The 144,179-nt window shown below is 36.3% G+C and overlaps 3 protein-coding genes and 1 pseudogene across 5 annotated transcripts; 2 read left to right on the forward strand and 2 right to left on the reverse strand.

Annotated features, from left to right (window-relative positions):
- Positions 1-20,829: 20,829 nt before the first annotated feature.
- LOC306874083 (uncharacterized protein) lies at positions 20,830-26,151 on the reverse strand. The gene is made up of 4 exons (XM_079423820.1): positions 25,871-26,151; positions 24,428-24,742; positions 23,160-23,294; positions 20,830-22,960 (listed from the first exon to the last, which is right to left on the reverse strand). Exons 1-4 carry the CDS (start codon positions 25,968-25,970, stop codon positions 22,926-22,928), a joined length of 585 nt encoding a protein of 194 aa, XP_079279946.1. The 5' UTR covers positions 25,971-26,151; the 3' UTR covers positions 20,830-22,925.
- Positions 26,152-27,084: 933 nt separating this feature from the next.
- On the forward strand, positions 27,085-38,719 carry LOC306874192 (uncharacterized protein). Of its 2 annotated transcripts, none has more exons than XM_079424041.1 (6): positions 27,085-27,196; positions 29,015-29,290; positions 32,027-32,293; positions 33,777-33,929; positions 35,343-37,864; positions 38,148-38,719. In XM_079424041.1, exons 2-5 carry the CDS (start codon positions 29,035-29,037, stop codon positions 35,510-35,512), a joined length of 846 nt encoding a protein of 281 aa, XP_079280167.1. In that variant the 5' UTR covers positions 27,085-27,196; positions 29,015-29,034; the 3' UTR covers positions 35,513-37,864; positions 38,148-38,719. The 2 variants fall into 2 exon arrangements, with proteins under 2 accessions (XP_079280167.1, XP_079280168.1); XM_079424042.1 differs by having other exon boundaries at positions 27,094-27,196; positions 29,015-29,061.
- Positions 38,720-40,496: 1,777 nt separating this feature from the next.
- Positions 40,497-67,791, forward strand: LOC306874055 (trifunctional purine biosynthetic protein adenosine-3-like). Its single transcript, XM_079423777.1, has 22 exons — positions 40,497-40,829; positions 44,635-44,784; positions 44,907-45,002; positions 45,561-45,735; positions 47,118-47,229; positions 47,950-48,012; positions 48,083-48,208; positions 49,301-49,388; positions 50,687-50,772; positions 53,489-53,657; positions 54,321-54,555; positions 56,282-56,376; positions 58,608-58,717; positions 58,797-58,995; positions 60,765-61,016; positions 62,726-62,878; positions 64,043-64,246; positions 64,829-64,981; positions 65,051-65,181; positions 65,532-65,673; positions 66,373-66,488; positions 67,365-67,791. The coding sequence occupies exons 2-22, from the start codon at positions 44,640-44,642 to the stop codon at positions 67,560-67,562; spliced, it is 3,048 nt and encodes a 1,015-aa protein (XP_079279903.1). The 5' UTR covers positions 40,497-40,829; positions 44,635-44,639; the 3' UTR covers positions 67,563-67,791.
- A 312-nt stretch (positions 67,792-68,103) lies between these two features.
- Positions 68,104-78,175, reverse strand: LOC306874056 (methyltransferase N6AMT1-like; annotated as a pseudogene). The gene is made up of 7 exons (XR_013785842.1): positions 78,117-78,175; positions 75,345-75,486; positions 74,197-74,283; positions 74,032-74,122; positions 70,449-70,532; positions 69,232-69,373; positions 68,104-68,453 (listed from the first exon to the last, which is right to left on the reverse strand). The product of XR_013785842.1 is annotated as a methyltransferase N6AMT1-like (transcript).
- Between the last annotated feature and the right edge of the window lie 66,004 nt (positions 78,176-144,179).

A 144,179-nucleotide genomic window follows, 5' to 3' on the forward strand; every position in this document is an offset into this window, starting at 1 on the left:
AGGAACTGCATTTTGACCTTATTCATTTCACAGATGCCTTATATCGCTGTTGAGAGCCTGATTGGATTTTCCATCACCTGTGGAGCTTTGCATGACTGACGGTGATGATGACTATATGTCTGCTGGTTTGTAATATCCCAGATGCCCCATTAGCCCAGAATCCTGAAAGATTTGTGTTGCAATCCGGCAGTCTAATGTGTGCGGTGACGTGAAGTGAACCGTTCCTGAGATAACAGCAGCTCTGTGAAGATTATACTCACTGATCATTAGATATCTATCACGGAGCTTGACACGGATAATCACAGACGCCGAGGCAATAATATTTGGGTGCTTTCATTAAAAGAGAATAGATGGAAGTCTGGTAAGCAGGAATAAGTCAAGCAAAATTACTCGACAGGTTCCTGACTCTCTGTGAAGGGCCACAGGTGCCGTCAGTGTCTGAGAGGAGCTTCTGTTTTAATGAATACTGATGCAGACTTCAAGTGAAGTCCAACATATCATATTTATGAGGTCTGACCACATGAATGACCAAGCAAAGTTGTGTTTACAGTGCACACTGATCTCAGGAGTTGCTGAGATCAGTGTGAGTCAATATGAAACGTGCCAATCACAACACAGTTTCCTGTCACCATCATTTGATTGACTCATTTAATTTCATTTCAATGTATTTTTCTGTTTCTACATTTTTTCTTTACATTATACTTAAAGGGGTAGTTCATCCAAAAATGAAAACTCTGAAAGCTTCTGAAAAAATGAACTGAATGAAAACATTAATAGAATATTTTTAGAACATCATATTTTTGTTAGCTGGGATATTTTTGTCATATTAAGGCTCTATAGACAACAAAAATTTAAGTGACTGCAGGCTGCTTTATACAAAATAAATAAATGGAATGAAATGAAATATATAAAAAAGCAATAGAAATGGGTTTCTTGTCGTGATTTAAATGTTATTAACAGTTTATAAAAACTTTTCTTACAGTGTTCTACTAACTTTATTTTCACCCAAAATATAACATTATTTGAATGTTTATTTTTAATAAGAATGTCCTTTATTTTTGGGTATATTTAAAGGTTCCTAAAATGTTTCTTACAACGTTCTACTAATTTTTCCAGCCAAAACATAACCTTATTGACTGTTTATTTTTAACATTCTAAGAACGTTAAAATGTCCAATTCTTGTCGTGATTAGAGCGTGATTTAAAGGTTACAAAAAAGCTCTTGGAACCTTCATCAAGTGCAAATAACATCAAAAGGACATTTTGCATGGAAATGCGTAGGCTACCAATAGCATGATTTTTTGTATGTTACGTGCTATTTATATGCAGAAACTGACTTTGGCGTGCATATAATAGGCCTATGCATTTTGGCTTACATATAATACGCACCTACCCCACACCCCTAAACCTACCAATTGCGTATCATATGCACAACAAAGTCCATTTTTGCGTATAAATAGTATGCCAAATAGAAATAATGCCATTGAAACACACATTCATGAAATCGGGTTATTTTGTCCTATGATTTATGTAACTTTAAAAAAAAAACCTTAGTGAAAGTTGTGGTAACGTTCCCTGTTAGCTGGGACTTGAACGCAGTCAGAAATACCGGTAACAATCCGTCCGTTAACGTTCCCGTTCATCTCAGTGGCAGTTCGGTATTATTACATAATCAGCAGCAAACGGAGAGCGGGATGGCTGCAGTATTAGTATCTGGTTCTGATCAAAGTTGCACATCAAAGGGAATTTATGCAGGATGTTGGGTCGGTTTCTGCCGCAGGCTCCCGGTACTTCTCCCCTTTACCTTTTTGAAGTTCTGCACAGAAGTGCTTGTTGAATGAGGACCATGAAGACGACCGCACACCAACCAAACTGTGGAGGATTCAAGTGTGTGTGTGTGTGTGTTCTGCTGATTTTTTTAAAACTAAACTTCTCATCAGTTTCGCATCAAGCTGCTCGCGGTGTAGCTTCCCATAAAAGTGAATAAGCCGTGAATCATCTTTAACGTGGAAGAGTTTCATCATTTGTTCATGCACATCATGCTTCCAGCGCTCTAAACGCCACAGTTTGAACCTCATGAATCAGTCACGAGCTGTTCGTGTGGATCATCTTTAACACGTGAATGAATCGTCCCGGATCCGTTGATGTGGATCGTTAGGTTGAGCCGAGGAGTCATTATTTGTTTCCTCAAGGAGCCCGAAGCGAGGCGACAAAAGGTCTGTTAAAAATGAGACTGTGGCTTTCTGGCCCATTATCCTGAGGGAGAAGCTCTGACCACGGTCTTCCATTACTCTGGCATCTCTATCCCCTCCAGAGGAAGCGCTCCGGCCTCACAGCCCTTCATCATCTCGATACATGTAAGGAATGTCTTCCTCCAGGCCAGGGTCAGTGTGTTTTGTTGGACGCTGTTATGTGTGAGATTCTGGAGCTTCGAAAAACCAAAGATTTTAGATTATATGTTTTTTTCTTAATGTAGGCCTATACCAGATAAAGTAAAAAATGCTAAACACTTTCAAAAAAAAATAAATAACTAGCCTAAATAATCCTCACTGGTAAAACATGGTCTAAGTTCTAGTAAAATGTTTGTGTTTTATGTTATATGCTTGCAAATGTTTATTTTGTCAGAATGCACACTGTCTGTATGCTAACAAAATGTTCTGAGAATGTTTTCTAACGTTACATTTAGGTTATGAAAACATTATGTTCTCGAATAATCCAAATTAAAAATATTTTTCTTGCTTATACCAGTGTTAAGTAAACCAGTCATATGTGTATTTTTTTTAAAAATTTCATCTGAAAGCTGAATAAATAATATTTCCATTGATGTATAGTTTGTTAGGATAGGATAATATTTGTCTGAGATACAACTATTTGAAAATCTGGAATCTGAGGGAGCAAAAAAATCGAAATATTGAGAAAATCACCTTTAAAGTTGTTCAAATGAAGTTCTTAGCAATGCATATTACTAATCAAACATTAATTTGTGATATATTTACGGTAGGAAATGATTTTTGGCATTAAAAGAAAAATGTATAATTTTGACCCATGCAATATGTCAGATTTTGGCTATTGCTACAAATACACCTGCTACTTAAGACTGCTTTTGTGGTCCAGGGTCACATTTATGTATATTAGCATTCAAAGCATCAAGGTTTTTAAATGCTTAAAATCATTGTTCTTGGTTCTCGGGACGTTATAGAAATCATTTAGGACGTTCTCTGTTCGCTGGGTGTAATTATGATATCTACCACCAGGAACTACCTCACAGATGAATATTTTATTCTCAGATGTTGCTCAATCATAGTTCAGAGGAATTCAGTAAGTCTTGGGTGTGTTTCAGTCAACAAGTTTCTCCTGAAATTCTTCAGCAGGAACGAAAACAAGACCTAAAATGGAGATCTCTGAAAGTCAGAAGTAGACATCCCAGCAAACAGGGAAGTTAACATTACGTTAACATTATTAGAATGTCCATTGAAAGTTATCTGGTCTTTAATAATGTTCTCAAAACATTAGTACAAACTTTTTTTATTTGTAAGTTCATCTAACTTTTTAAATGTTGCTACTTTTTTTGGAACATTCAGAGAACATTCAAAAGTAACATTCTCATAATGTTTGCAAAATGATACACAATGGAATGTTACCTTAATGTTCACAAAACCAACAAAACATTTAAGAGAACATTCAGAAGTAACATTTTCATAACTTAACGGGAATGTTAGCAAACATGCTTAAACCATTAATTAAAGATCTCAAGAGAAACATCAGAGGACTCCGGTAAAGGCTTAGTTTGCTCTCCATTTAATCTCAATAAGGTTTATGAGAATCAATCAAGAGGGCTGTGATTTCTCGTCTGCATGCATTTGTGATTTGAATAGTTTGCATTGATAAAACGAAAATTTGTTCCATACGGTCTCTATCACTACATCAGCTAAAGTACAGTAGAGTATGTGATAGTCGAGCGATTGAAACCATCTCAACACCCACAAACTAACCAGCTTCTCCACTTCTAAGATCACTCTGACCTCGATCCTGCAGGACGTGCTTGTTCTCCTCATAAACAGCAGAGGTAGGATGCGTGTCATCAACCTGCTGCGAGAGAAACTAATCTAACGTCAACATCAAACACTTGTATTTTTGCCCACCTCTGTGTTCCAGTGTAATTGTGGTCCGTCGCACAGTTTGGAAGCTTGTGGAGATGATTTGCATGGAAATGAGCTGTAGATCTGGAGATAAGCACTACATCCGTGAGAATCTGCTGCCAGTCGGCTTGAACATGAGCGTCTCTCTGAGGTCCAAACGCTCCGACATAATAAACACTTGAGCGTAAGATGCTCTGGAGGGTGTTTGTGGAGGAAAACGGTTCTCAAATGCTGGTGTTTGGCTAGTCTTGAGGAATAGTGGGCTGTTGTATTGTGAAGAACGCTTTGATAAAGCTGACTTGACAGAAAAATTCCTTAGAATTTAATTCAATGTGTCAAAAAAATCATACAATCATTGACCGAAACACTAAATAAAGTTTATTTAGTGCTACTCCGATGGCGTGTTTGGATTGCGGCAGCATGTTATAATATTATTCTATATTATATTTATATTTTATTTTAATGTACTTTTAAATATTATTTGTATTGAATTATTATTATTATTTTACTTAATATTTTAGTCATGTCTTATTTAATAGGTGTAAATAAATCTGCTTGTTTTGTTTTTTTTTACTGCAACCATTTAAATGTTATTTTCAACACAAATTTGGAGTAGAAACATATTTTTAAAACTGTGCAATTTATATACAACTTTTTAATTAAGTGTTGTCTATTGGATTATTAAACTTTTTACATTTAAAATGTTCTGCTAAATTAAAACTTTAATTTCAGTTTCAGTGTTATAGTAAGCAAATCATTTTAGTGCATCACTAATATATATATATATATATATATATATGATTACAGACGTTTTTTTTTTATCCAGGTCATGGGTTAGTTAGTTGGTTTGACGGTCATAATTGCACCATTATGCTTTTAAAGAGCATCTTTCTCCATTGACGGGGGTTATTCAAAATGGATAGAATAATAATAAATGTTTCATTATACTACAGTGACTGTTTTTCTTTTGCAGCCTCTTAGAAGCATGAAAACAGTTTTCTCTCTTCTCATCTGCAGTCCTTGTCGTCAGATCTTAGGACCCAGAGTCGACACAACCATTTATATTCTTCATGTCATGGTGAGAATTTCAAGCATTTGATGCATTAAGAACATCACGTTGGGGAATAATGAATGTTATGAATATGAAATGAACACTCTCCTCCTGTTTTTGCGCAGTAGCAGGTTATTTTGTTATTCTGCCAGCATCTGAGTGACCTGTGAGACGTCTCGGATTGACATTTGACAGAAAATTGTATTTCTTAGAAGTGCACTTCAGCTCAACTCATATGATTATATTTTGAAGAACAGAACAGAGAAAAGTGGTCAGTGTGTGTCTTATTCACTGTTTGTTCACAGTATGGACACTTTTCAGTGAACACACAAACACGCAAGTATTTTCAATGATTTTGATGGTGTGTAATTCCACTCTCGTGGCTGTATACGTAACCGTTATAGTGATCATTATTACTCCCCTCAGAGCCTTGCTGAATAAAACAGTTTAAACCAGTGTAAAGTTGTTAGCTGGGCTCCCAAGCAAGTGTGGTTTGACGGTTTTAGAGGGTTTTGTGTCCTCTGATCAGGCTCAGATACGGCTAAACCAGCTGAGACCAGCAGATCTGTTTCATAAGCTGTTTTATTCTGCATGCATTTCATTCTTTTTAGTATTTTCAAAGACGAATTTGCAAGATATAAAGTCAGAATTGTAAGCTGTAAACTTGCATTTGTAAAAATATAAATGCAGAAATGGGCTTCCATGTGTGACTGATCACTAGAACAAACAGACGCATTATTCAACTACCATTAAGCTGTGATTTGGGTTGTTAGTTTGAGTTAAAGAGGACGTTCATAGGTAAATTTGGGGTTGATGTTTGTCTGAAGAGTCTATTTACAGTCTCATGATCCCGTCTCGCTGCAGGCAGGCAGACAGGTGGCCATTAGCTCATGATGGAGCCGATGAAGGCTGTCTGCACAGATGACTGCCTCCTAGTTTGGGCTTCAAATGTCATTTTCTACGCTACATTTATCAGCCCCCGCAGACCTGGGCCTCTGCATCAATTTAGATGTCAACCCTTGACATTTCGCAGATTTTCCTCAACCCTGAGTCACCCGCGGATCTCCAGTTGGGAAGGTGCAGGGGTTTCTGGCCGTAGGAAGACGGGTTGATCTGCATCAGTTGCGGAGGGTGAAGGTCACGCACCTGTCATCTGTGCCTGATTATCTGAGTAACTGCAGTCATCCAGACTCAATGCATCAGTAATGGATCGAACCTCCCATTTAATGACGGAGTGTTTCAAATACAAGTGTTTTTACTGTTCAACCTCTCATGCTCTGTGAACATTATCATACGCCACAGGAGAAATCTGTCTTTTTTTCCTGAAAGTAATGAAATTCCAACCAGTGTCAATTTACACCATCTCACATGATTATTATTGCATGAATAGTATTATGTGAAGGAAATGATAATGGTGGAAACGACATAGAAATGTTGCTTATATATCTTGGAAATGTGTCTGTATCTTGATTTATATCTTGTTTTATTTATTTATTTTTGCTTATTTATACACACACAAAGTTTTGCTATTGTGTGTGTATAATTTTCAAAAATATCTGGCAGAAGAATTAAAATCTCCTGGAGGACATACAAACAAACATACATTCAATCTCCTCCAGAAGATTTTAATTCTTCTGCCAGGTTGTTGTTGAAAATTAGAACATGTTCTTAAGTGACTTGCCTGGTTAAATAAAGATTAATAATCATAATTTCACAATTCTGACTTTATATCTCACAATACTGATTTTACATCTCACAATTCTTGTATACAATTCTTCTATATCTTGTAATTCCGAGTTTAAATTTCACAATTCCAATTTTATATCTCACAATTTGGACTTTACATCTCGCAGTTCCGACTTTATATCTTGCAGTTCTGACTTTTCACAATTCTGACTTTATATCTCACAATTCCGAGTTTAAAATTTCACAATTCCAACTTTGTCTTACAATTCCGACATACCTTGTATTTCCAACATTACAGCTCACAATTGCGACTTCATACCTTGCATTTCCGACTTTACATCTTACAATTTTGACTTTACATCTCACAATTCCGACTTTACATCTGACAATTCCAACTTTACATCTCACAATTCCAACTTTACATCTCACAATTTTGACTTTACATCTCACAATTCCGACTTTACATCTGACAATTCCAACTTTACATCTCACAATTTTGACTTTACATCTCACAATTCCGACTTTACATCTCACAATTCCAACTTTACATCTCACAATTTTGACTTTACATCTCACAATTCCGACTTTACATCTGACAATTCCAACTTTACATCTCACAATTCTGACATTACATCTCACAATTCTGACATTACATCTTAGAATTTTGACTTTATATCTCACAATTTCCGACTTTATATCTCACAATTCCAACTTTATATCTCACAATTTCCGACTTTGTATCTCACAATTCCGAGTTTAAAATGTCAACTTTATATCTTACAATTTGAACTTTACATCTCACAATTCTGACTTTATATCTCACAATTTGGATTTTACATCTCTCAATTTCAACTTTCCATCTCACAATTCTGACTTTATACCTTGCAATTCCGACTTCATATCTGTCACAGTCTTCAGCTAGTGTGCCCTAGATAGCCACCAGAGACACTGTCTTTTGTGTGAGCACATGGCTTGTTGTGTGTTTGTTGGTGCCATGTGCATTGTCTATTGTCTGACCCCGCCCATCTTGTTACCTCATTATTGTTTCAGTGATTCCACCTGTGTCTCCCTCATTACCTGCCGTACTTAGTCTCCCTGTGTTTGCAGTCCTGTGCTGGTTCGTTATTCGTGTGTTGTTGTACCTGTGTTGCTCTCAGTTGTGCCCTCCCCTCAATTACAACTTTAACAATTTCAACAATTCCGACTTTATAGTATTTTATATCTCTCAATTCTGAAAAAGTGCCAAATCATGAGATTAAGAGTAATTACCATTTTTAGTTGTTATCCCATTTATAAAGCAAGCTGCCGTAGTCTCATGACATTTACAGCTGGAAAACGAGCCGGCAGCAGAACTGAGCACGCATGAGTATAGATGGCAGACTTTGTCATGTTCTTCAGCAGGTGCTATTGTGATGAATGTGAATACTGGCGGTCAGATCTCTATAGGTGTTACACAACTCCTTGACTGAGAGTCTAATTCAAGAATAAATTAGTAATACAGATAAAAGTAGCTTTAGTTCGCACATACATTAATCATGCAGCTGCATTAATGAGTATCTTACAGGCTCTTTTATACCCAAGGGTTGATTTTTATTAAAAGTATACAAAAATTGTGAAAATAGTATTTAAGTGGTGTTTTTAAGATATAGGATATTTTAAGATAGAAAATGCCAGCTGTGAAATTATTCTATTAATTTTTTTAATCCAAAAATGTGTTGTTTGCACCATGCAGCGTTATCAAACAAAAAGCATAATTGGAGATTCGGTGGAAATTACATTCCAGCAGAAAAATGAATTCTCGAGTGGTATCAGTGCATCTTATTGGTCATCTGCTGCTTTCTGAGGTTTATTTCTCTTTTTAAATTCACAGAATATTATGCTGTTGTACGTTTTACACAGATGGAGCAACACTGACACCCAGCAGTCAATGGATGTATTTCACACACACACATCATCCCTGTTATCCACATTTTCATCATCTCATCAGGTATTTCTTAATATACTGGATGAAATATTAAATCCATTTTTTATTAGTCAATAATATTAGTATTAATATAATTTCATATAAATGTTTTTTTTAATAAACTTCAAAATTTCATGCATATTGGTCAAACAGGTCAGATTTCTGCATTTAAAAATAACAGTTTAGTTTATTATTAACGTTTTGCATTTATTTGATTTTATTTAATAAGCATATTTTCAAAATGTATTTATTCAGATGGCTCAGAATCAGCATAAATCTATTCATTGTGAAAACAATTACATTTATGATTCAAATATACCTAGCTGTGGAACAAGCAATGCTCATTTAGTTCAAATCTATTTATTGATTATAAATATGTAAAGATGGTTATTATTATTTGAAAATTTATTTAAAGTTTATTATAGCATGACCTGTTTCATTTATGTATGAATGACAGATATGAATCACATTTGCAAATATTCATATTTGGTAACACTAATTAATGCATTAACTATCAAACATTAAGTTAAGGCTGCCGTTATTCATGCATGAATGCGTATGACTCCAGTCGTAGTTAAGGATAGCTCTTCGTTAGTTCATAATTAGTTAACTCCTTTAATAATCATTAGTATGTGATGAACTAAGTATTAATTTAGGCATTATATATGATTATTCATGTGCCCATATTGTAAAGTGTTACCGAATATTTTTTTGTAATTTATTTATTTATTTATTTATTTATTTTTGTTTGTTTGTTTAAATGGACAAAAATGTTATATGCAGTTCTTTAAAATCTTAATTTTTTATTTTTATTTATTTTTATTGATTGATTGAGTGCATTAACAATATACCATAAAATCAATAAAGTCAGTAATGAATTAATCTTTACCACTTTTTGTGCTAATGTTTTGAGAACATTATTTTCTTTGTTTTCTATCATTACTTTTAATGCATTCATTAATTTATAATTATTTTATTAATATTTTTATTGTATTTTGTGTAATCATATAATAATTTATTTTTATTTCATTCAATACAAAATACAAATTACTGACAATGTTGTGGAAAGAAAAAAGAACAATTGAAAGGCAGTTATATTGTCATTTACATACTAATTTAATTTATTCATTCATTGATTAGTCATTTATTTAGTATTATATGATTTAGTATTATTTTTCCAGTGTTGTGTAGTCTTATGTTTGTGTGGTTTCATATTTGCCTTCACCAGTAAGAGATAAGAAAATGTGAAGCAGTAAATTTCCATCACTATAGCTTACAGTATACAGTATCTCTTTTTTATCTCATGGATATGTCTTCTGTACACCGCACCTGTGGCCAGTGTTAGAACTAACTGTTTGTGTTCACAATAGTTTCCCCTCTCTAGAGGCACCCGTCAAGGATGTCCTCTTTCTCCTTTATTGTTTGCCTTAGCAATAGAACCTCTTTCTATAGCTTTGAAAAATTCCTTGCTCTTTTCAGGGATCACTAGGGGAGGAATAGAACATCGTGTCTCACTCTATGCTGATGACCTTTTGCTTTCTATTTCAAACCCGGTCAGCTCGGTCTCTGATTTGTTGCATATTTTTAACCCTTTTGGATCCTTTTCTGGATATAAGCTTAACATAAATAAAAGTGAATGTTTCCCAGTTAATGATTTGGCTAAACACATTCCAGCTGGGGCGTTGCCATTTCAGTTATCCTCTACAAAGTTTCATCATCTGGGAGTAAATATTTCACATTCCTTTGATCTATTATATCAATAACATTTTTCAAAATTGCTCACACAAGTTAAATTAGCGTTGCAACTTTGGGATAAACTGCCTCTCACTTTATTTTGTAGAATTCAATCAATTAAAATGAATATTTTACCTGGGTTTTTGTTCCTTTTTTCAGACCCTCCCAGTTTTTTTACCCAAGTCCTTCTTTAAACAGCTAGATGGGGCAATTTCTTCTTATATATGGCAGGGCAGATCTCCTAGGCTAAGTAAGACTTATCTTCAGAGACATAAAAAAGGTCTAGCACTGCCTAATTTTATTTATTTATTACTGGGCAACAAATATTAGCAAAATTCATAGCTGGTACAACTCTCCCCATTTAGATTGGTGTAAGTTAGAAGCACAGTCTTGTTCTTCATCTTCGCTCCCTGTCTTGGTGTTTGCTCCTTTATCCAGTTGCCCCTCAAAGAGTACCAAAAATCCAGTAGTATGCACTTCTCTTAGGATCTGGAGGCAATTCAGACAACATTTTAAACTCGCTGCTCCTTCTCTTTATGGCCATATTTACAAGAATCATTTATTCCTTCAACTCTAGGATCTGCTTATGCTTCATGGGAAAACAAAGGCCTTGTATATTTCTCTGATTTATTTATTGATGGAGTTTTTGCAACTTTTTCTGATCTTTCAATTAAATTCAGCATACCACATTCTAACTTGTTTCATTTCTTTCAAGTACGCAACTTTGTTCATTCTCACTGTCCTTCTTTTCCACTCTTGCCTGAACCCTCCTTATATGAGAAGTCCCTAACACAGAAACTTGTTATTTCCTTTTTATATAATTTAATTCTCCCTTATATTTTGCCTTCAACCTCTCAGTTTAAACATCAATGGGAAGAAGAACTCTGATTTAGTTTGGATTTGGATTGGTGGGAATTAGCTACTGGTAGAGTTAACTCTTCTTCATCCTGTGCCAGACTGAGTCTGATCCAATTCAAGGTTTTTCATAGAATTCATTTTTCAAACGTCAAATTAAGTAAGCTATTTTCGGGTGTGGATGCCACTTACAATAGGTGTTCTTTGGCTCCTGCTGATCATACCCATATGTTTTTTTCTTGTTCAAAGCTGGAAGATTTTTGGATTAAGTTTTTAATATTTCCCTTGAACCATGCCCCCTAATTGCTATTTTTGGTCTCCCATCGGATTTGAATAAATACACAAAGCACACTGTAAAAAATGACTGTGATTTTTAACGCTAAAAAAACGGTGAAAATGCTACAGTAAAAACCTGTTAAATGGTTAACGGTAAATTCCTGTAAAATGTACAGGGAAAAACTGTAAACTGACATTCCCAGAATTCCCTGGGTTGCATTTCAAATTTTGTTTGAATTTGATATTTTTTCTTTGAAAAAACTGTTTCTTCTTATCAGTTATGTTTATTAGGGTTGTATGTTACATCTAATGTTGTTAAATTAATGTTTATTGCATATTTCAGTTTAATGAATCTCACCATGATGGTGTTTAGTGCTTGTGTGAATGACACTGTTGTTACGTGTATGGAAGGAGCGCACGACGAGGAGTAGGAGAAATGGAGATATTTAATAAGAAACAACATACCAACTTAACATTAATCCAAGACAAAGACTGAGGGAGAACTGAGGACTTATGTAGGGACCAACCAAACAAGGAAACAAGATAATTAATTACACGCAGGTGATGAGAATTAACGATGATTAACTAATGACAGGAAACTAGAACAGGAAAAACCAAATAAGGGCAAATGGGAAACTAAACAGAAACCAAACCGTGACAGATATAGCCCCCCCTACCGGAAGCTGCGTCCTGCACCGTAACAGTCACATCGGTGAGGGGGGGCGGGCGCCCTGGAGGCTGGAGTAAGGCCAGGACAGGGAAGAGACAAGCGAAGCCTCCAGGGCGGATCAGGAGACTCGGGAGGCCATGGTGGATCAGGGAGCTTGGACGGCCATGGCGGATCAGGGAGTTCCGTGGCCTTGGCCCTTGGCCTGGCCGCACAGGCCGTGACTATATGGCCCCCCAAAAAAAATTCTTGGGGAAGTTCCCCTCTGGGAGCCATTGAGGAGGAGCGGGCACTTGAGGGCGCTCTGGAGGAGCGGGCACTTGGGGGCGCTCTGGAGGAGCGGACTCTTGGGGGCGCTCAGACAGCGCGGACTCTTGGGGGCGCTCTTGAAGCGCGGATACTTGGGGGCACTCTTGAAGCGTGGACACTTGGGGGCGCTCTTGAAGCGCGGAGCTGGACGGAACCAGCGGAGACATAGGAGAGCTGGACGGAACCAGCGGAGACGCAGGAGAGCTGGACGGCACCAGCGGAGATGCAGGAGAGCTGGACGGAACCAGCGGAGACATAGGAGAGCTGGACGGCACCAGCGGAGACGCAGGAGAGCTGGACGGCACCAGCGGAGACGCAGGAGGGCACTTGCGAGGAGCAGGCACTGGAGGGCGCTCAGGCAGCACTAATTCCTAGGCACGCTCTGGAAGCACTATTTCCTGGGGGCGCTCTGTCAGCATAGGGACTGGCCCTGGAGAATCGGGCACTGGAGGGACTGGCTCTGGAGAGGCGAGCACTGGGGATTGCTGTGGCAGAGCGAGTACAGGGAAGCGCTGGCATGGAACAGGCACAGGAGGGTGCTGTAGCAGAGCGGACTCTGGGGAGAGGACAGGAGCCGAGAACTCCGGGGGTATTGCCTGCCATACTCTTTGCCGATGGGCTTGTGATACCCTCTGCCGGCGAGCTTGTGTTGGCCGCGAACGGTGGCAGGCTGGATTTACCCGCGAACGGCAGGAGCACAATCATCGCCGTGGGCGGCATCATCATCGCCGTGGGCGGAGGAAGCAGGCTTAAGATCCCCAAATTTTCCTTGCGGGGAACCAACATCAGATGCCTCCTCATCTTTGGTTTCGGTCTTGGATTCTGTTACGTGTATGGAATGAGCGCACGACGAGGAGTAGGAGAAATGGCAATATTTAATAAGAAACAACATGCAATATACCAACAATAATCCAAGACAAAGACTGAGGGAGAACTGAGGACTTATAAAGGGACCAACCAAACAAGGAAACAAGATAATTAATTACACACAATTTGTATTGTTAAAAGCGCTATACAAATAATATTGACTTGACTTGACTGTGGCCTCAGTCCCCTCGGCCCGGCCACTACAGCCAGAACCGTACAACCCCCCTACAAATTCCATGGGGCAGCTACGGGGTATCAGGAGCCCTCCAGGGCATGACGAGGAGTCAGGGGCCCTCACAGGGTCCCTCAGTAACCGCTTCCACTTCCGTGACAGGAGAGGCAGGCGGCTGGGAATGTCCCCCGACGAGTCTCCATGGACAGACAAGACAAGACGAGATGGATTAAAACTGTTCCTGTGGGCACAACAAGACTTAAAATCCATGACTCTGGGGACATGGCACGGCAGTCCTGGCCGCGATGTGTGGACTATATCCACGGGAACTTGCTCTGGGCTGGAGTCAGCGGTGGGCCGGCGGGCTAGAATCAGGATTCGTGACATCATTACACACGACATTATCCATTAATTTTACTTACATTTCTGTTAACTCTAAAACACAATGCAGTGAAGTGTAAAATTCAAAATACTGGTAAAACACCAGTAAAAAAATAAATGCGGAAAAAATCCTTCAGATTATACAGTATATTGTATACCCTATTTTTACATATTTCTTTAGAGTTTAATAACACCTGTTGATGAAGTCTGAGCACTGAAACATGCAGCTAAGATTATTCAATAACTCTGCTCCTTTTTACATAATTACTTCATCTGCTCATATCTGACTTTCTCACTCAGCTTCTTGGATCTCTGTCAGCTGGGACGCTTTCTAACCACAATATTATTATAAACTGTGAATTTTGTCTCTTTAGAAAGACTGAAAGCAGTCAGGGCATTATAAATCCAGTTAGTTTTGGTTGTGTACTCTCTCTCTCTCTCTATATATATATATATAATGAGAGTGTTGTGTAAGTGCATATACGAGTTTGTTTTACAGCCTGTTTGTCAAAAGTGTGTTTGTCAGAAAATAAGGAGGTGAAATCTGATGCGGGAGATGATGACATGCACTGGATTGCACAACACTTCCGAATATGTGGAAATGTCTAGTTTGGCAGAATTTCATTCGGTTTGATCCAAAAGCCAAATTCTGATCCTTGTGGATGTGGTTTTCCCTGGTTAAGCATATTGATCAAGCTGGCTAGAGTTAATCTGAATTAACCACGCTACTATGTTCCAAAAATCAGTTCCACAGCCTTTTGAATTTTTTGGAGACCTTGTTGGTCAAGATAAACCGCTTTTTCTGTGTTTAGTCTTAGCAGAGCTATTTGTCAATCGAACAAACAAATGCTCTTAAACTGAGAAACCACGTCTGTTAATGACTAATAAAATGGCAGTTTGGGGAGAGCAAATGTATTTTGCTCAGTTTCACTTCTGTGTATCTTCCAAATATTGCTGTGCTGTTTATGAGGAACAGACATATCAAATATGAACCATAATGAGTCATTTAGCTCTCCATGTAAGGGAATGACTTGATACACAAACACCTTGTAGAAAGTCACTTATTAACTTTAATTCAATTACTTCTTACTTCATCTATTGTTGTTCGTGTTTTTTTGTTGTTGTTTTTTTTACAGATTATGTGTATTTTAACGGAAAGCATTAAAGTTTTAAACATCAAAATTTGTTTGGTTGATGACATGTTTGGTTGGTGCAGATAACTACTATTATAAATATTATCTAACATTATTTATTCTTAGTTTTCAGAGAGTCACCACAGTCACCACCAACAACACTCACCAATCCCCTGATTTCTGATCACCGCCACCTGTCAGCACTCATCAACAGCACTATATCCCAGCACTTCTCCCGTTCACTCACTGTCTGGTCTCAAATATTCTATGTTGACTAACCTGACCCACTTACCTTTTGTCTACTTACCAGTTGCTCCTGTGTTCCTATCCCCGTTCTCCTTCGCTCGTGTGCTCCACCGTCTCCACGCTCCACTGTTGCCTCTGGATCCCCTGGATTAAGAAACAAGGACATTAACACTCAGATAAGCCCCAAGAGACCTTCCCATTCCCCGCCTGCTTACCCGGACTTACTGCTCATCTCATTCCCCTCTGCTGCTTTTCAATAAACCTGTTGTTTGTATTGCACTTACCTCTGTGTCCCATCTGATCTGGATACAGTCTGGATCTGGGTGGCTACGGTGACCTCAGAATAAGAAAGAAACAGACTAATATTAGCGTAGATGCCATTCTTCTAACAATGTAACAAGTACATCAGGAGTTTTTGGAAGTGTTCCCGGTTCCAGTTGACCTAATTAAAGCAGCCTAACAATCCTTTAACGGATTTGAATTATAGAAATGTGATAGTGTATTATGTGTAAGCCAGATTAAAGAGATGGGTCTTTAATCTAGATTTAAACTGACAGTGTGTCTGCTTCCTGAACAGTGTTAGGTAGATTGTTCCAGAGATTGGGAGCTAAATAGGAAAACGATCTCCCGCCCGCAGTTGATTTTGATATTCTAGGTATTATCAAATGGCCAGAGTTTTGAGATCGCAGGACTATAATGTGATAAGAGCTCACTCAAATACTGAGGTGACAAACCATTCAGGGCTTTATAGGTAATTAGCAAGAGCTTAAAATGTATACGATGTCTAATAGGGAGCCAGTGCGGTGTTGACAGAACCGGGCTAATGTGGTCATACTTCCTGGTTCTAGTAAGAACTCTAGCTGCTGCATTTTGAACCAGCTGGAGTTTGTTTATTAAACGTGCAGAACAACCACCAATAAAGCATTACAATAATCTAGCCTCGAGGTCATGAATGCATGAATTAATATTTCTGCATTTGACATTGAGAGCATAGGTCGTAATTTAGATATATTTTTAAGATGGAAAAATGCAGTTTTACAAATGCTAGAAACGTTTTTCGAAGGAAAGATTGCTATCAAAAAGGTTCCTAACTGATGATGAATAATTTACAGAGCAGCCATCAAGTATTAGACAGTGATCTAGGTTATTACATGCTAAAGTGTTTGGTCCAAAAATTCGTTTTTTTCAGAATTTAGCAGTAAGAAATTGCTAGTCATCCCGTTTTTGATATTGTAGCATTTTTCCAACCAGACACACAATTTTGCATTTGATTTAACAAATCAGTTAGTTATTAGATTAACAAATGGTCACAGACCCCCCCCCCCCCACCCCCCCCACCCAGTACACATACTGGTGCTGGTGTGTCTGTCAGTGACTCCAGGTCTCTGGTTTCATGGCAACCCATCTGATAACACTTGTTTTATTGCTCAATGGAATGCAGGTAGAGCAACACTTCCTCTTAGGAAAGACACATTACGTCGTAGAATTGAATCTTCTCTAATTAATTCATAGAAAAACCTTTCTTTGAATGAGCACACATATCTTCAGGTCATTGTGTATATTATTACTGTTCTTGTATATGTTTTTGTGTATTGTACACCATTTTATGCATGCTTATGATAGATCACTAGTTAATATCACTCTAGCTGTTAGGGGTGTAAGAAAATATCGATACACGATGAGTATCGCGATATTTTGTTTGGAGATACTATATCGATTCTCCAAAACAGAATATCAATATTTAAAAAATAAAATAAAATCATACAAGATTCATTGCAGTTGTTTCATTTTGAGTTCATATCCCGACCGCTAGTCTTCATCTCTGAACTTAAACAGTGACATGAAACACTAGCATCAGGGCACTCCACTAATGTTAGCATTAATACAGTTAATGGAGGATGAAAGAATTGTTCCAGCTCTCGTTTCGATGTACAAAGCTGAAGTGTGGCGTCATTTGGGCTTTTGTGGTAAAAAAAAGTTCTGAGAATGTTTAACATCTGTATTTATTTCATTGTTTTACAATTGTTTTGTTTTCTTTAGGAATCCTGCAAGCACTTTATTTTTCATTGATATTAAGCAGATGTCATTTTTTGTTCAGATCAAATGTTATGACATTGTATGTCACAATTGTAAACTTAAACTGTGAAACTTTAAAGTACAGTCTATAAATATATATTTTTGTCTTTTTATAAAATACATTTTATACATACATTTAACTAAAGAATCATGCAAGCACTTGAATATTAGGTATAATAATATAATGGTTTCAAGGTTTTGGACTCCCGATCACGTTCTTTCGGGTTGAAGAGCGATGAATTCCAAAGATGTTCTGAGGTAGAAATGTTCTTTCCAGGTAGAAAGTGGAAAAGAGCTAAGAAAGAGATCTGCTGAGGTCCGAGGGTCCTTTGTTGAATGGAAAGTCAAGGCCGCAAGGCTTGATGATGACAATAAAACAAGTGTTATCAGATGGGTTGCCATGGAACCAGAGGCCTGTTCTGCCTTCTTAGGACCCAAGAAGTCGTCCACAGACCCTCATAGTTGGCCTTTTGGTTAGGTGAGGGGGCATAAGAGATTATTTGTTAAATATAACAAATAGTTGTGTGTCTGATTGGTCCAAATGTTACACAGATCTAGCAGTTTTTAAAGCTTTTCTGTAGGATAGGGTACTTTCCCTCCAAGCAATACGAAATACCTCTAATTTAGTTTTTCTCCAGCTGCGCTCCATTTTCCGGGCTGCTCTCTTTAGGGCCCGAGTGTGCTCATTATACCACGGTGTTGGACTCTTTTCCTTAATCTTCCTTAAGCGTAGAGGAGCAACCGTATCTAAAGTGCTAGAAAAGTGAGAGTCAATAGTTTCTGTAACATCATCAAGTTGTTCTGAGCTATTGGATATGCTGAGGAATTTAGATAAGTCAGGAAGATTATTTATAAAGTAGTCTTTTGTGGTAGAAGTTATGGTTCTAACATATTTGTAACAAGGAGTTGACTTTACAGCTTTAGCTATATGGAATATACACAAAACTAGAAAATGATCTGAGATATCATCGCTCTGCTGCAATATTTCAACGCCACTGATATCAATTCCATATGACAGTATTAATTCTAGAGTATGATTTCGACAATGAGTAGGTCCTGAAACATGTTGTTTAACACCAATGGAGTTTAGAATGTCTATAAATAGAAAATCAGCAAATTCTTTAATAAAGTCTGTATGGTGCCCTGGTGGCCTGTATACAGTAGCCAGTACAAACATCACAGGGGATTTATCACTAACACTTGTTTCTTTGGATAACGTTATATGAAGCACCATTACTTCAAACGAATTACAGTATACTTGAAACCCGACCCTCTGAGAAATACTGAAATATTGCTATAAATTGTGGCAACACCTCCCCCTTTACCTTTTGGATGCGGTTCATGTTTGTAACTGTAATCTTGGGAGGATACAGTTTAAAGTAATGTAGTCATCTGGTTTTAGCCAGGTTTCTGTCAAACAGAGCACATCTAGTTTAGGGTCAGTGATCATTTGTTTATCTGTATTATATCTGTTTTTTATTTGTTGAACATAAATTAAATTGTTACTCTTACTTTGGTTTGGATGTTTTCTGTATTTTCTAGTTCGGGGAACAGACACAGTCTCTATAATGTGATATCTAGGTGAAAGAGTATCTATGTGCTGAGAATTAACTGACTTCTGTGACGTGAGGCGTCTAGCAGACTGTTGGTTTAGCCAGTCTGTCTGCTTTAGTCGAGTACAAACTCTAAGGCTATGTGCCAAATTGTCAGTGACTGACAATTTTGAGTAATTTTTTAAGTCTTAAATATTATATGTTCTCATGTACACACACACATATACAGTGTATATATATATATATATATATATATATATATATATATATATATATATTAATCTTTAGTGTTTTTCAAAATGTTGATTTTTGGTAAATTGCATGGAAAGCACTGAGGGTCAGTGGGGTTTGTACAGTCTTTCCAAAACACATCTATGTGTCAAAATTTCGCATGCATATTCATGACCCTAAATTTAAAAAACATTCATAAAATTTCAACCAGTATTTTGAGCAGTTTGAAAACTAAGTTTGTGTCAAATCGACGTGCAACAAGTTAAACTTTATGTCCATCAACTTGATTTACTCATATCAAGTTACACTTTCAACCTGAATAAAACCAGTTGGTTTAGATGTTACCACATCAAACACTTTTTTCCGGTCGCCTGTCAGAACATTTGTGTGTTAGTATTTTGCCACTCGATCTCATGCACGAGTGCCTCAGCGTTCACTAACCACTAAAACTTCAGGTGTCAAGCAGAAATGTGACATGTTATCATATGCTCTTCACTCAGCACTAGTGATGTTATCAAACTGCTAAGAACAAGTGTTAAAGGATTAGTTCACTTCCAGAATAAAAACGTCCTGATAATTTACTCACCCCCATGTCATGTTCTTTATTTCTTCAGTCGAAAATAAATGAAGGCTTTTGAGGAAAGCATTCCAGGATATTACTCCATATAGTGGACTTAAAAACTACACTGTAAAAAAATAATAATAATTTGAGAGAACTTAAAAGTTTAAGGCAACCAGCTTCAGCAGGTTTTTGAGTTTTCTCAACTTATCTTTGTAGGACATTTTTTAGTTTTCTCAACTTTTTGTTGTATAAACTTAAAACAACAAGTTGAGAAAACTCAAAAATCTGCTGAAGCTGGTTGCCTTAAACGTTTAAGTTCTCTCAACCTTTGTTGTTTTAGCACTGTAATAAAATAAATACATTTTAAAAAGTAAGTTTAATCATACAGCTAACAGCAATACATCAATCGAACCTGTAAAGGGTCTACTTTTATTTGAATACACGCATAATAACAACAAAACTTTGTGCTTTTATAAAATAAAGAAAACAAAAAAGCTGAGAAAACTTAAAAAGTTTAAGGCAACCAGCTTCAGCAGATTTTTGAGTTTTCTCAACTTGTTTTATTTATTATGCTTGGCTATTGCTACAGATATACCTGTGCTACTTATGACTGGTCTTGTGCTCCACGGTCACAAATTTGTATTCGTTCAGAAAATGACTGATCGTTTTGCTAGATAAGTCCCTTATTTCTCGGCTGAGATTGTGTAGAGCCCCTTGAAGCTGCAATGTGGACCGTCAACCCATTGAAGTCATGGGAAAAAAAATGGAAAAACAAAATCCTGGAATATTTTCCTTAAACACCTTTTCTTGACTGAAGGAACAAAAACATGAACATGACATGGGCGTGAGAAAATTATCAGGACATTTTTATTCTAGAAGTGAACTTATCCTTTAAAGTTCAGTGACCATTCATAAACACACAAACTTTTCAGTTTGATATAAAGTTTTTATTTTCATGTTTCAGAGTCATTTCTCAGTATTATGTTTGGAAGAGTTTCAGACATTTTATTGGTAATGTCCCAGCTAACAAACATATGTTTTGAGAACGTTTTGCTAAAATTCCTGACATGTTATGAAAACATTATTTGCTTCAAGAGAGCAACCATCAATTTATGTTGTGTTTTACTTTCTTTCATTTATAATCATTTAATTGTTTTTATTTTTACATTTAATCATATAATCATTTTAGCATATACTAATTTCATTGAATCATTAATTGATTAGTCATTAATATTACATTATATTGTTTTTTATGTTATTTTTTCCATCGTTGTTTAGTCTTGTGACTGTGGTTTTAAGAGCTGTTTGTCTTCATGAATACGAGATACGAGGGAATGTTTATGGAAACTCAAGGTTTATGGGATGTTGTTGTGATTCAGTTTGGTATAACAGTACTTGTTGAATTTGCCATGTTTAAACAAAGTCTGAGCATTGAAACATATCCAACTAAGATTATTCAATAAACTCTCCTTTTTATCATCATCACTTTGTCTCCTGTTAATACAGGTTTGGGTATTTTGGATACCAGACAAGACTTGCTTTTTTTCTTGGTTATGCAAACATTATGGGAATGTTACTTTTGAATGTTCTCTGCATGTTCTGAAACAAGTAACATTTAGAAAAATATTGGATGAACGTCCAACTAAAATGTTTAAGAAAAAAAAAGCATTGAATGAATAATGTATGAGTGATGTTTTTGTGCTAACATTTAGAAAACATTAACTTTGAATGAACTTTATATTAACCTTTCTGGAAGAATGTTAAGCAAAGTTCTGGGAATGTTCCTTGTTAGCTGGGATACTTTATGCATGGCAAAAAAAGGGAACTGCAATGATCTCAAGCATACATCTGTAAAGCATGGTGGAGGTGGTGTCATGGTATGGGCATGCATGACTGTCTCTGGAACAGGCCCATGTTCTTATGAATATACAGTGCCCTCCATAAGTATTGGACCAGTAAAGACAAAATTGGTCTGTTGGCTGTGGAGTCAAGACATTTGCAAATATGAATAAAAGATGAATATGAGACAAAACTACAGAATGTCACATTTTATTATTAGCCGTTTCAACACATACATGTTTTACCAAATAAAAGCACAGCACTTTTAGAGTTCATCCCACTCATTGATGAGAGCATAAGTATTGGAGCAGTTGAACATAAGGCAGATATAAAAGATTAAAAGCTATTATTTAGTTGCAGATCCCTTGAACACAATCACAGCAGTGAGTCTGTGACCCATAGACATCACCAGACTCTTGGTCTCATCGAGCATAAGGATGTAAAGTGTAAAGTATTTGGACAGAAAGCATATGTTAAAGGAAGCATATACATTATTCTTTGTATTTAATCTTTTCTCTGAGGTTCACTCATGTTTATTTAATGTTATAATATTTTGGACAAATTCTATGTTTTAATAGATCACCAGACTCTTTACTTCAAAAACCACTTGATTGGTCTTGATATTATGCCTCCAAACAGCAAAAAGCAATTATAACCATGTTAAAGCATAAGTGAAATTATTAGCCAGTCATTGGCATTCACAGTTGCATTATTGTTATTGTTGTAAGTTTGCAACCAACGTGTTTTACAAAGTTTTCAACCAACTTTGTTCCAATATCAGTAGTATAAGTAAATGCACAGTGTGTATTCTTTATAAGTGTGACCTATACAAGAAATCCCCATTTATTTGTCAACAAAATTCTGAAAACTACAGACTTGCCCATTTTTGTATTCTCTAGTCATGCAGCACAACTTTTCTTTTTTTTTTAAGCGTTTTTTTTCTTGCATAGACAGCCAGCAATTATCAAAAGCTCATTTTGTCAGCGGTAATTTACTCCTTTAATAGATGGAGAAGTGTCAGAAATGATGGTTTTGGGTAAGCAAGTGAAATGGTTCACCTGCATAAGAACTGCACGACGTGTGTGAGCTTGTGCATTTTGTTGTTTTGTTTGTTGCATTTGCTACATCTGTGAAAAGCCACTCAAATGTAGCTATAGATCTAGATCTTGCTCTGAATTGACAGCTGTTAAATGCTCCCCCTTGATGTTGCAATGAATGTTCCTGCAAAGAAAGAAAAACACCATAAATGACATGCACAATGTTGATTATCGGCTCAGGTTTCATCTTAATGTGACTGTCGCAGAGCTTTTAAACCAAAATCAAGGTGCAAGAAGAGTTCACATACTACGCCTATAAGAGCTTCTTATTGTACGCTGCCATTTACTTTAATTGTAATGAACACAGAAAAAAATGGACTTACTTCTTATTTGAAGTCTATTCCTGCAAGTAATTCCCACGTATACTGCAGCAATTGCAACAATGATGAGAAACACACAAACTGAAGACGCCACAATGGTGCTCTGTACGTTCTGACCGGGTATTTGGTGTTGTTTTTCTACAGAAACAACAGAGGTTCATTGTATATTTGTGCTAGAGTAGTGTAATGGTGATTCGTATAGTCTTAAATCTTCACAAAATGCTTTCTTTTGGATGCAAACCCTGTAATCTGATATACTCAGCATTGTAGCGATTAGATCAACTATGAGTCAAAAGGTCTGCAGCAAAACCATTGCTCCAATTCCCAAGGAACAGACAGATAAACATAGATAAAATGAATAACTTGAAGTCAAGCATGATAGTAAAAGAGAAACATTTCCTTATTTCTCACACGAGAGGTTGGAGAGCTCACATCTAGTTATAAAAGCTGAATGAGTTTACTGTATAATCTTCATGCAAAAGACTATGAGCTATAGAATATTGATTTCTGCCATGGAATTCAGAAAAAGTGAGTCTATATCTCACAATTCTGACCATTCAGAATTGAGCGAGATATTGAGAGAATTGAGAGATACAAAGTCAGAACTGAGATATAAAGTCAGAATTGAGACAAAGTCAGAATTGAGATATAAAGTCAGAATTGCAAGACATAAAGTCAGAATTATGAGATAATATAAAGTTAGAATTATGAGATATTATAAAATCAGAATTGTGATATACTGTATAAAGTCAGAACTGAGATATAAAGTCAGAACTGAGATATAAAGTCAGAATTGAGACAAAGTCAGAATTGCAAGACATAAAGTCAGAATTATGAGATATTATAAATCAGAATTGTGATATACTGTATAAAGTCAGAACTGAGATATAAAGTAAGAATTATGAAATATTATAAAGTCAGAATTGTGAGATATAAACTTGCAATTGTGAGGAGTGACAACACATTTACTGATTTATAAGAATTAAGACCTACAAACACTCGGTTTGGCTTTTCATTTTGGAGTTAATTTAATTAATGTTTTTAATGAGTAGATAACACAAAATTTATTGCTAAGTTGATTTGCTCAGCAGCATGAAGTTATGCTTTATTTTATCTTTAACAATATAATGAATGCGACTTAATTTTATAGAGAACGTATTTTAATTTTAAACCGCAGTACCATTAAAATGAACAAAGCGAACACAAAAAAATGCCATATAAAGCATATCAAATTCACATTTTTAGTGCGAAATAAATGCACACTTACTGACCTGTGACGAGCAGATGGATTCTTTCACATCTTAACGGTGATGTCTTATAGTAACACTCGTACAGTCCCTGGTCTGACGGAGTCACTCTGTGAAACACTAGAGAACAGTTTCCACTCAGCTTCAGCTCCGTTCTGTTCCTGTACTCGAGTGCCGTGATGTTGTCTTCTTGGTTGTCATTTTTGTGGTAATTAACCACGAGCGGCTGTTCACCGGCGATCTTCTGCCAGACCAGATACGGAGGCAAATCCGGAGGACACTTGCAGGGAAGAGATACTGCTTCTCCATCTGTGCCCGTAACAGTAATATCAGCGAGGTCTGTGGAGGAAATATGGAGATAAACATCTCACACTCAGTCAACAAACAACCTGATCTGAATGAACACGTTTCAAAATACTATGCTAATGATATCAGGTGCTTTGGGATTTATAGCATGAATGATTCATCAGATAATAACATATTACTGTGGTGCATGTTCAAACAGCAGTACTTTTGGGTACTTTTTTGTTAGTGTGTTGTGTGTGTGTGGGTGTGTGTGTGTTTGTGTGTGGGTGTGTACCAAGCAGACACATAATTGTACCTATACAGTATAATGTACAAAGATTTTTTTTTTTTTTTATAGTAAAAATTCAGGTGAACAAATTTATGGACACATCTATCTATCTATCAAACTATCTATACATTTGATTTTGTGTTGATTATGAAATTTAGGAATAAATTTTTATCATTAATTAACAAATATATAATAAAATAATTCAATAATTATAATAAATTGTTATATTTTATTATTGCATTGCACACACACATACACTGAAAAAAATATTCATTGAATTTACTAAATTTACTAAAAGGTAAGTGGTTGCAAACAATTTATTTTAGCTACATTTAAATAAAAAAATGTCGAAAGTTAGTCAAGTAAATTTGTTTATTTAAATATAGCTAAAACAAATTGATTGCAAATTTTTTTGTAAATTTAATGACTCATTTCTTTTCAGTGCACACACACACACACACACATTTGTGGTTTAGGGGTCTCCCCGTAGGCATAATGGTTTGTCTACTGTACAAACTGTATTTTCTATCAGCCTACACCAACCCTAAATCTACCCCTTGCAGAAAACTACTGGCATTTTTATTTTATTTTATAAAACATAAACCATTTAGTATGTTTTTTTTTTTAACCCTTTTGGTTTAAGGGGAAAGAGTAAGTGTTATAAATTGTTAAAAAAAATTAAATGCAGAAATATGTCTATCAAACTATGTACATTCGATTTAGTTGATTATTAAATATTCAACAAATAATATATATATATATAGAGAGAGAGAGAGAGAGAGAGAGAGAGAGAGAGTTGTATATAGATCTAAAGGATATTTTATAGTGACATTTTACGTAACAATATGGATAATAGTGTCCTTCTGAAACGTTGATTATGTAAGGATACTCACCGCTGCAGGCGCATGTGGATAAGAGCAGGAACGCGAGAGAGAATCCTCTGAAGCAAACAGAGCGAACTCCAGGAGCAGAAGTCATCCCGACGCTTTTCATTCAGTCCGCTCGCATTTCAACAGCTCCATGTGTTCCTAACAAACCTCGATCTACAGCTTGAGCTGAAGTCTACATGACTCCTGTCACTTTCACTGACTGACCCACACACACTTTCCCTCGCACACAAAACGCGCTCGAAAGAGAAAGTATGTGCACTTTCATTACTCCACATCCGCCCAGTGGACGCGCACAGATATTAACCACATCTGGAATTTTTTTTTTTTTTTGTCTTATAGTGTAATGAAATGTTACATGCAATAACATAAATTTCCCAGCTAAGAAAAAAAACCAACAAAAAAAAAACATTTTGCTAAGGTTCCCATTAAGTATTATAATTTCTCAATGTTCTCTGAACGTTTAAAAACGTTTGCTCTGGGTAATGCGAATATAATATTTATATTGATAATATATTTTGAATGTTCTCTGAACCATCTGAAACAGTAAGTAGGCTAACATGCAACTACAATGTTCCAAAAACGTCCCATGAATGTTGTATTAATAATGTTTATGTGCTATAAAAGACCCATAGCTTAGAACCTACGCTCCTTCATCTGAGTTTTTAAGACAACGCCTATAAACTTTTTGGAATAATAAGAGAACTTGATTTGTTTGAAGAGAAATTAAAAGACTTATAGGCGTACTTAAACTTTTTTTTCCAGAATGTCATCTTTTTTCTTCCAGAATATATACATTTTTTTTCTTCCAGAATATCTGTCATCTTTTTTCTTCCAGAATATCTGTCACCTTTTTTCTTCCAGAATATATATAATCTTTTTTTTTCTTCCAGAATATCTGTCATGTTTTTTCTTCCAGAATATCTGTCATCTTTTTTCTTCCAGAATACATGTAATATATATATATTTTTTCATGTATTATTGCCATTGTAAATTTATTTTGTTCAATATGTTCACTTAAAAAAAATTAATAAATAACATTTGTTCATATCCGAGAATATTCTGAGAACGTTCTTTGTCAGCTGGATTGAACGTAAAATTAATGAAATTATATTGAAATTAATTTAAATGTTTGTATGTACAATAATGAGAGTATAATGCAGCTGAGTTCAAGCAGCCAATCAGAACACAGCAGCAGAGTTGAAGCAGCCAATCAGAACACAGCAGCGGAGTGACGAGACCTAAACGAGGAATGTAAACAAAGCTGTCAAGAGGCGAATGGAAGATGTGTGAAGGATTGTGTTCCTCTGTCGAGTTTCTCTCGGTGAAGTGGTTTGTATCGAACCAGATGCTTCATTTTGACCTTTTGTCCTTGTTGTGTTGGCAAAGCTAACTCGGTAACTTATATCTTATAAGCTGCGATCTGCGCCATAACAGCCCGTCGATACTGAGCTCGCGTCGCGATGAATGTAAACTGAAATGCTCTCGTTGTAATGAATGGAGTAACGGGACCAGCAGCCTAGACATGGTTTATATTCAGCAGAACACGCGACAAATATCGCTCTCAGGGATTTTACCATGGTGAAATAATACAAGAACCCTTGTTTACCATGTGCTACCTCAGTATTGTTTACCATGTGTTTGCCTCAGTATTTCACGAACAGCAACAGCGCTACGATAAAAGATACACAACTCATTTGTTTATGATAATAATGATCAGTAATAATTAAAAATGCCAAATATATGTTATAGTTTAATAATCAGAAACGATTAATATAACCTAATGCTTTAGCCTAAGCACAACCTCATCACACTGCAAGTTTAGTTAGAGGTTAAATACTGATATTTTGTGTTTAAGACACATAATATATATATATATATATATATATATATATATATATATATATATATATATATATATATATATATCGATTATAAAAATAATATTGTTATAATTATAAAACTATAACACACATTTACTTTATTATTTCACATTTCTACAACAACTAGATTAAAAATGCAAATAGCTTTGTTAATGTGTAAGATTACTGGGTGCTGAATAATTAATTAAACATGAAATATGTTGTGTTCCCGACAGTCATGTTGCTTGGCAAACTTATATAAAATTAGAATCAAAATTTCAATGTGATATATAATTTAGTAAATTTACTTAATTAAGCAGTGCTGAAATATCATCTCAAATATAAACAGTTATTTTATATTTTTAATACAATTTTATACTAAAATGTGGAATAAGATATATTTAATTATTAGAATTTGTTTATAATTATGACATTCTAATATAAATGTACAATTATTTTGATCATTATTATGTCAATTTCTTATTTGATATTTAACATAAATTTGCAAAAGAGCTGCGTTTAAGAATAACTGTATGCTGCTCAAGTACTTAATTAGTTAATCATGCAAGTGATGACAATCATGTTGCTTGGAAACCTTAAGATAATGTCAGAATTTCTTCTGACCAATACTGTCAATAAATTATGAATTTGTGTCTTATTTGACATGTTTACGTAAACACATTGCACATCTCATTGCATATTTATTAATTTAGTAGTGCTGAGTTATCTTACACTGCCTTCAATATACTGTATGTGACCATGGACCACAAAACCAGTCATAAGGGTCCATTTTTTTAAATTGAGATTTATACATAAATATAAATAATCTTTCCATTGATGTATGGTTTGTTATGATAGGATAATATTTGTCTGAGATACAACTATTTGAAAATCTGGAATCTGAGGGTGAAAAAAAATCTAAATATTGAGAAAATCTCCTTTAAAGTTGTTCAAATGAAGTTCTTAGCAATGCATATTACTAATCAAAAATGAAGTTTTGATATATTTACAGTAGGAAATTTACCAAATATCTTCATGGAACATGATCTTAATATCCTAATGATTTTTGTCATAAAAGAGAAATGTATAATTTTGACCCATACAATGTATTGTTGGCTATTGCTACAAATATACCTGTGTTACTGATGACTGCTTTTGTGCTCCAGGGACACATATATGATTTTTCTTGTATTGGTATGTTTGCATGTGTTTGTGGGTGGAGCTTTGGAAAGAGGGGGCGTGGCTAATCACAGCACTATAAATGCAGCTCTTTTACATGTGTTTCCAGCACGTCAGCATCGAGAAGAGATGGAGGCGATGGGATCCAGAGCCGAAGCTGATGAGGCCCAGAAACACACGGCCATGCTGTGGAGCATCCAGGAGGCCGTTCAGAGGCAGACGCTGCAGATCGGGGCCTCGGCGTGCGGAGCCACAGCGGTGGTGGACGTCTTGCAGGCGCTGGGCATCACGGTGACTCCAGAGACGGTCGATCACTGCGTCAGCACGAGTCTGAGGAGGAACGAGGCGCCGCTGCCCGATTACCTGCACTCCCGCAGCGAGGCCGGTACTGTCTGTGTCTGATGCTCTAAACCAGTCAGCCCAACTGCTTAGACGTAAAATATTTACTTAAAGCTGCAGTCCCTAAGTTTTGCCTCTTTGTCACCATCTCTGTTTGAAAACCTGCAATAGCAGTTATTTGCGCTATCATCTTTATTACATTTACATTTAGTCATTTAGCAGATGCTTTTATCGAAAGCAACTCACAATAGAAGCAATCAAAATCAACAAAAGAGCAATGATATGCAAGTCTCAGCTAGCTTAACACAGTACACTAGCAAGGTTTTTAAAAAAAACAGAATTAGAATAGAGAAGCTAGAGTTAGAGGGTCAAATAAAGATGTAAGAGATGTGTTTTTAGCCGATTCTTGAAGTCAGATAATGCTCGTGTGTGCAAATGGTTAATATAAGATATTATAATATCTTATATTATAATTTTTATTATAATACTGATTTTTGACTTTCATGAGCTGTAAGCTCTAATCATCAAAATTAAAACAAAAAAACTTTTGAAGTGTTTTACTTTACATGCAATGAATCTAAAATATATGAAAGTTTCACTTTTTGAAATAACAAGAAAAAAATGATCTTTTTCACCATATTCAAATTTTCTGAGATGCACCTGTATAGTGTGTATTAGCGAGTAGATTTCAGTTTCTCTACAGTCTAATCTCTCTCTAATTGTCATACCATTCAAATTTCATAATAAGTAATTCTTTTAACCCAAAAAGCTAATTATTCTTCCTTTGAACTGGTTCTCTTTAAAATACAAATCTTGTGTTAATCCCAGGCTATCTGTAATCAGATGCACATTTAAAACTGGAATATAATTTAATTTCAGTCACGTGTTTCATAAACTCATAATCCTTTCTGTATTACAATAAGTTGAATTATTCCATCTGTTGTCAGAAAAGAATACGATCTGCCACCTGCAGCATCATCACATGCGATATAGTCTACTAGCTGGGAAAACGTCTTTATGTTTACAGACGTGACGTAATGACGCAGTGCAATGCTCAAATGTCCTGTGAATTCCTACCCGTGCCACTCAAATTACAACAAAAATATTATAAGCTAACCGTTTTGAACACTGGCTGGTTATGTACTTCTTCAAATATTGATTTAGGATCATTTTTAACCCAAAACAAGTTACGACTGCAGCTTTAATGCTTATGTTGTTAAGATTAACAGCACATTCGTGGCAGACACTGTACTTAACTTAAACTAAAATCATAAAAGCATTTACTTAGAATAAACGCTAACTGAAGTCAAATAAAATAACAATTTTATATTTCAGCTAGTTGCCAAAGATACATATTTAGTTTAACCTGATGTACTAAAATAACTCAAACTTAAAGTAAAATAAAACATAATATAAAAAAATGACAAAAACGCAACAAAATTGCAAAAAATTTAGCTGTAATTAAAAAGAAAACAGAAAATATGTTGTTCAAAATTGCAAAAACAAAACTATAATAGTATCTCAGTGATACAGAAATAACATGATTCCCTGATGTTGGTAAATGGTCATGTGACATGCAAGTAAACAGATACAATATTTAATCAGTTATTTTGATTGTTTTTATTTTATTACTATTCATATGGAGATAATAATTAATATTTATTTCTTTATACACTGCAAGTTATAATACTATTATTCACATCTAAAATTCTTCACTTTCAAACTTTAAAATCCTTTTGGTGGAATACTGGTGAAATGCTATCATAGACGAGATAAATGTTGAGTAAATAAAGTGAACCACTAAACACTAAATTCATACAAAGATTGAGTTCGTGAGGAACACCATTTACTGTGAACCGAAATGCTGAAAACACTGAATTATAATCTGCATGCATGTAACAGTGCTGTGCTTTGCTGTGAAACACACAGTGCAACTGACTATAAACTCATTTAATGCCATTTCTGTTTTATTTCAAATAATTGTGCAGACTTTTTTATTTATTTAAATTGTATTAATTTATTATTTTAGTAACATTTTAATTTGATAAATTTACCATATATATATATATATATATATATATATATAATTATTATTATAAAATAAATATATATGTAATATATATATAATATTATTTTTATTTATTATTACATTATATATAAAATAATTTAAAGAATGTTACTTGAAATCAAGCTGAAACAAAATAAATATTACATGGAAAACTTGAACCGAACACAAAATAAGAAATGTTTCCGTGGAAGTTGAAGATTTTTCACTAATTTTACCAACTGAAAAAAAAAAAAAAATACGAACAAAAAAAAAGTATTTCAAGTAATATTTAAAAAGAAATATGAAACCTAAGTAATATTTAAAAACACCAAAAAAATTAAAGTTGTTAAAAATCTAACTAAAATTGAAAGAAAATTTAAAATATACAAATAAAAGCTACTTAGCTTCTGATATAATAATACATATAATGCATATATAGTACATATAATAGTACTTAATGCCATTTCTGTTTTATTTCAATTAATTGTGCAGACTTGTTTATTAAAATTTTATCAATGTATTATTTTAATAACATTTTAATTTTCTTATATTTAATATTTATTAATATTATATTTTATAAACATTTAAATTATTTTAATTTATTGATAAACAAATAATACAATTTTAAAATGTCATATAATTTATTTATTGATTATTTAAAATTGTTTAATTGTGAGCTTTTCCTCCCCCGTTTGGCAGCCGCTGCTCTAAACCAGCGCTCTTGTGCTCCTCCAGGGGCCACACACCTGCAGCTGGTCTCCGGGGCCCAGCAGGCCAGCGGGGGCCGTGTCGTGGGCCGGTTCTTCGGCCTGTATCCGCGGCGGAGGGTGAAGCTGGTGCCATGGTTGGCGCGCTGGATTCGGCGCGGAGCCGTTCCCGTCGCCACTATGAACATGCAGCGGGCCGTTCCTGAAGGACAAGAGATTCCCGACGCCTGGCATCACCAGCTCATCTTCGGAGTCGCACCCGGGTCTGTGTTCATGACCAACCCGCTGGACGTGGGTGCGTCCCAAATCACACATCACCAGGCTTATTATAATGAGAACCAAATCTAAAACCATTTTTATATATCATTTTATATCAACTAGTTGATTTATTTCAACATTTCTCATTTTCATTTAGTTTAACTTGATGTTCTAAAATAACTAAAACTGAAATACTAATAAAAGTTCATTCCATCTTTATTTGACCCTCTAACTTTATTCTATTCTTAAAGACTTTTAGACTTGCACTCTATTAATTTACAAACTGCTTGTTTTCTTTAAATAACAAAAACCTAACACTAGCTTTTCTAATTTTTTGTATTCTTTTTTTTTTATTTTTTATTTATTATACAATTAACAAAAGCAAGCAACAGGCCTCTAACACTAGCTTGCTCTATTCTTTTTCTATTCTATCTGCTTTCATTTGATTTATTATATAATTAAAAAAGAAAAACCCTTGCTATGTGTCCTGCGTTAAGCTAACTGAGACCTGCACTTGTGTATCTTTGCTCTTTTGTTGATTTTGATTGCTTCTATTCTCCTCATTTTAAGTCACTTTGGATAAAACCGTCTGCTAAATGACTAAATGTAAAAGCCATGTAGACATTTAAAAACAAACAAAACAAAAACGAATAAAATGACCCCCCAAAAAATCTAAAACTGTAAAATATAAAATATAAAAATAAAAATTAATGCAAAATATTAATAAATACATCACCTTGATTTGATAACACCAAAATCTTATGTTATTCAGAAAGCTTTCTGAAGGAAGTGTTTATTAAAGTGTCAACAGGAAAATTTATTTTTTGTATTTATTTTTTTTAATCTTAAATACATCTAAAGATCTTATACATATTATCTTTTAAATTGTCTGATTTGTCACATTTTAAACAAATGTATTAATTAGCTTAAATAACTTAAAAAAATATGATTTAACTTTTAAAACTTATTTTTTTAAATAACGAGTGATTATATATCATGGCAGTTCTATATATTGTTAATAGTCATTTTTATATATATATATATATATATATTAGTTATTTTTAATTTGTTATATATGTATGTAGTGTGTATATTTATATATTATATATTGTATTATGCTATATTATAAAATAATAAAAATGTTACTTGAAATTAGGCTTAAATAAAATATAAATATTACATGAAAAACGTAAACTTAACATAAAATTAGAAATGTTGCCGTTACCAACTGAGAATAAAAAAATAAATTAATAAAAACAATATTTAAAGTAATATTTAAAAACACCAAAAAGTAAAATGAAAAAGCACATATTAAAATGACTAAAGATTAAACTAAAATGAGAAGAAAACTGAAAATACACAAATAAAAGCTACTTATATAATCATCATTTAAAAAACTATAATAGTATACACTGGACTATTATAGCACCACTGATAGTGCACTATTAAGATCTAGACGCACACAAAAGTGAATGGATTTTGTTGTTTCTTCTTGGATGCTAAGCTTATTTTCTCCTCAGTGAGTGAAGAGGAGGTTCATAAGCGTCTGTGCAGCGAGTCTGTGCTGCTCGTTCGCCGGGAAGACGTTCTGAAGAGACTGACGCCGGACGCTCATCTATCACAGATCTCACATCAGCATCCCGACCTGCGCTGGAAAACGTTAAATGTGGAGGGTGAGACAGTCTTTCAAGGGATAGTTCACCCAAAAATGAACATTCTGTCATTAATTACTCTCATGTCGTTACAAACCCGTACACTGCAAAAAATGCTTTCTTAAGAAAATTATTGTCTTGTTTTCAGAAAACAAACATGTCAAAATTAATTTTGACAATTTTTACTTGTCTAGAAAATCCTTCTTGATTGAATTTTTTTTAGATATTTATAAGTAAGAAAAGCATTTTTTGCAGTGTAAGGCCTACGTTCATCTTCAGAACACAAATTAGGCCGCGTGTCCACCAAAGCATTTTTTCCCGAGGCTGGCGTATTTTTTCAATTGTTCTAAATGGGAGTGCTGCGTTTTTTAAAACGTCAGGAGCGTGCCGAGGGTTGAAGAATGTTCAACTTTGGATAAAACACTGCCCTCATCACTGTCACTCTCTAGTCAGCCAACCAATCAGAGTGGAGGAGGGGCGGGACTACCGACTATACTATGGCTGAACAACAATGGAGAAGTTAATATTTCTTGTCTCCGAGTATTATTTTCTTTACTAGATCGAATTGCCGGACTTTCATAATATGGCTATGAAATATAATGTTTGGAGAAACATTTAATTCGCGATCCGTCTGCCATTACTTCAGCGGATATTCCATATCATAGCAACCGCAGCGTCTAAACGGAAAAAAATGTTGCGCTCACAGCCTAGCGTTTTCAGCTGCCAAAAAAAAAAACGCTTTGGTGGACACTCGGTCTTAATATAATTTTTCTGAAATCCGAGAGCTCTCTGTCCCTCCCATAGACAGCAAGTATCCTTACGGTCCGTTCACACCAAGGGCGATAACTATAAAGATAACGATATTAGCGTCCACACCAGCGAACGATATCGTCTGTTTATTTTAAGCGCACGTGCGTCTGCCGCTTTAAATTCTTGAGTTTCTTATAGCAGGATGGATTCTGATTGGATGTCAGTGTTTGTATCGTTCATCAGCTGCAGAAAATCGTTCTGAAAGTGATTCCAATGATATCGTATCTCAGTGCCTTTATCGTTATAGTTGTGGTGTGGACTGTGGTATTATTTAATATTGAGAACGATTTTTAGAACGATATCTTTATCTTTATCTTTATAGTCATCGTCCTTGGTGTGAACGGGCCTTTACATGATCATGATTTGCTACGTTTCTGAGCCTTGATCGTGTTAGGATCCTTGCTGTCTGTGAAGGGTCAGAGAGCTCTTGGATTTCATCAAAAATATCTTAATTTGTGTTCTGAAGATGAACGAAGGTCTTGCGGGTTTTGAACGACATGAGGGCGAGAGAATTTTCATTTTTGGGTGAACTATCCCTTTAAGATACCCTCTGTTAATTTAATGACTTTATATAATGCTTCATCTTAACACTGAGCTGATGGTGAGTTTTTCTTTCATTTATAGATCAGGTCAGGCAGATGATCAGCGAGGAAGAGCAGAAAGATGAAGAGCATCCTAAGACGATGCATCTCGTGATTCCCGCGGCGTACAGCTCTGGAGTCACTTTCTTCGCTCTTAGAGACTCGGATGTTGCTCAGGAGCTTCTCAGCAGCTCAGATCTGCCTCTGCTGTGATTTTATATCATCAAATCAGCGCTTAAGTTATTCTTGACATCGGATCAATATTTATGTCTGTTTTTATTCTTGGGATTTTAAGTTTGAGTTCAAGTTTATTTGTATAGCGTTTTTTATGATACAAATCGTTGCAAAGCAGCTCTACAGGAAATTAAGTTTCCACAATATATTTATATATTGCAGAACCTTAATATATTTAACTTGTGGCAAAATTTGGTAATTCTGTATGTTGTCTGAGCGTTGGCATCCTCTGAGGTCCTCTGAGGGGTTGGCATCATCTTTTCTCAGGTGTTCGGTCATCTCAGATCATTTAAGGGTTGGATCCAGATTGAAGCTTCTGTAATTCCTAGTTACCACGGGATGTTTGGGAGCCAAATGTGAAAAAGCTCTACCTCCTTTAGTGGACTTTGCTATCCTAGGTACTACCAAAAGTCCAGAGTTTTGCGACCTTAGAGAGCGGGTTGGATTGTAGCGTGATAGAAGACGAGTTAGGTATGCAGGAGCTAAACCATTTAGGGCATTGTAGGCAAGTAATAATATTTTGTAAATGATACGGAATTTAATAGGTAGCCAGTGCAGAGACTGTAAAATTGGGGTAATATGATCATATTTTCTTGACCTGGTAAGAACTCTAGCCGCTGCATTTTGGACTATCTGTAGCTTGTTTATTGAAGATGCAGGACAAGCAGCTAGCAGTGCATTACAATAGTCCAGTCTAGAGGTCATGAATGCATGAACTAGCTTTTCTGCATCAGAAACAGGTAGCATGTTTCGAAGCTTGGAAGATGGAAGAATGCTGTTTTTGTAACATGGGAAATATGATTTTCAAAGGACAAGTTTCTGTCTAATATAACACCCAGATTTTTGACTTTAGAGGACGTAACAGTGCATCCGTCTAGTTGTAAATTGTAATCCAACAGATTCTGTACAGTTTTTTGGTCCAATAAGTAATATCTCTGTCTTATCTGAATTTAATAGGAGGAAATTATTGGTCATCCAATCTTTTAAATTTTTTACACAATCTATTAGCTTAGATAGTTTCGAAGTTTCATCTGGTCTTGTTGAGATATATAGTTGAGTATCATCATTGAGTATCATCAACTAATCATCATTAGTTTTCATAACAATGAAAACTAATCCCGTATTTTCTAATAATATTACCAAGGGGCAACATGTATATTGAAAATAGCAGAGGACCTAGGACAGATCCTTGTGGTACTCCATACTTTACTGGTGATAATTGAGATGACTCCCCATTTAAATGAACAAAGTGGTAGCGATCGGACAGGTAGGATCTAAACCATCTTAAAGCCTGCGCTTGAATACCAATATAGTTTTGTATTCGATCCATGAGTGTGTCATGGTCTATAGTGTCGAACGCAGCACTAAGATCAAGTAATACTAGCAATTGCAAGTGCAGTTTCTGTATTATGGTGAGGCCTGAAACCTGACTGAAATTCTTCATAGAGGTCATTTTTTTGCAAGAAGGAGCACAATTGAGCAGACACAACTTTTTCTAAAATTTTTGACATAAACGGAAGATTTGAAATGGGTCTGTAATTTGCCAGTTCATTAGAATCTAGTTGTGGTTTCTTAATATGAGGCTTAATAACCGCCAGCCTGAATGGTTTTGGGACGTGACCTAAAGATAACGGTGAGTTAATAATATTCAGGTTCTTCTGCTACAGGTAACAACTCTTTCAGTAGTTTAGTGGGTACAGGATCTAATAAACAGGTTGTTGGTTTAGATGCACTGATAAGTTTATTTAGCTCTTCCTGTCCTATAGTTGTAAAGCACTGCAGTTTTTCTTTGGGTGCGATGAATGAAGCTGAAATACTAGACGCAGTAGAATCTACATTTGATGTATTTCTGTTGTTATCTATTTTATCAGTAAAGAAATTCATAAAATCATTGCTATTAAACTGTGAGGGAATATTTAGATCGGGTGGCGTCTGTTTATTTGTTAATCTAGCCACTGTGCTAAATAAGAACCTTGGATTGTTTTGGTTATTATCTATGAGTTTGCGGATATGCTCTGCCCTGGCAGCTTTTAGAGACCGTCTATAGCTGGACATACTGTTTTTCCACGCAATTCTAAAAACTTCCAAGTTAGTTTTTCTCCATTTGCGCTCAAGATTACGAGTTTCTTTCTTGAGAGAATGGGTATAACTTCAGATCTTGAAAACACAGGTCGTCCCCCGGGGCCTGGCTCGCGTCTTCCGCTGCTGGTGCACCCAGGGTCCGTGGTGTCCCGGCGCCGGAGTGAAGGACATCTGGGAAGATCGCGTCCTGGGTGCACAGGGTCTGTGCAGAGAAACACACGGAGTAGAGGTGGTGGCAGTGTTAGCAGCGTGCTGTATACTTACCCCGGACTTGTGAGCGTCAGCCCGGGATGTTTGCAGCGCGGCTCTCCGCTCTCTCAGCTGGGCCTGCTTCTCCACCAGGTCATGGATATGCTTCTCCACGGCTTCCAGCTCCAGCTGCACCGAATGCAGCTCGAATGTGTCCTCACCTGCACTCAAAGGGAGACACAAATCCGCCATTTAAGCAAGTAACAGTGAAACAATGGTAATGTGTGTGAATAGAGTATTAGCAATCGAAGCGAGATTAGCGCCACGCTGCCGATGCTAACAGGCTATAAGCTAATAGCAGACTCGAGAAATCAAAATAAAACTAGTGATAACAAGGCGCTCTGATTGGTTTTGTTTTAGAATGCTATAGGGGATATATTCACACGTTGTAGAATCGAAAATTATAGTGTATAAAATTGTTTTTAAGATAGAATAGACGATAAAGAATCAACTTTAAATAGATGTTGTCATCCTGTTGTGTTTTGTGTTGACAGTGCTGATTCACTGATTTTTGTGTCCTTTGAGAGTTTAACCATTGACAGCATCGTGTTTATCAAATAAAAAAACAGAAATGTAAAGTTTGGATAATGTGATACCTGAATTGTAAGCAAAGCAATACAATTGCAAACAATTTTTACTGTTTGTGAAATGTGTTTGTGAAGCATAGTGTCAATAATTCTGATTCATTTCGAGCGAATCGACATGTTTGGACGGTTCGCTTCTGTTAATCATCTGAAATGAAATATTTGTCAAATACTACCGTTCATCACTATGTTTTTGATTAAAGTACACATACAGGATGAACTATTACATTATTATAACTAATTTAAAATAATAAGGAATACCATAGAAGTATAGTAAAGTCTTCATCTTTTTTTTACCTTATACTTTAGCATTTATGTATTTATTTACAATTTAAGTAAATACAGGATTCGTAAATTTGAAGTCAAAATTGCTAATGGAATCAAATACGAATCTTCTTTGAATCAAATTAAATCCTAGAGGAAATTTATTCTTATGGTCCAATCCTATTAGATATTGGATTATCTTTAACACAAATTGCTAATCAGCCAATCACATGGCAGCAACTCAATGCATTCAGGCATCTAGATGTGGTGAAGACGACTTGCTGAAGTTCAAACCAAGCATCAGAATGGGGAAGAAAGGGGATTTAAGTGACTTTGAACGTGGAATGGTTGTTGATGCCAGACGGGCTGGTCTGAGTATTTCAAAAACTGCTGATCTACTGGGATTTTCACGCACAACCATCTCTAGGGTTTACAGAGAATGGTCTGAAAAAGAGAAAATGTCCAGTGAGCGGCAGTTGTGTGGACGAAAACACCTTGTTGAGGTCAGAGGAGAATGGTTAAAGATGATAGAAAGGCAACAGTAACTCAAATAACCACTCGTTACAACCAAGGTATGCAGAATACCATCTCTGAACACACAACACGTCAAACCCTGAAGCAGATGGGCTACAGCAGCAGAAGACCACACCGGGTGCTGCTCCTGTCAGCTAAGAACAGGAAACAGAGGATACAATTCACACAGGCTCACCAAAATTGGACAATAGAAGATTAGAAAAACATTGCCTGGTCTGAGTCTCGATTTCTGCTGCGATATTCAGATGGTAGGGTCAGAATTTGGCGTAAAGAACATGAAAGCATGGATCCATTCTGCCTTGTCTCAACGGTTCAGGCTGGTGGTGGTGGTGTAATGGTGCGGGGGATATCTTCTTGGCACACTTTGGGCCCCTTAGTACCAACTGAGCATCGTTTAAACGCCACAGCCTACCTGAGTATTGTTGCTGACCATGTCCATCCCTTTATGACTACAGTGTACCCATCTTCTGATAGCTACTTCCAGCAGGATAATGCACCATGTCACAAAGCTCAAATCATCTCAGACTGGTTTCTTGAACATGACAATGAGTTCACTTTACTCAAATGGCCTCCACAGTCACCAGATCTCAATCCAATAGAGCACCTTTGGGATGTGGTGGAACGAGAGATTCACATCATGGATGTGCAGCCGACAAATCTGCAGCAACTGCGTGATGCTATCATGTCAATATGGACCAAAATCTCTGAGGAATGTGTCCAACACCTTGTTGAATCTACGCCACAAAGAATTAAGGCAGATCTGAAGGGTCCAACCCATTACCAGCAAGGTGTACCTAATAAAGTGGCCAGTGAGTGTATATATTGGATGTATTGGATGTACATATAATGTCTTACTATTGGACACAAATGCAAATTCTTGGAAAATGTATTGGACATTTTAAAATGCTGAAAAAATCATAGTCATATTGGGAACTATGCTTTGAAAAGATCCAGTTTTCTGTATTGTCTTGTTCCCATTAATCTTTATGGATTTATTATGATTAAAAATTTCAGTAGGGAATTCCTTAAGGATTCTGGGACTATAAGAAACTACATTTCCCATAATTCTCCACGACCTCCGACAGGAAGTTGATAAAAGTGAAATGTCAATCTTCAAACAGCAACTTGAAGAGTATATAAAAAAGCTTAAACTCCCAACCTCTATATTATATATTTACTTAACAATTCTCTCACTGAATTCCCTCTTTGTGTAACGTGTTTGTGAAGTATATGATCAAGAAGTTCGAATCACTTGAGGGAATCGATTCATTTAAACTGTTCAGTTCAGATGAAGTATTTATTAATTACTGCTGTTTATCACTATGTTTTTGTTTAAAGTACACATATTGTATGAAATAATGCTGGTTTTATGATCCCACCTAATTTTTAGATTTAACCAAAACATAAAAAAGATCTGATTCAAAAGAATGAATCATTTTGTGAATCCAACATGTAGCATGTGAATGATCAGGCAGTGCACGTGGTTTGTGGTGGGAAACACAGGCTGGTCTTCTGTCCATCATTCATTCACGACCAGAACACCACTGGACCCTGACTGTAGCCCGCTGTTCATCAGAAATCACGTAAGAAAGCAATTACACCTATAGAAACAACGAATGCATGCTCAAACAAACTTAACTAGCTGCATGAAAGACTTGAAGGATAATTCCCATAAAGTTTATCAAACTTACTCATTGTTTTTGCTAACTTACCTGTTGCATCTTTACTTCTGCTCAGAATGTTTGCATGATGCATTGTGCAGTTATGAATGTTTTACACTCTTTACCACGGTTGTTCACAGGTTTTTGTACAAGTGGTATTATTTTGTTTGTATGGTTAATACTATTGAAGTAGTAGTTTTGGACTTGTTTATAATATTATGGCACATGCACTTTGATAATACCTTCCAGTAGTATGTAAATCTGAATCTTACAACCATATCAAATTACCATAGTACAACCACATTATTTCTTTTATAAAGGTTTTGCCTGAAAATCTTAGAACAGTAAAACATGTTCATGCATGTTAAATGCTCACACTCAGGCATTTCAGCACGTGAATCTAGAGATCTAATGCATTATTATGCATGCATATATGTTGCAGTTGCTGTTCAGATGATGCACTTAAATACTTTCATAGAAGTAAATGAGCAGCAAACCCTGAATCTTGTGATGTGGGTCACGCATGTGCTGCTAGTTAACATTCTGACTGATTGTGTGTTTGCTCAGTGTGTTGGATTGATTTGATCATCAGTTATGTGACTCAGCCTGAGGAATCCTGTCAGTGGGTTTTGAAGGCAAAGTTCAATTTAACCAATCTCAGTTGATCATCAGGCTTGTTTAACTGATGGTATTTCCCATGCAAATGAAATGCAATGGTTTGTGCACATGCACCATGTTTTTTTTGCACTTCATGTGCATGGTGTTTCTGTATGTTTTTCCAAAGTCAATTAATGGCATTTTTCATGCAAATGTAAAGCATTGAGCACATGCACCAGGATTTCAGTGTTGCAGTGCTTCTGTCGTTGTTTATGGATGTGCTGCTTGATGCTTCTGGACGTTTATGTGTTTTGGGATTTAAGGTCTTACAGTAGCACTGAAAGGTCAGCGGTAATAGATGAGATCAAACTTGCATCGCTGCATCCTATAGGTCAAACACTTCATGCAATTAAAGCGCCTCTTTAGAAGAAATAAAAACAATTTAGATGCAGATAGTGACATTTTATGGGATAGAGGCTAATAAATCAGAGATTATTGTTATTGGCCAATAAACACATCTGCTTGGACAGTTAACGGATGTGTATTTTTTTTATTAAAATTATTTGGTAACACTTTAAAGTAAGGTTCTGTTTAGCCTATTTACATTAGATAACTCCATTAGTTAACATGGACTAACAATTAAAAATATTTCTGAAGCATTTATTTATCTTCTTTTTGATTTCTACATGATTAGATAAAATCTGTATCTAATATTATGTTATGGCTAAAAATGAACAGTTTTATTTTTATTAACTAACCTAGCAACCACCAGAACACCATAGAAACTGCCTAGCAATGTCCTAGCATCCTGTCAAAATATCCTAACAACTGCTTAGCAACCAGATAACAATGCCCTAGCAACTGCCTAGCAACCACACAGACCACCATAGAAACTGCCTGGCAACCATAAAGCAATGCTGTAGCAGCTGCCTAGGAACACCCTAGCAACTACCCCAAACTGCCTAGCAACCGCATACAGTAGCAATGCTCTAGCAACCACCCAGAATACTCTAGCAACTGCCTAGCAACACACTTGCAACTGCCTGTGAACCCCCTAGCAACAAAATACAATGCCCTAGTAACCACCCAGAATTCTCTAGCAACTGCCTAGCAACCTCATAGCTAGGGTTGGGTATTGAGAACCGGTTCCAAATTTCCAAGAACCGGGTATTCGATAAGACACGTGCATTTAGATTCCGCTTAACAATTCCTGCGTTTTAACGATTTTTAGCGATTTACACGCAGGAAGGGAAAGAACTTGAGCACTGTTTGATTGCAGCGCACACATCTGGAGCGCGAGCGCAGAGAAAAGCGGTCCCGGTGTGGGTTCCCGACCTGAGTCCGTTCTCGAACCGTTCTGTGCATTTCCACTGAAGAAGATTTCTTCTGAACCTAAACGTGCTTCTCTTTCACATTTACCATCTAATATGCACAAAAATACATCAGTATATCATCATAAAGGTCTAGATTAAAACTTAGGGGTGATCGGGCCTTTTCGGTAATTGCACCTAGACTGGAATTCTTTACCCTTGTATGTTAAAGCAGCGCCAACTATATTTGCATTTAAAACTCGGTTAAAAATTAATTTATTATCTCAGGCTTTTAATTCTGCTGGGTATTGAGGGGTGTCATTGAATTTTTAGTATTTACTATGAATTGATCTTTGGATGTTCTTGGTCTTTATTTGTTTTACTTTGTTTGTACAGCACCTTGGGCAACAATAGTTGTATTAATGTGTGCTTTAAAAGTAAAATAAACAGAAACAGAGATGAACACAGCCATTTTTGTCTTAAGTGAACATGGATAAATGGAAGAAAATGCATGTGTAAACTTTATTTTTATCTCCGCCCACGTGCGTTTGGTCTTAAAGAGACAGCAGCCCAATAAACGTGCTGTTTGTCATTGTTAATCAAAGAATAAAAGAAAATCATTCACTGATCTTGACTGAATATCATTCGTAACTTTAATGACAATTAATGTATAATGTTTATGAAATTCTTAGTGTTTTTAAACTTTTGATTTCAATTTCTGTACCTGAAATTTGTTTAGTTGTATTTATTTATGCTTTTGCTTGATTTGTTTGTTCTTATCTTATTACTGACTTTTACTTGTCTTTAACAATTTAATGTTTAAAATGTATTAGTCTAGTCTTTTTTGCGGTGGTATTTTTTGTTAAAACCATAGACAGATGTTCCTAAGTGTAAAAGGCCTAAGGTCTTGCTTGCTCATGTTATTCAGCTGCAATGGAACACTTTGCAAAAGACAGAATAAGTATGTTTGACAGCTAAATGTTTCACTTAAAAAAAAATCCGATTTTTCTTATTGGAATCAAACTAGGAATCGATAAGAATCGAAATCGATAAGCGGAATCGGATGGCCAACCCTACTCATAGCAATGCCCTAGCAAAACACTAGCAACTGCCTGCCAGCACCCTAGTAACCAAATACAATGCCCTAGTAATCATCCAGAACAACCTAGCAACTACCCAAAAAACTGCCTAGATCACTGACAAGCTCCGTAATATCGCATTCATAATCAAAGGCAATTCATCTGCGATTATGAACGTGATATTGCGTAGCTTGTCAGTGATCAACGGCACTGTGTATTAAATCCCGCATCATCTGAAAGCACATGATGGAGATTTACTACTAATCACAGAACCGGCTTTACTGACGAGATGCGCATGATAATCGTATGCGATTTACCGTGCAGCCCTACTGCCTGGCAACCACATAGCAATGCCCTAGCAACACTCTTGCAACTGCATAGCAACACCCTAGCAACTGTTGTCAATACCCTAGCAACCAAATACAATGCACTATTAACCACCCAGAACACCCTACCAACTCCCACTCCCATTTTCTTTAGAAAATGTGCATATTATCTTGTTTAAAATTATATATTTTTTATTTATTTGTTTGTTTAAAAAACAAAAATGTAAAATTATTTACTTTATAGTTTTAGTTTATTTATTGTGATGGATAAATGAATTTTTCCGACACTATAACTATATCGCTAGGTTAAATTGTGGCATTTATTTGATGTTTATGTCAGTAGTCGTGCATGAGATGTTAAGCATGGTGTGTTTATCGTGAAGTCTCAGTTTTGACGCCAGTGTTTGTCCAGCAGACGTGATGGCGGAGCGCGTGCTGGTCATCGGCGGCGGCGGACGGGAACATGCGCTAGCGTGGAAGTTAGCGCAGTCGCCGCATGTTCAGCAGGTGCTCGTGGCTCCCGGTAACGCAGGAACCGCCAACAACGGGAAGATCTCCAACTCCGGTCAGAGCGCTAGTCACACTTTTCTTACGAACAAAAATAAGGGAACAGTATGCATTTAAAAATACACTTAATGCATGTTCAGACTTTGTGTGTGCATGAAGGTGTTATAATATTTTTTCCAGAGGTGTCTGTGAACAATCATACGCTTTTAGCCCAGTATTGTAAGGATCATAACGTGGGGCTCGTGGTTGTTGGTCCAGAAGTTCCTCTGGCTGCTGGTAAGAGACCCTACATCTGTTCATTATTATCCCACTGATAGATGAAGAACAGGGAAAAGTGGCTTAACCATCATAAATAGATGATGAAAGACTGCCTTTTTGACACCTTTCATATTATCAGAGATAAACTGATCATATTTGTGTGCAACTGTCTGATAAACACCTGAAAAAGAGCAAGTTCACACGCAGTCTAAAGCTGCATGTTCTTTAGTAAAACTTATTTTTCCTGTTATTTCAGTTTACATCGATTTTACGAGTAGAGTTTGATTATTTTAATATATTAATACTAATTTATTAATTTAAATACATTAAATTAAAATTGTTAAATGTTGGTTTAGTTAGTTATAATTTCTATAGTACCTATAACTGAATGTAGTAACCATAACTATCTAGTGAATGCATCTTCTAAATGTTGATTTAGATAATGTTTGCTAATAGATGATGTCTATTTAATATATGTACAGTATGTGTACTTTCGTGCAGATGTTTGAGCACACATGTGAGCTTTAAGCAGGGGATTGTCCTGCTGACTGAGTCTGTGTGCTGACCGTCTCTCAGGTGTAGTGGATGACCTGATGGCCGCTGGACTGTTGTGTTTTGGTCCGTCGGCGAAGGCGGCGCAGCTGGAGGCCAGCAAGAGTTTCTCCAAATCCTTCATGGACCGTCACAACATTCCCACGGCGCGCTGGAGCTCCTTCACCGACCCGCAGGACGCCTGCAGATACATCCGAGGGTAAACCCCTGCAACATGCAGCAAACGAATGCAACTAGGGATGCATCGATTCGATTTTCTCACTATTTTTTTTTTTTTTTACAAAATGAGATTGAAGACATTATACAGTAAATGAGAAGGTGTCCTTTTATTAGGCTATTGCTCCACGTTTCTTTGTGATATTGAAATATAACAAAACTAAATTGAAATTTTAAAACAAACCCCAAATCAAATAAACAAGTTACAGAAATAAAAGAAATCTCTTCATATAAACAAACTAAGGCTTGTCTGTGCTGTTTCCTCTTAAAATGAGAGGCAACCACTGCATTTTAATCAAAGATGCTGCATACATGCAGCACGAGCAGTTTTTAGTCTAAATTAGCGACTGTATAATTTCAAAGTTTGAAGCAAAAACAGAATGGTCTGACTTTAGTTTGTGAAACTATACACCATAAAACACATCTGAACAAAAACAGCAGACGAGCTGAATGAGACGCAGATTCGCTCTCTGCCAGCAGGTGGTGCTTATCATAGGTATATTTACGTAGATGCCTCATTAGCGAATTTTGCAAATATGAATAAAAGATGAATACGAGACAAAACTACAGAATGTCACATTTTATTATTAGCCGTTTCAACACATACATGTTTTAGTCTGTGTCCGTTCTCGAACCGTACCGTGCGTTTCCACTGCAGAAAAGGGCCGGAAATGACTTCTTTCGTATTTATTGACCAGTATGCAGAAAACTGCGTAATTATATCATCATAAACACAGACGTTTTTTTGTCTTAAGTGAACGTAAACAGATGAGAAAGAAACACACGTGTGTAGTATGAGTTTGGTAATAAACACGCTGCCTGTCATTAATGTTAATCAAAGAACAAAAGAAACATGATATCTTTAACTTTAATTAATAATCTATATTTTATTTATGATGCAGTGTTTTTAAACGTTTAATGGCCGTTTCTGTACCAAAAATTTGGTTCAGTTGTATTTATTTATGCTATTATTAATTGATTTGTTTGTTTCTATTTTATTACTGACTGTTTACTTGTCTTAACACTTTAATATTTCAAATTTATATTAGTCTAGTTGTTTTAGCTGCGATATTTTTGTTAAAAGCATAGGCAAAAGCTCTGTAGGCTGCTGATTTCTGCTCATGTTATGCAACAGAATGCTTTGGAAAAAGACACAGAATAATAATAATAATAAATTAATTGGAGTCGAAACTAGGAATTGCTAAGTCGATAAAATTCAAACGGTACCCAACCCTATATATATATATATATATATATGAGGCATATATGGTATTTCTCTGTGGCAGCAAACGAATGCAGCTCGTAATAAATGCACATTTTAAGATGCATGTAAAATCTCATGCTGACATGTTTGTGTTCGTTCAGCGCCGAGTTTCCCGCTCTGGTGGTGAAGGCCAGCGGTCTGGCGGCTGGGAAGGGCGTTGTAGTCGCTCGGGATAAAGACGAGGCCTGTCAGGCGGTTCTGGACATCATGAAGGTCAGTCAGCGTCTCTCTGATGCTTATATCTTCACTGCGGTTCTGTTTGTGTCTCTTTGAAAGAATGAAATGTGTCCTTCAATGTTTCACGGTTCACAAAATAATTAACTGATTCGAAGCGCAGAGACGCGGCTCGCTGAGGACAAAAAATAGTGTAAAGATATCAGGCGAGTCAAAGTCCATGCATTAGAGAGTACTGCTCTGTAAAGCCTTAACAAACCCTACTGAATATGTAGCAATTTGTGTGTAATAAGTGACACTTTTGATTATTTAATCATTCCTAACTTTTTGGAATAATTCTGATTTTATGTTTTTGAAAGAATCTTCTGCTCAAAAGAGCTGCATTTATTTGATCAATTACAGGAAAAATTATGAAATATTATTTCAATGTAAAACTCCTGTGATCTGCAGCTGTATCTTCAGCATCATTACTCCAGTCTTCAGTGTCACATGATCTTCAGAAATCATAATAATATACTGATTTACTGCTCAACAAACATTTATGATTATCAATGTTGTGCTGCACAATATTTTTGTGGAAACTGGGATACATTTAATTTTTCATGATTCACAGATGAATAGAGAGTTCAAGAGAACAGCATTTGTTTGAAATAGAAATCTTTTATATCTTTACAAATGTGTTTACTGTCCCTTTTGATCCGTTTAATGCATCCTTGATGAATGAAAGCATTAAACTCGTAGTTTTCCTGATGTTTCAAGGCGTTTGGTTCTGCGGGTGAGACTGTGGTGGTTGAGGAGCTGCTGGAAGGAGAGGAAGTCTCTGTAAGTATTTCCTGATGTTAACGAGCGTCTCCGGTGATCAGAAGGCACTGAGCGTCTCGTCTGTTCTCAGTGTTTGTGTTTCAGTGACGGCGTCACAGTGTCACCGATGCCACCGGCGCAAGATCACAAGCGTCTGCTGGACGGAGACCAGGGTCCGAACACGGGCGGGATGGGCGCCTACTGTCCCACACCACAGGTCAACACGCCCCATACATCTCACGGGTCAATTATCACTTGTGGCATTTTTATACTCGCTTCATGAGCATTTTACTGTTTAATCAAGAAAAACTATAATCGGACTCGCACACAAACTCAAAGATCTTCATGACAGCCTGTCAAAATAAAAGTTTGGTTTAACTTGAAGAAATTGTGACAGAAGATATATTACATTTTATAAATAAATTATTATAAAGATATGCTTCTCAAGTTATAATAATTATTACATTTTGTTTAATGAACTTTAAAAACATTTGAAATTTTAATAAATAATGGTTACAATTATTAATTATTATTATAAATATATTATATTAAATTTATAAAATTTTATTTATAAATATATTAATTTATAAATTAAATAATTAAAAAATTAATGGATAGATGAATAAATTATATTACAAATACACTATATGCTTCTCAGTAGTAGTAGTAATAATAATAATACAACTTTATTTAATCTTTAACTAATCATTTTAACTTTTAATAATTATAATTCATATTTTAAATATATTATAAAAATTTAATTAAATTTATATATAAATCAATATATACATTTATTAATTAAATTAATAAGAATTTTTAAATTTAAGATTTAACTTAATTACTAAAGTTATTTTTTAAGGAGTATCACTTCTTTTATTTTAAAAGGTAACCCCTGTTGTGCAGCACTTTATTTACCAAAAAATCAAAGGAATTGTTAAATCTTTATTTGATTAAAATTTGAATGTTTAATGTTTGATTACCACAATTTTGTATTAAATCATAAATGCATTATTTAAATTGAAGTAACCCATTATAAATGGTATCAAGAAATATTAAAATGAAAAAAAAAATGGAATTAGGAAAAAAAGGGCTTTATAGGGCCATAAAATGTCATTTGTTAAAATTTTAATAGATTGTTGTTAAATTGTATGATTTTCATAATTTAAATTAATTTGACATGCTTTTTGTTTTAATTTAACCATTAAAACAGAATCCAAATAAAGGGAAAAAGTGTTATTAAATTAATGTGTGTGTGTGTGTGTGTGTGCGCGTGTGTGCGTGTGTGTGTGTGTGTGTGTGTGTGTTTCAGGTTTCAGAGGAAGTTCTGCAGGAGATCAAGAGATCGGTTCTTCAGAAGACGGTGGACGGCATGAGAGAGGAGGGAACGCCGTATGTGGGTGAGGCTGACACAAACACACACTAACTAGTGCACTTAACCTCGGATTAACCCTATAAACCTGCTGAAGCATATCTGAATGATCATCATGATCAAACACACAATCGACCACATGCCTTCTGTCTCTGATTGATAGAGTTTATCCAGTAAAATCTCTTTGTGTTATTTGCTGTTGTAAAGATCTCATTGATTTACATTACAAACAGAATTTCAGCATACAATTATTACGATCTGCACCAAATTGCATATTTTTGCTCAGTTTTAGTCTCTGAATAGAATTGAGCTGTTTTTCCTCCATTTCCTCACTATATCAGACAATATGAGCCTGAAACAGATTTAGTCTCTGTTCGATAAATCGTTCCATTTCAAAAAGATTTTCCTGGTTATAATTTCATAAATCAGGCTTTACATGGTTAATAACATGGATTGGACAAACACAGCATGTTTAACATTTTTAAAGTAACAGTTCACTGAAAACTGATTATTGTCATCATTTCATCACCTTCATGTTGTTATAAACCTGTATGACGGACTTCTGTGGAACATAAACGAAGATAATTTAAAGAATTTCCATGTAAAAGTAATTATAATTATTATAAATTAAAGCGCAGGCACACACACAAAAATAAATAAATATATATGTGTGTGTATGTTTTGTTTTAATTTATTTATATAATAATAATAATAGTTATTATTATTATACATCCATTAATTTTTTGTAATGTTTTTTTATTTTGGATAATTTAAATAATTACTTTAAAGTAATGTCCTCTAACAAATATATTTTCCTGCTTGGGGTTACAATATTTATAATTGGTATAATATATTATTAAATCATATTTTTTTTATATTTTAACATGTATATTTTTTGCATGACGTTTTAACATTTTATATATATATAAGATTACTATTAGACATGTATTAAAAACCATTAAAAATGATCATTGTCATAATTTTATCACCTTTGTTGTTATACTGGTGGACGAGGAGACACCACCCCTCACAATGTAGAGCGCTTTGAGTGCTTAGAAAAGCAGAAAAGCGCTATATAAATGTAATGAATTATTATTATTATTATTATACACCTGTATGACTGACTGACTGGCAAATTTTAATGTCTTCAGAAGTCATTGTGTTAGAAGCATGCATCAGTTCCTGTGATTGCATAGAAAGAGCGATTGATGTTTGAGTTTGATCGTCACATATTTATTGAGAAGAACATGAGAACTCAGAGAAATGAACATGGTGTTCTTGTTATTATCATCAGTCAGTCATTGCTGGTCTTGGATGTCGTTGCAGGTGTTTTATACGCCGGGCTGATGTTGACTACAGAGGGACCGAAGGTCCTGGAGTTTAACTGCCGCTTCGGTGACCCCGAGTGTCAGGTGAGATCAGTTCTGTGGAAACCATCCGTTTGATCTGATAATGCCTGATTTTGACATGTTGATCCTTGAGGCAAAGTCACAGAAATAATAACACAGCTACTGATTTAACTTTGATGCTGTACAAGAAAACAACTCGATTTAAAGACATTCAGACTCTCTCATGCTCCGTGTGACACAATTATTTTTATAATGACGTTTTCAAATTATTGGTTATTTACATTTATTCATTTAGCAGACACTTTTATCCAAAACGACTTATAATTATTTTTTATAAGTAAAAAAAAACAAATATATATATATATATATATATTATAATTAATAAAATAATTATGTACCGTAAATTTATGTATATACACTGCTGTTCAAAATTTGGGATCAGTAAGATTTTTAATGTTTGTAAAGAAGTCTCTTCTGCTCAGCAAGGCTGCATTTATTTAATTGAAAATACAGGAAAAAATATGAAATATTATTAGGACGTAAAATAAGTGTTTTCTATGTGAATATCTGTTAAAATGTAATTTATTTCTGTGATCAAATCTGAATTTTCAGCATCATTCATCTTCAGTGTCACATGATCCTTCAGAAATCATTCTAATATACTGATTTATTATCAATGTTGGAAACAGTTGTGCTGCCTATTATTATTATTATTATTATTATTATTTTTATTATTATTATTTTTTGGAACTGTGGTGATAATAAAAGGAAAAATAAAGTTTACAAGAGCAGCATTAATTCAAAATAGAAATACTGACAATAGAAGTCTTTTCTATCACTTGTTTATCAATTTATCACATCTTTGCTGAATAAAAGTGTTCTATCAAAAACATAAAATAAATTACCCCAAGCTTCTGAACGGTAGTGTATATTGTTACAACATATTTGTATATAATCTAAATATATTCTAGAAATTACTATATTATTCCTTTTTTTGTTAAATTTGTTTAAAATCATAAATATTAAAGGTTTAATAATAATTGTTATAATTATAAATTTTGTGTGTTAAAAATAATAAATATTGATTATTTACCATTTTACAAAAAGTATTAATTCTCTTTAAAAAAAAAAAATATATATATATATATATATATACCAGTTCTTGTGAGGAACAGACTGTAAATCCTAAGACACTAAATCACATCAGATGGAGTGACCCGATTAGAATGAACTGATTCAGAAGCAGGATTGATTCACTGATTCAGAAGCAGGATTGATTCACTGATTCAGAAGCAGGATTGATTCACTAGGTGCGTTCGACTTCATGCAGCACTTAGCAGACCGATCGGCGGCTGACTTGAAGCAGTGCATGCCGGTTAGAAATTTAGTCCGACTTGAACCGGCGCCGACCACACGTCACTGTCACGTGTGGCATCAAAGTACCGCGATAGCGTTTCGAGAGCAGCCGGTTGACTCAGCCAGCGCAATTTCTCCAGAGCGACTGCAGGAGCGCTGATGACGACACAGCTGTTTCACGATTGGCCAAATTCACCACATGACAACAACGACGTGTATTTCGGGTTTATTCTGACAACTTCAGTCCCACTAATGCTCATATACGGACTTAATTAAATTAACTTTTCATGTCATCTTCATCTCGTAAGTCATGTTTATTAAAAGATTACAATTGTTTTTACTGCAATCACTTTTTTGTTAATTCGTATAGCATAGGTTTATTTTGGACCTTTTTCATACAGACCCTTTACAGTATTAAGCTGCATAACCTATTTAGATAATAATTTTGTTATGGAATAAATCAAGTGTCAATCTTACAGACTTTTAATATAATGTGGTCATCATGGATTCTGATTGATACTAATTGTCTAGTTGCTGGGTTCATCCATCTTCACTTGCATGCGATTACTGCCAACAACTCTGGCTGGATGTCAACTTAATACAACATTCAGATCACTTTCATAAGCTGGTATAAATCATAATAGAAAGGCAAATAAATTGGGCTTATCCGTAGGCCTGTTCATGGTGTTCACGTATGAATGTCTTACTAAAATGTGCTTACCTAACTGGAGAAATAGTAAAATAAGTAAACAAATATGTAACATCCTAATTCTTTTATCTGTAATGAAAACCACATTTAGTACATACAATTATTATCTTCATAGATTGTTTTTATTAAGTTGCAGTAGCAAAAACACATAATGAATCATACTGCACAAGTCAAATTTTCAATATGTTCTGTTTATTTACTTAAAACTTGTTTCTGTCGTGATGACACCCTTTCAAAATATTACATACATCTTAAAGGTTTATTAAAACAATATTTATTACATTGAACCTTTACTCACTTTCGTTGCTCATTGTGCTCAAGTTCATACAACAATAACGGCATTTCTATAGCTTCCAGTTCGTCTGCAATAAAGCAAGCAAACGCCACGTGATCTGCCATGACTGAGGTAGATCTACGAGATCAAACTACGAGAGCCCCGAAGTGTCTGACTTGACGACTCCGTTTTCAACTCCGCCCCTGACTGCAAGCGGCTACTCTCGTTGACCACCGTCTGTAGCCGTGCTTCAAGTCGAACGCACCTACTGATTCAGAAGCAGGATTGATTCACTGATTCAGAAGCAGGATTGATTCACTGATTCAGAAGCAGGATTGATTCACTGATTCAGTTCTGGATGTGACTCAGTGATCCGGATCAGTTCTCAGGTCGTCAGCAGCTGTAATGTGGCTGTTGTTGTGATTGTGCGTGTGTCTCAGGTGCTAATGCCGCTGCTGGAGTCTGATTTGTACGAGGTGTTGATGAAGACGCTGCAGACGGAGCTGAACTTGAGTCCGGTTCAGTGGCTGCAGGACAGCGCGGCCGTCACGGTGGTCATGGCCAGCGGAGGATATCCCACCTCATACAAGAAGGGTCTGGAGATCACCGGTGCGTTTACAAGGAATATATATCTGTATCAGCATCCCCACAGGTCCTTAAAGAATCATAAATTCATAAAAAGTTATAAAAAGTCTTGACTATATTAAGCAAAGTCTTAATTATCATTTCTTTGTATGAGCAGCTCGAAATAAAGCATGAGTCCAGCATAATATAATATCAAGTTATATAGCTTTCATTTTTATTAATTATTATTAATTATACATTAATCAATAAATTTTTAAAATAAATTAATTTATTTTTTTCCCCTGATAAATGAATTACTACATCATTTTATTAAATATGTGTTCTCTAACAAATATATTTTCCTTGTTTGGGGTTAGAATAATTATTATTAAATAATATTTTTAAAATATTTTTAAATATATATTTTTTGCTTGGAGTTTTAACTTATTATTGTTATGATTATTAATTATTGATTAATCAAATTCTTTTGTTTTTAAATAAATATATTTTTAATAATTATAATAATTACAATAAAACCTAACATTTAAAAAACCAAATATAAATATTTTTTCGTGCTTGGGGTTTTAACATTCTGAACAAAATTGTCAAATGGTCTGATATTTTTTTAATGTGATAATCAGGAGACCCGCAGTCATGAGGGTCACAAGGGATTTTAACTGTGCTTGTGAATAATCGTGGTTTCCTCAGGTGTGTCTCAGGTGTCAGAGATGGGCATTCAGGTGTTTCACGCTGGCACTGCGCTGAAGGAAGGGGGCGGGGTTATGACGAGTGGTGGGCGTGTCCTGACGGTGACTGCGGTCCGGCCCACCCTCGAGAGCGCCTTACGCAGCGCTAACGAAGGAGTGGCTTTGATTAGCTTTCCTGATGCAGTTTACCGCCGAGACATCGGCCACCGCGCCATCGCTTACCTCAGCCGCAGCAGGTGTGTGAGCGCTAACTAAACCTAACCAGTTAACACTGCAGAACACTAACTAATTATGTGTTGGCATGCTGACGTGTACTAAACAATTCACCTTTGATATGAGTGTCATGTCTGATTTATTTACATATTTCTAACAAACTAAGTCATAAATGCAGACAATGCTACAAAATATAGACAGAATATTGTAAGTAGAGCATCTAGTACTACTGCTCTGGTTTAGAGTTAGGAGTTTGTTTAGATCACTTTTGTCACAATCACCCAGAACACCCTACCCTAGCAACTACATGGAACACTCTACCATAGCAACCGCCCAGAACATCCTACCCTAGCAACCACCCCAAACACCCTACCCTAGCAACTACCTAGAATACCCTACCCTAGCAACCATCCCAAACACCCTACCTTAGCAAATACATAGAACACCCTACCCTAGCAACCGCCCAGAACACCCTACCCTAGCAACCACCCCAAACACCCTACCCTAGCAACTACCCCAAACACCCTACCTTAGGAAATACATAGAACACCCTACCGTAGCAACCACCCAGAACACCCTTCCCTAGCAACTACATAAAACACTCTACCCTGGCAACTACATGGAACACCCTACCCTTGCAACCACCCCGAACACCCTACCCTTGCAACCACCCCGATCACCCTACCCTAGCAACCACCCCGAACACCCTACCCTAGCAACTACATAGAACTCCCTACCCTACCAACCACCCCAAACACCCTACCCTACCAACTGCATGGAACACCCTACCCTAGCAACTGCATAGAACACCCTACGCTTGCAACCACCCCGAACACCCTACCTTAGCAACTGCATAGAACACCCTACCCTGGTAACTACATGGAACACCCTACCCTAGCAACCACCCCGAACACCCTTCCCTAGCAACTACATAAAACACTCTACCCTGGCAACTACATGGAACACCCTGCCCTTGCAACCACCCCGAACACCCTACCCTTGCAACCACCCCGATCACCCTACCCTAGCAACCACCCCGAACACCCTACCCTTGCAACTACATAGAACTCCCTACCCTACCAACCACCCCAAACACCCTACCCTACCAACTGCATGGAACACCCTACCCTAGCAACTGCATAGAACACCCTACGCTTGCAACCACCCCGAACACCCTACCTTAGCAACTGCATAGAACACCCTACCCTGGTAACTACATGGAACACCCTACCCTAGCAACCACCCCGAACACCCTACCTTAGAAACTGCATAGAACACCTTACCCGTATGCATTTTTTTTATTGTAATTACTAATATTTTTATTTAATACTTTAATTTTTATATGCAATTTTTTTTTTTTTTTTTTTATTACTGATAATTTTATGTAGTACTTATTAAAAGGTTATACTTTTATTTTAATATGCTATTTTTTATTTTAAGTACTAATACTCTTATTTAATACTTTAAACATATAGGATAAGCATTAATACTATTTTTATATGCTAATTTTTCATTAATTGTAGTTTGTCATTTTGAAATTTTGATCGTTTTTATTTATTTTTAATATTTCTATTTAGCGTTCATTTTTATTTGAGTTTTAGTAAATTTAGTTATTCAACTTTCCAATGCAATATTTATCATTTCTAAAATTATGAAAGTATAATTGTATGTATTTATATAATTGCCTTATATATAATTGATCAGTGCTAGTTTTATTAGTGAATGGCATGTGTTGTGTGTGTCTGTCAGAGGACTGACGTATAAGGACAGCGGTGTGGACATCACAGCGGGGAACAGACTGGTGGATCTGATCAAACCTCTGGCCAAAGCTACTTCTCGTCCAGGTCTGTCCTCTGATGAGGCTGAAATAACACTTTCCTTTCATTTGGTTTTATAACCGCTGCTCTTTTCTCATGAACTGATGATTGATGGCTGATTAATCTCCCTGTTTACTTCTAGAAACCTGTGAACTTTGCGCAGTTCTTTGAGGCTGATTTTTCTCACAGGTTTCTCGTTTTACAGCATCAATCATCATGCTGTCGATTATCTTGCCACCTAAACTCCAGACAGCACTTTCACACCTGTTTATGGCACGAGAGGAGAGTTTAGTGGGTCAAACAACTCTTCTGTCATCTCACTCATTTCACGTGTCAGTTCACATTTATCATGTCTCTGATTTGAGTGACAAATATTAATATTGTTTTTTTGCTAAACACGAGTCCTGAAAATGAGAATTATTTAATTTATTTTTATAGTGATTTCTAAAAGTAGAATTCACCATGAGACAGACAAAGAAACAGCATAATCAAATAAAAACATTAGATTTATGCAAAAAAAATGTTTGGCTTCATTTTGTGATTAAAGAGATGTGAGAAAATAGAAATACGATGCGTGTCAGATCCGCGTCACATTCATCAGTGGCGGCTCTTAAACCTAATAACCCAGCTGATGTGATGTCTGTTCATCAAAGAAAAAAAAAAGAGGAAATCAATAACTTTTGTAGCTTTAAGGATTCATCTACTTTAGCCTATATTTAATTTTAAATTGTGTTTGGTAACTCTTGATAACTCTCAATTATACTGTAATGTTGAATGGCTAGTCAGTGGGCAAACATTAGGGGAAAAAACTATTTCATGGAGACATCAGTAGTATTGATATCAGTGATACTGTCCTTCAAAAAATATTCCATTATGCAAATATAAAAAATATGCTGTCTTTGTTGTTTCTACATTAATTTAAAGATTGAATATGAAATTTTATGTTAGGTGGAATGAATCTATATATATATATATATATATATACATGCATGCATGCATGCATACATATACACACATTAGTGGTGTAACTGGGTTCACGGGGCAAATCAGTGTTGGGGGTAACACATTACAAGTAATGCGAGTTACGTAATAATATTACTTTTTTCAGGTAACTACTAGTAAAGTAACGCATTACTTTTTAATTTACAAGAAAATATCTGAGTTACTTTTTCCCCATGTATTGACTGACAGTGCTCTGTGTGAGCATGCTGTTACTATAGATCTAGACTAAATGTGAACGTGCATGAGTTCATCCCACTCGCAAAAATTTTGGTATTCATCAAAATGAATGAAAACAGTGAAATGCAAACTCAGAATATGACGCAAACCTGTAATAATTAAATATGTTAAACACAAATGTATCTAATCCCATTTTATTAACCAATGTCTCTTCTGACCTTTGATGATCCAGTTCAGTCATACTAATAAGCAAAAATGACTTTAGATAAACTAACAATTGTGCTTCATTGTATTTGTATTGCTGAAGAGTGTTGAACCTTCTCCTGCGTTCTACTGTACAGACGTGAATTTACTCTTCCTTCAGCCTGAGGTTTATTCATTACACTTTTTGGTGTGAAAGGGCTTTTATATTTGCTATAATTAGAACTTATTGTATTAAAAAACAATCAAGCCCTGCTCATATTTAAAAAGTAACGCAACGCATTACTTTCCATAAAAAGTAGCTAAGTAGCATAATTAGTTACTTTTTTAGAGAGTAACGCAATATTGTAATGCATTACTTTTAAAAGTAACTTTCCCCAACACTGTTACTGATCATCCCTATCCCCTCGGAGTGGGGACTTTGGAGGGAGCAGGGTACGTGCGTGCCATTAAGTAGTTGTTTGGAATGCACTTGTTTACACCCCTAATATGCAGACGCACACACACAGACACAGACACACACACGCACAGACACACACTCGCGCGCACACAAACACACGCACACACAGACACAGACACACAGACAGACACTCACACTCAAGTGCAAACATAGACCCATACGCACGCCCGCACACACAGACACACTTCAGATAGTTTTCATATTTAGTTTTGGTGATTTTCGTAATTCAACTTATTAATTGGAAATAATATATGTATATTAACATTGTTTTGTATGCATTTATTTAGAAGATAAAACTGCTTAAGTAATGTATGCAGTTCATGCTTTACCAAATTAAAATGCGCTTTCAAACCTGCTGGATCGGATCGTGTGTGTGTGTGTGTGTGTGTGGTTTTGACTGTGTTTCTCTGCGTTTGAGGCTGTAACGTGGAGCTCGGCGGCTTTGCTGGTCTCTTCGATCTGAAAGCCGCAGGATTCACGGATCCTATCCTGGTGTCCGGGACAGACGGAGTGGGAACCAAACTGAAGGTATGACGAGCGCTTGGTTTCACTTTGGTTCAGTGCTGCTGGAACATCACGGTGAAGCGGTGCTGCTTTCGTCTGACAGGTGGCTCAGGCGAGCGGCATCCACGGCTCTCTGGGTCAGGATCTGGTGGCCATGTGTGTGAACGACGTCCTTGCTCAGGGAGCCGAACCGCTCTTCTTCCTCGACTACTTCTCCTGCGGTCGTCTGGACGTCCGAGTTGCGTCGTCTGTGATATCCGGCATTGCAGATGCCTGTCAGACGGCCGGATGTGCGCTGCTAGGTCAGTTACACACAACAGATCCATGCTGGAAATCAAAACATGACAGCAGTTCTTTACAGCTGTTCTTTTTAAAAAGAAAATTAATCGTATAATAAAATGCAAACGGAAATCACAGCAGGCAAAATTGCTTTTACTTACCTGAAGTAAACTAAAATGAAATAAATAAACTCCAATGTACTCTAGTCAAAAATAAACACTGGCTTGTCCACTCTAAGAAACATCTGGATGTTCAATTAAGTTTTAAGCTCTTTTTCAAAAACACCATCATGCAGCTCATTCTGACTGAAAAGCGGTCGCCGCAGGATGTCTATTCACGTCTTTGCATTGACTTAACATGTAAATCACTCGCGCATAACGCTTCATTCGCGTCTGGTGTGAACGCACCATGAGATGCGTTTCCTGTCGTATAAGGGGCCGTTCACATATCGCGCCTAAAAACGCTTGGAAAACGCAAGGCGTGCCGCTTTCTCCTTTTTTCCAAAGTGCTCGGGCGGTTGCGCTCCGGAGGCATCTGTCGTTGCTAAGCAACCATCAGCTGCGCTCTCCGTTACAACAAGGAAATTTCAGCAATGGATTTCCACCACCGAAAAACCCTTGCTGTAACTGTTACAAGGTTTATTTACTAAGAAAAGTAAAAAATGCCGCAGTTTTTGGGTGCACCCCATACTTCAAAAAAGCTGCTGAGGTTTCAAAGTAACGGAAAAGGTGAGGAAGCTGATTGGTTGGTTCTTGTCACATGACCTGCGGTGCGCTTGCGGCATTCTGAAAAGTTGAGATGGTTTTTTTTTGTGTCCGGGGGATCTGCAATTTCAGTGCTATGTGAAGCAGCCTCCTGCAGACACTAGCAACCGAGTGTGACGCTCTCCCAAGTCACGGGAAATGACATGCACTTGGAAAACAGTAACTTTAGAATAGAATATTTAGAACAAAATTTAAAAAGCTCTTATTAGTCGTTACTAATACAATTTAATCAAATGTAAGCAAAGAAAAATCTGTTTAAATTAATAGTTAGAGATAAGTGCCATTAACCTCAACAATGGGCAGCAGGGGGCGTGAGAGTACCGCGGTTCGTATCGTGGGCGGTGTATCGCGATCTTTCGGTTCGGTTTGTGATATCGTTACACCCCTAATATACATGCATATATACATATTATACATATTAGTGCTGTCAAACGATTAATCATGATTAATCGCATTCAAAATAAAAGTTTTTGTTTACATAATATATTTGTGTATACGGTGTATATTTATGTATATATAAATACAAACACATGCATGTATATATTTAAGAAAAATGTTGTTTATATATGAAATATTTATATATAATATCAAATATAAGACTATAAATATATAAATGTATACATGTAAACATATTTAAAATATATACTGTATGTATCTGTAATATATATATATATATATATATATATATATGTATACATACATACACACATACACACACACACACACACATACACACATACATACACACACACACACACACAATATATATACACAGTACACGTACATATTATGTAAACAACTTTTATTTTGGATACGATTATTCGTGATTAATCGTTTGACAGCCCTAATATATATATATATGCTCTACAATGACAAAAAATATAAATATAAAAAAAGATTTAATATAAAGACATAAAAATGTATATATTTGTTACTATATTGATATATATAGTAACAAATACTATAATAGTATCTCGGTGACATTATAATAACTGTGTGTGTGTGTGTGTGTGTGTGTGTGTGTGTAGGCGGTGAGACGGCGGAGATGCCGGGTGTTTACGGCCCCGGTGAGTATGATCTGGCTGGTTTCTGCGTGGGGGCCGTGGAGCGAGGAGCTGTTCTGCCCAGACTCAAGGACATCGCTGAGGGTGATCTGCTGATCGGTGTCGCCTCGTCCGGTCTTCACAGCAACGGCTTCAGTCTGGTGCGTCAGATCCTGCAGCGCAGCGGCCTGCGGCTCGACTCGCCCGCACCGTTCGGACGCCCCGGACAGACCATCGGTACGTCTGTCTGAGTGTTGGGGAAAAGCTAGTAAAGTAATGCATTACAATATTGCGTTACTCCCTAAAAAAGTAACTGATTACTTTTTATGGAAAGTAATGCGTTATGGTACTTTTGAGTTACTTTTAAAATCTGGGCAGGGGTTGCTTGTTTGTTTTTAATATAAAAAAGTTATTTTACAAATGCAACCCTTTACATTGCGAGTAAATCACTTGCATATGCGGCTAAATCTTCACTCTGGGCGACTAAATGATGTCTAATGTTAATGATAAATTCTCAGTCTCCAGCTCACACACTGGTTGAGTAAAATCTAAGTATATAAGTTTAGCACGGATGTGTTTTCACTCGCTGAACACGCGCTTCAGAGTTTCTCTATCCGTCAAGTTTTCTTCAGTTCATCTGAATGAATGCGCAGTGCACCTGTGTTTGACGTACTGTAAACTGTGTGAAGAAAGAGCGAGAGAGTCTTACATAACATGCAGAACTGACGCACTACATGTAAACGATATTCTTTGTTGTATTTTCCTGTCAAAAATAACAGCGTTCCTTTTGGAATTCTTCAGCTTTTAAAAACTGACATTTTCTCCGGTAGTAGGCGGGACTAATGCGCAAACGACGTAATCCCTAATATAATCTCACTGGCTGGCGTTTTTCATATTATAATATAATGCTTGACTGACTGATGTTAAGGCTCTGTATATACACACACACATACACACACACACACACACACACAATCATACATATATAGTATATCAGTCTGGCGAGTAAAAATGTGCTAGCCAATGGTGATTCAATTGCCAAGGTGTCCGTAGAGGGTTGAAATGTATAATCCCTTTCACACCAAAGATGAAGTGAACACACCTCAGGCTGAAGGAAATGCAGATTCAGGTCTGACCAGTACAGGCGCCGCTCAAACTAATCACATGAAGAATATGACGCAGGCGAAGAAAGTTCAGCAATAACACAAATCAAACACAAAGGTGGCATTTTTGCTTATAAATATGGTTGAATTGGATCATAGAAGGTCAGTAAGAATGATATTGGTTAATAAAATGGGACTAAATACATAAATAATATTTGTGTTATTTAACGTATTTATGTATTGCGGGTTTGTATAATATTCTGACTTTGCATTTGACAGTTTTTGTATTGATTTTGAGGAACACTGAATGTGTTTTAGTGCAGGTGAGATGAGTAAATACCTGTTCATATTTAGACTACAGTAAGATCATGTTCACACACAACGCTCTGCACTTACTCCTGATTTATTTATGAAATTGTATCATGTTTATCAAAATAAAGTGGAAAAATATAGAGCCCATTTTATTTATATTTAAATAGTACAAGCTTATGTTGAATATTATTCTTGTACATACAGACACTGTATTAAGCAGTACATAAATTATTGAAAAAAGTCTTTGTTACCACATGCAAACATCTCAAACTTATTTGACAAATATATCGAACAGCAATAAAGACAGCAAACACTAGATGCCAGATGCCTGCCTTGAATGAGGACGAGAGTAGAAAGCTGAAGTCATCCGTTAATCGTATTTGTGGCAGATGTATAAGTGTCTGGTTGAACTCCATGCTGGTAGTGATAGCTCTTTACTATGCTGGCGGAAGGAAGAATACCCTGCTTCGACTCAAAACAGAAGTTGCGTGACGTCATGTGAAAAGGGTCTATTGTTTGGTTCTCACGCAGGTGAAGCTCTGCTGACTCCCACCAAGATCTACAGCCGCCTGCTCCAGCCGATCCTGCGCAGCGGAGCCGTGAAGGCCTACGCTCACATCACCGGAGGAGGACTCCTGGAGAACATCCCTCGCGTTCTGCCGCCAGAGCTGGCCGCGGAGCTGGGTGAGCAACATCCACAGATGAACTCTGATCATTCAGGGAGGAAGAGCTTAGAAACACAGCACTGGATCAAAATCCCCTGCTGATATACTCTGCCTTTCACAGCTTGCAGTTAAAATGAAAATAAATATGCTTAATAAATTAATTGTAATTGAATGTGCATAATAAAACAAGTTTATAATTAAACCTGAAATAAAAAGATAAAATAAAAAATACGTTTTACAATTGAATATGCAAATAGTTTATTCTGAACTCATATAATAACATAATATTCTTGCTCTCAGTGACGGATATTTGCAATTTAAGTCACAGTTTGTAAAAAAAAAAAATTATAATAAAAATGAAATATATTTTTACAATTAAAATAAAAATAAGAAATAACTGATCACTGGATGATGTCAAATAATTATAATTCTATTCTTGCTTTTCAGGGATTGTTATAGGCTGTTTAAGTCACAGTTTTTAATTAAAATTGAAGTAAAATCATAAAGTAATAATACAATTGTTATTTTAATTACAGTTTGTAATTAAAAATATAATGAAAATAATGGAAAAAAAATATTTTTCACATTTGAGTATGTAATATAAAAAAGCATTGATCACTGAATTTATTCTGATGTCATATAATTATAAATCTGTTCTTGCGTTCAGGGATTTATATATATATATATATATATATATATATATATATATATATATATATATATATATATATATTAGTTTAAGTCACAGTTGTTAATTAAAATTGAAATAAAATAATACAATTATTATTTAACTACAGTTTTGTAATTAAAAATAAAATTATTAAAAATATTTTTTCACTATTGAATATGTAATGTAAAAAAGCATTGATCAATGAATGTATTCTGTTCTCATATAATTAATATAATAAAAATCTTGCTTTCACTCATAAATGCAGTTTAAGTCCCGCTGTGTCAAATCAAGATTTTTTTTTTTAACAATAGAATAAATTAAAATAATCAAAATAGCTCTGATCTTATAAAAATTAGTTCTAATTTGGGACATTTATTTTTATTATATATTTATTGTTATTTAATAACATTTCTAATTGTACTTTATTTGTAATCACTTTTATATATATATATATATTTTTTTTAAAGGTTGAACAGTGCCTGAAATGCATGTTAATATTGAGATATGTTTCAGACGCGTGCCGCTGGAGGATCCCGGCTGTGTTCTGGTGGCTGCAGCAGCAGGGCGGTCTGTCGCTGGACGAGATGAGCCGCACGTTTAACTGCGGTCTGGGCGCTGTGCTGGTGGTCAGCAAACCGGACGCACAGCGGGTGCTGCGGCTGCTGCAGGCCCAGGAGGAGGCCTGGATCGTGGGTTCACTCGCCCACAGACCCCCCGGTGAGACACGCAGACGCCCGCATTCACTGCAGCATAAACATGCAGACTGCATACAGACAATCAAAGCCAATTAAGCCCAAAAAATATTTGTAGAATTTTTAATTTTTTTGCTTTTCAATTTTACACTGTGTGCATAATTATTAGGCTCGATGATATTCTGGTCATTTTTATTTTTTTCCCCAAGCACATTTTACCAGTTAAAGAAAAACATTTTACCAGCAAAAATAAAACAATTATAATAAACAAATGTTTATAGAGAGAGAGAAATTGTATTCTTTTTGTATTTAAATTTGAAAATAATTATTTAAAATGTTTAAAACAATATTATAATGAATGCAAATAAATCTTAATCTTCTTTTAAGCTAAATAAAATTGTATTTATTTCTGCTTTATTGTGGTGTGAAATTCTAACCTGGTCTTTTCATCGTCAGACTCAAACTGGACCTCAGCATAGATTTGTTATTTGCATGATATGTATGCATGTATTCATGTTCACTGCACTGCATGCGCCTTTAGTCTTAATGCATTTGCAGTGTTAATGAACCAACATTAGACTAATATTGTGTGTTTGTGTGTGTCCAGGAGCCGCGGCGGTGCTGATCAGGAACCTGGAGCAGAGTCTAAAGGACAGTCCGAGTCACTCGCCGGACACCAGCGCTCTGCAGAAAGAAGCAGATCACGGAGAACAGGCCTCGCGCCGCAGGACCAGAGTCGCCGTCCTGATCTCAGGAACCGGTGCGTATCGGCTGTCAATCACACACACATGAGTACAGACGTGATCTCTGATGCTCTGCTGTCTGACAGGAACAAACCTGCAAGCGCTGATGGAGCAGGCGAAGAAACCCTCCAGTTCGGCCGAGATCGTGCTGGTCATCTCCAACAGACCGGCCGTCGCTGGACTGAAGAGAGCCGCTCTGGCCGGCATTCAGACGCGGGTCTGTCTCAAATACACTCGAACCCTAATTCAAGTATTCACTGAGACAGAAAACTAAAATTAAGAATTAAACCAAATCATTCTTAAATAATAAAAAATGATCAATTAAATTAGTCCATTTATGTATTAATTTATATTTAAACAGTAAAAATGTGAACTTGAAAAATACATAATATAAAATGGAGTTTCAATTGCACTAAGGCAGGTTTTTTTGTGATATATATATATATATATATATATATATATATATATATATATATATATATATATATATATATGTGTGTATATATATATGTGTGTGTGTGTGTGTGTGTGTGTGTATGTATGTGTTGTTGTTGTTTTGTGGGTCAGGTCGTGGATCATAAGCAGTATGGCAGCAGAGCAGAGTTCGACGGCACCATCGATAAAGTCCTGGAGGAGTTCGCTGTGGAGCTGGTTTGTCTGGCCGGCTTCATGCGGATCCTGACGGGAAACTTCGTCAAGAAGTGGAGCGGTGAGCGTTAGAAAACATGACAACTTGAGCTTCATTCTCTGCGGTTTATTTCATTTGATTGGATTTCGATGAACACAAACCAACCATCAGATCCACTGAGGATACCTATTGATTTCCCTCCAAAATTATGTCACTTCCTGCAGAATGATGTCATTAAAGAACTGACAGGATGCCAAGTGATATTGAGGACCAGGGTTACTATAGTAATGATGATGATCATATTTAGTAATTAAATTTTTTTTTTTTTTTATATATAAAATAAATATTATTTAGTACTTATTATATTTATGTATTGTTTATACTTATTAAATATATTTATCCAATACTTTGGATGAAGCATCTGCTAAATAGCTAAAATATTAACGAATAAAATAGAACATAGTCAGCTAGTTGTCAAGGCTACATTTCCTATTTTAAAATAACTCAAGTAATGAAGGAAAAAAAAAACATCAAAATGACTAAAATGTACCAAAATTATAATGAATTACGAAGACTCCATTAAAAATATTAATACAACTATAATGCCTTAATGATATTAAAAAAACACTGTTGAGGAAAGGAAAAAAATCTATTAAAAATATTCTTTACCTTTTCTATTTTAGAATATTGAACTTCTATTTTTATTTCTTTCAGAAAAAATGAAGAAATGATTTCTATCTTGAGTTGTATATTAAAGCATGATGTGTTGTGTTTGATCAGGGAAGATGCTGAACATCCACCCGTCGCTGCTGCCGTCCTTCAGAGGCGTGAACGCTCAGAAACAGGCTCTTCAGGCCGGAGTCAGGGTCACCGGATGCACCGTGCACTTCGTGGCGGTCCGTCTCACTTCATCACTCACACAGTCACAAATGTTTCTTAGTGTTTTACATTTGCATTTATTTTAGTCTAATATTTTTTTCACTTTAATTTCAGTGGAAGTTTTAGTAATTTTGTTGGGCATTTTTGTCATTTTTATTTTAGATTTAGTTTTTCATTTTAGTACTTCAGGTTAAAAAAAAATATGAATGTTGCTTTGGCAACTAGCTGAAATGTTTAACCTTTTATTATATTTTATAAGTAATGTTTTTCATTTCAAGTAACTTTTTCTTCTTTTTTTAAATGGTCAGTCTCATTTCACCATCAGACACTGTTTTGCTAGTTTTAAATTTGAATTTTAGTAAAATGTTAGTTTTCGCTTTAATTTCAGTGGAAGTTTTAGTAATTTTGTCTTTTTTTAAAACCTAAATTAAATTTTTCGTTTTAGTTATTTTAGTATTTCAAGTTAAACTACTTATAAAAAAGATTTCAGCTAGTTGCCAAAGCAACATTTCTCTTTTTTTATTATTATTATTATTTTTTTTATAGTTAGTTTTTAATTTCAAGTAACAATTATTTTATTTATATATTTTTTAAATGGTTTTAATTAACTATAATAACCCTGGTGGCATTTTTTAATGAATGTTGTCTCGTGATAAATCCACCGTTTATGTTTTACATGATATTTTTCATGGATCAATCTGAAATCAGTGATGCCACAATAATAGAGCAGTATGCAACACAATAAATGTAGCATTAAATACTATGCCCGTAGTTCTTATTTTTAATTTTATGCATTTTATTTTTAGTGGTTTTAGTACTTCAAGTTAAACTAAACAAAAAAGAGAAATGAAGACGTGAGTGAACTATGATGGTGAATTTGACTGGTTTGGCAGGAGGAAGTGGATGCAGGAGCTATCGTGGTCCAGGAGGCGGTTCCCATCCTGGTGACTGACACCGAGGACAGCCTATCAGAGCGCATCCGGGAGGCGGAGCATCACGCTTTCCCAGCAGCCCTAGAGCTGGTGTCCAGCGGCGCGGTGAAGCTGCGAGACGACGGGAGGATCGTGTGGAGCCAGAGCGCTCAGGGATAAACACACACATATATATAACGTTATTATAACACTAGTGTACTCCAGATCCAGTCATTCCAGAAATGCATTCCTTATAATGTTCCTGAGGCGTATTAATCAGATTCTCTGTTGAGGAATATTTGCTTCTGCCTGAGAGTTATTGGAGATGATGAGCTTCGTTCTCTGCATGTAAAAGAACTAGATCAGTATTTGCTCTTTGCATTAAACTTGCACTGCTCTGACAAACCTGATCGTTTGTATTATTACATTGTGCTCGTTTATGAACAGATTTTTTGAGGTTTTCAAGCACATCGGATGACATGATACCATGTTTAATGTAGTACACAAACCTCTGAGATCACACCAAAAAAAACAAAAAAACATTTAACTTCATTTTTGGAAGAAAAAAAAAGTTATTTCCATCTTTATATCCAGTCATAATTTATTTTAGTTTATATTGACTCTTCTCTGAGTTTGTGTAAAATGGACCTTTTATGAATAAAACGAACAAAAACAACCAAGACTAAAAAACAAATAATGTTTAATACAGACAGTGGCATTCTGGATCTCAGTGCGGGTCAGTAAGAGCGTTTAACCCTCGATAGAAGAGTGATGGATGGAATGAAACACAAGCAGCAGGAATCTAACACACAGCTCCATAACCGGCTCGGCTGATGTCCATCAAACACTCGAGGATCCCTGAGGAATCACTAACTAGCTTCTTGTGACCCAGTTGTTGAGCTCCAGCAGACTTTATGGAAACAAACGTGACGAAGCTCAGGACATCAGCTGGGTTTATATCATCAGTCAGGACTTACTGAAGCGCAGTATAGAGTCTCTCTCGTCCAGCCTGACGGGTCAAACACACCTCTCCACTCAGTCCTGACTTACCCAACACATCCACGATCTCTTCTAGAGAACACAAACACGAGTCCAGATCAAAGCTGTGCAGATACTGATGCATAACATATCAAAGAGCAAGAATGTTATTATAGGAGTTCAGAATAAACTCAGTGTTATTCATTTTATCTTTTAATTTCAAGTTTAAGTACAAACTTATTTTGCACATTCAACTACAATTTATTTAGCTTTTTTTTTTTCTTTTCAATTTTAACTGCAAACTGTGATGGCAAACCACAAATGTGACCCTGGAGCACAAAACCAGTCATAAGGGTCATCACTATTTTGAAATAGAGATTTATACATCTGTATAAATCATCTTTCCATTGATGTATGGTTTGTTATGATAGGACAATATTTAGCTGAGATACAACTATTTGAAAATCTGGAATCTGAGGGTGCAAAAAAATCTAAATATTGAGAAAATCACCTTTAAAGTTGTTCAAACATGATCTTTACTTAATATCCTAATGATTTTGGGCATAAAAGAGAAATGTATAATTTTGATCCATACAATGTATTGTTGGCTATTGCTACAAATATACCTGTGTTACTCATGACTGCTTTTGTGCTCCAGGGTCACATATGTAAAAAAATTTAACTTATTTCAGCTAGTTGCCAAAGCAACATTTCTCTCTCTTAAAAAAAAAAAGTTTAACATGAAGTACTAAAATAACTCAAATGAAAAACTAAATCTAATAAAAAAAAAAAAAAAAAAAAAGTAAACAAAAATGACCAAAACACCCAACAAAATGACTAGAGCTTTAACTGAAATGAAAGTGAAACACACCTGGGTCGTTCTCCGACACGGTCACCAGATAAAACAGGGCGTGATCTGACAGCAGCTGTGGAATCATGGGAAAGACTCGATCCATCACCTCTCGACCGCGGATCCCGCCGGCCCATGATGCCTCGATCCCGCGGCTGCCCACCTGAGCACCAAACACACTCGACACATGATCACAGCATCACATGCACCGCTTACATGATCATCGAGCAGCTCTTACATGCAGTTTCAGAAGAATCTCACCTAAAGTAAAGGGCTTTTTAACACAAATGACCAGTGTTAATGAAAACTAAAACTATTAAAACTTGTTTTTGTTCATTGAAATAAAGCTGTAATCGAATAAAACATACATATTAGACAAAAAAAAAAAAAAAAATCAACTATTAAAACTGAAATAAAGAAATAAAAATTATAATACATATATTTATATATATAAATTGTATTGAAAACAGATCTTTTAAATTGTAATGTTTCACAATATTTCTGTTTTTACTTGTATATATTAGAAAATGTCTCTCTCTCATATATATATATATATATATATATATATATATAAAACATTTAAATAAATATACATAAAATAAATTAATAAAAATAAACATTTAAAATCAAATAAATTAATACAAATATATTAAAGCTAATTAGAAATATAAAGAAACTAATAAAAATGACAAAAGCACATCAAAGTTACTAAAACTTGCATTACTAAAACAAACTGAAAATATAGAAGTACAAGCAAATTCAAATATTAGTAAATACTATAATCGTAGTATATAAATAATAAAATAACACTGCAATGAGTTTCCTATAAAATCTAATAAAAAAATAAAAACATCAATAAAATGAATGAGTGGTCCTGATGTTAGCTTCAGATTAGATGTTAGATTTATTAATATTTTGAATTAGTTTTTATTTCTTTTTTTTTAATATGTCAATTACAAAGGATAATTGATTAAAACATTTTATTTAAGCTTTAATTTTATTTATGAAAAGGAAAGTGAGAACTGTAGCTGAAATAATTTTTATTTATTTTTTTAAATCTCATTTATTGTTTATTTTAAGTAACTTTTTTGGTTTGTTTTTTCTGTTATGGCTTTAGTTTTCATTATGAAAACCCCGGTTTGACTATACAGCATTGCTATGTCATGACAGACTGATATTTGGGTTCTGCATGGTTTCTGGAGCTGTTGGCAATGTTTTCTTCACGTTCACTCGTGTACCTCCTCTGATGGAGTGACGACGTACGGCGGATTGAAAACAAGCACGTCCACTTTTCCATCCAACCTCGGCAGAAGACACTGAACCTGTGAGACGACAGAGAGCCTGAAACAAACACCGGAGCTGAAGACAGAAACAGTGCTGTTACTGTTAACCAGTCTTAATTAAGTGGCACTGATATACTATTTTCGTTTGTGTTAATATTTTATATTTAATATTAAAATAAGTATTGAACACGTCACTATTTGTCCAAGTAAATATATTTCTAAAGGTGCTGTTGACATGACATTTTCACCAGATGATGGTAACAACCCAAGCAACCCATACATACAAAGAAAACAAAAATAAGTTCACAAATGAAGCTTCTGTGGGTCTCTTCTATGAACTCTGACCTTTATTTCTTATTTTCTATTGGATTCAAGTCCGGTGATTGGCAGGCCGTTCTAGCAGCTTTATTCTCTTTCTCTGAAACCAGTCGAGAGTTTGATTGGCTGTGTTTGGGATCATTGTCACCCTTGTTTCATCTTCTTCATCCTGGTACTGTAGGTGTTGGGACAGAAGCAGCTAATATTAATTTCCACTGACGAGGGCCAGGATTGCTTTCTAATTACTGATAGATTTCAGCTGGATTCTTGGCTTTCTGCACCTCCCTTTCTTCATGTGTTCAATACTTTTTCTATTTTATTACACATAACTTCATTTGTGAACGTATTTGTTTTGTTTTCTTTGTATGTATGGGTTGCTTGGGTTGTTACTGACATCTGGTGAAAATTTCATGTCAACAGCACCTTTAGAAATATATTTACTGAGAAAAATGGTGACGTGTTCAATACTTATTTTACCTGCTGTGTATATGTATGTATATGTATGTATGTATGTGTATATATATATATATATATATATATATATATATATATATACATAAAATGTCTCGTTTATAAGTTGTTGCTTTTTTAGTACATCCAAGTTAAAGCAAAAATGAGAAATGTTGCCTTGGAAACTAGCTCAAACTTTTTAAGTCTTTTAATATGTTATTTTATTTCAGTTAATGTTCATTATAATGTTTTCAAGTAATGAAAATGTGTTTTGTTTTAGTAAACAATAACAACCCTGTTATTAACAAAAAATAAATAAATAAAATTAAAACTCATTTTCGGTAACTGACATAAAGGTGTATGACCCTGCAGCACACAAGCAGTCATCAGTAACACAGGTATATTTATAGCAATAGACAACAATACATTGTATGGATCAAAATTATACATTTCTCTTTTATGGCAAAAATCATTAGGATATTAAGATCATGTTCCATGAAGATATTTTGTTAATTTCCTACCGTAAATATATCAAAACTTAATTTTTGATTATTAATATGCATTGCTAAGAACTTCATTTGAACAACTTTAAAGGAGATTTTCTCAATATTTAGATTTTTTTGCTCCCTCAGATTCCAGATTTTCAAATAGTTGTATCTCAGACAAATATTGTCCTATAATAACAAACCATACATCAATGGAAAGATTATTTATTCAGCTGTCAGATGATGTATAAATGTCAATTTTGAAAAATTGACACTTATGACTGGTTTTGTGGTCCATATACAGTGCCCTCCAAAAGTACTGGAACAGTAAAGTTAAAATTGCTCTGTTGGCTGTGGAGTCAAGACATTTACAAATATGATTAAAAGATGAATATGAAACAAAACTACAGAATGTCACATTTTATTATTAGCCGTTTCAACACACAGATGTTTTACCAGCTAAGTTCAGCACTTTTATAGTTTCATCCCTCTATCTGATGTGATCACAAGTATTGGAGCAGTTGCCTCACAGGTCTTTCTAAGTGATCAGCTGTGTCCTGTTGCATTAATTCTTCAGATATTAAAAGCAGGGAATGTGTCGTATCAGTTATATCCATTACTTCTGTATTCTGAATCTTGCATTCGATGATGACACACACAAACCAGGATGAAGACGAGAGAGCTGACTTAGAGAGAAAAGCAAGCAATTTCGATGCTAAAAGAAAAGAGGAAGTCAGTTAGAGCGCTAGCAAAAACAAAGGGCATGGAGAAATCAAGAGTTTGGAAACCACCAGCAACCAACAACGACCTGATCGGCTGAGAAAACAACAGTAGATGATGACAGACAAATCATAAAAGCTGTGAAAATTAATCCTAAACGACGTGTCTGTAAAATCAGCAACAACTTCCAGAAAGCTGGGGTGATGCTCTGACAATCTACTGTCCTCAGGAGACTTTGACACAGAATTACAGATGCTACACAGCAAGATGCAAACCTCTGACCAGCACCAAACATAGAAAGGCAAGATTAGAGTTTGCAAAAAAGCACCAAGGTGAGCCAGAAGAGTTTTGGAACTGTGTTTATGGACCGATGAGACAAAGATGAACCTTTATCTAAGTGATGGGAAAGCACAAATGAGGAGAAAAAAAGGGAACTGCAATGATCCCAAGCATACAGCCTCATCTGTAAAGCATGGTGGAGGTGGTGTCATGGCATGGGCATGCATGGCTGTCTCTGGAACAGGCCCTCTCAACTTTACTGATGACTTAATGTATGATGACAGCAGCAGAATTAATTTGGAAGGGTACAAAACCATCTTGGCTACCAATATTCAAGAAAATGCCACCAGATTCATTGGGAAGTGCTTCATATTGCATCAGGACAATGACCCAAAACACCCTGCCAGTTCAGTCAAGGAATTTATAAAGCCAAAGAAAAGTGTTAGATTGCCCAAGTCAATCTCCAGATTTAAATCTGATTGAACATGAATTTCAGCAGCTGAAGAGGAGAGTAAAGGCAGAAACTCCCCAAAACAAGCAACAATTGGGATTGACTGCATTAAAGGCTGGGAAAAGTATTTCAAAGGATGAGAGCAAGAGTCTGGTGATGTCTATGGGTCACAGACTCACTGCTGTGATTGTGTGCAAGGGATCTGCAACTAAATAATAGCGTTTAATCTTTTATATCTGCCTTATGTTCAACTGTCCCAATACTTATGCTCACATCAATGAGTGGGATGAACTCTGAAAGTGCTGTTCTTTTTATTTGGTAAAACATGCATGTGTTGAAACGGCTAATAATAAAATGTGACATTCTGTAGTTTTGTTTCATATTCATCTTTTAATCATATTTGCAAATGTCTTGACTCCACAGCCAACAGAGCAATTTTGTATTTACTGTTCCAATACTTATGTATGTGTGTGTATATACAGTGCCCTACATATATACATATATATATATATACAAAAAAAAAAAAAATTTTTGGTAATCGAAATAAAGCAGAACTAAAGTAAAATGTAAATGAAAAAGCACTAAAATGGCTAAAATGGAAAAACTAAAACTGGATAAAAATAAAAATAATGTTCTTAAAATACTTAAAAAAAAAAAAAAAAATGACAAAAGCACATAATACAACTCCTAAAATGAAAATGAAAACTAAAATATAAAAATAAAAAGCTAATTTAAAGTATAAAGACACTATAATAAAATAAAAAATAAAATGTTATATAAAAAATAAAAAGTCAAATTTATAGTATATAGATAACAGAAAGTGGCTGTGTCTCACCAGGTCGGTGATGACTGGCTGCAGCTGCAGGTGATTGCTCTGAGCCGTCTGCAGTGTGCACTGCGCAGCCGCCGGATTCACATCAGTGCAGCTGCAGAACAAACACAACCAGTGACTTTCATTAGTGCAAACAGAGAAGAGCCGACGTGATCCATCTATACTCACAGATACAGCGCTTCAGGCCCGACCACAGACGCGAGGAAAGCCGAGACCACTCCAGACCCGCTGCCCACCTCCAGACACACAGACGGCCTGATCAGAGACACACAGTGGGCCTCGCTTATAAAAGGTTGCTTATCCACCTTATTCTTCCTGTAGAAATGGGCACGACCTTTTGTCAATTCTATGGGTCTTGCTTCCGGTCTAATTTGCTTCCAGCTATTTATAGCTGTACAAAACCGCTCGCTTGATATTGCAAATCAGTGTCTCTTACCATATTGTCCATATAATGTATTATCTTAAATGTGAACACTGGTTTGTAATGCAAACACTTTTACTGTTTACTGCATGTTGCATCTCTTCTCGTTATTTTCCTATAGCGGCTAATGAACCGTAAGTCTCGCCCATCGGCTTACTTCCATGCTGAAGAATAAGGTGGATAAACCGTCCTAAATTTGTTCTAAGATCATTTCTCAAAAGTGCGATTCAGAGAAAATGAACATGTGCACAAAAACACTGTATGCCTCTCTTCCACATGTGACATTTATAAATCACAAATGATCTTGAAATTATGCGCTGCTGACTGGTGCCATATCTCCAGCTTGTAAACACCCCTTAATTAATATCATTAGCATATGTGACCCTGCAGCACTAAAGCAGTCATGAGTAACACAGGTATATCTGTAGCAATAGCCAACAATACACTGTATGGCTCAAAATTATCAATTTTTCTTTTATGACAAAAATCATTAGGATATTAAGATCATGTTCCATGAAGATATTCTGTAAATTTCTTACCGTAAATATATCAAAATGTAATTTTTGATTAGTAATATGCATTGCTAAGAACTTCTTTTGAACAACTTTAAAGGAGATTTTCTCAATATTTAGATTTTTTTGCACCTTCAGATTCCAGATTTTCAAATAGTTGTATCTCAGACAAATATTGTCCTATCATAACAAACCATATTTGCTTTCAGATGATGTATACATCTCAGTTTCAAAAAATTGACCCTTATGACTGGTTTTGTGCTCCAGGGTCACAAATATGAACGTTCCCGTGGCTTTAAGTGTACGCACACTCTGAGATCAAATTTGTTCGTACGCACGCTTTATAAATGAGGCCCAACGAGTCGAGAGTCCAGCAGCTTCACCTGCTTCCCTTCAGCCGCTCGGCGTCTTTCTCCAGAGCGTCCATCAGCAGGAACGAGTCTTCGGCCGGTTCATACACGTCTGTGAAAGCATCGCGGCCGGCCGGAGCGTACAGGGGTGTCGGGTACATGACAGCAGCAAGGCCTGATGGGAAAAATAGGGATGTATCAGATTTAGCAATATCATGATATATAGCGATAAAGGGCTGCACGATTAATTAGGGATGTAACGATGAACAGCGAGCCGGTTGAAAATCGATTAAAATGTGTGACTATTTAAATCGGTTGAGATGCCAAACAAATCGCGATACAATTGGAGTTTATATGAATGCGCTATATTGCCTGTCCATAAGTGCCACCTGCTGGCAGAGAGTGAATTTGCGTCTCATTCAGCTCGTCTGTGAAATTATACAGTCTCTAATTTAGATTAAAAACTGCTCGTGTTGCATGCATGCATCATCTTTGTTTGGATAATGATTAAAATACAGTGGTTGCCTCTCATTTTAAATGGAAAGAGCACAGACAAAGCCGTAGTTTGTTTATAAGAAGAGATTTATTTTATTTGCATTACTTCTTTGATTTGGAGTTTGTTTTACATTTACAATTTAGTTTTGTTATATTTCAATTTCACACAGATATGTGCAGCAATTTGTCCAAGCAATAATAAAAGGACACATTTTCATCTACTGTATAATGTGTCTTAAATCTCATTTTAGAAAAAATGAGCATGCAACATATTTCATAGTATTTTTAGCAGTGATAAAGGCTATGTTGATTAGCATTGCATTATGTGAGATCATGTATACTTTTAATATCAGTCTTTATTCTTCTCATACTGTGTAACATTTAATCATAGTTTTATATGTAAGGCTGAACTACCTCCTGTGTTTCAAGTACATGGTGCGCATGTGGGAACTGGAGCCGTGTGAAGCATGTTTTATTATGGATAGATGCTCTTTATTTGACTTCATTTGGACTGTTGAAAAAAAAAAACACCCAACTACTCCCATTATAAAGCTTGGAAGAGCATGCATGATTAGTAATATAACACCGATTGGATTCGTCTGAAAGAAGAAAGTCATATACATCTAGGATGCCTTGAGGGTGAGTAAATCATGGGCTAATTTTCATTTTTGGGTGAACTAACCCTTTAAGAAAATAGGAAGCTCTTAATTTTGAACTCTCAAAGTGCATTTGATAGAATAATTTAACTTTAAAATGTATAAAATTGTAAATTTTTTTCAAACTCTTCATTTGACTTTCTTTTTATTTTTTATATCACAATGAATATTGTACCGTGGACGTCATATCGAGATTTTATCGTACCATGAGATGTTGTTATTGTTACATCCCTAGGAAGAAAAACAATGCAAGTTATTGATGGGGTTCACAAACAAGGTCCAGTTCTGCTGGTTGGGTGGTCAGACGATTTTGAGCTGATTTTATGTCCCTCACGCGCTGATGAACCCGTCGCAATCTGGTTTAAGTGTCGTTTCACACGCAAACGGCTTGATTGGGGCTTTTATGGATTTATTTTCTGAGCTCTGGCACGCCGGAGCGCTCGATGGTGTGAATGTTCAAAGCCCCAAGCGTGTAAAATCTGCTCTGAAAACAAGCGGATTAAGAGAGGAGAAGTTTACAATGTCTTAATGAAGTCTATAAATGCAGCAGCATCCGTCTGAACATGCATCGCTCCGTCACATAAACCTGCTTCCAAACATCTGGAATAATTTCTGTCCTTTCATACAGTCAGCATAGAACATACTGTGCTGATACCATGGTACAGTGATGGCAGAACTATGGTACTTTGGTACATGTATATATTAGAAATATATGTGAAACGATTAATCGCATTCAAAATAAAAGTTTTTGTTTTTGTCATATATATGTGTGTTCTGTGTATATTTATCATGTACATATATACATACAAAATATTTATATGTATTTACATGCATATATTTATATTCATATATGTTTAAATAATAAATATATTTATAACATGTTTCTTAAATATATACATGCATATGTGTGCATTTATATATACATAATAAATAAACAGTACATGTGATTAATTGTTTGACAGCATATATATATATTTTTTTTTCAAACAATATTTATATTGTTTGAATATATATATTCATTGATACTGATTTTTTTTTTTTCCACTGAATGATCACCATTTATTTACTATGGTATTTTCATTTTTTTTTAAATAGGGAAAGGAGAGAGTTATAAAAATTCCTGACTTAGTATGTCATAAAGTATCATGTTTCTCATGTTTTTTCTGAACTCTATCTATCTATCAGTATTTCAACTTTGTCATTATTTAGACTTTTTGTCATAATTATGTTTAATATTATTATTTATTTATTTTCTTTGGTACAAACTATGGCACTTTAGCATAGCATGGTACTTTAATAGGGAAGCATTAAAAATTCAGCTGTTTTAAAATCCCCTTCTACTTTACCATAGCAGTGCCATCTCATTGTTATAATATCACAGTACATAGAGGTTATTTAAATAACATAATTATTATAATAATGTAACGTGATATTTACATGACACAGAAAAACAGCACCAGGGTAATTTCATGGACTCATTAAAGAGCATGGGTTGTGAATCCTGTAAGCTATGTGTCGAAATACTATGGTATTACCACATTTTTTGTAACTGACTGACGCGCACTCGTAATCGCTATTTATAATATTTTACACTTTTGATACAGTCATGTATTCTAAACTTTATATTATATATGATAATGAAGCTGTTTCTTACCCTGTCTGCTCCAAGAGCATGATTTTCAAACACAACAGCGCGTGGCCTCGGTATAAAGCACTTCCGGTTACTGTCACAAGTGCATTATGGGAGTCGTAGTTTTTCAACATGGATTCGTGTTCCATGACCCCGCGTCGATCATAACGGAAATATTATAAAAACAACTTAAGATCGATCATTTACTCTTTATGGTAACGTGAAGACAGAGTGTATATTATTTTTAATGTTTATAAATCCCCAATCAATGACACTGAAAACCTGTTTATGGATTTTCCTCAATCCACAGTTCTTGTATGTGCAATTTTATACATGTATTGTCATATACATACATCCCATACATATTAGAAATAAGTACATTTATTTTGTCAGTGCACACGTGAGCTGCTCCAGATGGCCCTAGTTAGAGCGTCCAGGTGCTGTTTTACCTTTTAACAGCCCTGCAAACTCTTAATTAGATACAAGAGGGACTCATAAAAGACAAGCAATAAAACATGTCATTTTTGCATGCAGCGAGTGATAAGGCAAATTACTCGCTTTAATTGAGGTATTCCTGGCTCTGCAGAAAGGCCAGAGCTTTACAGGGGCCACAGGGGCCCGAGGGGGCGGAGCCTGGAACTGTCACTCTTTAGAAGTCGACCAATGGGGTGGAAGTGAGTGACCAGTACTTTGACCCCTGAATTGATATATATATTATTTATATTACATATCCAGATAAGAACACATAATATGTCTAAATACATAACGAGGAGAAATGTCTTAAACTCTCAATAGAGGGCAGCATTGGTCTATGTGTGCTTTTCTTTCAGGCTCTTGATTTTTTCCTCCAAGTTGAAACTTTCAAAGCACCATTTGGCAAGATTCTCACCAGTATCAGTCGATATCACTTTAATCTTCATTCTGGATCATACTTAATAAATACATCATCTGACCTGACTCGTAGCAGGACTGGTCAGTCTCCGGAGGACAACCACATCCAGGTGCTGCTGCATGTAAATCCAGCCATAAATACAAAACACCTTCAGATGGCTCTTATTTCATTCACGCCTTCAGCTCCAGGTGTTAAACAAATACAGATCGAGAATTAATACTGACTCTAAACTCAGCAGAGACGCCGGGGAAGGAAACACTGCAGAAGCTGACACAGGCCACTGGAAATCTGCTTTAAAGCAGGTGGATCACGACCCAAAAACTGCTCACGGGTCACAGACAGCAGGGGAATAATGTCCAGATACAGATAATGTAATATAAATATCCATATAATTGTGTATAGACTAGACAAGGTTATGAACAAACATTCTTCCATTAATATAACGTTCATTCAGACTTATCTGGTCTTTAGTAATGTTCTCAAAATATTAGCGCAAAACATTATTTATACATCATTTACATATTTATTTATTAAATGTTTTAGTTGGATGTTCATGTAACATTTTTAATTGTTTCAGAGAACATTCGAAAGTAACATTCCATAATGTTTGCAAAATGATACAATGGGACGTTCCTTTAATGTTCACATAACCAAAAAAAAAGTTTTTAAACATAAATTTCCCATATTTTTTGTTGATGATGTCACAGGCTGTGCATCCAATCAAATGCTCAACAAAGATAAAAGACAATATCACCAACACTACATCAGCTGCACTGTTCAATAACCTGTCTGGACTCTTCACTCACAATGTTCTTATTATTCCCTCTGATATTTTGCACATTTCTCTGATATTTTGCACATTTCTACCTCCGGATGCCGTTGAGGTCATTGGCCATATATAAACATATGCTACTTACATACCTCACTTTAAAATTCACCTTCTGTTTATACTTCCTTGCAACCTTAGTTGTATGTCCAGTCATTTGCACTGAGCTAGTCTCTCGCCCTCCACCTCATAACTTGCACTATATGTCATAGAACTTAATGGATATACACATATTTTTTATATGTATTTATATACTTTGTTATTTGCACTTCTGGTTAGATGCTAACTGCATTTCATCGGCTCTGTACTTGTACTCTGCACAGTGATAATAAAGTGGAATCTAATCTAATCTAAAATCAACAGGAAGGAAGATTTAACACTTCCCATCCTCCCTTCCCCTAGAAGACCTCTCAAAGACGTGTCTGAACAGAAAGCTCCTGCTTTTTCACTTTATATTCTGCGAATTGCTAGGTTTTTTATTTTTGATTTTTTGCAAAGATTGCAAGAATTGTCCACGCAAAAGAATAGAAGCCCGTTTCTGCCACTGAATAAAAAATTTAAAAAGTTTATTGCGACTTTTTATCTCACAATTCTGACCTTTTTTCAAAATTTTGAGATATAAACACAATTGCGAGTTATGAAGTCAAAATTACAATTATTCGCAATTTTTTCTCAGAATTGTGAGATATAAACTTGCATTTGCGAGTTAAAGTCCAGTTTTTGGGGGAGACTGATATGTTCTCAGAATTGCGAGTTTATATCTCAGAATTATGACTTTTTAACTCGCAATTCCGAGTTTATATCACACAATTCTGAGAAAAAAAAGTCAGAGTTGCGAGAAAAAAGTCAGAATTGCGAGTTTTTATCTTGCAATTGTGACTTTATGAATAGTAATTCTGACTTTATAACTCGCAATTGGGAGTTTATATCTCGAAATTTTGAAAAAAGGACAGAATTTCGAGATAAAAAGTCGCAATTACCTTTTTGATTTTTTTATGCAGTGGCGGAAACAGACTTCCATACTAAAGAGGTAGTTCACTTAAAATAAAAAAATTCAGTTGTTTCAGACCTGAATGATTTCAACTTTGTAGTTGCACGAGTTGCATTGAATACTTTTAGGCCTACATGTTCCCAGCTAATAAAATATGATTAAGAATGCTTTGCTAGTGTTCCCATTAAGTTATGAACACATTCTCTGAATATTCAAACATCCATTTTTTAAATGGTTTAAAAATATATATATTTTTTTGCTATTCGAATATTATCGGAAACATTTCAATATTCAAAAGTAACATTCCCATAATGTTTGCAAAATGATAAAATGAAATGTTCCCTTTTACGTTCGCTTAACCAAAAAAATTATACATTGGATTTTCTTTCCTTTTTTTTTTTTTTTATTATTTATTTTTTTCTTAGAGCATATATAGAACATCTGGGAAGTAATAATGTAAAACGAACATCCAATTAAAACTTTTCAGAAAAACATTACCATTTTACAAATGTTATTAAAGACAACTTTGAACAAACGTTCTATTAATGAAGCATGTTTGTTCATAACTTTGAGAGGACATTGCCAGAAAGAGAAAGCTTGTTGTGTGTTTTCGTTTCCTGCTGTAGTAAAGTGCAGTGTGATACAGGTTCAGAACGACATGAGCACAACATAACAGAATATTAATTTCTCAGTGAACTTTAAAGATTCAGCATCGTTGCACTGGCATACGACCTTAGAGGTTCACAAGAAGATCTTAAACTGTAAGGAAGTGTCAAATGTGTGCAGTTCTCCTCTGGGCCAAACGTTCAGTTCCTAGATCCGTCTCTGTGGTCGCAGCAATGCTTTTATGAGGCTGGACTTATAACTGGGATTAAACGAATGAAGTGTCTGACTCTCTGCATCAGAAAGCTGCGCGCGCTCATTGAAGCCAGCTGCGTGTGTTATTCAGGGCGCTTTGTTCAGGATGTTCTGCTCTTCTCTGGAGACGCTGAGCTGTGTGGAGAGCTTTATGAGAGATCGGCTGGCACTGAGACATCAGCAGAACTCGTTCAGAAGCTCATAAACATGCGCTTCAAAGCACTTCAACAGCACAGACACTTCTTTAGAGGATTTGTACTTGTGAAGCATAAATTGATATAATAGAATATAATATAATACAGTCACATTTCAAGCAGCTTCATAAATAAGAGTGTAAGTGCAGTAAAATATATATAGTCAAAATAATGCTGATTTATATCATGTAAAATAATAAAACTGATATATAATATGAAATTGATCCAACAAGATTTTTCAAAAACTTATTGAAATCATTTTGACACTAAAGAGATCTGTGGATGAATATTTAATATAAAAGCATTTTGCAGCCAACCTCACTATTTTAAAAGCTGTGTTTCTGACAACAAATAAATTAACTAAATTAATAAAAAATAAAGATCTGAATTTCTGTCAAGATATTGTAAGCGGGTTTATAATATAATACACTGTTAACTGTAAAATATTGTAAACTGTTAATAGGTTAACAGCAAGTTCCCGTACTATATACAGGGAAAAACTGTAAAAGATCTAACCAGACATTTCATTTACTTTTGCATGAAATGCTGTTAATTGTACAGAAAGGGATTTACTTTAGAAGTAAAAACAGAACAAATAAAGATATAATTTACGGTCAAAACCTGTTCACTGCTATTCCCAGAATTCCCTGCAAACCAAACCAAAATTTCTTGTTTGTCAATTACAATTTTATACAGTAAAATTTACAGTTCATTTTTTAAATGTGTTTACAGTTTTTCTGTTTTTTTAAAGGAAAAAAAGCTGGCAAAAATCGTAAAAACTACATTTGTGTTATATTACAGTGTATAATATAATATAATATATTCTCATCATGTCAATTATCATCAGTGCAGTCAAATATATAATAGTCAAAATAATACTGATTTATAATATATGATATATAACTGATACAACAGGACTTTTCCTTTTAATTCATTGTAATTCAGCATATTTAATTCTATATTTTATTTAATTCAATCCGATACTACAAAGAGATCTGTTGATGAATAATTAGCATTTTTAAAAAATGTTTACAAAAATTTTTTAATTTTGCAACCGATCTCGTAATTTTAAAAGCTGTGACTGACAACAAAGTAAAATAAATCACCTGTCTTAATGTAAATAATAATAAATAAATAAATGTATTAATTAATTGTGTCTGGTGTGCAGGAATGACCAGAGTTACTGTCATCATAAAACTCGTATAAAGTCAATTCCCAACAACCTCCTTTATGGCAGTTCGTAAATGTCAGTACTGTTGAAATATGAGTAACGAGTAAAAGTATTCCAGCAAAATTACAAGAATGTTACACATACTGTCACGAGGATTCCAAAGAATGCAGTTAATGCCATTTTTGAAGCATCAGCGCACAGATTATTGGACGCCCGCTGAGGAATATGACTGAAAGAAACCGGTCTAGTCACTTATTAAATTATAATGGGGTCCGTGAGGGAAACCATTAGATAGATAAACGGGGTGCGGCTGGAATTTGTAGTAAGTTTCACAGGTGATGTCTGTGGTTGCAGGGATTGGGTGTTTGTGTATAAACGATAGCTCGATGGGGCTGATGGAGCCAGATTTACAGCGGCGTGGAGCACATGCTGCACTCAGGAGTAACCTATACTGTGAATTTATCACAGCGAGGCTCTGCGAGCCACTGGATTTATTGCACCCTGCTGTCCATCATCTTCAGCAGAGATGGAGAAAGAGAAGGAAAAACAAGCAAAGCTTGCATGAAGGCATTTTTAGTCTGAGTGTTGCTCAAAAAGATCTTTGACGCTTGAAGAAAGCGAACCGTTAGTGTTCCCATTCGTCTCTATTGTTGCTCAGGTAATGCAGGACTCAGCAGAAACAGGCCTGTGTGACAGAAAATGTGTTTTACCTGTATTTTGAATTAGGCATTGCACTGTGTTGGGTTGAAGGAAATTTCTGTAAACTTAACGGATAATGTCCAGGCAGAACATTATCAGTAGCTTTTCTATGGAATATTTTTCTATAGAATTGTTTCTCACAGTGCACTATAATATATATATTTTTATCAGTTTAATAGGGGTGAGGTGTCCAAGTCGCAACAGCTACTGGGGTGCCTCAGGGCTCAGTTCTTGGACCACTTCTCTTTTCTGTCTACATGGCATCACTAGGTTCTGTCATTCAGAAACATGGCTTTTCATATCACTGCTATGCTGATGACACTCAATTCTACCTCTCATTCCATCCTGATGATCCGATAGCTGCTCGCATCTCAGCTTGTCTAACAGACATTTCTTGCTGGATGAAGGAACATCACTGAACCAAGGACCAAGGACTGAACTGCTTGTAGTTTCAACAAACCCATCACTCGATTCAAGATTCAAGATTTTTATTTGTCACATACACAATTATACAGAGTATAACCATCAGTGAAATGTAAGTCAGGTCCGCTCCAAGGACAGTGCAATTATATAGAATACAAAACACTGCACATAAATATTAAGAAAAAGAAAAGTAGAAAAAAATAAAATAATATAATAAAATAAAAGATATGGTCAGTAAGCAGGTCAGTATGTTGTTGACTTAAATAATAGTATAAGAGTATAACTCCATCACAATTTTACCATCCAGTTAGGCACATCAACCATAACTCCTTCAAAAACAACCAGAAATCTTGGAGTTGTGATTGATGATCAGCTGACTTTCTCAGACCACACTGCTAAAACTGCCCGGTCCTGCAGATTTGCTTTATTCAACATCAAGAAGATCAGGCTCTTTCTTTTGGAACATGCTTGACAACTCCTTGTTCAAGTTCTTGTTCTGTCCAGACTGGACTATTGCAATGCTCTCTTTGCAGGTCTTCCAGCAAGTTCTATCAAACCTCTACAATTAATCCAGAATGTGGCTGCACGTTTAATCAAAAAGAATGCACGTAACACCTCTGTTCATCAATTTGCACTGGCTACTAATAGCTGCTCGTATGAAAGGCATTGATGTTTGCCTACAAAACCACCACTGGCTCTGCACCCCTTCACCTAAATTCATTACTTCAGACGTATGTACCTCTAGAAGCTTGCGTTCTGCAAGTGTAAGTCGCTTTATTGTTCATTCCAAAGAGGCACAAAATCCCTTTCACAGACTTTTACATTAACTGTTCCCTCCTGGTGGAATGACTTGCCCAACTCAATCTGAGCAGCTTCATCCTTACCCATCTCTTCCATCTTTATTTGACCCTCTAACTCTAGCAATCTCTATTCTAATTATATTTTGTTGACTTGACCCTTGCACACTCCATTCATTTTCTAACTGCTTGTTTTCTTTAAAAAACCCTCTAACACTAGCTTTCTCTATTCCTTTTCTATTCTATCTACTTCTTTTGTTTTTGTTATATATATATATATATATATATATGTATAAAACACTGCTACGTGTACTGCATTAGACTAACCGAGACTTGTCATAGCACTTGCATATTATTGCTCTTTTGTTGGTTTTGAGACACTAAATTCAAAAGAACTGTGGCAACATCTCCAAGATGCTTCAGGAAAGCTAACTCTGCTCAAGTGCACCGAGGGCAAAAGCTGCTTTAAACACAAAGGATGCTCACATCAAATGTTGATTTAATTTAGTTAATAGAAGTTAATTGATAAATAAAATAAATTTATGACAAGTGTCTAACGCTTTTAACAGTTCTGTAGCTTTGCAGGAGGTTTCTTGAAGCAGAGACACAGTTCTTCTGGATTTAGTCTCAGTTTGTTCTGTTTCTTCATGTTGTTCCAGACAGACTGATGATGATCAGATCAGATCTCTGTGTGGAGCACAAAAATCTCACTGGATTATTACAATTAATGGCAAAATTAATCTTTGGAAATATAAACTGATATTTCCTACTGACACACTACAGCAAAAGATAGAAATAAATGACTTAAAAACCAATAGCTGCTGAAAATACTAGTGTTCTAATAATTGTGACCATCACTATGAGTATAAGAGAATATCTTTTTAGAAAATATTAAAATGCTTTTTCAAAATATATAAAAATAATTAATTAAATTAATAAATAATATTGGTTATCATGATGCGGGCTTTATAGCTAAAATACACTCTCATAAATGTAGAAATGACCCTGAAAATCCCCTTAATAAAAATCTTACTACTCAGAACAAGGATTTTTCAGCATATTTGAATCATCCTCAGTGCAGGAAGTTTAATACTCAGGTCAGGGGTTTGTTTAAATCTCTGCCCCTAGCATGAGCATCAGCGATGGCTGGCTACTAATTAAGAGTTATTAAAGGAAGGAGGTCAGATGAGAGGTGAGTGGATTTATCCGTCTGTAGGGAGTTTGAGCGTTCCTTCTTCAGCTGCTGCGTGTTAAAGTCAAGCCAGCGTTATACTAGCACTGAGAGAAGATACGCCGAGCGCTGAGAAACGGCTCAAACGCTGACTTTACTGCCTCTATAAACAGCAGATTGGCCTACTTCCACCACAGGACTAATAAATGGCAGAACGGCTTGTTTTGCTGGTTAATGATGGCGTGTGAGGGCACAGGGTTACAGCACTGTCCTGGGGCGGCAGGAACCACAGACTTGTTTATGACGATTAATGATTCATGTGTGTATATCAATATCACAGGGCTTGTAGTGCCACTACGTCTGATTATTAAGAGTAACAGCAAGATGTTTCCAACCATCACTGGTCAGAAAGTACCATGGTATTACCATCAATTCATTTAGAGTTCACATTTGTAGAAAACAAAATAATGCTTGGTTTAGGGGTTTTAGCACGCAGCACTAAAATATATAATTGAAAAACTAAGCTTATACTATGTTTTCTGGGACACTATCATGACAGTACAACCATGGTATTCTTTGAAATATACAAGTATGATAATCCAACCTTGATTTCACCATCTAATACCATTCTAGCTAACAGGGAATGTTCTTACAACGTTTTTTAAACGTTACATAAATGTTAGGAGAAAACGTTCTTAAAGAAATGTTTATGGATTGTTCTTATAACTTTATTAATGCTTGATATACGTTCTCATAATGTTGAGAAAATGTTCTAAGATCAACATTCTCTGAACATCCACATCATGTTATTTGTACTTCAGTGTTCTAAGAAACATTTTTTTTTGTAACCTTTAAATAATGTTCTAATCACAACAAGAAAACTGGACACTTCAGCATTTTAGAAACATTTCAAAACAATCTTCCCACAAGATTTTTATAACCTAAATTTCATACTAAATTTTTGCTAACGTTCCCATTAATTTATGAAAATATTGTTTCTGAACATCGAGTTTCAAGAACGTTTTTTTCTTGGTTATGCAAACATTCCATTGTATAATTTCACAAACATTATATGGAAGCATTACTTTTGAATGTTCTCTGAATGTTCTGAAACGTTGATAAACGTTGATAAACAACTAAAATGTTTCAGAAAAAAGTTCCATGAGCGATGTATAAATAAGTTTTGTGTTGACATTTTCATTTTTTAATAAATGTTTTAAATACGTTTTTTATTGGTTATGCAAATGTTAAGGAAACATTCCATTTGATAATTTTGCAAACATTATGGGAATGTTACTTTTGAATGTTCTGAAACAAGTAGATACATTTTAAAAAATGTTAGATATACATCCAACTAAAACTTTCAGAAATAAATGTATAAAAGTTAAGTGATGGATAAATGTTTTTGTGCTAATGTTTTGAGAACATTATTACAGACCAGATGACTTTGAACAAACGTTCTAAAAACATTTTACTGGAAGAACATTAGTTCATAACTTTGAGAGAACCTTGACAGAATTCCCTGTTAGCTGGATTTAATAAAGCATCAGACAGGCAGCGCCGGAGGTCTGGAAGAGTTTAGCTGATGTGTAGAGGTCAGGATCACACAGGTCAGGTGGAGGATCTCTGACATCGGTGATGTCAGGCAATGGAAACGAGAGGAAATCTAGCGGGATTGAGAAAATCTCAGCCTGCGGTGCTCAAACTTTACAGCTACAGCTGCTGAGCTTCACACAAGCCAGACTAAAGTGCGCTTTACGGCACATCAGGAGCAGCCAATGGGCTCGTATGAGAGCGGGACATCAGATCGGCGCGTGGGAACCGACCATACATGGTACTCAACGCCTTCCCAAGAGTGCATTTCTGTTTAGATGCATGAAACTGACTATGTTTGGATGGTGAATAGTGTCCATATACAGTATGCGAGTCAAAGCAAGCTTTCATGCACAAAGGTAATTCTAAGTGCTTTACATAAAACAAACAAACAAACAAATAAATAAAGAAATCAAAGTAATGGCAAGAAAAATATTTAAAAAATTTAATTTATTTTAAATAAAAATATATAAATAATAAATGTGTATATATATATATATATATATATATATATATATACACACTCACTGGCCACTTTATTAGGTACACCTTGCTAGTACTGGGATGGACCCCCTTTTGCCTTCAGAACTGCCTTAATTCTTCGTGGCATAGATTCAACAAGGTGTTGGAAACATTCCTCAGAGATTTTGGTCCATATTGACATGATAGCATCACGCAGTTGCTGCAGATTTGTCGGCTGCACATCCATGATGCGAATCTCCCATTCCACCCCATCCCAAAGGTGCTCTATTGGATTGAGATCTGGTGACTGTGGAGGCCATTTGAGTAGTGAACTCATTGTCATGTTCAAGAAACAAGTCTGGTGTAAACAAGAAACTATCCTGCTGGAAGTAGCCATCAAAAGATGGGTACAGTGTAGTCATAAAGGGATGGACATGGTCAGCAACAATACTCAGGTAGACTGTGGCGTTTAAACGATGCTCAGTTGGTACTAAGGGGCCCAAAGAGTGCCAAGAAAATATCCCCCACACCATTACACCACCACCACCAGCCTGAACCATTGAGACAAGGCAGGATGGATGGACTTTAAAATGTTCATTTCTGAAAATATGGTCTGTTTTGCTAATGTTTTAAGAAAATGTTATTTCTAAATGTCCTTGTCCCAATAAATGTAAATGTTTTAAACCTTTTTTCTTGTTTATATGAACAATAAGGAAAATCCCATTGTATCATTTTGCAAACTTTATGAGAATGTTCGAACAGAGCCGATCCTCCGATATGCAGAATATGCAAGCTGCATAGGGCCCCCGAAACACCAGGGGGGTCCCTTGCTCTCAAAGAAGATTTCATTTTAGTTTCGTTTTTGAATTTGGCCAGCGGTTATGAAAACATGAATGATCATTTTAATGCAGTGCGCTGTCGCCATTTCTACGTAAAAATCTGTCAAATCATGTAACATGAATGTCGTAAAGTCTCTTGCTCGAGACAAAAAAAACGAGTTGAAAGTATAGCGAGCCGTGGAAGAGTGTTTCTCTAGCGCTTTTCACGAGCGCGTTTCGAGACAGTGAACATGGACAAATGCATTAATTCGTTCATATGGCCCCCAGAAGTTTAGAATCGGCTCTGTGTTGGAATGTTACTTGAACATTCTAAAATCTAGTAGATACATTTTTTTTTTTAAAGTTACAAATGTATGGAAGCATATGCGTAGCAAAATTCAAAAACGGAATGTATTTTCAAATCCACAATGACTTATATATTCATCGCGGGATATTTAATGAAAATGCAAGTGAAACGTCATATATGTAAGTGTCGATGCATTTAAGAAAAATAAAAGACATTTACATCAACATTTTGCTACCCTTTTGATGCACCTTTGGCTCAGAATGCATTTTGATACTTGCATTGTATTTTGCTACAATGATCACGTGGTATCACAATGAAAATGCAATCCCAAGTGTCCTACACCTAAGTCTAAATGCATTTAGGAAAAACAGCATTTAAATGATCATTTTGCTACAGTTTTTGCTTGGACATGTTAAACATATCTAATCAATTGTAATAGATTTTCATTTTAATTTCGCAACTTATAAAGCTTTAAAATATGATTTTAATTTGCATATTAAATCAAGTGTAGAAAATGGCAAATTTAAATTATAATTGAGTTTTCATTTTCATTTTGCACTAAATGTTGCGCATATGTATAGGAAAATGTAAATTTAAATAAATATATTTTGCATTGCCCTTTTGCATTTTACATTACAATTGAATTTTGCTGCACGTATGCTTCCATAGAAATGTTTCAAAGAATTGTTACAGAAAAAGTTCCATGAATGATGCATAAATATCATTTTTGTACTGGATAACTTTGAATTAACATTCTATTAATGTTACTGGAAGAACATTTACTCTGAATATTTTAACATCAGAAAAGAGCACAGGAAGGTATTTGTAAAAACAGCAGACGTTTTAATCATCCGTAATATTCAGGGGATCTTGGTGGAAATTCTTCATGGATATAGCACATGTAGCTGCGCTCCAACACTCACACACAAATGCATATGACTCCAGTAACATTATGAAACCCTGATTTATCCTCCAAAAGAGAGAATATGCACCTATAAAGCCTCTCAGTAATGAACTCCACATTACAGATCTAATGGCAGACTTCAGACGGATGGCTTTCCGCCTCCACTGATGAGAAGGTCACGTTTCTAATTCATATCAACAAGCCTGTGTTTACCAAGGAAGTCTGTGGGAATCGCTCTGTGATTAGCGGCAAGCAGCTCGCTTAACTTATGGCCAGATAAAGGTTTAAGTAAACTTTTAAAAGTTTGGTCTTCCGTGGTGCTCGCCGCAGCGTGCACATTTAATTTACACTGCAAATAAGAAACAAAACCATACATTCAGTGAGGTTTATGTTTAAAACTATCTCTGAAAATGAGTTGTGATTTCTACTGGTTTTTGGATAAATTAAAATAAGTACATAAATTAAATAAAAAATGTCTTGATATCTTCTGAAATTCAGCTAGGTAGGTAGGTAAGTAAGTAAGCATATAAATAAATAAATAAATTCTTGAAAATAAGTCTTGATATCTTCTGCCATTTGACTAAATGTTAAATAAATAAATAAATAAATGTTAATTTGCATTTGATTATATGACAATGTAATGTTGTCAATATTATTTGGATATTAATGAACTGTAAACAGGCAAACAAAAATACAAACAAACAAATAAAAATGTCGCGAAAATTAGTCTTGATATCCTTGGCTTTTTGTTCGATAAATAAATAAATAAATAAATAAATAATTTAAATGAAGTCTTGAAATCTTCTGCTATTTGGCTTAATGTAAAATAAATAAATAAACAAATAGCATTCTTGAAAATAAGTCTTGACATCTGCTGCTTTCAGAGAGACTTCTTGACATTTGCAGCTTTCACGGTCCAATTCTCAGTGGGGATGGGATCCAGATGGACCAAGGGAAGGTCCAAGCCATCCGGAACTGGCCCCAGCCTCAGTCAGTAAAGGAACTGCAACGATTCCTCAGCTTCGCAAATTTCTACCGGAGGTTCATTCTGAACTTCAATCTCCTCTCAGCTCCCCTCACTTCCATGCTCCGTCAGAAACCCAAGTCTCTGTCCTGGAACTCCGAAGCTCGAGCCGCCTACAAGAAGCTACAGGAGGCCTTCTGCACTGCTCCCATCCTCTCCCATCCTGAACCCCAACTCCCATTCATAGTGGAAGTGGATGCCTCCACCACCGGCGTGGGAGCAGTGCTGTCTCAATACCACGGAGAGCCTCGCCGACACCACCCTTGCGCTTACTTCTCCAGGAAGCTTTCCCCAGCGGACCGGAACTACGATATTGGAAATCGGGAGCTCCTCGCCATTAAACTGGCACTGGAGGAATGGAGACACTGGCTGGAGGGAGCTCAACACCCCTTTATTGTCATCACTGACCACAAAAACCTGGAATATCTCCAAAGTGCTAAGAGGTTAAACCCCCGGCAGGCTCGCTGGGCCCTCTTCTTCACCCGGTTACAGTTTTCCATCACGTATCGACCCGGAGATAAGAATGTCAAGGCAGATTCCCTCTCACGTATCCATGCCCCCGATGACCCTCCACACCTGAACCCATACTCCCTCCAGCCGTCCTTGTGATCGCCATCCGGTGGGCCCTGGATGAATAGATCCGCATCGCCTCCATCACCGAACCCGCTCCGCTAGGAGGCCCAGAGGGCAAAACCTACGTGCCCACCTCCTTGAGGACTTCCCTTCTGGGCTTCCTGCATGCTTCCACGGGCTCTGGACACCCAGGCAGCCAGCGTACTCTCTCGCTCCTCCAAGCTCGGTACTGGTGGCCCAGTATGGCCCGGGATGTCTCCCAGTACGTTCGTGTATGCTCAGTCTGCGCCATCTCCAAGACTCCACATCACTTACCCGCTGGAAAATTCCCATTACCCATTCCACGTCGCCCCCGGTCCCACGTCAGAGTCGACTTCGTCACAGATCTCCCCAAGTCAGAAGGTTATACCTGCATACTCGTTGCAGTTGACAGATTCTCCAAAGCCTGCAAGCTAATTGCCCTCCGGGGTTTACCCACAGCCCTCGAAACAGCAGAGGCCCTCTTTCATAATCTCCTAACCCTATCCCGGAAGATGTCGTCTCTGACCGTGGGCCACAGTTTGTCTCCCGTGTCTGGAAGGCATTCTTCAAACACCTCGATGTCACCGTCAGTCTCTCCTCAGGGTATCACCCCCAGACTAACGGCCAGACTGAGTGGAAGATTCCAGAGATTGGGAGATATCTACAGGCCTACTGTCATGACAACCAGCACAGCTGGAACCGCTTCCTCCCATGGGCCGAGTATACACAAAATTCCCTCAAGCAAACCACCACTGGCCTCACCCTTTCCAGTGCATACTTGGCTACCAACCCCCTCTGTTTCCCTGGACAGAAGAGTCCTCCGACGTTCCAGCTGTTGACCACTGGTTCCGAGAGCGCGAGAGAGTTTGGGTCTCAGCTCATGTCCAACTCCAGCAGGCAGTGCAGAGACACAAGGCCTATGCAGATGCCCGTCAGTCTGCCACCCCCGTTTATCGTCCTGGAGATAAGGTCTGGCTCTCCACCCGGGATCCGCGTCTCCGCCTGCCCTGCCAGAAGCTGATTCCCCGCTATATCGCTCCCTTTACCATCGAGAGGCAGATAAATGAGGTCACCTTCTGTCTCCAACTCTCTGCACGGTATCGTATTGATCCAGCATTCCATGTCTCACTCCTCAAGCCGGTCTCTCCCTCTGTCACAGAACCCGACGAACCTGCAGTACCTCCTGCTCCGGAGATCATCGAGGAGCCTCTAGTCTACAGGGTGCAGGACATCTTGGACTCTCGGTGATGGGGTGGTTGCCTGGAATATCTTATTGACTGGGAGGGATACGGGCTGGGGGAAAGATCCTGGGTGGCCTGGGACGATGTGCTGGATCCCTCTCTCCTGGCCGAGTTTCACCAGAAACACCCTGACCGTCCCACACCCAGAGGCCGTGGCCGAACCCGTCGCCGTAATAGGTCATCATTAGCCGTCCCTGGAGGAGGGGCTACTGTCAGAGAGTCACCTCAGTCACTGCAGTCTCCACCAACGACACTCACCAGATCCCAGTCCCCTGATTTCTGATCACCGCCACCTGTCAGTACTAATCAGCAGCCCTATATCCCTGCACTTCTCCCGTTCACTCACTGTCTGGTCTCAAACTTTCCATGTTGACTAACCTGACCCACTTACCTTTTGTCTACCTACCAATTGCTCCTGTGTTCCTATCCCCATTCTCCATCTCTCCTGTGCTCCACCGTCTCCACGCTCCGCTGTTTCCTCTGGATCCCCTGGATCAGGATACAAGATAAGCCCCAAGAGACTTTCCCATTCCCCGCCTGCTTACTTGGACTTACTGCTCATCTCATTCCCCTCTGCTGCTTTTCAATAAACCTATTGTTTGTATTGTACTTACCTCTGTGTGCCATGTCTATCAGCTGACATCTGCTATTTGACTAAATGTAAAATAATAACTAAATAAATAAAAAGCCTCTATATCTTCTGTCATTTGGCTAAAAGTAATAGAGAAACAGACAAACAAACATGCAAGCAAACAAATACATAAAAATAAGTCTTAAAAATTTGTCTTGATATCCTCTGCCTTTTGGCTGAAGTGAGTAAATAAGTTAAATAAATAAATAAATAAATAAAATTAGAATTTGATTATATGACAATAATGTCGCCAGTATTATTACAATATTAATTAACTGTAGGTAGTCCACTAGCATATAGATGAACTCAAAGCTCCACATGTAAACCAGAGGCCTGATTTCTGCTTTGTTTTTATATTCAATATTTTTACTGGATGACACTAGCAAGAAAATAATGTTTTGTGTCTGTCTCTATCAGACGAGCTCTAGTAGGGCTCCAGTTTGCAGAAGAAGGCCATTCCTCGGCGCTCAGTGTTGTTGTGGTTTGTGGTCCTGTTCTCACCCGGGTCCAGTAGAGCCCTGAGGGAGAACATGTGTGAGCCAAATGTGACGATAAAGCACCGCGTCTCACAGACGTCTCGTAAAAGAGACCCGAGGAGATGAAACCGAGCTGCATTATTCCTTCAGTCTCACATGTGTCTTTTCTAGAGTTTCACATCTCATCAGTGTGCTCAGATTCATAATCAAGAGTCAGATATCTCGATATGAGCTCCAGCATTCCTCTCAAATGATCTGAGCTGCTCCACATTGATTTTACAGCTCCAGACTCTTATTGACGACTGGTGAACAAACATGGCAAAGGTTCATACATCAGGGTTTTAAAAGAACTTTATATGGTTCAAAAAATACTAATAATTCAGGGTCAATTACATATTTTTGGAGTATTAGATTGCATGATATCTATCTATCTATCTATCTATCTATCTATCTATCTATCTATCTATCTATCTATCTATCTATCTATCTATCTATCTATCTATCTATCTATCTATCTATCTATCTATCTATCTATCTTTCTTTCTTTCTTTCTTTCTTTCTTTCTATCCATCTACATGGCATCAATACCTATTTTCAGAGATTGTTTGAGTTGTTTCATTTAAGTATAATTTTGTTAACTTTAGAAACATTTAAAAAAAACATTGTAAAGTATTTTAGTCGTTTTTTTTCTTAGTTTTTTGTCATTTTAATTTTTTTTTTGCATAAAACTTATATTTTGAATAGTTTTTCATTTACTTATTTATTTTTTAAAATAAATAAAAAAGCATTTTTTTTTTTTTTTTTTTAGAAACTTTGTAAAGTCTTTTAGTAATTATAGTTTTTTTATTGTTGTAATTTTTGTTATTGCACTGGCAAGAAAGTAGCCTATGCATATTTATATATTTATTTGTTTGTTTAAATTTAGCCAAATGGCAGAAGATATCAATTCTTATTTTCAAGACTGTTTTCTATTATATTCAAGACTATGTATCAGCATGGCCAAAGATATCAATACCTATTATTAATTAATTATTATAGATTTTTGATAAATATTTTTAATTAATACAATTTTAAAATTTTCTGTTTTCATTTTAATTTAGTTACATTTTTAGTGAAGCCTTTTAGTTAAACTTTGTAAAGTCTTTTAGTAATTTTGTTTGGCATTAATTTATTTTTTTCAATAAATATGTTTTCATCATCTCCCTATCACGATTACACAAAAAGTGTTGTGTGATTTTCTAAACTGTGTTTGATTTTCTAAATGTCATGAAGTCCGAACGGCACAGAATAACAGCAATAACCTTTATGTAACTCGATTAGGTCTCCTGAGATCTGAAAGAGCAACATCTGAACAACAACATCATCATCATCAGGGTAATTCTGAATCAGAACTGAAATTCAACACAGAATCGTATACAAAAAAGACGTCACATTCAAGGTGACTCACATTTAAACTTTCCAAATGCAGCACAAACAACAACACTGAACGTCCTGCACCTTCACTCTTCTGTTCTGATGGAGGGATTGAATTTAAGGTCTACGCAAGTGCAAGCATGAGCTCATGATCAATGAGACTTTCCAAAATAAGACCCTTGACGGTCATTCCTCCTCTGGTTTGACTGGAAAGAGCTTCAAAGATTGCCGAGCCGTGAAATAATTACTCACTAAAAACGAATATATCCCGCTCATCTATTAATGGTGTGCCGGTGGGAGATCGGCTGCGGCTGGACATTTGATATATAAACCTCATCACTTCATTTATCTTGTTGTTTTCTCTGTTCCGGTCAATCACACTTGCTGACAGACTTCAGTTACCAGCAGAAAACTTTATCTGAGAGAGTGGAGAGAAAATAAACGTGTTACGCTGCCTTCCGTGAATCATTTATTGTGTTTTTAATTGTCTGGTGACTGTACGGTGTGTCAGAAAGAGCTGTTTACTATAGATAACTAAAACTAAAATTAAAAACATACAAAAATAGTTACTTGAAAGAAAATAAAAATTGACTGAAATAAAATTAAATATATATATAAAAACTCACATTTCAGCTACTTGCCAAAACAACATTTTCCATTTTAATGTAGTTTGAATTGATGTACTAAAATAGGTAAATTGAAATATAAATGAATAAAAACTATATATACATAAAAAAATACTACTAATAATATAAAAACACACACACACACACACACACAACAAAAATATATTAGATTTGTATCTGAAAACAAAAACTAACAAAAATGGTAAAAGTTTTTCAAACAATAAATAAATATATAATTACATTTATTTTTTTTATTTTTTCAAAATCTAAAATAATAAAAAATATTTAATCAAAAATTTTAATGAAAATGGAAAATACAAAAATATAAATGATACTTAACACTGGTTTGGAAATTAAAAGATGCTCAGAAAATCAATTCATGTGAATCTGTTCATGCTTTTTCACTGCAAAAAAAAAATTACAATTGTTCCAAAAAGTTGTTTCAACTTAAAATAATGTGTTACCCCCGCTGACTTAAAAAAAATTTGTTTAGTCAACTTGAAATTTTAAGTTTCTCAATGTTAATTTAAGGGACAACTGGAATATTTTAGTTGACCAAACTAAAAATTTTAAGTCAGCATTTTTTTTTTACAGTGTTGTTAGATTACTCTCAAGAATCAAATGTCTGTATGTTTTTAGAGTCTAAAAATGTTGTGATTGTTCAATTATAGGCCTACAGAAACTATTTCTGATCAAATTTATAGATGAAATCCAAACAAAGGACACATTCAGGTTCATCTTACACTTCAGAAAAGGGCTAACATTTTTTTATTAAAATGACCAAAAAGTGCTACATATTGACCAAAAGATTGCTAAACTTCTGTAGACTTCCAAAAGGATCAACATATCAGGATAAACTCCACAAATTGACCAATTTGTGAGAGTCGACAGGTCACAGTCAAATACCTGACCAACCCAGTTTGAATGTAGTGAATGTATCTGATCATTTTCAAACATTATTACTTTCTGTATGCTCTGTACTCGGGTAAATGACCTACTTCCATAACAGATTAGTGAGATCCATTCGCTGCAGGTACATAATCAACTTCTAAACGAGCAGCTGAGGAGAAGGCTGTACAGAGAAATAATGAGGAGGTTCAGGGCAGGAGAGCAAAGGTTTGACATTCTGTTTTCCTGTTCAAACCGCTGCTGGGTCAGAGCCAACTGGGTCAGGTCTGTCAGATCTACTGTACAACACCATGTGTTTGTGTTTAGAAATGTGTGTGTGTGTGTGTGTTCAGGTTGGAGAGTTCAACAGCCGGCTTCAGGAAATATAAATCCCATTCATGTTCTTAAAAACGTCTATGATTGAACAGCCATGAGAAGTTGCACAGTTATCATATTCAACAAAAATGTGTTATAAGAACATTGTGCCAACATTCACATTAAGTTATGAAAACATTCTTTCTGAATGGTTATGCCATTTTTGGTTATGTGAGCACTGAGGGAACATTGTATCATTTTGCAAACATTATGGGAACGATACTTTAGAATGTTTTCTGAACGTTCTGAAACAAGTAACATTTTAAAAACGTTAGATGCACAGGAACTAAAAGGTTTCAGAAAAAAAAAGAGATGTTCCATGAATAAACAATGTTTTTGTGCTAACGTTTTGAGAAAAATATTAAAGATGATGTTGAATGAACGTTTCATTAACATAACATTTCAAAACAGCTGTTTTAAATTGTAAAAATATTTCACAATTTGACTGTATTTTTGATCAAATAAATGCAGCCTTGGTGAGCAGAAGGATAGTCTTTAAAAATACATGCACGCACACACATGCATGCAATCATTTGGCACTAATATATCCATGAAACATTATTTTTGTAATGCGTGCATGCATGTGTGTGCGTTAAAGACTGTGTGACATTTCTCACTTTATATACAGTGTCTCTGCGCGCTAACGGCCGCTATCCACGTTCCAGATGTTCCTGGATGCCGCGTGAAGCCAAATCAGGTAAACAAAGAAACCTCAGATCCCACGCTGAGCTTCTGTTTTCACTCGATTCACAAACGTCTGCCTCCAGCCCTGCCGGGACATGCACTTATTATGCTATCCGTGTTTTGGTTTGGTTTTAAGACTTTTGGCCTCTCCAGATCCTCCACAGTAAGAACCAAAAAGCCGCGGATGACATTTTTGATGTTATATATAAAAGTTTATACACAAATCAACTTTTACTAGCTATACTGTGGAATATTTAACAGCGAGCGCGAGGCTATGAAAAACCATCATGTGATTTAAGAAAGTGTTGCTTTGAGTGTTTTTCATTCATTTCTTCTCGTGGTGTTTAATGGGTCAGCTATCAAGACTGTGCTGTAGCTGCATAAACAGTGGAATATTTTCCCTTCAAATTAAATGAACGCTGGCACACTCGGGTTTTCAAGTTTATCATCTCCTGAGGAATATTTCATAAGCACGTCTGTGGGGTCAAATATTTTCCCAGTGCAATGTTTGTGCCAAGATACCCGCTGGAAAATAAGCTGGTATACAGACTGGCAAACTGAGAGTATCATAATAAAGCAATAAAACTGCGAGTGCTTTAATAAACACGTGTTGAGGGTGCTGATGTTTTTCACTTAAAAAATGAGTAGTGCTTGTCAAATTTGTTTAAAGTCATATGCTGTCTACTCACACGAAAACAGTGTTGTACAAGAAGCTGTTGCTGGAAATCACATGATTTAAAACATAAACACAAACTGTAAACACAAAATTCAGACTATTTTCCAGAGATCATCAAGTTATGTTGTGCATCAGTTAACCTGTGAGCATTATACGGGCTTCAGAGCAGGTTAATACTTTAAGTTCTGAACTGAAAAAAAAAATGTAGAGTAGAATTAAATTAAAGGAATAGATGATTACAAATTAAAATTTCAAGACATCTGAGATTAGGAAGAGTGTGTTTCTTCATCAGATTTGGAGAAATGTAACATTGCATCAGTGTCTCAGCAATGGATGCTCTGCAGTGAATGGGTGCCGTCAGAATGAGAGTCCAAACAGCTGATAAAAACATCACAATAATCCACACCACTCCAGTCCATCAGTTAACATCTGGAGAAGACAAAAGACCATAGTCCATGAGTCCATAATCCATAACATTTCCTCCAGTGGAAAAGTGCATCTTCTGTTGTCTCTCACATCAAAATCCAGCCACATATTAGTTTAGAGCTGTTTTGGACTGTTTTGGCATCTGTGCAGATTTCTCTCCTGATTCAGACCAGAACACACTTTTTTTCCCCCTGGAGGAAGCATTATTATGGATTATGGACTCATATTTAGTTTAAAACATCTTAATGATGGATTTGTTTCATCTTTTGTCTTCTCAAGATGTTAACTGATGGACCGGAGTGGTGTGGATTACTTGTGGATTATTGTGATGTGAACAAACTCATCTACATCACTGATCATTTTTGGTTGAATTTAGGCAAGATTAAATAAAAAAATATGTATTTATTAAAAATTTATGCTCATAAACTAAATAATGTGAAGACTTTGATAATCCAGGATAAAACAGGAATATAGGGCAATGATAATTACTTCCCACTAGGCTTACTAAATATATGGGATTTTACATTGATTAAACTCCGTCCCATAAGATATGAAACGTCCAGCATCTTAAACACAAGAAGGAGCTCTCGGGAGCATTATGAAACACATGTTGTTTTGAAACACAACGCTTCATTCGACTCATTCGGTTACTGGCAGCGTGAGCGTTTGGGGGAGAGCTAATCCTGACATTGGGCTCAAATGTGTTTTTTTCCATAAATTCATTTTTCAGGAGCATCTGAGATTTACTTTAGCGCTCGGATTGACTGATTTCGAGGAATTGGCTCCATCAGGCCGTGGCTGTGGCCTGCGGTGATGCAATGTTAAGACTGACCATAAACACATCGCTGAAGTCCACCGTCACGCCGCTGGAAACCACAGCGCTCTGTCACACGTGCGATTTCAGTCCAGTAGTTTGGGAATCAAAAACCGGCTCTTCTTAAAAAGGGATTAACAAAATACTGTCCCTGAATTCATGACAACCACTTAGGGAACACCTGCATCCTATAAACCAATGCAGATGCCGATCAGAGTCTGATGATGAGAAATAAATACTAGAGAAATAAAAATACTTCTGCTTCTTGAAAATACTAAATTAATCAGAATGAGAACCATTATTCCTTAAGATTTCTTAACTCTCTGGTTTCTTTGAAATGTTCCTGTTTTCTGTATTTTTAAAAGGAATAATAATATTAATAATAAGTAAATGTAAATGAGAAAAAAAAGAGAAGCTAAAATAAAGTATGAGTTTTATAATTGAGATAATTGAAATAAGAGTAGTGCAATTACTAAAACTAAAAATGAAATAAAATAAATTAAAGCTATGAAATGACAATATCACATACAATTACTTAAAGTTTAAATTAAAATGAAACATTAAGATATAAAACAAAAACTAATTCAATATATTGATAAACACTATAATAGCATAAATAAAACAAAAAAACACCAACAGAGGTGTATATAATTTGTGCACTATATTGCAAGTTTTTATTCATATCATGAGTCAGTTTTAATTTTCACATTTTCCATTTTTTATTTTAGTTAAGCTTTTCAGTAATTGTGATGTTTATAGTGTTTTTTTTCAGTTTTAGTTATTTTTGTACACAAGTTAAACTCAATTAAAATGAGAAATGTTGCCTTGGCAAACAGCTCAAATTAAAAGTTTATTTTATTTTCAGTAATCTTATTATATTTCAGGCAACTTTTTTTTTAATTTATGGTTTTAGGTTTTGGTTTATAATAACTCTGGCAGTCATTTGATAGATTTGTGAGGAACAGTTAATGTTCACTAACTGAGAGCACTGTGAAGACTCTACAGTAATTGATCATATGGGCTTGGAATGACAGGAGGTGAGTAAATGATGACAAAATATTAATTTGATATGATCTCTGGATGACCATGTTTATCTGGTCTTTTTTCCATCTAATCTTTTTGACACTCTCGTTGGCCATTCATCTTTCAGCTCGTCTTATCCCATCCTCAAGCGTCTGTTATTACAATACGCATTCTTGCACCGCCATGGTCTCGCTCCAAATTAAGAGGTCTCCAGGCCCAATCGAGAGCAGCTGAGAGAGATTTGTGGTTACATGCGAGACGAGCCATAAACTGGGTTTCTTGATGTCCCTGCTTCTCAGATGAGATTTACTGTGTTCAAACTCAATCACGGGCCGCCAGCACAACACCGTGTTTCTGAAACCCGACTCGGTACATCTCGTCTGCGTGACATCAGGAAATACGATGTGTCGGTATCTTAACGGGAAACCAAACCATAACAAGCGAATTGCAGTCTTGGCAAAGCCGTGCCGCTACGTCTGAAATAAACAGGAAAGCCTGGGATCAAAAATCTATACTTGTGGACACACTGATTCCAAAAGGGCTATGTTTAGTTAGAAAGGAGCCTGAAAGTAAACAGAAGAGCACGCTGAAGAAATAATTTGTGCAAAAGTCATCATTTACTCATCCTCAGGTCATTCCAAAGCTGTATGATATATTTCTTCTGTAAGACACAAATGGAGATGTTCAATAGAATGTGAGCACCAGAGCACCAGAAAAGCACCTCAACAGCTGGTAATTTAAGTTGTGTGCTATATGCCTATAACCCTAATTTAACTCTTTAAAGTTTATTGAAATAGAATTTATAAATAAATCAACCAGTAAACAAATATATATTACTAGTAGAGACGTATTGTCTATGATAATATTGTTGTTTTAACAATATACTATTTGACATCATCAAGTATATCACAAAAACCAAACAAAAACACACCCAGAGAATGCACACATGATTCAGTTTATTGAAATACATTTACAATTCACCCAAAATGCAAGATATGGGACAACAATGCCCCCATATGACCGTTTGATTTAGTTAATTAATATTTCCTCCAAATATCAGCACAGTTTTATACAACAGTTCAATAAACAAGAAGTTCATATTGAGTACCATGGTTAGACACAACAGTTCCGGTTTTTACTCTTTTTCATCAAAATAGTTCCAAACAAGCCACAGCAGAACTGTTTTGCATTTCTGACCAACACATGATGTTTCTTCACTGAATGAATCATGCTCATGCAGGGATTTGCCGTCACCTACTGGCAATGTTGATTTTATATTTAAAGTATACCCCCCCCTGAGTAGCTATTGGTAGCCAGTGCAAACTGATCAAGAGATGTGGGACACACTGGCTGCTGCATTCTGGATCAGTTGTAGAGACTTGATAGTACATGCTGGAAGGCCCGCCAAGAGAGCATTACAGTAGTCCAGTCTGGAGAGAACAAAAGCATGTACAAGGAGTTGTGTAGCCTGCTCTGATAGGAAGGGTGTAATCTTCCTAATGTTGTATAAGGCAGATCTGCAGGACTGGGCCATAGAAGCAATATGGTCGGTAAAGCTTCACTGATCTTCAATCACAACTCCAAGGTTTCTGGTTGTCCTGGAAGGAGTTATGGTTGAAGAACCTAGCTGTATAGAGAAATTTTGACCATGAGCAGTTCTGGCTTAGTAAGGTTGAATTAAAGGTGATGGTCCTTCATCCAAACAGAAATGTCTGTCAGACAGGCTGCAATGTGAACAGGTACCGTCTGATCATCTGGATGAAATGAGAGGTAAAGTTGAGTGCCATCAGCATAGCAGTGATAGGAAAAGCCATGTTTGTAAATGACAAATCCTAATGATGACATGCAGATGGAGAAGAGAAGTGGTCCAAGCACTGAGCCCTGAGGAACCCCAGAAGAAAGTAGATGCAACTTAGAAACCTCACACCTGGAAGACACCCTGAAGGACCTACCTGAGAGGTAAAACTTGAACCACTGGAGTGTGGCTCCTAATATGACCATCTTCATGATGGTTGGCAGGAGGATCTGGTGGTTAACCGTATCAAAAGCAGCAGACAGATCCAGCCAGATGAGACTGAGGAAGCTGCTCTTGCCAGTCTCAGGGCTTCAGTAACCAAGAGAAGGGCATTCTCAGTTGAGTGGCCACTTTTGAAGCCAGATTGTTGAGCAGAAGGTTGTACTGTGTGAGAAACATAGAGAGTTGGTTGAATACATTGCTCAAGTGTCTTTGCAATTAATGGAAGAATGGATACCAGTCTGTAGCTTTATAAAAGAGGGTTCTTAAGCAGTGGGGTTACCCGAACCTGCTTAAATTCTGTGGGAAATGTACCAGTATGAAGAGAGGTGTTGATAATGTGAGTGAGCACAAGTATAACTGAAGGAGTAATGGCCTGAAGGAGATGAATGGGGATAGGATGAAGCGGACAAGTAGTAGGATGACTGAAAAAGATACATTTGGAAATGTCTGCCTCCGAGAGTGGAGAGAAGGAAGAGAGAGGGTGTATTTGTTGTTATGATGTGTTTGTCAGTTTATGGTGTGGAGAACTGACCACTGATGGTGTTTGTTATTTATCAAGTGGTTAGTGGTACCAAGTTGGTAGCGATTTAAAAGCACATAGTGAGTACAATTAACTGAAATAAGTAGATGAGAACAAATTGTGAAATAAATAAAGAAAAGGGGGGAAAGCAATAATCAAGTGCCTTGTCTGTGTTCTTGCTTGGTGGAGCGGTGCAGGTAGAGTCTCTGGTTTTTACTCTCATCGGTCTTCACACAAGGGCTGCCGCGGTGTACTTACCAATTATATACTCGCCAGATACCTCTTTGTTGAATTCAGCAGGCCACGCCTTACTACTTACTGAAAAGCCATGCGATACACACAAGAACAAGAGCGACTTCAGCATGGGTTTACTCTAGTAAACACAGTAAGCAAAACAAATATATCTGTCTAATAATAATAGTAACACTAATTCTTCTTCTACTTTTTGTTTTATATAAAAAAATCAATAAAATATAATTTTAAATATTATTTTATATAAAAAAAAAAAACTGGCAATGGAATACACAAAAGTTGCTTGGTAAGGAATGTAGGAAATAATCTAGTCACTAAAACATTAAGATGGACAAAATGCTCAAGGCTATATAATAATATATTTAATTACTATTTAATATAATCATATATCATCCCAGAAAACAGTAAAATTACAATGCTAATATTCTTGACTGTCTGTATTGCTTTCAAACTTTAAACCAGAGCTTTTATTTTGGCTGAAAAACCATAGGGAGCCCTTAAAGCTTCAGATTTATAAACAATTCTTGTTACAATGGATGGTTGGCACATGTTGAATTTTTAAATGCACATTATAAGCTTTAAACAGATCTTTTTTTTCTTCTTTTTTTATCAGACTTGCACTTTAAATCGAGTCTTGACAGTGCAGCACTGTATACAGAGCTAATGGCTTCTTGCTCCGGTTGTTTGTATACATTCTGATGTGATAGAAATAGATCCGTTCACGTCGACTGCACCGAGACTTTGCAGTAATTCAGAGCACATGGATGCTGAAATCCAACTCCTTTCACATTTACAAAACATAATTAAACACAATAAAACTCTGACCTAGTTTTGGGAGCACATGGGCATCTGGAGGAGGCTTTTTCTGGATGAGGATGAAACTGAGCCAGACTGAGACTCGAACCCATCACATCGAGCCTGGGATCGCAGCTTATCTGCAGTTCCTTCGCACTCCAGCCCTAAAACGGTGGAAATCCCCTTTGGCAAATGCAGGTAACTGTGAATAATTGCAGAGAAAGTAGACGCCTGAAGAGAGTCGTGTCTTGCACTTTGTTTTTCCACTCCATCAAATAACGGGGCCAGGGCAGTTGGACGCGGGACGGTGCTGAAAGTCTCACTTCCAAGAAGCGCTGGGCTGCGGTTTGGATGCGTTTGGCTCCTATGCCGTCCACAGACTGGCGTCCTGCTTCGTACCTGTGGGATATGGGACAGAGCAGCACACACTGCCATTAAAACACTATTGAAGACCTTTGATAAATTACTGACCAACATGTTTACTAATGTGATCGTAATGATGCTGCCTGAAAAGTCTGTTACCGATTGTGGTATTTAAAAAAAAAAAGTGGCTTCAAAATTGCAAAACAAACAAAATGAAATGTATACAAAAAAAAGACCAATGGTGCACACAAAAATTACATATATGCACTAAAATATTACGAGGACTTAAAAATAGCGAGAAATTCTGTAAGGTTAAGCTAATTTATGTGTTTTGGTTCTTCAGCAACATTAAAAACAGCAATATTAAACCATTTTAGTGCAGCTGTAGAAAACTGCACTGAAAAATGTTAAAACATGATTAAATATAAGTATATTATTAATATTATCATAAATCAATAAGTATTTTTTTTTAATCAGACAATGGGGTACATACTGTAAAAATTTACTAAAATATTATTTTAAGCCATTTTAGTCCTGCTTTAAGAAAAAAAAATATTTCAGAAAATCTAAATTAATAAATAAATAATGGGGTGCTCAAAAAACTTGGTAAGAAAAGTAAGCATATTTCTCAGCTTTAATGTGGCTTTAAGAAAATGTTGAAACAATTAAATGATTAAATTGAAAAAATGTATCAATTAAATACAACAAGTAAGTAAATTAATTAATAAATATTATAAAACATGAGCCAATGAGGTATGAAAAATTACATTTTTATAGATTTTAAATCTTGATAAAATTTTGTTTAAAAACGTCAAAAAAAAAACTCATTTATATACTGTACATCCTCTGTGAATATATTATATTGAATATACTTCAATGTAACTCCTGCCAGTGATAGTCATGGGATTCGTCAGACAGCAGGTCAGTCCTGTAGAACTAATGATGTTACACACAACACAGCCGGGGACCTTAATGTCTTCTGACAGCATCAGACGTACTGTGAGATGCTGTTGGCCAAACAGACTCTGACCTCTCGCAGCTGTAATATGTCTGATATTTGACACATGGCTTCAGCTGAACATTCCATGCAATGTTTAGTGTCAGAATTTATATAATTGCTCCACATCTTTATTTTGTTATATGAAATGAATGTTCTGACCTGCAGCTTAAACACTGTCCTTTTAACCCCTCACATGAAATATTAAAGGTCACGTGTGCTGTTTTTTAGACATGAAAATATTTTCTAAGGTCAATATGCAGTCAGCTATAAGTAAAGCATTTGTAGGCTGATTGCACTGAAACGTTTTCAAAACATTGGTGTTTTCTTGAGAATCCGGACCAGCGATAAGTGATTTGACCAATGGCATGAGTTTGGGGCGGAACTATCAGTTTTTTTCTGACCAAATGGAAGATGGGAGGAATGTCATTATATATGCAGATCCATTTGGTCACCTCATAATATGCATAATACTTATAATACAATATTAGACTATTAATATATTTTTCTTATTTTTTTAAGTATATATATATATACACATATATATGTATATATATTTATATATATATATATTTTTTTTTTGTGTGTGTTTTCTTGTGCAAATTCTTTTCTTTTGTTTATTTTCATGGTGATAAATAAACAAAGACACAAACAGTAGACATGGTGTTTAATAGTGAGGAATTTTACTAAGCAATTATGAAGTGTTGTAGCATAACTAATAAAACTCAGAATGTCTTGTAAATATGACCACAAGAATCTGCTGCGCTTTATAAAAACGGCTATAAAACTAACGTTAGAGTTGCTTTGACAGGTGACGTATTTGTTAGTGGTTTGTTGAAATCTCAGTGTTTGAGCAATAGTAATAGTGATGTTGAAGTGCAGTTTTTCACCTTAAATGGCTCAGGTCTTCACTGTCACCCTTGACTAAACTCATTCAGTCTCTTTGAAAGCGGCCGGTCGTCCTTTAAACTGCTCTGCTACATGTCATCTGGCATTTAAACACTGTAACAAAAGCCGTCCTGCAGCGGGTCAATGCCTCGAGCTGGTTAGAGATGTCAGGTGACATTTTCTTGGTAAAGCAGATCAAGGGAAATTTCCCCTTAGTGGTTTACAAAAACTAGTGATTATAAGGTGCTGAAAAAAAAAAAAAAAAAGTAATTTTTCATACCCCATTGGCTCATGTTTTACAATATTTATTTATATATCAGTAATATTAAGCAATTTTAGTGTGGCTTTAAGAAAAGTTTGAAATGTTAAAGCAAACATCAATAAATAAACAAATAAACAAACAAACAAGCAAATAAATAAATACATATACATTAATTCTAATAATTCAAAGAAAAAATGATCTAGTCACTAAAAATATTAAAAGATCTTAAAAACAGACAGAAATGCTTAAAAGTTAGGCATTTTTTTTTATTTATATTAAGCCATTTTATTGTAGCTTTCTTAAAATGTTTTACATTTAACATGTATTAAAAAAGAAAAACGTTTTGTACTCACAAAAAATATAAGGCCAAGCTTTTCAGCCAGATCACATTTTCTTGGCAAAGCAGGTCAAGGGAAATTTCCCCTCAATGGTTTTCAAAAGCCAGTTATTATAAGGTGCTGAAAAAGTAAAAAACAATGGTACAAATAAATCACAGATAATCAGGATAGACAGAAACATTACTATCTGTGCTTTTTATGAGGCATACATTTAATAAACATGAAGCTTATTAACAGATGCCTGGTGGTGTTTGATACTGCTTTTGTCAAACGTAACAGGAACAGATGAATGAAGATCTTAAAGTACAAACAATTGTACAAAACAATCACCAATTTATTTACAACTAATTATATAAAAGCACTGTAAAAAAATATTTATTTCAAGGAAATACACTGTAAAAACTAATAAGTTGAGCAAACTTAAAAATTTAAAGCAACCAGCTTCAGCAGATTTTTTAGTTCTCTCAACTAATTTTTTTTAAGGAGATTTTTTGAGTTTTCTCAACTTTTTATTGTATAAACTTAAAAAAAGAAGTTGAGAAAACTAAAAAAAAAAATCTAAAGCTGGTTGCCTTAAACGTTTAAGTTCTCTCAATTTTTGATTTTTTTTTTTTACACCATTTTAAAATAAAAAATATAAAAAGTTGAGCAAACTTAAAAAGTTTAAGGAAACCAGATTTTCAACAGATTTTCGAGTTTTCTCAATTTGTTGTTTTAAGTTTATACAACAAAAAGTTGAGAGAACCCAAAAATCTCCTAAAAAATTATTTGAGAGAACTCAAAAATCTGCTGAAGCTGGTTGCCTTAAAGTTTTGTGTTTTACATTTTTAAGTTTTAAGTTTTAAATTTTTCTTTTTTTTTACAGCGTAGTAGGCTATTTCAGTTTTACTACAAAATTTCACATTTAATTCAGTGTTACTTGTCATTTTTGAAAGTAAATCCAACACCATTTTTCAGTGTAATTAACCTTTCTGAAGCTCTCATCGGTTGCTAGGGTGCTGCGAGGTAGTTGCCATGCTGTTTTCCACCCTCAGGAGTCAAGACGCATGACGAGGAATCATCTGTAGCACAAAACAACAGCAACATTGTAGTATATTTGTCATGTTTCTTGTTGCATCACTGATGCGCCAGCAGCTGTCGTCTTGATAAATAATCCTCATTTACTGCCTGATTTGCACTGTCAAAACGACACAAAGAGACTGTATTTGATTAATTCCTCAAATAAAACAAGAAAGAGTTTATATAAGCGTTTTGACTGGTTTCCAAAAGGGCCGCGACCGTCTGTTCTGCTTTTTCCTCTTTATGCGAAACAGTCGTGCAGTTCGCCATCTTTCATCCATTAGCATTTAATCTGTTTAAAGCATCTTTATTTCCATCTTGGGGTTTCTTATACACACTGATCGCTCTAATGAGAAACCGAGATCTCGGTCGTAAACAAGCTCGTTCTCCCAGGTGAAAACTCTGTTGTCTTCGTATTAAACTCTGTTGTTCTTCACCATCCAATACCAACCTCAAAGAGAGAGCTATTTCTGTCTGGCATCATCATCAATCGGGCCCTTTTGTTTCATATTAAAGCAGTTTTCCAGCATCGCAGGCCTCATGTTGCAGTATCTGCACCAGCACGTGGCAAAACCTCTTTGTTTTGATGGTCCTTCAGGAAATCAAAAGCAGATGATGTGATTTAACCCACACCGTTATAACACAGTAGCCGTATCGTTCAATCTGGACGTCTATCAATACTCAGCTTCTGTGTGATCTTTTTGCAGGTTTTGAAGGCAAAGACCCTTGAACTGTATCAGAACGTGCCGCTTTTCACATCAGATGCTTTATATCTTTCCTTGAGCAGTTAGAGCTCTGCAGATACTATCATGCATCACATATCTATGCTCTGATGCTTAAAGGGACAGTTTAATTTACCCACTCTCATGCTTTACAAATCTGTATGGATGTCTTTCAGGTGTTTAGCACAAAAGAAGATGTTCTAAAGAATGATGGCAACCAAACAGTTGACGGTAGCCACTAATTTACAGAGTATGGAATAAAAAATAAAAATACTATGGAAGTCAATGACTACCGTCAGCTGTTTGGTTATCAACATTCTTCAGAATGTCTTCTTTTGTTTTCAACATAAGAGAGAAACGCATGTAGGTTAGGAACAGCTTGGAATGTATCATTATGCATTTGAATTGGCAGATAAATTCAATTAAAAATGTTATTTTACAACAATAATTATAAACTTTTTTTTGTGTGTGTGTGGTTCATGTCTTTGTGAAAGCATTATGAGGGTTAAAGAAAAAAAACATTGTCATTTACTATTTTTTTTATCATATTTTTACGAATTAGGACATCCTCAATAGGATGTTTTGTCAAGTTCAGTTCACCTCTAAGTACAAATTTTTCCCCAAAATATAGCCAAGTAAGTGCACAAACACACACACACACACACACAGAGCGATGAAACACAGTGTATCCTGCCATCCGGCCTGATTTCCCTGGACTTCCCCGAGGCTTGTGCAACATCTCAGGCGGATCCGTGAGAGATATTCACCCACGTAGATGAAAGCCAGCCACCAGTCAGTGGGCCATTAAACCACAGGAAGGAAAAGCCCCGGGCTCCAACTCCAGAATAACTCTGCTTCCCATCCCTGTTCCTCACCTCCCTGTCCTCTGACCAATGAGCGGAAGACGGCAGGTGGGCATGACACGGGAAACCGTCCAGTCAGAATGTATCCGATTCAAAAAGCAGGATATAGTAAAGTGAAATGAGTGAACGCGATCCCATGAGATTCCCAGGTGTCCTGTAATAAAGCCATCATGTGTATTAGAAGGAAAGGGACACATTTTAACCTTATAAAGCCTGATGTATCATATCTGATTGATCAATTTTGCCACTGTCAAGCTTTTTTATCCAGTAAAAGCTCTTTTAGTGGAACTGTAGAAATGTCCAGCTTCAGCTGCTGCTTCAGAGTCAAATCTTGACTGATTTTGATCAAGTAAAGGTCAGAATAACTGCAGTCATATTTCCAGATGAACTCTTACTGGACTGAAGCAGCTCAGCTTTACTTGATTCTCCATCAATCATTTTTTTGGAAAAATCAGTGCGTCTCAAATCTGATCATCAGGATCTTTTGAGGAGCGTTTGTTTCCAGAAGCTTTACTTTCACCTCCAAAACATCTCACATCTTCTGAGGAGCGTTTATTTCTTCATCTCTCAATCAGCACTGCATTGCATTATATGTTTGGATCATTTCAATCTCATATTAATAAGACATATTATTGGAGATCTAGAGTGATATTTAGATCATTTTATGTCAGTATCTGCTGTACTGTTATAAAGATCTCATTTATTTATGTTACAAGCATCAGAATTGTATCATAGAAATACCAAATTGCACCAAATTGAACGTTTTTGCTCAGTTTGAGTCTGAATAAAACTGAGCTGTTTTTTCTTTGTATCCCATTATATCAGACTATATGAGCCATAAAATCCTGATGGATCAAATATGATACTCAACAAAAAACACATATGCAAACTTAAAAAAAAAAAAGGTTCAATAAACAGTTCCATTTCCAAAAATGATATTTGTATGGCTAATGTTGTATGGCTAATGTCAGGCTTTACAGGGTTAAGAGAGACTTTTCGAGCCAGTGAGGAGGCCGGTCACACAGCTGCTCCCCTCATCGAAACCCAACCGTAGGAGGAAGCGAACGCTCATCTGTCCACCTTAAACATCATTCACTTGGGAAAGGAGGAAACACGCTCGGTGAATCTGATCCAAATAGCAGTGAGATTTTTTTGTCAGCCATCACAGAGGTTGTTCAGCATAAAGCTCCTGCTTTTTCTGTCCTACACCTCCTTTTGGCCAAACTCTGCATTTGCAAGTCACTTTGGATAAAAGTGTCTGCTAAATGAATAAATATTAAATATGACAAATGTAATGAATTTATCCCTTAAAGTAAGCAGTGTCGTTATTGTTAACCAAAACAAACCCTAAAATGATTACAAAATTATTTTATTAATTGAAATTTTACATTTTTATTAGTTTTTTCAAATATCTATGTAGTTTTTACTTATTTTTATTAAATTTACTTGTAGTTATTGAAGTACAACAAGATAAACTAAATGAAAATAAGAAATGTTGCCTCAGAAATAGCTTGAAATAATAATAATTATTTTTTTAAGATGTTTTATTTCAGTTTACATTTAACATTTTATGGAAAACTTCAAAATGAAAATTAAAATATAAAAATAAAAGCTAAAATGTTATATTTAATACTATAATAGTATATAAGTAAGTAAGTATAAGTAACTAGGATAACACTGTAATACGCATGTATTTTAAAACAAAAATGCATAAAATACATTTAAGAGTGTGGACAAAGTGAGAAAACGTTTTAAAAATTCAGTTAATACTGAAAAATTGTTTGTTCGTTGCCATAAACGGAGTGTCTATTTACACTAAGTGCAAAAAGCATGCCTTGTTGGCAGAGGCTATTTACACTAACTCCGCCCACCAACGTGTCATTGGGGTAGTCAACACTAAAATAAAGACACTTGGTACACATCAGTTTCAGTTGCGTTGATGGTAAGGCGCGTGATCGACCTGAGTTTGAATCCGCATTTTGCCAAACCTTTTTCTTTTTTTTCCCCTTTTCAAATCTCATATCACATCAGAAAGGCATTTATTTTCAATAAAAATTAAGGAAATAATCAAAAAGTTGAAAATAATGTATCGGGTAGGGTTAGGGTAGGTGTAGGGAGGGCTTTATTGTCCCAAAAAGGTGGCATCCATTTAATAATTTCAATTAAAATTATAATTTACACTTTTATTTTATAATTTACACGTTTTTATTGTTTTATAATGTACTACAATACTGAGGTGCAGATAATTGCCCCTACTTTTCCCAACACTTTTAGCTAATTAATCATTAACCAAGGAGACAAACTAAGAGTGGAAAACAAAAAACAAAACAAGAACAAAGAAAGCCTGTACAAAACCACAAAACAGAAGATAAGAAATTCTTAAGAATTTATTATGAATGCTTTCATAGTGCTGCAAAGAGCAGCATCAACATGTTGCACAAAAGTCAGTCATAGGACTTTAAAATAATATGAGAGTTAGTAAATGATGACAGAATATTGTACTATTTCTTTAAGAAGAAGTTTATCCAGGTTGACTGCTGGTTTTCCACACACTGTCAGGCCTGGGAACATCAGCACATGCCTGCTGGTGTGATTCGATAGTTTTGAATTACTTTTCCCATCAGGATGCTGCTCGCTCTGAGCGCTGTGTCCGAGTCCAGCACGGTGGTGTATGGTTGAAGCAGTGATATTCAATCCAACAGACACATCGTGTAGGTGGACCAATTTTTTTTTAAGTTACCACCATATTCCTTTTCAACATTCATACGATAGAAAGCTTTCATTTATTGCAGATGTTCGCCCAGGGAGCAAGAAGCAAATCTGAAACGGAGACTCCAGAGAAGTGCTGAGGCAGCAGAACGCTGTATTTGATCTGTGATTCATGACATTTTGGGATGCACTGATTACTGGAGGACAGTCAGAGCTCAGTGCTTTAGCCAATGCTAATGCTAGCTGTCAGGGTATCGAGGCGTGGTCATCAAACAGACATCATCATATTCCTTCAGAAGAGTGATATCTTCTGAAGACCCTTGGTAGCCTAAATAAAATCAATGCATAGCCTGTATGTGTTAGTGTTATCAAAGTTGCAGTTTAGCTTTCTGTTTGAGTTTACAACAAGATTAATGATTACAATAGACTTAAAATACCTGCATTCCTCAAGCAAGGCCACATAAAAAAATCTAATCTAACCTAATTATGAGATAAAAAGTTGAAATGATAAGATACTTAGTTGTAATTGTGAGATAAAAAGTCTAAATTATGAATATGAGATAGTATGAGATACTACACCAAAATTATATAATTATGAGATAAAATACCATTGTGACATTGTAACATTGTTAAAAAGCTAAAGTTGAGATAAAATGTCAAAATGACACGAGTTGAAATTATGAGCTAAAAATCCTAAATTATGAGAGAAACATAAACTAAGATGGCGCCGCTGTGTTCGGACGCCGTGCGGGTCGCTCCACTGAGACTTTGCTTAAACTTACTTTTTTCCCTACTTTTACTTTCTCTTTTTACACATTTCACGTCGGCACTGATCACCTACAACATAGAAACACTTTTGGACATTGGAAACCGCTACACCAACCTGCTTCAGGACACTTTATCCACGAATCCTGCGTGGCCTCTGGAGATTCTTCGGAACACGGAGACGAACAATAACCCCCCGAGGCGACGGACCAAGAAACACCGCGGGAAGCGCGCTGGAATTCGAGTCAGACTCAGGAAAAGGGCTCACAGTCCTCCTCTTCCAAGCATTCTCCTTGCTAATGTCCAATCCTTGGAGAATAAGATGGACGATCTTAGAGCCAGGATTAGTTTCCCACGGGACATAAGGGACTGCAACATCCTTTGTTTGTCAGAAACGTGGCTTTCGTCCTCGGTCCCGGACACTGCTGCAATGCCGAGTGATAACTTCTCTGTCTTTCGGACGGACAGAACAGCAGAGGCCGGTAAATCCAGGGGTGGAGGAGTATGTTTCATGATCAACAAGAAATGGTGTGATCCCAGGAATATCTCCATTCAGTCGCGTTCCTGCTCGCCTCATCTGGAACATCTTTCCATTATTTGCCGCCCATTTTATCTGCCCCGGGAGATTTCATCGATCATTGTTACTGCTGTGTACATTCCACCACAGGCGGACCCCGGCTTGGCTTTGTCTAAGCTTCACGATGTGCTCAGCGGCTACATCAACAAACATCCTGATGCTGCCTTTATCATCGCGGGGGACTTTAACAAAGCCAACCTCAAGCAGGTCATGCCGAACTTTTATCAACATGTATCCTGTCCAACTAGAGGACCAAACACACTGGATCATTGCTACACTCAGTTCAAGGATGCCTACAAAGCCCGCTCACTACCGGCTTTTGGCAAATCGGACCATGCCACAATTTTTCTAACACCGGGATACAAACAAAGGCTCGTTCAGGAACCTCCGGTGCAGAGAGTAGTGACGCGCTGGTTCTCCCACTCAGAGACTATGCTGCAGGCGGCGCTTGATGACGTCGACTGGGACATGTTCCGGGCGAGTTCTTCTGATGTCAGCGAGTTCACGGATGTAGCATTAAGCTTCGTAAACACGCTAACCGAGCAAGCTACAGAAACAATAACGATAAGGACATTCTCCAATCAGAAACCGTGGGTGGACAGAACAATCCGTGCCGCGGTTAACACACGCACTGCCGCTTACAATGAGGCTCTTCTGTCTGGGAATACGAGCGAGTACAAAGCATCGTGCTATGCTCTCCGACTCGCAGTAAGAGCCGCTAAACACAGATACAGAGAGAGAATTGAGTCTCATTTCCAGCTCAACGACTCTCGACGGATGTGGCAGGGATTGAGGACCATCTGTGACTTCGGAAACAAATCCTCCGCGGAGGTGAGAGCAGATCCGTTGCTGGCCGACGAGTTAAACATCTTCTACAGCCGCTTCGATGGCAACGGCGGCGGCGCGTCAGGAAGCAGCAGGCAGAGCAGCGATGATCCTGTAATCACCGTGTCGGAGGATGAGGTTCGGAGGGCGTTAAAGAGAGTGAACGTCAGGAAAGCAGCCGGTCCTGATGGGATAACCGGCCGTGTTCTGAGGTCCTGCGCCGATTAGCTCGCTGGTTTGTTCACTTCCAGTTTGTTCACAGTCCCTTGCTACCTCCGTGGTTCCCACTCCATTAAAAAAAATCCATTATTATCCCTGTGCCAAAGAACAATAAACCCTCTTGCCTGAATGACTATCGCCCAGTTGCCCTCACATCTATAGTCATGAAGGTTTTTGAGAGACTTGTAAAGAGCCACATCTGCTCCTCCATCCCTGATACTTTGGACCCTCTTCAGTTTGCCTATTGCCCAAATAGATCCACGGACGATGCCATTTCTCACGTTCTCCACTCTTCCCTCAAACAGTTGAAATTATGACATGAATCAAAATGATGAGCCAAAAAGCCAGAATTATGAGATAAAAAGTCATAATTATGAGATTAAGAGTCAAAATTACGACACAAGTCAAAATCGTGAGCTAAGAGGGCAAAATTATAAGATAAAAAGTCATAAGAATGAGATACTACAGTGTCATATTTATGAGATAAAAGACATAATTTTGATATAAAAAAAAGTCTACATTGTGTGTTAAAAAGCCAAACAGGAAATAAATAAAAAACTGTTTTAAAAAAATCATAATTATGATATACTAAGTCATAATTATGAGATAAACTGTTCGACTTACCTTTTAATTGCAACTTGTCGATTTGGACTTTTTTTTTCTAATTATGAGTTAGTATGTTATAATTTTTACTTTTTTATCTCATAATCATGATTTATCAAAGCATGTTTGTTTTTCTAATTTGGCAGAAATGAGCTTCCATACAAGACCACCAGGTCAGCAGAGTAGATTTTGGCACATCTTTTCCCTCTCCGGTAGGTCAGTATGAAATTATGATTTTCGGGCATGCATATTGAGTCAAATCAAACTAAGATGATGCCAAAATCCCCAAAAAATCTTGTTAGTGATGTTTGTAGACAAAGACACACAGTTTGTGTGGTAAACTGAGTGGGAAACGCTGACTCCTACTCAGGAGAACTAGGTCACATATGAATGCTGCAGCTGTTTTATGATTTCATATTGCAATGATAACAAAATTGTTCTCAGTCACTTGCTACAATCATTTATGACATTTTCTGTCAAAAGAAGAACAAGAAACGATAAACATTCTGTTCAAAATGCAATCAGGTGACCTATATATTGTTCCCTTGAAAAGTTTTTGATGAATTCAGGGTCTGACAGTCACAACTGTAGAAATCGTAATTAGCTTGAATACTACTCAAACTCCTGTCAAGAAGCAGACCCTCCAGGAAATTGCCAAGATCTCTGGAGCCCAGCTGTGCTGTGAGAAGATCATAAAATGTGCCAATGAAATGGATGTGTTTTCACATCCTGTGTTGTCATTATATTGACCCTGGAAGCTGCCTTCACCACAAATTTGTGCCAAAGCTTGAGAAAAGGAAAGAATTCTGACGTGCCTTGGAGTATCTGGGAGGAAACTTCACAAGTTTGAAGTTTACGAAACTCCATGAGCGGCACCATTTATGACCCTGCAGGTTGATATCATCTCACTCCAGTTTTCACACCAAATTCCCAAACTGTGACTTTAGTCATGTACCACTCCTATTCATCTTTTTCGTATTGACGGAAACCCCCCTATTGTTTCGCAACACCCAGTCTGGCATACAACATGCATGAAACAGATTTATACGTGCCTATGTAGGTGGAGGCCTCACCGTTTGATTCCTGGAATGGTGAGACAAACCCTATCATAGAAGCTGAGCCAAATGTCAACCAGGAAATGCAACCTTGGGAAGCAGGAACGCTTTTCTCTGAGGAAGTAAATCATAGACACTCGGGAAGGCAACACCGCCCCAGTGAGTCAGCATTACTGCTAGGTGGAGTCTAGGATATGACATCAGTACAATGTTCTTATGGACACCTTTAACAAAAGGCCTAAAATTGTATCCCAAGGTTGGAAATGCTCTCAAATTTGTATTTTTGTTTGGGACTGGTGCAAAGTAACCTGACTATACGTCTCTTTAGCTCCATGCACATACAGTACACAATGCTCATATCTCATTTTGTTATAATTATGACTTTTTATATTTTTGACTTTGCCAACTTTGAAATTTCTTATCTCATAATTATGACTTAGTATGTCAAAGTTTCCACGTTTAGGTCACAATAATGACTGTTTATCTTATAACTTTTATTCAATAATTATGACTTAGTATATCATAATTTACACGTTTTTTGAATTTTTGTCATAATTTTGACTTGTCGATTTTCACTCTTCATCTCAGAATTGTAATTTAGTATGTCAGAATTCCCACTTTTAAGTCATAATTATTAGTTTTTATCTCATATTTTTGACTATTTCGATCTTTTATTTCATAATTATAACTTAGTATGTCATAATTTCCACTTTTCTCATAATTATGACTTTTTATCTCATAATTTTGACTTTGTGTTATAATTCTGATTTATGTAAAATTTTCACTCTTTCAGTGCATTCCAAACATGATATATCGCCCTCCGAAGGGTACTTCGGAGTGAAAACAATCATGGCTACCATATTGAAGGGTCGTTCCAAACTCCAAGTGCTCAAAACTGGCCACTTTAAAGGGACCTTCGGAATGAAGGATTTCGAAGGGTACAACTGATGGACACTTCAGGCCCCCATGATCCTTTGCACAAGGAAGTTGTTTGGCAACACACCCTGCGTTCCATTCGGAAGGGCTCATCCTTATGCCCTAATCACTTCAAAGGGTTTACTCTCTGGAGTAAGAGCTTCAAAGGGATTAGGGCATAGGGACAATCTCAGAATTATAATTTAGTATGTCAAAGTTTCCACTTTTATGTCATAAATATATATTTTTTATCTCATAATTTTGACTTTTAATTAAGGTATCTGTCAATTTTGAGTTTTGTGTCATAATTATAACTTTTTATGTCATTATTATGATGTACCAAAGCATTTTCTGTCGGAAATGAGCCTCATACAAGGCCACTGGCTCAACAGTGCAGGCTTTGACACATCAGTTTTTGGAACATAAAAAATGAGTCAAATCAAACTAAGATGATGCCAGAATCCTAAAAATATGGGTGACCTGACCACATGTCTCTTTTCTTTGGATCTGAGCACATTTACTTTAGAAAGTCCTAAAACTGACCCTGGTTTTACATGGATCCTGGTTGGTGGTTCACGAGTACATTCAAGGTTTGAGGCAATCTATAAGTCACACAAGAGCTCAATGCTCTCGTCAGCATCTTTTAGGGAGTCTCTGACCATAACAAGCTGGAACTCAATGAGGCAAATCCAATTACACTTGGAGCCCGCTGTGATGGCCACGGACTAGAAGTCTTCATTAAAATCACATCTACCAAATACTCCCAGACGCTCCTCCAAAATGTGATTCTCTCTTGTATTTGATAGATCAAGGAGCTTCACCAGTGGACCACATCTTTGGCTTACATGCTCCAACACACATTCCTTTCCAGTGTGACGGAAAGATTGAGGTCAACATCTCAGAAAGCTCATTTCATCCCACATTGCCACCAGATCATATGTGGGATCAAACATTCAGATGAATCAGACTTCTCTGAAATATAGGGGATAACCCTGTGGGGATTCACCGGAGCAGAAACTCATGTACTTAGGGGATAAACTCATGTGGCCTTCCATGAACTGGGGAAGTGCTTATTTTCTGAGGAATTAAGGCATAATGCAAATGTTTTGTTGAGTTTTGTGTACTTCTCATGAATTCAGCTGTCTCAATGCAGTTCTAATGATGAGTCAAAAGACAAAGGTCAACGACAGTCATAGATAGTCCATTCAGCACATTTTAAACTTTAAAAAGACTGTTCAATCCTAATAATTCACATGACATCCATTACTTTGATGCATTAAAGTATATAAGCATTTAGATAGTAATTATCACCCATCCAAATTGCCATCATAATTAATAAAAACACCCAGGGGCACAGCTACAGTTTCTGGGGCCCCCTGACAGCATATTCACTCAGGCCCCTGGAATCGTTAATCTTCGTAATCGTCCTAACACCCCCCCTCCCTTACGGCGTCCCTGAGAACACCAAAGAAACCACCTAGCAACACCCTAGCAATCACCCAGAATATCACAGAGATATTAAGAGGGAACTACTTTCAAGCTAGACAGGGGGGAAAAACACCCTAACGCCATAGCAACTGCACAACATCCATTCTGAAAACCCTATTAACTGCATACACTATATTGCCAAAAGTATTGGGCCACCCCCTTCTAATAAACAGATTTGACTACTTTAGTAATTTCCATGAGTACAAATCTTAATGTTTAAGCATATAATGATATTCCAGGGAATTGTGTGCTTCTAGTTTTATAGCAACAGTTTGGACAGAACCCTTTTCTATTCTAACATGACAGTGCCTCTCTGTATAAGGTAAGGTTCAAAAAGAAATGATTGATTGAGTCAGTGTTGAATAACCTGACTGGTCTGCATAAAGCAAAGTCCTAATCCCAGCTGAACATCTCTGGTGTGACTTTACATGCAGACCTTGAGCCAAAAACTCATCACTCATTACTGTACAGTAAATCCACTGTATTACAGCCACTTCCCAAGTTATTTAAAAAAAAAACCCAACTTTCATGTGCCCTCATGTGACTGGGAGTTTAATGCCTCTCCCATTCTTTAAATAAAAACTAATTAGGAGCGCTGGTGCCATCCCGTCCCAGTGGAGATTTCCAGGCTGCTGCATCACGCTGAGCTCTTGTTTTCATTGGTAGGTGCGGTGGAACCTGGAGCCAGGAGGTTAAATGTGGAAAGTGGGTCTTCTGGCCTTGGGCCACGGCAGCCATCCACAGTCCTGGCGCCACAACTGGCCTCACCTGTCTGCTCCGTTTGAGTTCTGACGGGTGTTGTTTGTAAGCCACACCGCCGGCGAACAGGACTCGTGGCTTTCTGAATTTGCCGTCTGCTGGGCTCGTTAGTGGAGGGGGATGAAGGGAGTGGGCGGGGTTTCCTGCAGGAAGGAAGTCAGCTCTGTGGAGGGCCTTATAGCCCCCTGGGGAAGAACGCAAGCGCACACCCTAAACCAGCCCACTCCACCTCGCTTGGGCTCCTTTACATCAGCGTCACCCGACACTTCCCAGAATTTTCCTCTCACTGGGGTTTCAGGCATTACAGAGCCAGTGTGGAGGTGGAAATGAAGAGCGGACAGTATTTATTGACACAGTGCCAACCTACAGATGAAATAATAATAATGTTTTTTCAGACACAGAGTCAAGGCCTGGCTCTGTGTGAGTGTGTATGTGGCAGGTGAATCAAGAAAATTTGCCAGCCCTAACACAGATTTTTTTGTGAAAATGCATTTGACATTATTTATTGAACATATATTTTACATAAATATACTGACCAGTTGCACTGCGTCATCCACAAAACCTGCACAATTCATTGAGAATTAAAAGCATGTTTCAATTCATCCCTAATGAGACTAATTATACATATTTTAAAAAACTATTTGTCAGTTTCAAATAGATTTTTGCTTTCTATTTAAAATAACAATAGTAATTTCCAAACACCATTTTTATTTATTTATTTACTTATGTACCAGTAAATTTTAAAACAGTAATATTGTGAAATATTACTACAATTTAAAATAACCATTTTCGATTTTGATATGTTTTAAAATGTAATTTATTTTTGTAATTTTCCTTTGAAATTTCAGTAGCCATAACTCCAGTGTTGCATGATCAGAAAGCATTCTAATACGCTGATTTGAAGTATTTCCTATGCATTGTTTTCAGGATTTCTTGCCAAATAAATTTCAAACAACATCATGTATTTGAAATACACACACACACACACACACACACACATACATATATATATATATATATATATACATACAGTGCCCTCCATAAGTATTGAAAAAGAGTAAAGACAAAATTGCTCTGTTGGCTGTGGAGTAAAGACATTTGCAAATATGATTAAAAGATGAATATGAGACAAAACTACAGAAGGTCACATTTTAGCCATTTCAACACATATATGCAGTGCTTGAAGTGGGCCGGTACGCACTTCTATATTTTAGTCTTTAGAGTACCTGCACTTTTTTGTGCGTACTGGCACTTCTGACATGTTGCCGGTACTCAGAGTAAAATCACCAGGGTCTGGGTGATTAGACTATATGATCCCATATATGATTAGAAATTATATAGAAACTTAATTATTGATTACTAATTGAATCAGTACTTTATAACGAAAATCATATCTTAAAATGAAAAGAAGCAGACTTTTGCAATCACATCATTTTAAACCGTGAACTCCTGGAAAGTCCAAGGATCCAGTGACTGAATTCAAACAGTAAGCTTGAAACAGCGCTAATGCAGAGAAAACACGGACGATTTCATCAGCGATTACGGAGATTGACTTGGGCAATCTAAGACTTTCCATTTCTTTGCTCTTATAAATTCCTTGACTGAACTGGCAGGCAGGGTGTTTTGGGTCATTGTCCTGATGCAATATAAAGCACTTCCCAATGAATCTGGTGGCATTTTCTTGAATATTGGTAGGCAAGATGGTTTTGTACCCTTCCAAATTCATTCTGCTGCTGTCATCATACATTAAGTCATCAGTAAAGTTGAGAGGGCCTGTTCCAGAGACAGCCATGCATGCCCATGCCATGACACCACCTCCACCATGCTTTACAGATGAGGCTGTATGCTTGGGATCATTGCAGTTCCCTTTTTTTCTCCACATTTTTGCTTTCCCATCACTTAGATAAAGGTTCATCTTTGTCTCATCGGTCCATAAACACAGTTCCAAAACTCTGCTTTTTTGCCAACTCTACTCTTGTCTTTCTATTTGTGGTGCTGGTCAGAGGTTTGCATCTTGCTGTGTAGCATCTGTAATTCTGTGTCAAAGTCTCCTGAGGACAGTAGATTGTCAGAGCAGCACCCCAGCTTTCTGGAAGTTGTTGGTGATTTTACAGACACGTCTTTTAGGATTCATTTTCACAGCTTTTATGATTTGTCTGTCATCAACTACTGTTGTTTTCTCAGCCGATCAGGTAGTTGTTGGTTGCTGGTGGTTTCTAAACTCTTGATTTCTCCATGCCCTTTGTTTTTGCTAGAGCTCTAACTGACTTCCTTTTTTCTTTTAGCATCCAAATTGCTTGCTTTTCTTGTCTTCATCCTGGTTTGTGTGTGTCATCATCGAATGCAAGATTCAGAATACAGAAGTAATGGATATAACTGATACGACACATTCCCTGCTTTTAATATCTGAAGAATTAATGCAACATGACACAGCTGATCACTTAGAAAGACCTGAGAGGCAACTGCTCCAATACTTATGCTCTCATCAGATAGAGGGATGAACTCTAAAAGTGCTGAACTTCTTAGCTGGTAAAACATCTGTGTGTTGAAACGGCTAATAATAAAATGTGACATTCTGTAGTTTTATCTCATATTCATCTTTTGTAAATGTCTTGACTCCACAGCCAACAGAGAAATTTTAACTTTACTGTTTCAATACTTTTGGAGGGCACTGTATATATATATATATATATATATATATATATATATATATATATATATATATATATATATATATATATATACACATGTATATATTTCAAATATATTGAAAAATATATTCAAATATATATATTGACCAATTTAATGCATCCTTGAGGTTTAAAAGCATTTACAATTTAAAAAAACAAACAAACAAAAAAAACAACAACTACTGACTCCAAACTTTTAAGCAGTAGTCTATGTTCATGTCAGAACAGTATTTAGTGTGCTACATGGCCCACATGCTCTTGAGATTTATAAGGTGCACTGCACATGAAATCTAAAGCGGTCCTGGTTTTTGTCACATTGTAAAGCCATCAGACAGTGGGCGTCTCTCTGAGTCGTCCTTCCATGAACATTATGATTCTAACAGAGCTCAGCTTCACTCCGACACAGGAATCCCCCCTGAGTCAAACAGAGACAGAGAGGAAGGAAAGACAGTGTCTATCAGTCAGACATACAAGGTTTATGGCAACTGTATAAACTCCACTGATGCCAGACTCAGATGGTATTTCTGTCATCATTTTCCCTCTAATTGCAATGCCATTCTCATTACTATTCTGTAAAATACTCATTTTGTGTTCCATATTAAAAAGGTGAATTATTAAGTCATCCTGTCCTTTTGAGCATCATCATCTGTGGAGCATCTTCAGACTCAATTCAGTTCAGCAAAATATGGATCAACAGCCATCAGAAGTTCGAAGGAAGTTCACTTATGAAAAATAAAAAGGATATTTCTGGTTTTAATCTCACTTTCCTTCTGAGCGTTGATTCAGTCAGACATGGCAGAGGTGAATATGGAGCAGTTGGCTGTAGACGTTGCGTGTGTTTCCTGTATGGGAATCTGTGATACTAGCTGCATGGAAAAAGAATGAAAACAAATCATGTCTGCAATGAGTAAAGTCTTTGCTTTGCTGCAATGGAATCATATTAATATAATCATTAGGAAACTAGGATACTGACTCACAAATGGTGGTGTGACCTACAATGGATTTGGGTCACTAGACCTGGTTTACACTGGATTTGCAACTGGGACATTTAAAAGATGGAAGTGTATAATGTACATTTAATGATAAACAATCATTGTTAAACGGATAGTTCACCCAAAAATGAAAATTTGATGTTTATCTGCTTACCCCAAGGGCAACCAAGATGTAGGTGACTTTGTTTCTTCAGTACAACACAAACAAAGATTTTTAACTCAAACCATCGAGGCAGTCTGTCAGTAATATAATGTCAGTCAATGGGACTCACGACTTTGAGAGAAAAAAACATACACAGACAAAACCTGTGGCTCGTGACGATGCATTGAGGTCTGAAGTCATAAAACGATAGCTCTGTGCAAGAAACTGAACAGTATTTATATTGTTTTTTACCTCTGATCCACCGCACTGTCCAACTGTCCTGTCGTGAACGAGCTGGACAGTATGGTGGATCAGAGATAAAAAATTATATAAATGCTGTTCAGTTTCTTGCACAGACCGATCGTTTCTTGTCTTTAGACCTCAGTGTATTGTCACGAGTCGCAGGGTTTAATTAGATTTGGTCTGTGTATGTTTTTTTTTCTCTCTCAAAGCCGTGAGTCCCATTGACTGCCATTATATGACTGACAGACTGCAACGGTTTGAGTTAAAAATCTTTGTTTGTGTTCTACTGAAGAAACAAAGTCACCTACATCTTGGATGATGATAAAAAAAAACATTTTTGGGTGAACTATCCCTATAAGCAGACAAAATGCACTGATGAATCAAAATTCCTCTCTAACACGATTCAAAAACCAGTTTGGCAAACATTTGCAGAGACACACATGCAAAATAATAATATCTGCTGAAAACCATCTGCAAAACAAATGTTAGCATTTCCATTTAGTTTCTTTATACATCTTTATTTTTTATCTTCTAAATCTGGGACAACAGAACAAATTTACAGTCCAGATCCAGAGATCCCGTAGGAAAATCCCTAGCAGTTCGAGTGCAATGCCAAAGCTTACCTAATGAGCTTTTTGGTTGCCTGATGGTTTGTTGGCAAGCTTGTTTCTGCAGACAAACCTTGTCATGTCCTCCGATTTAGCCGGCATGATTAACAAATGCTTAGATTTCATATGCCAGTGAACAGCAAGGTAAATACAGTCGTGCTTATGGCCAAAGCCACATCATTACCTCTCGAGCTTGTCAGAAACGATGGATGGCTCTGGAACGACTTGAGAGCCCAAAATCTACAAACTGAGAAAGCCACACTGAATGAGTAAGAGGAAGGAGCGAGAGCTTTAAACCTAGTGTAAAGTAAAACCTCGATTAGAGTTAATGAGTTCAGCAAAATCAAATCTGCATTTTGTTCAATGGAAACAAACTGTGGTGGAGTACAACAATGAGTTTTACTCATTAGACTAAAGTATTATATCTCATAATTCTGGTAGGACAATATATGCTATGAGGTCCCAGCTATCAGGTAAGGTTCTCAGAACTTTCATTAATGTTTTTTTATATGAATGTTAGGATAAAACATTCTTAAAGTAATGTTTATGGAACATATACATTCTCATAATGTTCAGAGAAAACGTTCTGATATCAACATTCTCTGAACATCCTCATAATGTTATTTGTTTTTGGTGAATGTTCTAAGGATTCTTCTTTTGTAACCTTTAACATTCTAATTACGATAAATAATAATAATAATAATAATAACTGGCCCTTTTGATGCTCTTAAAATATTAAAAAGTAATCATGTTATAATAAAATATAATAATAAATATAATAATAAAATAATGTTTTATTTTGGGTGAAAATAAAGTTAGTAGAATGTTGCAAAAAACAGTTTAAGAACCTTTAACGTTCTAAGCCCAACATGAAAACTGGACATTTTAATGTTCTTAAAATGAACATACAAATAATGTTACATTTTGGGTGAAAATATTGTTATTAAAAAGTTGTAATAAATGTATTAGGAACCTTTAAATCATGTTTTAATCACAACAAGAAAACATTTTGATGATCTTAGGATATTAAAAATAAACATTTAAATAGCAGTATATTTTGGGTGAAAATAATGTTGGTAAACCGTTGTAAGAAACATTTTTATTAACCTTTAGATAATGTTATAATCACGAAAATAACTCATTTAAACTTTTTTAGAAACATTTCAAAACAACGTTCCTGCAACGTTTTTATAACATAAATTTGTAACCTGAGACGTTACAAATGTGTAAAACAGTTCACTATGATTATACCATAGTAGATACAGTATATTTGCATGACTATAAATGGACAGATTTAGGTTACTTAAAATAAGTAGATCAAACAAAAACTGGACTGGGGTTAAAACTGGACTTGAAATGAAATAGGGTCACAAACAAAGTATACAGCATAGCTTAAAGCGCTAGCGTTCACATATTTGTAGAGAGGACAATACGAATCATTTATATTGACAGGAGGAAGGTTTTTGAGTCATATGCAGGCATTGGTTTATTGATTTGTTGCACATGTCTGGAGAATCATGTTTATATGGTTCTGCAGCGATAGCAGCCATGTTCACCCACACATCACAAGCGCCAACAACTTTCCCTCATCACTTTATTCCAGCCGCAAATGGGAAAAATCATTCCATTGAAGAAACCGGCACTTTGAAAGGCCCCGTCCACCGCTCAAAGACTCGGACATAAAAGCATTTCAACCACCGATAAAACAGCCAAATCAAAGTCTGAGGAACTCCGGGTAAGAAACCGTTGTCATCATTTCTAGACTTGTGAAAGAGCGAACGCTCTAATCTTCAGACAGACTCCCTATTCTCCAACAGCAGGTTTTGGCTGACTTTTAGAGGCTCACTGAGGATTATGGGTAATTAGGGCCAGAACTGTAAGGACAGGGATCCGCACTTATGGAGAGGTGAGTAGAGCTTCATTCATCAGGCGTGTTTGGACCTGCCAGTTCAAAGATCAGTGACTCCTACACGCTCAAAAATTCTCAAGAAAACAACCTGGAAAACCACAGAGAGTGGATGGACTCGACTGATCCTCAGAATAAAGACCTCTGCATGTTTTTCTTCCATTGCCTGTTTTTCCTTTAATAGTTAGTAGTTCTTGCTAAGTGAGTCATTGCTGGTATTAGTGGAGAAAAAATAAATAAATAATAAAAAATAAAACCTCACTACACTTAAATGCATACTGAAAGAGAGATCCAGGCCATATCTAGAGAGCAGACGATCACGGAGACTTGGAAAAAGTTATCATAATGCCAAAGTTAGCGCATACCACCCAGAACACCCTAGCAACCATCACACAACAATCACCCAGAACACCCTAGCAACCATCACACAACAATCACCCAGAACACCCTAGCAACCATTACACAACAATCACCCAGAACACCCTAGCATCCACCCCGCACCACCCTAGCATTCAACCAAAATATCACTGCAATGACTCACAACATCCTAGTGACCACCTAGCAATGGTATAACAACCCTCATAAAACCCTAGCAACAACGTAACAACCAACCTAGCAACCCTTCTGAAAACTCTAGCAAGTGCCTAGCAGCACCCTAGCACCAGTCACCCAGAATATCACAGCAATGTCCCACAATCTTCTAGCAACCACCTAGCAATGGCATAGCAACCACCTAAACACCCTTAAAAAAAAACAGAACAGCAACTACCCAGAACACATCAATCACCCTAGCAACCCCTCAGAACACCCTAGCAACTTCACATTAAACACCCAAGCAACCTCTCAGAACACCCTAGCAACTGCACATCAATAACCCTAGCAACCCCTCAGAACACCCTAGCAACTGCACATCTAGCACTCTAGCAACCTCTCAGAACACCCTGGCAACTGCATAGCAACTACCCTAGCAACTGCAAAGCAACCACCATAGTAAACCCCTCAGAACACCCTAGAAACTGCATAGTGATGCACCAAAGCGAAACCACAACACAGAGCAGCTGAGAATCTGCATGTCATCAGTCCTGCAGCACAGTCACAGTCAGACCTGTAGTGCGGTGGTTTGTTGCTGTGCTGTGACTGTAGGGGTCAGTGTGACTCTGCAGCGCTGCTGATTCTTGACGGCTGTGTGCAGCTGTTCTCCGCTCTCACAGGGTCAGGAACGACAGAGGGCCTTCACTTTCAATGTACAGTTACAGTTCCTGGATAAGTCCAATGCTTTCTGTCACTTCATTGTTTGTTTATTTAACTGTGATGCAACAGCACTTGAAGAATCTTGATTAAAGCAGAGACGCCAGACTGTAGTAGACCGACTGCACACCAGACGCTGTTTCACAAATAAAGCGACAGTGGAGAAATGATTGTGCCCATATTAATATAATCACACACTTTTAGAGGAACAGCGGATGAAGGCTGACAAAGGTAGTTCTGTTCCAAACCCTAGTCTAAAGCCAAATACTGCAGTCAGAAGAAATGGACGAGTCCTCACACTCACTGCTCTGATGTTAGCATGCTGTTAAACTAATCACATCAACTGTTTTTAAAGATGCAATGCAGTGCATTATGGGTCTTCTGCATCTGATAAAAATGCATGTGATGCTGTTAGAATCTGATCGAAACAAGATATTTTTAAAGGTTGCATTCTTTTTGGAATGTGCTTTAAAGGGAACACGCTTGGTTTTGGAACCAGAACCGTAATACTTACAGTCAATATGTTGATTTATTTGTTGTTTGATGCATGACCTACATGATATGCACACAAAAATAAAGTCAAAACCTATTTAAAGTAAACCAAAAATTATCATTGTCTCATCATTTACTCAACCTCATGTTGATCTAAACCTGATGTTTGAATGAATGAATGAATAATATTCATGCTGATCTTTACCATACAATAAACAATAATGTGAGTCATCTTATGACCAGATCTGAAAATTACAAAAAAAGACCATAAATTTATATTCAACACAAATTTGTTTTCTAGAAGCTAAGAACATCAGTGAACACTATGGAAATTTCCCTCATAAATGTGTAATATATTACATAATTGCACAGTAAGGCCTCTTTTTTGAAATACCATAAAGTATTAAAGAAATTGTAAATACCACATAACATTACAAATCTGTGTGTCTGTAATGGTTGTTTTTGCAAAGACAGATTAACTGCTCTGAGTGGGAAAAGGACCATAAACTTACAACGCATCAGTTCAAACACAAAATTGCTTCCTAATAGTTAAGAATATTAGTGAGCAGTATGGAAAATTCACTCAAAAACTAATATATTGCATAACCATAATGTATCTTTTTTTTAAATAAATATTACATTTAAAAATAAATATGTTGCAAATACCCCACAACATTAAGAATTGTATGCAAACATGGTACTGTATATGTTGTATTTGCAATGAAAAGACAGATTAACTGCTTTACTGACAAGGTCTAAGACCTTCAAATTATGTTTGCATCCATTCGCATTAGTTCAAATAAAAATGAGCTTCTTAACAGCTAAGATTAGCAGCGAGTAGTGTGGGAAATTTCCTCCATAATGTGTAATGTATAACATAACCATATAGTAATGCTCATTTTTGAAAAATAAACAAATAAATAAAAACAACAATAATAAACGTAATATTTTCAAGTAATATTTTGCAAATGTGTATTGTTATTGTGAAAGTTGTTTTAAAAAAATATGTAATATTCATAACTACATAGCAGTGCATCTTTTTTGAAATTCCAAATCAACGCCAAATAAAATAAAATATGTATTTTTTTAAAATTAAATATTTTGCAAATACCACAAAACATTAAGAAAATTACACAAATAAAATATGTTTGTTTTACAGAAAGAAATACTATTTCAGTCATTGTGTTGCTTGTCGTTTCTTTGTAATTATTTGCAAAATTTACAAGTAATTTCTGAGTGAAACTTGTTTCAAAGTAAATCCTACACCATATGTCTTGTCATGGTATATGTTGCTTTTGCAGTGATTCTAAAGACAGATGAACTGTTTTCACTCAGGAAAACAGTTTTTGTATGAATTTATGAGAAATGATTTATGGTCCAGATGGAAGCAATCCAGGGTTTGCGTCCGGACTGTAGTGCACTAATTGCTTACGTTTGATCTATAGTGTGCAGCACATACAGTATGGACTCGCTGTCTGTTATCAGAACATGACTGTCAGATTAGGATGGATATGGAAATGGATGGAGCTGGAGCTGGAAAGAAAGCAGAATAGAGTTGACTGTCCAGCATCATGCTTTGATCAATTCACTGTGTCACATTCAATTAGAAGTACAGGCGGCATTAGTGTGTGATAAATAATATGAGGCATCAGAACGCCGCCAGCCTTCCTGATTTTTTTATGTTTGATGAGAGAAACTGTGAGCTCTGAACTGGCATCCACTAATTAACGGCTCAACTGAAGATGCACTCCAATCAAAACCACAGCTTTGTTAGAGGTTTGTTTCTCTTTCACTCAAAGCCACCAGTACGGACAAAGACATCATAGTGCACACAGAAATTAAAATTAGGTTATTAATTACTCACCAATCAAATCATTCCAAACCTGTATTGCAAAATAAATACATTAAATTATATAATATAATATGACTTCAGAAATCACATTTGTGTGAAGAACAAATCTGCATGACAATAAATATATGTATATATATTTATGAGAAATTTATGAGAAACTTTTTAAGTGATATCATTTGAGGAAACATTTTTGACCGAGAAAGAGAAAAGAATATAAATATATTGACTTCTGAAATTTGTGCATGGAACAAACCCGCATGACAACATGACAAAAACAAATAAAAAGACAAGCTTTTAATGAATAAAATAAAATGACTTTTGAAGTAAATAAATACATTAATGTATATATAGTATGTGTGTGTGTGTGTAAGACATTTTTGGAGGCACACACCCAAATTTCAGCCCTCTTCACCATAACTCTCTCATAAAGGTTTGGACATATAAACAATACGGTGATTACATTTTATATTTTTGGCAAACTAAAGAAAAAAAGTGGCACAAACTCTTAAAGGGGATAATCAGGTCCAGGTTTAGCTGTGTTTGTCTGTATTTTCCTAACGAATCGAAAGTAAACACACATTCCTGAGTGCAAGGATATGAGTGTTTAGGGTCAGGGTTAAGATCGGTTTAAGAGCAGAGGTCACAGGTGAAGGTTAAAGACTTACGTAAGGGCCTGCGTTCGGTTCTGGAGTTACTGAAGGCTTCAGTCATCCCAATGTGGAATGCAATGAATATAGAGGCCGTTCCTCTGTCAATATCTCACTCCTGACGTATGCTTTCCCAGAAATGACGCTGGAGAAGGAATGGAAGAGAGGGACGATGAAGGTGGACGTCAATGTCAAGATATGATAGTCTGGAGCAGTGAACGTGTGCTATCACTGTTAAAACTGCACAGAGTCGAGAGAAACATCTGAAAACATTCAGGAGAGTTCCTCTGCAGACATTTGAGTTGCTGCTGCTGCAAAAACAAAACTGATTAGCTTTTGTGAAAAATCACCATGACATGTTTTGATGGACAACACTGCAAAAGTGATTTTCTGAATTAGAGTTTTTGTCTTTTCCAGTAAAAATAGCTAAACATTATTAAGTTAAGATACATTCACTTGAGAAGAAAAATGACATGAGATATTAAATCTGGGTTAAACAAAAACAAACAAACAAACAAACTTAAATAAATAAGAGTTTTTGCTTAACACATGTAAAAAATTACCATAGGGTAAGAAAAATAACAATATGTAAACAAAGCACTGAATTAAATGTGAAATTTTAAAGTATAGAAAAATTTAAAAGACAAGCGTAAACACACTTATTTTTTTATTTTATTTTTTCAGATAAGACTATTGTTAACAAGTTTAGCTATTGTATGGGGGGGGGGATAAAGAAAACACAAATAAAGACAAAGACAAAATTGATATGTTTTTGCTTCTCAACTAAATGTATCTTGATTTAAAATTTTAATAAAATTAAATAAAAACACTTTTTTTTACTTTTTACTTAAAAAAAAATTACCAAATTGATAACAAATCTTTGTAATTATTTGCAAATGCTCATAGTATGCACATTTATTCATCCATAATAAAGCCCTAATTAGACTCCCTCGACTTAACTGATGTTATTCCTCTAAAGAAGCAGAGTTGACTCTATCATGCGGTAAGCTGGAGAACGTCAAGTCAAGTCACCTTTATTTATATAGTGCTTATAACAATAGTAATTGTTAAAGACAACTACAGAACGTCTCCTTTCACTAAATCAACATTATTCGACAATTCAGATCGCATCACAGAGGTTTGTTTACTTACTCTACGTTCATTAAGAGAATAAATGTAAGCTATTGTTTTTGGCTTCGGTCCCAGATGATAATCAGCGTGCAGCAAACATTTCTACACAACAGAATCAACAGCTGCTCTGTCATTATTACTACAGACTTCAATCCTATTCTTAAATATTTGCACAGCAGCGTCATGCAGTTCACAGCCATTATCAGAGGTTTATTATAAGATCATTCATTTCAACAGCAAGCCAGGCTGATCGTATGCAAGCTAAATACATTTAGAGACAAATCTGAAGACATAAGCAGTTATGATGTTCTTTCAAAGTATTTGTGCATTTTGCATGAAATATGTACAAAGAGCAGCATGCCGATTTTTGTGCAGATAATTTGAAAGTTTCTAAAGACGTGGTTTAGGCCTTCTACCATAAATCTGAAACAGTGGAAAATCCACAACACGGATATCAAAGGATATCTGAGGTTATACCAGAAATGTCAAGTCCATTACTCATGAAGTTAACTAGAGCTTATCTTTCAAATTCATTAAAACTTATGTAAAAGTTTGATCACTTTTCTCCAATGACTCTCAAAGTTACAGTTGTTTGAAAACAGAAGCATGTGAAGAAAAGCATGCATTTTTGCCCCAATTTTTCATGAGCTGAACTCAAAGATCTAAGACTTTTTCTATGTACACAAAAGGCCTATTTCTCTAAAATATTGTTCACAAATCTGTCTAAATCTGTGTTAGTGAGCACTTCTCCTTTGCCAAAATAATCCATCCACCTCACAGGTGTGGCATATCAAGATGCTGATTAGACATCATGATTATTGCACAGGTGTGCCTTAGGCTGGACACAATAAAAGGCCACTCTAAATGTGCGGTTTTACTGTATTGGGGGGGTCCGAAAACCAGTCAGTATCTGGTGTGACCACCACTTGCCTCACGCAGTGCAACAAATCTGATCAGGTTGTTGATTGTGGAATGTTGGTCCACTCCTCTTCAATGGCTGTGCGAAGTTGCTGGATATTGGCAAGAACTGGAACAAGCTGTCGTATACGCCGATCCAGAGCATCCCAAACATGCTCAATGGGTGGCATGTCTGGTGAGTATGCTGGCCTTGCAAGAACTGGGATGTTTTCAGCTTCCAGGAATTGTATACAGATCCTTGCAACATGGGGCCATGCATTATCATGCTGCAACATGAGGTGATGGTAGTGGATGAATGGCACAACAATGGGCCTCAGGATCTCGTCACGGTATCTCTGGGCATTCAACATGCCATCAATAACAGGCACCTGTGTTCGTTGTCCATAACATACGCCTGCCCATACCATAACCCCAATGCCACCATGGGCCACTCGATCCACAACGTTGACATCAGCAAACCGCTCACCCACACAGCACCATACACGCTGTCTGCCATCTGCCCTGTACAGTAAAAACCGGGATTCATCCATGAAGAGAACACCTCTCCAAAGTGCCAGACGCCATCGAATGTGAACATTTGCCCACTCAAGTCGGTAACGGTGACGAACTGCAGTCAGGTCGAGACCCCGATGAGGATGACGAGCATGCAGATGAGCTTCCCTGAGACGGTTTCTGACAGTTTGTGCAGAAATTCTTTGGTTATGCAAACCGATTGTTGCAGCAGCTGTCCGGGTGGCTGGTCTCAGACAATCTTGGAGCTGAAGATGCTGGATGTGGAGGTCCTGGGCTGGTGTGGTTACACGTTGTCTGCGGTTGTGAGGCCGGTTGGATGTACTGCCAAATTCTCTGAAACGCCTTTGGAGATGGCTTATGGTAGAGAAATGAGCATTCAATTCATGGGCAACAGCTCTGGTGGACATTCCTGCAGTCAGCATGCCAATTGCACGCTCCCTCAAAACTTGCAACATCTGTGGCATTGTGCTGTGTGATAAAACTGCACATTTTAGAGTGGCCTTTTATTGTGGCCAGCCTAAGGCACACCTGTGCAATAATCATGCTGTCTAATCAGCATCTTGATATGCCACACCTGTGAGGTGGATGGATTATCTCGGCAAAGGAGAAGTGCTCACTAACACAGATTTAGACAGATTTGTGAACAATATTTGAGAGAAATAGGCCTTTTGTGTACATAGAAAAAGTCTTAGATCTTTGAGTTCAGCTCATGAAAAATGGGGACAAAAACAAAAGTGTTGCGTTTATAATTTTGTTCAGTGTATATATATATATATATATACATACAGTATATACTTTGAATGGATATTGTCACAAATCAAGCTGGAGACAACAGGTAAGTGAAAGACATGCAAGTTTATTTACATGCAAACACACAAGCAAGGTAGGTGAGAATCCAACCGAAAGTCAAGTTTAATGATTCTTAGCTGAATACTGATGTTTGGTTTCTGTGCAGGTTCATGGGGAGTTTGTGATCCATGTGCGGAGGAGAACAACCACAAATCAGGAATCTGGAGGTAAGTAGCATACAGAGAAGCTCATAAAGTTCTGGGTCTTGAACAGTAGACCGGACGGTGAGTGGCTGGAAGGAGCGTGCTTATCAATGGAGACTTGATTGCTGATGACAGGTGCAGGGAATCAGATCAGAAGTGATGGTGATCGTGACTGAGAACAGGTGTGAGCCGGGGACCAGAGACCAGAGCTGGTGACTGGTGACAGAGACTCCCTGACATATATATTATATATAAAACATATAATATATATTTTAAAGAATTTAATAATTGTGTTAATCAAGGATGCATTAAATTGATACAAGGTGACACTAAAGACATTTTTAATGTCACAAAAGATTTACTGTATATTTCAAATAAATGCTATTTCTATTAAACTTTTGTTTTCATCTGTGAATGCTAAAAAATAAAATGTATCACGGTTTCCACAAAATTATTGTGCAGTACAACTGTTTTCAACATTGATAATAATCAGAAATGTTTCTTGAGCAGCAAATCAGTATATTAGAATGATTTCTGAAGATCATGTGACACTGAAGAGTAATGATGCTGAAAATTCAGCTTTGATCACAGAAATAAATTACATTTTAACATATATCCACATAGAAAACAACTATTTTAGATTGCAATAATATATCACATTTTTACTGTATTTTTGATCAAATAAATGCAGTCTTGGTGAGCAGAAGAGACTTTCGAAACTTTCACCGATTTGTCTATGGAGTATAAACATGTTGGGTCTGACGGTGTGTTTTGAAGGCTGAGCTGTAGGTGATGATTAGGATGAAAGTGGAGGAACAGCTGGATGAATGTGGAAACTGCAGTGATTACAGACGAGAGTCTCCACTGGAACAGCTGTTGCTCTCCGCTGCTTCTCTGGGCCAGAGCCTTCGTTCGGTTCACACCTGTGTGACTGACATACAAGAGAAGACCTGAGTGTTCTTTCGCTCACATCACAGGTCTTTGTTTATTAGTGTTTACAAGTCGTGCTTCACTAGGTTGCAGAAACAGGAGCTTAGGAGGGTTAATGAAGATATCAGCTGTGTTTCATAACCAGTATCAGCTCAATGAGGTATTTTTCTCAAGAGAAACATCAGGAGAGACTTAAGGGAAAGTTTCTGTTTGCTTACAACTCAAATTTCAAAAGATATTAAAGGGATATCATTTGGGACAGTGTTTTAGTATTATTTCTATAATATAATAGTTTTTATTAAGATTTTGATTAGCTTTTATTTTTATAATTTTTTTTTTTATTTCAGTATTTTATGGAAAAAAATGGAAAATAAAAGCCCCCCCCCCTAATCTTTTGTTTTGTTTTGTTTTTCATCTAATATTTATACTTTAATTTTATCAACTTTATTCCATTTACCATAAATGTTTTTAATAGTTAAGTCAACACTAATTTCAGGAAAGTACAATAATGATTTGGTAAGTAATTTAGTATAGTTTTTTTTACCCATCACAACCTGCAACACATTTAGTGGTCGTGACTGACTCAACAACTGATCTAGAAGTTGCAGATCTAGAATCTGAAGCAGTTATATTCACTTACTTTCAGAGGTGGAAAGTCCAGGTTCAGAAAGTAAAAGTCCTCCTCTGTATTTTGTTCCAATCACCTGTATTTGCTAATTAGCACAGTTTTTCAGCGAGGGGCTAGACTTAATTAGTGAAATTAGCTGACTGAGTTCATGAGTGGAATAAACATATGGCAGAGCTTTTACTTTTTGACCCCTGGACTTTCCACCTCTGCTTATGCTGGGTATACACCACAAGACAATCGGGCCGATTTCTCCCCTTCTGACAATCTTAGGTAATGCCCCGATTATCTTGGTGGCTCTAAAGGTGATCTTATCAGATTTTCCTGTGATGTGAGGTGTGTTAAGAGTGACTGAATCTGCTTGGAAGAACGTTGGAGGCGCCCCGATTGCCAATCTTAAATATTCAACATGTTGAATATTTACAATCAGAAATCCTGATGTGTGGGGGGAACCCCGAGGACAAACGCGCATATGATCTGCAGATTATCCCGTGAAACGAAACCATATCCAATCAGAAAGCGAGCTGACAGAAGACGGACGCAGTCATTTCGCAGCACAAAAGGATTTGGACACCTTCCTGCCATTACCAAAGACTGGGACGTTAAAGCCTTAAATCTATTCTTTGAATAATTTGTAATTATTTATACTTGTTTAAGGAAATGTAATTTTCTTGTTGCTTTTCCTTTCCTTTTTTATTTTATTTTATTGATTAATTTATTATTGTTTTTTGTTTATTATTGTATTTGATGTAATCTATATGTTATTGCCCTTGTATGTTCTTTGTTCTAAAATTGCAATTAAAAAAACTATATTGTTTATTCTCAAGTCTCCAGAGATTTTGCGAGATTTCCCGTGTTCACAGTCGGGACTCTGGTTGAAAGTCTGTTGGTGTGTGGTGTGCTGTCTTTGTCACGTCGCAGCACACCACACACTATAGGAGCAAAACGGTTAAATCTAGGATTTTTTTGTCCTCATGTTTGTGCTCTCTCACATTTTGAAGATCTTTTAAAAATCTTTTAGTGTGTACCCAACATTACTTTTCTTCAAAAGCCCTCACATTCAGTCGTCTCTCTGTTCTCCAGAACCTCTAATGTGTTCATGAACAGCGTTCTCCGTTTGCATCGCAGAAGTAAGGGGACAGAAACTCTAGAGACTGATTAGGGTCGTTATGGGGCCTGTGAGTGAACGGGGTCATGCACTGACATGTGCAGCGAGCGCAGGATTACCGTAAGAAACCGCACACTCAAATGGAGTTAAAGCACAGACGGGATCTTGTGTCGAAGCCCACCTCTGACGTGGAGTAAAGTCCCATCGGCCTTCAGGGAAAACCCTCTTGACGTCAAGCAGGGGTCTGGCACCCCTTCCAGTGTTTTGATACCAGCTTAGAGGAGTCGGATTGCAGGAGAAGAAGAGGAAATTACAGCTGCTGGAGAAACAGAGGTTGCAGGAATATTTTCACTGTGCTTCTCCATCCGTTCCTATGATCCCTCCCCACGTCGCAATCATTCCAGATGATTTTAGTGAAGAGATAACACAGCTGGAGCACTCCACCTCAACAAAAACGGGAACATAATGCATGTCTGGCAGAACGCATTCCCAAATGCAAGCAATGGCAAACATGCTAATCAAACAGGAGATTGAGAAACGGTGAAGAGGTGGATGAAACCCAGTAAGAAACAGAACCAGGTCACATTTGGCTTCAAAATCAGAAGAGCACGGGGGAGTCTAAAATCAAGCATCTAGTCTAAAATAAATATAGACTAGATGCTTGATTTAAATGTAAGGCTTCAAAATAGGCTTGATTTTCTTTTTGCATATTGTAATATATAACATTTCTAATTTTCTTTTTTAATAAATGTATTTATTTTGATTTTGTGAGAGCAAACTGAAAGCAGAGGAAAACCTATTTTCCAGAAAAGCATCTGCATAACACACAGTCACACTACGCATCTGTCATGAGCTGGAATCAGATGAGACGTGTTGTGTGGATTCAGTCGTTCAGTATAAACACACACTCACCGCCGCATGTATGAACATGACCAACACGCAGGAGATCGCCCTAAAGATAGTGATCAATGCTTGAAGCGGATGTGATTATATGGCCAACCACATCACTTCTCTCCGCTTCCAAAATACACTTATGTGTGAATGTGTGTATAATTATGGTTATGGGTAGAGCATGTCTCTGTCATTATCAACACACATCTGAAACGAGGGATGTGCACAGCAGGACGTACAGTTACAGTACGCCGTCAATATGCAGTTTGGGGAAGAAATGTGGCTCATAATTGGGCAGAAATAGCTCAGATTTCTGGTCTAGTTTGTGTCCTACATTATCACCTCGCTCACTCTTGCACCAACCTTTTCCCAGATAAACACTTTCATTTGAACAATTTATTTAAAAAAAAAAACATAAAAGTTAAATACATTCCTCTCTTACTAATATAATGCAATAATAAAAATGCATACACGTATAAATAAATGAATAAGTAAACAAAATATATCCCCCAAAACACCAAAACGAAAAGAAACAGAAAATAAATGATATTTTATTTAATGCAAAAACTGTAAAGACCCTAAAAAATACATACACATTTTAGGAATATTATCCTTCTCATTAAAATAAAATGCATAAATAAATAAATGCATAAGCAAATATAATAAATGTGTATTTGCTAAAAGCATCACCCATTAAGGAATTAAACTGATGATAAATGTAACTATACTGTAATACATTTCCCCTCATTAACATAATGCAATAAATGCATAAATACATAAAGCATTAATAAATTTAAAGAGATAAATAAATGCACAAATAAATGAAATAAATACACATTTGCTAAAAACAACTAATGAACTCATATTTGAAGCCTTTTAAGGATTACACTAATGATAAATTAAACTATACTGTAATGCATCCCCCCTCATTAACATAATGCAAAAATAATTAATGAATTAATGAATGCATGATTGCTTAAATGAATGAATGCATAAAGTCATTAATAAATTCAAAAGAGATGAATAAATGCATAAATTAAATAAATATGCATTTGCTATAAGCAACACTCATAATTGAAGCCTTTTAGTGATTAAACTGATGATAAATGTAACTTTAAGTCTCTTGAACGTAACAATAAACAGTCAAACTGAACACGTCAACATGAGGCCATGAGTGCTTGTTTTAAATCAATCGAGTACTTTTCTGATGGTTCACTGTAAGTCATGATGTTTATGTTCATGTTGAAGAATGTGCTTTGGAAAAATGCATCGGAAAAGTGCTCAGATCCAAAGCCAATTCTCTCATTTTGCTGAAACATAAAATTGCTTGTGTGACATCGTTTTATGTTAACATTTTCTTAACAGAATAAATAATGCAGTATTCTGTTTGCTCAAGTCATCATCAGAGACACGGCAGAATAAACAGCTGACGCGACAAGAAAACAACAAGATAAAGTGGGTTTCATCTGCAAGGCCGCAGGACAGGGCTGAATAAAGTGCTTGTTCAACAGGTTCACGTCAAACTCAGACTGCACATGTTCTCGTGTGAGGTGCGTTTGGGCCAAAGTAAACACATCGTCGTACAATAGACCCCTCATGGCTACCTGTCAGAACCTGTAATCCAGCACCAGGAAACGCATCTCGAGTGTCGCCGGGGTTAATTGTGTTTTGGTGTTATCTTTGAAACGGGATGCTGAGCTCACCGGCTCAAGAAGCACAATAAAGCACTGCTCACATACACATGTTTGTTTTTGTAAAAAGTGGGGACATCCCATAGACGTAATGGTTTTTATACTGTACAAACTGTGTGTGCTACTGCCCTACACTAACCCTACACCTAAACGTAGCCCTCACAGGAAACTGTGCATTTCTACTTTCCCCCCCAAAAACTCATTCTGTATGATTTATAAGTGTTTTGAAAGTGGGGACATGGGGCAATGTCCTCATAAGTCACCTTCTCCTTGTAATACCTATATGTCATACCTATGTCATTATACACATTTATGTCCTCATTTGTCACAAAAATGCACACACACACACACACACATACACACACACACACACACACACACTTACTGCTGGTCCGGGTGTATGTCTGAGTTTTTAATGAGAGTCAAACACACACTGTGGACACTATAAGACAAATATTAACAAGTATTGTAGGTTTATATTATGAATGAATGATTTGCAGTTTCTGTCAATGTAACTGATTACAAAATACATTTATATTACATTTTTACACTTAAGTATTTGGCAGATGCTTTCATCCATGAAAAGTATCACAATTAATTAAATATGAAATTTTGAAAGACTGATTAGATACTAAAATATGTTCTAGGAATGTTCTGATAGCATTTCTAGTAAGTTCTGAAAACGTTATTTCTGATTGTTCTCTGAATGAAATGTTTAAAAATGAAGATTCTTGGTTATGTGAACATTAAGAGCACCGTTCCATTGTATCCTTTTAACAGACTTTATGGGAATGCTACTTTTAAATTTTCTCGGAACATTCTGAAACAATTAGTAACATTTAATAAACGTTAGATGAACGTCCAACTAAAAACGTTCCATGAACAATGTATGAATAATGTTTTTTTGTGCTAATACTTTCTATTAATGTTACTAGAAGAATGTTTGATCAGAACTTTGAGAGAACCTTGCCACAATATTAGCCACAGTTCTGAGAATGTTCCTTGTTAGCTGGGTGAAATAGTATATATATATATATATATATATATATATATATATATATATATATATATATATATATATATATATATATATATTTTTTTTTTTTTTTTTTTTTTAATGTGTGTATAACAATTATAAGAACGATATTGGTGTAAACACTTTCAGAATGTTTTATTCTATGTGATAAATGATAAAAACCATCAACAGTCAATCAGAATTCATCCTGCTTTAAAGAGCTTGAGCATTTAAAGTGACAAATGACAAAAATGCGGCACATGCTTATAATAAACAGAACGTTATTGTGCATTGGTGATATAGTTATTCTAGTTATTGTTTTTGGTGTGAACGGGCCTTAACACTTCATTGCATCACTAGGAGCCCTAGAACTAGTTTTGATTGACAACCATGACTAATAAATTATAATCAGAGAGATAGATAAGAATGTGTTATGCATTAATGTATGCATTAATGCATTAGCATGCACAGTGTTGTCTATTTTTTTTTTTTTTATGATAACAAAACTTTTGATGATTAAGCGAACGTGAGGTGTTCTCAGCAGCGTTTGCATGTGCATCAGACTCATAACGAGCATCTCTGTGTGTGGTGTGCAAGGCAGGAGGGAGAATCTGCTACTCTGCCGTCTGCATTCCTGAGGCGGATATTGAGATGCATGAGGGTCCTGCACTGCTCGTGGAAATCGGAAGTTTCACTGTCCACAAGGCCTCTCTGTGGTTAAATTAACAGGAAGAGGCATTAACCTGAAAGAAAATTACTTTCAGGATTTTAATAGGAAAGAAGTTAATTGAATGGAATGTGGATTTCTCCTTAAAAACTGTTTAGTATGCAGCTTTAGAGAAAATAATGATGTTAATGTTCATAGTATCTTCATGCCGGAAAGTTGCATTCAGCAGATTAGAGCTGGACGATAATATAGGTACATATATTGTGCCAAAAACAACAACAAAAAAAACAAACAGGCAATTGAGATTTGCTATATAATAGCCTATATATCATTCTACACAAGTGTACTGTATGTATGTAGATACACAGCTACGATAGACTAGAGAATAACATTGTTAAATTTTGTGACAAAATAAAAATCAGGCACTTGAGATTTGCTATACACACTGTTAAAAACATATATTTCTAAATTGTAAATTAAACAAATAACTTAAAGCATATAAAGTAGGATATACTTATATATAAAACTTTATATAGAGAGTTGTGCGATAATATAGTTAAATTGTGTAACAAAATAATAAATCAGGTGTCATATGCTGTCTACATGTAAAAATTATTTCTACTTCCAAGTTTCATGTTAAATTTGATGCATTACTTGCCTTTTCTTTGCAATTATTTCTGAACTGGTCATTTCTGAGTGAAAATAGTTTTAAAGTTAAAAATTTAATTGTAGTATAAGAGTGTACTGAATGTATGCAGATAAAGTTGGATGTAGTAAATATCTAACTTTATAAAGCTCTGTGATAATACAAGTTACAATAAAGTCATTTAACAACAGCATAGTAACTATCCAAAACCTAGCAACACCCTGGCAACCACCCACACATTTTCATAGAAAAACATCTCATTTTCAGTGCATCCAATGTCAGAAAGTCAAACTCTAGTTAGAAAGTATTACAGCAAAAAGTATCAGTTTATTCAAATCCTGAGCGTTTTCATTACAGCGCAACAATAACAAAGATATCAAGCTCTGAGTGTTCGGCTCATCTGCTGGTTTCAGGGTTTCAAGGGGAAGCTCTAAAGAAACAGGGCCTTTGGCTTTGGTGCAGTTTCTGCTGCACACGTTAAAAGCCAAATGATGACAAGCATGCTTGACATCTCTAGCCTGGATAAGACACGTTCACTGGCAGCTGTCAGGCATCTTTCATCCAAACACAAATGCCTGGAGGATTGTGGGCCAGTATGAACCATACTGTTCTTTCCCTTCGCTCTCTCTCTCTTCGTCTCATTTGTTCTCATGCTCTCCCTCCCTCTATTTCCAGAAGGAGTTCAAACCCTACAGCATTGTGATTTAGAGAGACAGGCCATTGGCCTACTGCTGGAGATTCTTACGTCTAAAGACCTCAGCGAGACTCCGTCAGACCATCCATCATCGCGTACGGAACGCTTACATAATACTATTTACACAGAGCTATGCCGTACGCTTATGTCATGGGTCCTCGATTGCTGTAAGACTCAGAAAATGCATTTGAGAAGGAAAAGCCTGTCCTCATGTGACTCCCTGCACGTGTTGTACCCGCCATAGATCATACAAAAGCAAGCAAACATGAGACGGATGATCAGATGAGATTACGTGACAAAAATGGAACGTTTCGTGCCCCGGGATCGAAACTTCCGATCTATCTGTACAGGCATTTTTAATAATTCAATTGCTCATGTAACACGCACATACAGTTCTGACAGTATTCCAGTTCTGGAATTCCACTCAATGTAATCAGAGCCACACAGATCGCTCCTGTGTTTGCTTTACCGCCCTTTCGCATGTAATTGATTGGCGCGATTTGTGCTGTAATTACTGAAGTCTGTGTTATTCCATCATTCTGGTGGGTATTTAGAGGCTGAGAGGGGGGTAATAAGAGCCAAATCAGTGCAAAACAATGACTAAGTCAACAAGAATGCACTGTGCTATTGAATACAGAACCCACCCAGAGCTATTGACTGTACACCCTTCAGCGAGATACATACTCATTATATCGTTTACACAGAGCATGCATACTTGAGCCCTTTCATGAGAACATTCTGTCTGTAATTAGCACTGTTTGCTAACACAAGCAGGACTGTTACGGTCACGCGTGAATGATACCTGTGATTGTGTGGCATGTCGAGGTGTGCTATTATATTTCTAAGTGATCAGACTTGATCTGGTGATAAAATGGGTAATAAAAACAAAATCCCAAAGACTTACATTTAAGCAGGGACCCGAGCCATATATAGAGTCCAGGAGATCACTGAGACTTTCAGGACTCTTGAACTCCAGACAGGAAGAACACATATGGAAACAACACAGGACATCAGTGAGTTTTGCACTTTTTGCATATTTGAAAAGTTCTGTATGTAAAGTTTTGTCATATAGTATGAAATTCTGTTTCCACCATGTAAGAGGAAAAACAAATAAATAAATCTTGCTTTGGTAAACCAAAACTGAAATGAAAACATCATTTTATGACATAATGGCAAACATAATCTACTTTATTGTTCTTAAATACAATTGTTTTGACAAAACAATTGAAGGATCATGCTGTCCTGTGCTGACACAGCCGTGAGCGTCTTACTAACGGGAACAATATGGCCACTTTCACTCAGCTGCCAGCTGCCTCTGTATCCCGTCCAGATGAGATGTGGAGAAACCCTGACACGTTCCAGCGCAGGAGTGGAAAGACGCTGTCGTTTTCCATCTGCGGGGAAAATCTCTTCTTTTGCAATGAAAAAAACACTTGAAATTTGACCATTTTCTGCTGT

The sequence above is a fragment of the Barbus barbus genome (assembly GCF_936440315.1).
Source record: "Barbus barbus genome assembly, chromosome: 8".
NCBI classification, from domain to species: domain Eukaryota; kingdom Metazoa; phylum Chordata; class Actinopteri; order Cypriniformes; family Cyprinidae; genus Barbus; species Barbus barbus.

Coding starts and splice junctions, on each gene's coding strand:
- LOC306874083 (XM_079423820.1), bottom strand. CDS start 25,970: ATGAAAAGCGTCGGGATGACTTCTGCTCCTGGAGTTCGCTCTGTTTGC. Junction 23,295..24,427: donor AATCCATCTGCTCGTCACAG/GTCAGTAAGTGT, acceptor TTGTTTCTGTAG/AAAAACAACACCAAATACCC. Junction 22,961..23,159: donor GAATAGACTTCAAATAAGAA/GTAAGTCCATTT, acceptor CTTTCTTTGCAG/GAACATTCATTGCAACATCA.
- LOC306874192 (XM_079424041.1), top strand. CDS start 29,035: ATGGAGGCGATGGGATCCAGAGCCGAAGCTGATGAGGCCCAGAAACAC. Junction 29,291..32,026: donor GCACTCCCGCAGCGAGGCCG/GTACTGTCTGTG, acceptor GTGCTCCTCCAG/GGGCCACACACCTGCAGCTG. Junction 33,930..35,342: donor GAAAACGTTAAATGTGGAGG/GTGAGACAGTCT, acceptor TTTCATTTATAG/ATCAGGTCAGGCAGATGATC.
- LOC306874055 (XM_079423777.1), top strand. CDS start 44,640: ATGGCGGAGCGCGTGCTGGTCATCGGCGGCGGCGGACGGGAACATGCG. Junction 50,773..53,488: donor TCGGTGACCCCGAGTGTCAG/GTGAGATCAGTT, acceptor CGTGTGTCTCAG/GTGCTAATGCCGCTGCTGGA. Junction 58,996..60,764: donor GGCCGGATGTGCGCTGCTAG/GTCAGTTACACA, acceptor GTGTGTGTGTAG/GCGGTGAGACGGCGGAGATG.